Source organism: Anomaloglossus baeobatrachus, chromosome 1, assembly GCF_048569485.1.
Source record: "Anomaloglossus baeobatrachus isolate aAnoBae1 chromosome 1, aAnoBae1.hap1, whole genome shotgun sequence".
NCBI classification, from domain to species: domain Eukaryota; kingdom Metazoa; phylum Chordata; class Amphibia; order Anura; family Aromobatidae; genus Anomaloglossus; species Anomaloglossus baeobatrachus.
The window spans coordinates 77,014,893-77,159,071 of NC_134353.1; the positions used below are offsets into that span (position 1 = coordinate 77,014,893).

The 144,179-nt window shown below is 47.3% G+C and overlaps 1 protein-coding gene across 1 annotated transcript; it reads right to left on the reverse strand.

Moving 5' to 3' along the window:
- Positions 1-13,055: 13,055 nt before the first annotated feature.
- WFS1 (wolframin ER transmembrane glycoprotein) lies at positions 13,056-103,632 on the reverse strand. The gene is made up of 8 exons (XM_075346869.1): positions 103,455-103,632; positions 95,420-95,569; positions 68,709-68,791; positions 51,671-51,815; positions 36,390-36,560; positions 31,072-31,152; positions 23,668-23,813; positions 13,056-20,041 (listed from the first exon to the last, which is right to left on the reverse strand). The coding sequence occupies exons 2-8, from the start codon at positions 95,562-95,564 to the stop codon at positions 18,233-18,235; spliced, it is 2,580 nt and encodes an 859-aa protein (XP_075202984.1). The 5' UTR covers positions 95,565-95,569; positions 103,455-103,632; the 3' UTR covers positions 13,056-18,232.
- Positions 103,633-144,179: the final 40,547 nt, after the last annotated feature.

A 144,179-nucleotide genomic window follows, 5' to 3' on the forward strand; every position in this document is an offset into this window, starting at 1 on the left:
TGTCAGACAGTGGGAGCTGGCTGTCAATCAGCATGACAACGACAGAGCAGACTAGAAGAGAAGGAACTGTTCCGTCCATGGGACACCACCGGAAGTAGGAGAATCTCCATTAAGAGCAATCGGTGAGCGATCTGAGCTTGTGATGTAGAAAATATGAAAATTATATAAGACAGACAGCTCTGCTCATATTACTCAGATTTCAGACATGTGAAATACCAGTGCAATATTAGGACAGATAGCATAGTGAGCAGGCACAGTCAGGCAGAAGTAAGACATTTTACAAGACTATTTAGAGAGGCTTTCCGCATGGCTTGTAAGATACAGTGTTAATAGCAGGGTTTACTTGTCTCGTAAGCTCCTGATAATTCATTGCTTTTTACTCGAAAGCGTCTCGATCTATTTGTTCCAAGCCTCCGGTTATTGTATTATCACAATAGCGCCATACTGCTCGTCGTGACTTTTCTTTTTTTTTTTTTAACCTATTGTGACAGCAATAGCTTAATAGCAGCTCTGAGCAGCGTGCCCATTTTCTGGGGCACAACTATGTGATTTGAGCTTTGTCAGCTTAGAGAACCCAACATGACATGCTGCACGCCATCTAGGATCAAAGTGTCTCCATCAACTGTCGACAAGAGGCAGGGAATTACACGTTTCTCAGTCTCCAGAGGAGCACAGAAAGACTTAAGGCGGCAGCTCGATCCAACTTCTCGCTGTGAATTTCTGCCAGCACCTGGTCGTCAAGTGGCGAAGACTGTAGGCAATCACGGATTTTTACGACTAGTGAAAGTGATGAGAACAGAGGGCAGGACTCTAGTGGAGACACATGCTCTGTGAATATCTGTCCGACTAGATGGGTATAAAAATAGCAGACGCCACATTGTGCATGAAATAGATACTCGGAAAGAACACTTATTTCTCTTTACAAATGACCTACTTAAAGGTTTTGTCGGAGGCTGAGAAGACACTAACCACCTTGGGCTTGAATACAAAAATTACATTTTTTTTAAATAAAAAAAATAGTCTATATCTCAACTAAAACCTGGCAACCTTCTTTTTTTGTGATTTTTATTGAACATAGTGGGTTATATAGAAGGAAGGAAACATCAAAATGGTCCACGATGATGGTGCCAAGCAATGGCAATCTAGTAGTAAAGTGAGTGGGATCCATCAAGACTTAGATCCCAATACACATTAGATAATGTTGGCCAAACCCTACAAGGCCTTCAAGAGAAGGAAGCGCTTTGAATTACAATGCCAATTCTATTTTTGTGAATTTATCTTGCCTATAACAAATGCATGCTTGGCTCGAGCCAAGGGTATATGTACCGTGTTTCCCCGAAAGTAAGACAGTGTCTTACATTCTTTTTACCCCCAAAAGTCCCACTATGTCTTACTTTCGGGGTATGTCTTATATTGGAAAAAATCTCACAGCAATCGCAGCAAGTCTCCATGCAATCTACCGTATGGGGACTTGCCGCGATTGTGCCGTAAGTGTACCGCAAGTTAAGGAAACAGGTACTTCACTTTCCATGTTTGTTCTGCATAAAAATAATAAATTACATCAAGGAAAGAAAATTAAAAAATAAAGTTATAATTCCTGGAGTGGTAAAATGGACTAGGCAAGACGCTGCACCAGAGCGCAGCGGTGTCAGCAGCGGCTGGTACTGATACATGGCCGGCACTGGGACTCTGCACTACTGCAATTCCTGGAGTGGTAACATGTACTAGGCAAGAGGCTGCACCAGAGCGCAGCGGTGTCAGCAGCGGCTTGTACTGATACATGGCCGGCACTGGGACCCTGCGCTGCCGCCTGGTCTACATCAGCCACCTAGATCTCACCGGCGCTAGGATCCGGGGAGGGAGGCGCAGTCAGCTCTAGGACCCAGCGCGGCTCGCACATTCCTCTCATTCCAGTGAATGGGGCTGATTGTTGGTGCAGAGCGCTGAGTGCAGCACACACTGTCCGCTGTGCCGGGACCATGCTGAGCCCCCGGCCGCGCTCCAGCCCCTGCACCCAAACTGTCTGCACGGGACTCGTGTGTCAGGTAAAGGGGGAGGGAGGCCGCTTTGTCTCCAGAGAAGGGGAAAGTAGTGCAGCGTGCGGGCACAGGGATGGGAGGCAGGAACGGACAACATTACTGCGTCTCCCACGGTCTCCACATCCCTCCGCTCATTCCACTCCAGATCCGTATACTATGTCTTACTTTCGGGGTACGTTTTACATTAGCCGACCCCCCCAAAACCCCCACTACGTCTTACTATCGGTGGTGTCTTACTATCGGGGAAACACGGTATATGAGGGAGAAACAGCATTCAGGACTGACTGGGAAAAGAAGAGCTCCATTCTCCAGATATGTGCGAGTTTCAGTAGTGCAACCTGCATCTCTTAGACATTTATAGGAATATTATTATTATTATTATTTATTATTATAGCGCCATCAATTCCATGGCGCTTTACATGTGAAAGGGGTATACATAATAGGGACAAGTACAATATTTATAAACAATTCAAGACACAGACAGGTACAGGAGGATAGAGGTCCCTGTCCGCGAGGGCTCACAGTCTACAGGGGATAGGTGAGGATACAGTAGGTGAGGGTAGAGCTGATTGTGTGGTGCTGTATCAGACTGAGGGTTACTTTTGATATGCCATAAAATCACTCAGAAGGTAATACCTTTTTAGTGCGGCTGTTAAAAGTTGTTCAATATAACAATGTGACCCTCCAAACAAAAAAAGATTGTGCACCCCTGCTCTAGAGTGTGTACACTTAAAACCTACAGTGCGTTATGCTAGTACCATAATAAAATGTACAGCGCTCCATTATGTAACACATCTATTGCTAGAAGTATATAATTTAATGTTTCAGTTTGGGCATAGTTGATATGGTCAAACTCACTAACGGTATTGGTGACCACAACCATGCTCGGGTGCTCAGTTGGGCATGACTCGAGCACCCAAGTATAATGGAAGACAATGCGGGACTTAAACATTTTTCCAGGAAATCTTCTGGGAAAAAATGTTCCAGTCCCCCATTGACTTTCATTAAACAAGGGTACTGAAGTTGCGCCCATCTGAGCATCCATCTGCTCTTAACGAGTACCCGAGCATGGTAGTGCTCGCTCATCACTAATGGTCACCTATAAGGATTTATGTGGTGGGATTTTCACACAGAATCATCCCAAGCCTCTAATGAGGCCTGGGACAGTTCTGTACAAGCCAAAAGTCCAGGACTAGTGTGAAGAGACCTTGGGATTCAGCGTTTGTGGTGACAATCAGAAGATGCAACGAGGACCAGATTAGTGACAGTGAGGACTGGAGAAGTGAGCGGTAAGGTATTAAAATATTATTTTTATTTTCTACATCTTATCTTCTTGTGCTCTGGGGTCTGGAGAGCATGAGGGACATTAAATTTCCAGAGATTAACTTCACCACGGATCAAATTTCTGAGAAAGTCTTTGCAAGCATGAATCTTGCCTGATCCCCTCATCTCTAGCAGCCAGTCCTTTTCAATCTGTGCACTGGATTGCAGTACATTTCCGATGTAAGAGCGGCAAATACCCCAAAACACATTGTCAGGGATTAGAATTAAACAGAGGTAATTTTATGCCTGAAGAAGATTCCTGAGATTTGAATCAAAACGTGTTGCAGTTTTATCCTAAGAAAGCAACAAGTTCTATATACTCTCCTCGCTCATGCTGGTTTACATTCTCCTGCCGCACACCCCACTCGGAGGCCTATTGCCGTTGTTGTGCAGTCCAATCGCTCTACCGTCACTCTCTGACAGCTGGCTCTCATACTGAGCTGTGTCGGGAGCGAGAACGCTATCAGGGCCAGTGCCACCACCCCGCGCCGCCAGGCCCTTTACAAACAGGGGGTACCACTCGCTGTCGGCGCCGCTTGCTGAATGGTGTCCCCAGCCCTTAATGATATATGGGGTCCGGGGTAACGGTCTCTCTCCCCCCGTCCATGCGATCTCTCCCCTGCGCTATCTTTCCCCCATGCACTGGCAGCAGAGACCAGTGACATCACCTGCGGAGCAGTGCTGATCTCCTGCTTAAGCCATATTTGCTTAACCTCTTTACACCATGGCTATTTTCCATTTTTTTCCCCTCCCTTTTACCAAGAACCTCAACTTTTTTTAAGTTTCTATCAATATAGTCACAGGAGGGCTTGTTTTTGCAGGACGAGTTGTACTTTTGAACGACACTATTCATTCTACCAAAAAGTGTACTTGAAAAAGGGAAAAAAACATTCCAAGATCGTTGAAATTGCAAAAAAAAGTACAATTCCACAATTTTATTTTTTTTTTAAAAAATCAGAAATTTGAGACCTGTAACGTTCTAATTTTTGGGATATCTGACTGTATAAAGGATTATTTTTTGTGCTCTGAGCTGAAGTTTTTACTGATACCATTTTGAGGTAGATACAATGTTTTTTATCACTTATTACTGTATTCTATTGCAATGTTGCAACAGCCAAAAATACAGTAATTCTGGGGGGTTTGATTTTTTTTTTTCCATTGTGTCTTTTACTGATTGGTATTGCTGTGTTCTTAAAAGTCCAGTCAAAATATAAAGTAAACCAAATATTTATATGTTTATATTGTTTTCTTTGTAATGAGACTATGTATAGCACAAGATATCGGGTGGTCACAGCTTCCTTGATTGGCAGCTAAATGCACAAATTATCTACTGCTAGTGCTGTAGAAACAAATCAGCGCATGCTCTATTATTCTATACTGCTGCTGCCAAAACAAGCCTCCCCAACATGTTTCACCTTTACAGGTGTCATCAGGGTAAATGAGGCTCAAATGAGTCTTAGGTTTTAAACAGCCAGTATAGGGACTACAGTGTTGTGAATACATTTTCCAGTTTGGGGCTCCCTCTTGTGGTCAGTGCTGGCGGTGCAGTTGACTTGTGGAATGAGAGCCACATACCTGTGGAGGACTGGCAATCAGGCCTTTCAGATTGGGACTATATAACTGAGTAGTTTTCTCCTGTTACTTGCTGCTGCTCAATTGATTTCCTGTGTGTTAAAGACATTCTGAAACCAGCCCTGCTCTCTACCAGAACTCCTCTCAAGATAAGTTGGTCTTTGTACCTCTGCTTATTGTTTCCACTTTCTTGTTTTTTTCTGTTTTGATACTATTGCTTGATTCCTATTTTGCCTGTGTGGAGTTCCTGGTGGAATTGGATCATTCCCTGCTGGGAGTGTCTGTATATTTAGCTTCATAATTCTGCAATGTATTGTGTTTTGTCATGCTTGGTATTAAATTTAGTCCCTCATCTATATTAGTGTTTTTGGATCCCAGTAACATCAGAGTACTGATATAGTGGGGGAGAGGCCATGTGGTCTCAGGGTTTTTCTATGTCAGGCGTGCTGAGATTTTTTTTAGGGTTGTTTTTACGGCTGCAGACAGTGCTCTTTCCTATAACGATAGTTTAGGCCTCATCTTTGCTGAATCGGTTTTCCAGATTTGTACTGTGTTTTCCTATATCACCATAGTCTTTACATGTGGGGGCTATCAATATCTTTGGGGATTGCTCCGAGGCAAATTAGCTTTTCTTATATTTCTATCTGTACGAATATTTAGTTTTCTGGCTGTGTCGAGACAAGTCATCGTAGGCACGTCCCATAGCTACTTCTAGTTGTGTGTCAGGATTAGGTCTACAAACTGTTAAGGTTCCAGCCACTCTAGTTACTTTTTGGGTTTCCACATTTTTTGAATCATAACACTACAGCTACTGAACTCTATGGTGAATGTTATAGACACACATCCTGTGCCTCATCCATAAGGATTAATAAAATAAGGGATTAAGTTGTGCTATTAGCAATAATAGTCCCATACTGTGCATTTTTAATATTCTTAGTGCTTCATTATTTAATATATGAATTAAAAGTCAAGTTTTATTTAATAGTCTACAGTTTTGTCCCTAGTGTCCAGCTCTTTGGTCTTGGCCATGGTAAAAGAGGTTGGAGTGTGATTGCGTGTATGGACAGGTGTCTTTTATACAGGTAACGAGTCCAAACAGGTGCAAATAATACAGGTAATGAGTGCAGAGTAGTAGCTTCTTTAAAAAAAAAAAAACAAAAAAAAACCAAGTCTATGAGAGCCAGAATTCTTGCTGATTGATAGGTGATCAAATACTTATTTCATGCAATAAATTGCAAATAAATTATTTAAAAATTATACAATGATTTTCTGGATTTTTTTTTATTCTGTGTCTTAGTTGAAGTTATCTACATTAAATATTACAGACCACTCCATTCTTTGCAAGTGGGAAAACTTGCGAAATCAACTGTATCAAATACTTATTTTCCCTACTGTATAAATATACGCACACACAAATTATATATACTGCATATGTGTGTGTGTAATTATATATATATATATATATATATATATATATATATATATATATATATATATATATATATATATACACACACACATTATATACATTCACACACACACACACTATATAAATATATATATATATAATTATATATATATAGATATATAATTCGCATGTGTACCCATGTATGCAAATGTGCCTACGATATGTATAGATAGAACTAGCATGCCCCACAGATATATAAAAGATGTGTCCCCTTTGATGTTCCCCAATATATCTGAATTACGCCCTCATATAGGCTCTCAATGATGTTCTCCCACTGATTAGATATGTCCTGGACAAGAATGTCCAGTTCTGGCATATCAAAGCAGATGGACAATTGTCCATCTGCTGATAGTTAACCATGTCAGCAGATGGACTGTTATATCAGGCAATGATCAAATGATCATAGACTGCTCTAACATTCGATCAAAGTAATCCTTTGTCCTGACAGCAGCTGTCACCTTCGGGGATCCGGACATTAACAGCGATGTAATCACATCGCTGTGGACAAGCGGCACCTCAAAATGCCCTGCCACCAGACCGAGGTACACACAGGTATGCAGGTATCAGGGCGGTAATGTCAAATAACTGTGCCTGACATTTGCACTTAGTGCACCGGCTGGGAGCGGAAGCGCATGGGAGTGTGCTCTGCCAGGTTTAAATATCTGATGGTGGCAGCATTCACGCTCTTCTTTCTTCCACCGATCTCAAGCAGACCCTCTGTGTCCCCTTCATTTCCAGACAAGCATGCCCTGACAATGAGCATACCAGGTTATGTATTAATCCCCTGCTGCATTACACCCCTGCATAAACCCCTTTCAAAGCCCCTTCATTACCCCTGCATTAACCCTCTACAAACCAAGACTCCTTCATTAACCCCCGCTATACCTATATACAGATCCCATCAAAGTGTTTTGTTTTTTTTTAAATATTTTATGGGTATGAGAAACTTGGAATTTACAAGAAAATGAGACCACAAATGGGTGAAAATTCGATGGGATCGGAGCCTTTTTGACCACCTTTTCATATTTGATGTCATCTGCAATGGAGTATGGGGATACTTTAGAAAGCATTTATTTCCAACTCTAATTGGCTTTAGCCTGATGCAGACACCTCTCCCCCAGAGACTCGATGTGCGGATACTGTGATGCCGATCATCCAATCCTCCGCACCTTTGGGACACAAGTTATGTATGAGTTCTCATTATTGAGTTGCCTCCGGAAATAAAAGCCCCATAGGTCCGGACTGCTCTACATAAATGATTTACCCGATTCTTTTCCCTTCCTTGATGCCCCTGATATATATATTCTTTGGTGTGTAAAACACCCATCTAATATAAGATCACAACCTATAAAATGTATTGGAGCGCAGAGTAGAATGTATAAAATAAAATTTTAGATTTCCACTAGTGGAAAGTGTTACTTTTTTAATTTCCATAAATGTGAAATATTTACAATGTGTATAGAACGGAGTCATGAATTTGGGTTAAAATTACTGCAACCAAATAGCGCCCTCTGCAGTATGAGCCGTAATTAATTCATCACATTGGGGAATGTATTTTATAGTTCTGCTGCATTTAGTGATCACTTTATTATATAGACTATATTGTTAATCTCAATACATAGGAAGCAAATCAAAGCAGCTCTATGCCGTCAAGACATTCGATATTCAGATCAAAAGTCAGGAAAAAATAAAAAAAAATGCGGCTGCACGATCCATATAGGTTAAAAATTAATGACTGGAATATTTGTGGCTCAAATTTATCTTCTCACGAATAACTCCTTAAAGTAACCCTCGACTCTCAGACTGAACAGTGTCTATACACTGGTCATTTATAGTCACCCTACTTGGTTCTCTCGTTTGTCTTCCAGTTCCTCCTGTTTAGATCAGCGATAATTTCCTTCCACTTCCAAGACGGCCACCACATTGGCATGGGGAGTGGAATAGTGAGATTAGAAGACGCCTTGTCTATCCCACTGTATAGTAGAGACAGGCATGGGTTGTTCTAGGCTTTCCACGTGGGAGCTTGGAAGAGAAAAGAATGGGACACCGGGATGAGCAGAGAAGGAGGCAAATCGAAGGCACCAAGTAGAGACTACACAGGAGAAAGAGTCATTTTTCCCATGGTGGAGGGACGCGTTAATCTGAAATTTGAAGAGGTGATCATATGATAGATCTAGCTCTCACAATTATATTTTGCACTGGAATGGTTAACTCCCCTTGCAACGGCCAGTACAGGAAAAGTGTAGCATTACACAAAGCCATTCAAAGGCATTGTAGACCATGTAATGTATAAACAGACACTGTCCTCCACTTCCAGGCTACTGGCTGTTGGGTAGAGTATCCTCCACTTCTACTCTACTGGCTGCTGGGTAGAGTGTCCTCCACTTCCACTCTACCGGCTGTTGGGTAGAGTGTCCTCCACTTCCACTCTACCGGCTGTTGGGTAGTGTGTCCTCCACTTCCACTCTACCGGCTGTTGGGTAGAGTGTCCTCCACTTCCACTCTACCGGCTGTTGTGTAGAGTGTCCTCCACTTCCACTCTACCGGCTGTTGGGTAGAGTGTCCTCCACTTTCACTCTACCGGCTGTTGTGTAGAGTGTCCTCCACTTCCACTCTACCGGCTGTTGTGTAGAGTGTCCTCCACTTCCACTCTACCGGCTGTTGGGTAGAGTGTCCTCCACTTCCAGTCTACCGGCTGTTGGGTAGTGTCCCCCACTTCCACTCTACCGGTTGTTGGGTAGTGGCCTCCACTTCCACTCTACCGGCTGTTGGGTAGTGTCCCCCACTTCCACTCTACCGGCTGTTGGGTAGTGTGTCCCCCACTTCCACTCCACCGGCTGTTGTGTAGTACCATCCACTTCCACTCTACCGGCTGCTGTGTAGAGTGTCCTCCACTTCCACTCTACTGGCTGTTGGGTAGAGTGTCCTCCACTTCCACTCTACTGGCTGTTGGGTAGAGTGTCCTCCACTTCCACTCTACCGGCTGTTGTGTAGAGTGTCCTCCACTTCCACTCTACTGGCTGTTGGGTAGAGTGTCCTCCACTTCCGCTCTACCAGCTGTTGGGTTGCCGTTGTTTACACACAAAAATTCTCACCTCTCCTCCTCCGTTCCCGCGGTGTCCTCCGCTGCTTCTTGCAGACCTCAGGCTCATAGACCACTCTGTGATCTTGTCCGGTGCACGGAGCCACTGCAGGCTGTCATTATGGCTTTACTGCAGTTGAATGCTTTATGGTGGTAGAGGTGCTGGTTAAGTGCTGACAGCAGCAGTGGCTCTGTGCACCGGACATGATAATCATGGGGTGCTGCTTGCAGACCGCAGGCACATAGCCACTCCATGATCGTGTCCAATACACAATACCGCCACTGCTGTCAGCACTTTACTGCAGTTGAATGCTTTGCACTGCCGCCGTCATAAAGCATTCAACTGCAATAAAGCCATGATGGCAGACAGCATTACCATGCATCAGATGCAATCATGGAGGGGTCTATGTGCCTGAGGTCTGCAAGAAGCACCCCTTGATGTTCACATCCGGCGCACAGGGCCACCGCTGCTGTCAGTGCTTTACAGCAGTTAAATGCTTTACAGCACCTAATTATACGCCGTATAAGATGACACCCGGTGTACAAGACAACCCTCGACTTTTGAGAAGATTTTCAGGGGTTAAAAAGCAGTCTTATATGCCAGAAAATATGGTACCTAATACAATGAATACTAAAAGCAGGAACAATAGAAATATAGGGAGCATTTTGCGCAGCCAAACGCTGTGACGTTCTGTTGCCAGAAACTACATGGTTGTCTGTCACCTGTGACCATCACAGGTTAAAATGCACTATTTTGGCACCCAAAAGGATTTTGGCACTTGAAGTGTGGGTCAAAAAGCCCTCCTCGAAAAGGAACATTAGCTTTCATATGAAACAATGCCAACCAACAATACGTGATCCCAAATTATTGTTACCGATATATAAAATCACTTTTAAGGCCAGATCTGGAATATGGGATCCAGGTTTGGGCTCCATATTTTAAGAAGAACATTCCATTCAGAGGTTAGTGTCAGTTCAAAGGCAGACAACTGGACTACTACAAGGAATGGAAAACCTCATATATGATGACAGGTTGGGAATGTTAGATTTGTTTATCTTATAAATGAGATCTCCTCTGAGACGTCTTTTTTCTATGTATAAATACATGTGTGGTCAATATTAAGGACTGGCACATGACTTATTTCTTCCAAAGACAATACTAAGGACCAGGGGGCACTCACTGCGAGTGGTAGAAAAGCGATTTCGACAGCTAAATAGGAAAGGGTTCTTTACAGTTAGAGCGGTCAGACTGTGGAATGCCGACCACAAGCGGTAGTAATGGCAGATACTATAACAGCTTTTTAAAAGGGCTGGATGATTTCTTCAGTACACACAACATTGTTGGTTATAAGTGACTAAAGGCCCCGTCACACTAAGCAACATCGCTAGCAACATCGCTGCTAACGAACAACTTTTGTGACGTTGCTAGTGATGTTGCTGTGTGTGACATCCAGCAACAACCCGGCCCCTGCTGTGAGGTCGTTGGTTGTTGCTGAATGGCCTGGGCCATTTTTTAGTTGTTGCTCTACCGCTGTGAAGCACAGATCGCTGTGTGTGACAGCGAGAAAGCAACAACTAAATGTGCAGGCAGCAGGAGCCGGCATCTGCGGATGCTGGTAACCACGATAAACATCGGGTAACCAAGAAGCCCTGTCCTTGGTTACCCGATATTTACCTTCGTTACCAGCCTCCGCCGCTCTCACTGTCAGTGCCAGCTCCTGCTCCTTGCACGTGTAGCAGAGTACACATCGGGTAATTAACCCGATGTGTACTGTAGCTAGGAGAGCAGGGAGCCAGCACTAAGCAGTGTGCGCGGCTCCCTGCTCTCTGCACATGTAACTACAGCACACATCGGGTAACTAACCCAATGTGTGCTGTAACTAGGAGAGCAGGAAGCCAGCGCTAAGCGGTGTGCGCTGCTCCCTGCACGTGTAGCTGCGTGCGCTGGTAACCAAGGTAAATATCGGGTTGGTTACCCGATATTTACCTTAGTTACCAAGCGCAGCATCGCTTCAGTGCGTCGCTGCTGGATGGGGGCTGGTCACTGGTTGCTGGTGACAGATCACCAGCAACCCTTGTAGCGATGCTCCAGCGATCCCTGCCAGGTCAGGTTGCTGGTGGGATCGCTGGAGCATCTGACTGTGTGACCTCTCACCAGCGACCTCCTAGCAACTTACCAGCGATCCCTATCAGGTTGTATCGTTGTTGGGATCGCTGGTAAGTTGTTTAGTGTGACGGTACCTTTAGGGACAAAATGTAGAATTGGTGGAAGGTGGTTGAAATAAGCCCCTGGTCCATTTAGTTCAACCTATGTAACCAAAACTCCACTTTCTATCAACATTTTACTTGTGGCACAATATTCCCAACACTATCCTGAAACACACACAGCCTCTAGTATAATGGTGAAGTACCGAGTATTAAAGAATTTGGGTTCTCCAGCATGTCCATGAACTTGGCTAGGATCCAGCCAAAAATATTCTTGCCAATAGAGCATGTGAGGTGGCGAGGCCCAGGGTGCAGAATGCAGGGTTAGATTTTCACATCTTGAATAACAAGGACACAGAGTACACGATCCAAAAGGTCAACACAGTGAGGGTCAGGGCCGAGGGTGGAAGAGGCCGAAAAGTAGTGACCAGATCTCAGCGGCTTCTTCCTCATTTATATCCCCAATAATTGGAGCAAAAATAAACATGGTGCTGTTATTCACAAGTAGTTTCATTGATTAGTTTAAAAGGATGGCAGAAGGACACTGAAAAAGTATTAAATACACAAAGGGAATCAGTCAGCCACTTTTTGCTATTTAATCAGAAATCAGAGGCAGAAAACCGGATTCCAAGGTTGTGCCGCTTACTCCAGCAGCTTGCTGTAATTTCAAAACAATGTTTTAGCAGCAGGAGATTATCACTGCAGGACTAGTTGCCAGATCGAAACTGTCCCAAGCAGCCCAGTAAGTGACATCCTTGGAATCATGATTTCTGCCCCTATATCATGCTGGAAAAAACAAAACAAAAAAAAAAAACGAACTCCGGCACTCAGAGCCCCAATAAGAAAAACAAGGAATGGATATTCTTATAGGAATACGTCCTGGAATCTCCTGCCGTGGAGGAGACCTACTAATACACCTACCTATCATATACACCACCTAGCCTCTTTACAGGTCGTTCAGCGATGATAATTCCCTGTGAATTAACCCACTCTCTGTTAATCCATCTGATGGTCCGATTTTGATAAAGGGCTGGGGCCGAAACGTCAAAAACTGTTTATTCAGTGAAAAAGGTGTAAAATAGTGCGTAAAGAATCTATAAGAATACCAATTCCTTGTTTTTCTTATTTGGGCTCTATGAGTGCCTGAGTTCTTTTTTTGTTCTAATTTTCTCCTGAGCACTTATTTGGTGATACGGGGTTCTCTCCAAAAACTGTTTTCCTATACCATGCTTCACTCAGATTACATAGAAAATACTGCTGACAAATTCCCTTTAAACAGCACAAGCAGTTTTTTTTTCTGGAAACATAAAACAGTAGTATTAAAACAAAAAAAATAAAAATAAAAAATGACCCAAGACTAAGGCAGGAAGATTGACAAACTTTAATTACAATATAAGGCATCATTTTATGGGAATTCACTGAAGTTCAGATCTAATGGAGTATATACAATGAGTTGGTGACACCAGGGTAGTGAATATTCTGCACATACATACACAATTATATAATGAAGAACCCATATACATATAAGACAATACAGAAGTGGCAGCCGATAGACACGTCCTAGCCTTCATGCTTCATCCTACAGCAGTGGTGTAGTGTAGGTTGCCAGTATTTTGCATTTTGTAACCCGTGGTCAGTTCCTACACATGTCCTGTATTTTAAGACAATTTGTATGCAATGATAGTTTGTCCATTGATCCTCTAGTTCTTTTCTGCATTTTTGCTAAAATTCCACAGAATTTTAACACACACAATTGTCAGCTGTGGGAGAGCACAGTGCAGCACGTGTTATCTCGGGTAACTGCCTATGCAGAGCACAGCAGCTTGTCTTAGGCCATTACGCTCTGAGAATGCAGAGACCAAAATGGCAAGGATCACTGAATCATAATGGCATCTAAGGGGTAACATTTTTCCTTGTCAATACCTCGAAACACCGAGTCTGCAAATTGAGATTCTGGTTTGGCTTTTATCGCAAGTCATATGGCAAGGCTATTTAAAGAGTTGATGTTGACTTTTCGAATTGCTACTTCTAATAGGTGGCGCTACAGCACAAGTCCTCGTTCTCACTGAAGAGGCAATTTGCAGGTAGCATATTATAATCTTTGCCATTAGTCTTAACTGCTACACTTTACATTAGAACTTATGGCGCAGCGCCACCAACAGATGCCACATCAGCCCCTGAACCAAAGGTGCAGTGCCACCGATGCCAAATCAGCCTATGAACCAACGGCATAGTACCACCAACAAATGCGAAATCAGCCCCTGAACCCACAGCGCAGTGCCACTGGCAGATGCCAAATCAGCACCTGAACCCACAGTGCAATGCCACCAACAGATGCCAAATCAGCCTTTGAACCAACAGTGCAGTGCTACCGATGCCAAATCAGCCCCTGAAGCAACGGCGCAGTGCCACTATCAGATACCAAGTCAGCCCCTGAACCCATGACACAGTGCCACCAATAGATGCCAAGTCAGCTCCTGGCTGCTTTACTTATCTAGCTCGCTGGGCCACTCCTCCAACAAGCAGCAATACTGGACCCATCCTCCCACTCGCTCCCATCCTACACCCATTGTCCTATAGGACAAAATATTGTGCTGAAGGAGCCAATAAGCACCCAATGTGTTCTGTTATCTTAATGCTGGCAAAATTACACAAAGGAATTTTGTAAAACTCAAAATAGTGTTTAAATTATTTTAAGACAAAAATCTGATTATCAAAAAGTGAGAAAGCAAGAAACAGCAGGACTGAAGCAGTGGCCAAAATGTACTGTCCCTTCTCTGACTGGAGCCACAGATCTGACACCTACAGACAGGGGTACAGGGTCACCCCGAATACTTCCTCTTCCAACATGAAATGCTCCAGTTATTGTCTTGCATATCATGTGTTTCTAATACGCAGTATGCCTCCCCCGGCATTAGTAATCAGATTTATGCATTAAGACCTCTCTGTGGGCGGGGGACACGTCATTGAGCCATAATATAACAGTAAAAATATGTAATCGTGTAGGTTTATTGTGAATCAACAAGGAACATTTATGAAAAAGGAAAAAAAAAGGGAAGAAAACTGTAGATCCCAATGCTGAAAACTCGAAAATCAATTTGGAGAAGTTGCCTACTTCAATTTCCCTCTTCAAAGGTCGGCACCAAAATATGATTGATAAACTTGCATCACACTCAGTACCAAGGCGCTTGGTTGATAGAAACACATTGCCGGGTAATACCAAATGTCTCCCAAAATAAGGCAAATGTTCACTTACAAATTCAAGGAATTTCGTCCCTCCCCCTCTGCTTTCCCGACTACAATTAGGAGCATGTGCAAGGCATTCTTCTAATGACAGGACTACAAGATCACTAAATCACAAGACCACTTATGGTGGTCCTGGCTATTTGTTAAAAAGAACCGGTCACCAGATTTGGTGACTATAAGCTGCGGCCACCATCAGTGGGCTCTTATAAACAGCATTCTAACATGCTGTATGTAAGAGCAAAGGCCGATGTGTAGAACATAAAAATTACTTTATAATGCTCACCTAATGTGGGCGGTGCGGCGCAGACTGGTCGGATGGGGGTCTCAGTTCTCCGGTACCGGCGCCTCCTCTTTTGGACATCTTTCTCCCCCTTCCTCTGAAGCCTGGGTACATGACGCGTCCTACGTCATGCACACTGGCCGGCATTGAGGTTCTGCGCAAGCGCACTACAATACTTTGATCTGCCCTGCTCAGGACAGATCAAAGAGCGCGCCTGTGGAGGACCTCAATGCCGGCAAGTGTAGATGACGTAGGACGCGTCATGCACCCAGTTTCCTCCCACACTCCAAAAATCATACAGATAGGGAATTTAGATTGTGAGCCCCAATGGGGACAGTGTTGCCAATGTATCTAAAGCGCTGTGGAATCAATAGTGCTATAGAAGAGAATAAATAATATTTTATGATGATGATGATGATAATAATAATATAGCTATATATTCAAACTTAAAAAGAACAAAAGATTTATTAAATACAGCTGATTTAGTCAATATGTCCTTTTCTGATGATTGCCATGTTCATAACTTTAAAAGGGAAGCTATTCTCAGCTTGTCTTTCGGCTGGGTTTGGTTCTCAAGCGCCATCCCTATCACTTAAATGATGCCGAGCTCCAATATTAAAACACGTCCCACGGACACAAGAGGCCAGATTTCCGCAACTAATCCATCAAGTTCTTATTTCAGACAACTCCTTGACGCCAACAATCACAAATTCCGGTTACAGTACCAGTGGGTACTTTAGGATTAGAGATAACTTTCCTATATTATAATAAACTACAGCATTAAAGACCTTTCTGACGTAGACAGAACTTACATGTACAGATATACAAGTAAACGTTTCTTGTAATGATCGTGGTTATTGTATCTAGAGTTATAATACTGAGTTGTGTGCGGTGAAGGACGGCTATTTACAGGGATGCTCCATTTCGTATTGATGTTGATGCTATAATTTATAATTTAATAATTAGCATATTTTTAATACATCTTTGCTAAAAGCTACCTGGTGTTGTCAGATTTCTTTATTTTTAAAATAAAATTCTACAATCCCAATTCCCAAAACTCTTGTATTGGGCTTAAAGCGGTTCAGTTATGGGGCACTTAGAGGAGCAAATTATCTGATCCTACGAACACTCATTAAATTTATTAGTGATTGTTTGGTCCCCATCATCATTGATCGTCCTGTACAAGCTCCTAACTGCTTGAAATCAGCTTGCGTAAATGCACCATTAGTATTAATGGAGTATTCGGACATACAAAATAATCACCTAGAATGGGCAGCAATTGTTAAATTGGGTTTGCCTCCACTGTTGGGGTCCCCACCAAACCGAGCAACAAAACTTGTCCTGACTGCAAGATTTTGACTGGGAGGAGTGGGATGTAGGTGCTGATTGAAGTGGCAGAGCGCATGCGCCATTGGTGAACAGACAGCTTTTGTTCGCGGGTTATGTAATAATGTAAACCAGCCTCAACATACTAAAAATCTGCAAAATTGAAAAGAGCTTGTAAAAACAAGCAACTTTGCAATTTATGCCTTCTGAAAAATAACCTCAGATTTCAAGAAAAGAATTTTAACGCTATTGTTTAATGCTCCTAAGCGTACCTTTCCGGTCAGCTTTGCGATCTATCAAAGACAACCAATCTTCTAGGCAAGAAGCTCGGCGCTTTTGCTTTACAGCCTGAAAGTGCTACTCTGAAGCTAACCAGATCCTTGGACTCCTACGATGTTGAAGAAGCAAAGGAATGGAGAAGCAAATATAGCTGGCCATTAGTATAACCATGCCATCTATCCAAAAAGTTGATTTTCACGAGCGTGCATCCTCAGGCAGGAGAGCGGGTATGATTCTGAACATTCTTAAAGGAGAACAAGCCGTTAAAGGGAATCTGTCAGGTGGTTTTGTAGTACAATCCTTTAAATAGTGCTTAAAGAGATCTTTCAGGATCAGTAAGTTTATTGCTCTACCTCATCCTGTTATGTTGCTGTAAGCTCCATAGAATTCAATGTCTTGTGCACGCAAGTCAAGTGTATGTAAATAAAATTTGCATATTCACAACTCCATGCACCCACCTTCCAGTGCATTCACTGGAGGGAGTACGGGTGGGGGAAACAATGCAAATTCAGTTCATATTTACTTTCCCTGATGCCAGCACTGAAAGGTGGGAGGGAGAAGGAGGGAACATGCAGTTTGTATTTGCATATGTTTGACTAGTTACTACATCACACTGAATTCTATGGAGTTTACAACAAGATAACAGGATAATGTAGAGCAATAAAACCTAGTGATCATGAAAGTTCTCCCTATTTAAAGAGAACATTAGTATTGCACTAGAAAATCACCTGACAAATTCCCTTTAATTTTGAAAAAAAAGTGTCTGCTGCAGACACAGCCAATGAATAAGAGTGGCATTTGTTTATGTAAAGGGTTCGGGGGGGTGTAAAAAAAAAAAAAGAAAAACACAGACCTATTTTTATAATGCTAAAGGTGCTAATCAGCCAGACCTAAAGCATGGCCTATAGGCGGCAAGATAATGACATTCTAACAATACTAACAAACACATACCAATACAGGATCAGTGATCAGCAGTTTACGGACAGGTTTCAAGTAGCAAAAACTTTTTTTATTCTTTTTTTTTTTTACACCTGTATAGAACGTTATAATAGATGAACTCCCGTGTTAAAATTGGTGAATAGGTGTCAATACTTTGTCCAATCTAAAACTTGAGCAAATGAAAATGAAATCCATAGAATGAAGACACCAAACCGCTGTTAAACTGAAGTGCATGTGCCATTACAATAAAACTAGTGCAAAAAAGTGCAATGGCATTCTCTCTCCATGGCACCAAACAAGAGAAGGCAGATAACTGAAAGCCTCTGAATTGGTGCCAAGAGTAAACACCCCTGTTTTTTCCCTGCACTATTTATTTTGACATGACCCCCTTTGTGAAGGCAATCGGCAAAGTGCGGAAGTAAAAAGCTACAAGAGGAGCTTTCTTTGGTTTTTGGAGGTCACTAGTGACGTTCTCACACAGCAGACAGAAAAGGGGAAAAGAAAAAATCAAAAGCAAATTTTATGGCAATGTGGACATTGAGCCTCCAGTCGTGCTCGATCTTGACATGTCTGGAGGAGGGAGTCAGTTTGGCCAGGCAATTTAGGCAGCCGATAGCCTTGAGCTCAAACACCGGCCACTTGCTTCCTAGACGTCCCTCGAGGATGGTGCTAAATTCTATGATACTCCCCTGCCGTAAGCTTAACAACACAGTTTTGAACTCGTTGCTCGCTTTTAGAACAATATCTTTCGTAACATCGTCTTCTTCCAGGGTTCGGTTCCCATTTTTATTGTTTAAAGGCATGCCAACCGAGATTTCAAATTTGTACCGGTCAAATTTCTTCATATGGCATGCAAATTTGGACAAGAACTTGAGCCGGCAAAGTTCCTCCTCTTCCATGGTGACATTCTGCGGATCACAGAGTGGGTAGGCTTCTCCGTACAAGCATCTCATCCAGTCTCCAATGTAAAGAGGAAGCATGTTTACGGCAGATTCGGCACTGTTGTCGATTTCTGTGACACGGACATATTTGAATCTGCCTGTCCAGGTCACCCTATGACCTTCCAAATGGCTGCATAAAATTTGTGTCCTTGCCATGTTGGTCTCTTTCCATGCCCTTGGACCACACAAAAAGCTATACTGCTGCCAGGTTAGCGTGGAGTTGTACACTTTCATCCCTTCTGAACGGTAGACGTATACCCAACAAAACATGAAGATGGCGGTGATCCATACCAATATCAACTTGACAATGGAGCTTTTCGTAAGAGATTTAAACATTTCTACAGCCGAGTAATTGGCTTTCGACCACCAACGAAGACCTATCGGAACGGTACACAAAACGAGGGTTACCACAATCTTGGTCAATTCTAAGGTCAAAAACCACTTAATGAAATGGACAACGCATATGACGGCAATGCCCACTAGGAGAATGGGAAGCGCAAAGATGAAGAAAAAGTAACCAATGGATGCACGGATAAGGCCAATGGTGGTAGATTCTCGAAGAATCACAACCGAAAGCTCACACCACATGAAGCAAACCAAGTACGGGACAAGATAACAATACACACCCTTAAAATTCCTCAACTGAGCCATCCTAAAGAAGAGGTAAAATAAGTAGATGAAGAAAATGCAAGGGATGCTAATGTGAAACACAATGAAGTGCCCAACTGGCACAGCAAAGAAGGTTTTGCTAAGTAAACTGATATAGGGCACAGAATCTGGCAACACTCCTACGAAGGTGAGCGCTCCGGCTGCAATTTCAGTTATTAAAGCCCTCCGAGTGTAAGGTTCTGCACTCGTGCTCAAACTCAAGTAGCTGGTAATAGTAAAGAAGATGGATACGATCGCCAGCTCGGAGCAGGGAATCCAGTGTCGGTCTGATATGGGAAATGAGAAGATGACAAAAAATACAGAAATCAAGAAATATAAATAGGGTTCGAGGTGGTTCCAACCAAAGTTCACTTCGGCTTGCTCAACGTCCAGATTCGGTTCAAAGCGAAGCAGAAGATCCGTGAGAGCTCGAAAGTTCTCCCAAGCTTTGCTGTCCTGGAAAACCTTCAGAGTGCAAATCACCATAGAAATAAAGGACAAGTAGAAGATGACTAGAGGGATGAAGAAGGCAAAAAAGTCTATGGTGAGGTTACTGATGATGAAGAAAAAAATGAGTGCATTGATGTGATGTGTAGGCATAATGGTGGACAGCCAGTGCATCCCGGCCTTGGAGGCCATGTCTATCAGATATTCTTTTAACTCCATGATGACATGTAGTGGATACTTCACAATCTAGAAAAAAGATAAAGAGGTTGCAAGTTATTAATGTGAAATATATTATGAACCCATTAAAACATAAGACTGTTCATTTTATATTTCTATTTCATAAGTCAATAGTACACGAAAATAAAAAGCTTTGTGACAAATCTGCTTTTTTCCTCCTCTTACTCCCAAACTCATAATGAAATCTGCATTTAGTGAAGACGGGTTTTACCATTATGGAGATAAGTTGGTGCTTTTAAATTCTACGGAGAAGAGAATCGGGAGGAGCTAGAGACAGACAGAAATTCTGCTGCAAGTTCTCCTACAAAACTCCATAGAACTAACGGATTTTTTTAGGTACTAGTTATAAAAAAAAATATAAAATAAATATAATATAATATATACAGTGCCTACAAGTAGTATTCAACCCCCTGCAGATTTAGCAGGTTTACACATTCGGAATTAACTTTGCATTGTGACATTTGGACTGTAGAAGCCTGGAAGTGTGAAATGCACTGCAGCAAAAAAGAATGTTATTTCTTTTTTTTTTTTTTTTTTTTTAAATTGTGAAAAGTTTATTCAGAGGGTCATTTATTATTCAACCCCTCAAACCACCAGAATTCTGTTTGGTTCCCCTAAAGTATTAAGAAGTATTTCAGGCACAAAGAACAATGAGCTTCACATGTTTGGATTAATTATCTCTTTTTCCAGCCTTTTCTGACTAATTAAGACCCTCCCCAAACTTGTGAACAGCACTCATACTTGGTCAACATGGGAAAGACAAAAGGAGCATTCCAAGGCCATCAGAGACAAGATCGTGGAGGGTCACAAGGCTGGCAAGGGGTACAAAACCCTTTCCAAGGAGTTGGGCCTACCTGTCTCCACTGTTGGGAGCATCATCCGGAAGAGAAAGGCTTATGGAACTACTGTTAGCCTTCCACGGCCTGGACAGCCTTTGAAAGTTTCCACCCGTGCCAAGGCCAGGCTTGTCCGAAGAGTCAAGGCTAACCCAAGGACAACAAGGAAGGAGCTCCGGGAAGATCTCATGGCAGTGGGGACATTGGTTTCAGTCAATACCATAAGTAACGTACTCCACCGCAATGGTCTCCGTTCCAGACGAGCCTGTAAGGTACCTTTACTTTCAAAGCGTCTTGTCAAGGCTCGTCTACAGTTTGCTCATGATCACTTGGAGGACTCAGACAGACTGGTTCAAGGTTCTCTGGTCTGATGAGACCAAGATCGAGATCTTTGGTGCCAACCACACACGTGACGTTTGGAGACTGGATGGCACTGCATACGACCCCAAGAATACCATCCCTACAGTCAAGCATGGTGGTGGCAGCATCATGCTGTGGGGCTGTTTCTCAGCCAAGGGGCCTGGCCATCTGGTCCGCATCCATGGGAAGATGGATAGCACGGCCTACCTGGAGATTTAAGCCAAGGACCTCCATCAAGGATCTTAAGATGGGTCGTCATTTCATCTTCCAACAAGACAACGACCCAAAGCACACAGCCAAGAAAACCAAGGCCTGGTTCAAGAGGGAAAAAATCAAGGTGTTGCAGTGGCCTAGTCAGTCTCCTGACCTTAACCCAATTGAAAACTTGTGGAAGGAGCTCAAGATTAAAGTCCACATGAGACACCCAAAGAACCTAGATAACTTGGAGAAGATCTGCATGGAGGAGTGGGCCAAGATAACTCCAGAGACCTGTGCCGGCCTGATCAGGTCTTATAAAAGACGATTATTAGCTGTAATTGCAAACAAGCGTTATTCCACAAAATATTAAACCTAGGGGTTGAATAATAATTGACCCACACTTTTATCTTGAAAATTTATTAAAATTTAACTGAGCAACATAACTTGTTGGTTTGTAAGATTTATGCATCTGTTAATAAATCCTGCTCTTGTTTGAAGTTTGCAGGCTCTAACTTATTTGCATCTTATCAAACCTGCTAAATCTGCAGGGGGTTGAATACTACTTGTAGGCACTGTATAAAATCACATTGGGATTCTCCTCCATCTTCCTTGCATAAAACAGAGTTTTCTCTCTCTGCAACACTATCCTCCCTAGACAGAACAATGTTTTGCAGTTATAGGAGGACTCAGAATTTATCAATAGATTAAATGGACAGATCAGTTTTCACCTAAAAGCGTATCTGCCTCTACTCAAAACGTACAATGGTAAAAACACCAAATTATTTTTTGCCTAGAATAATTCCTACAAATCTCCAACAATCCATCATGATTAAAGGGAACTTGTGAGGTCCAATTTGCACCCAGAACCACAAGCAGTTCTGGGTGCATATTGCTAATCCCTGCCTAACTGTCCCAGCATCTAGTAGCATAGATAAAAGAGATCTTTAGAAAAACTAGTCACAAGGGCGTTAGTTCCCCCGACTTGTCCGCCCTCTTAGTATGTTAGCACGCCCACTGTGGCATGCTAAGATGCTATTCAATGCAGCGTCCTCATCAGACACCCTGTTTAGGGTCAGAGCTCATGATCAGAAGCCCGGTCAAGTGTAATAGGCCTCTCTGAAGCCGGGACGTGTACACCCGGCTTCATAATGCGCAGGGCCGGCAGTGCGGGGACTTTTGATCATGCGTACGAAGCCTAAACAAGGCTTCTGAGGAGGTGACAACGGACACAGGTACGTGCATCACCGCAGTTGACAATGGGCATTGAATAGCATGTTATCATATTAGCATGCCCACAGGGGTGTGCTAAGAGGGCAGACTAGTAGGGGAACCAACGCCCTTGTGACTAGTCCCTGCTTTCATTAGCATATCATAAAGGATCTTTAGAAATACTTTTTCTAAAGCTCTCTATCTATGCTAGACATACAGGGACGATTAGGCAGGGATTAACAATATACACCCACAACTGCTTGAGGTTCTGGGGGCATTTTGCATCTGACAGGTTCCTTTTAATTCTACAGTTAGCAAGTAGAAGAAAAAAAAAATCCCAGAGAGTGGAAGTAAAGATAATGTTACTGTTTAAGTCCGGTTTTTAGGTTACATATATATATGTTTTAAAAAAGACTTGACAATATTCTCAGTTTTCATGTCATGATGTTAAAATACAATAAAAAAAAAACAAAAAACAAAAACACCAAAAAATAATCAACTGAAATGTTGCAATTTTTATACTGGTCACTGGACTCGCACTTCCCTTTCTGTAAATATAGCTTTTCAGCAGTCTCATTATCGTCAGAGACATGATTACAATCATACAGTGTTAATCCTCTGATACCTCCGGCTATTTATTATAGAGGATATCACAGTTCACCTCCTCCCACTCCCTTCACAATCACTTCCAAATTAGAGATTGCTCAGATTAGAAGCTCTAACGGCTTCTACACAAAAGATTGTCTTCTCCGACACGATCTATTGCTGCTAATGTCAATGTGCCCAACAAGAAGGAGTCTAAGGTAAAGCCTAGCAAAGCTTGATTTAAGCAATAGCTCATTTTATGAGGACACATTCCTTTAAAGTTCAAAGCCGCTACATAGCATCACCCGGCTAGAATCCCTCTATAATTGGGGGATACACTAATTATTGGAATGTGCACTCTTGTGACGTAAGGATGAAGGTTTCTCTCCAGTCTTTACATGTCACAGTAAGTGTAGGTTTTGTAATCCTATAGAACATTTGCGTTACCTTTTGTCGGAGAGGCAGCTCCTCCGGGCTCTTTCCTGCAAACTCGTCATCTTCATTATCGTCGAGGAACAAGTGTGACGGTACAATGCCCTTGGCATATTTTTTTGTAATTTCTACAAAATCATCCACAGCAATGAAGCTCTTGGCTGTGGAAAAAATAATAAAAATAAGTTAAATGTAAATGTGAATCCCATAGTAATGCAGTACATGTAAAGATACAAAAGTTCACTTGGCTCCGTTAACCCCATCCTTTGAATATAGTGGTGAATTGAATATTCAGCAGTGGCCACAGACCCAGGGCCAGCAGCCAAGAGGCCATCAGCTTAGGAGTTAGACTCTGTTTAAACACAGAATGACTGTTCAAACCAAACACAGCCTTGGCATAGCAACAGTTGTCACACAAAGTTTTGCTTACTCGCCGAGTATCATGGCGGCATCAGACACTGTTCACACTACAGATTCTGACACTCCATGCTATGTGTTTTCTCTGGTGCGTCTAAGTTACACAGGCAGGCTCGGGTGTCGACCAGATGTGTGCTCATTAATGGTCAGGCTAGCAAGAGTTAACCTCTGCTAGCCTGGTAGTTACCTCTGGGATCACATGTTGGTGGAAACCTATCACATTTACTGCCCGCATTTTTAAGATGGTGGAATTTGTCTGCCCATGCCGACTATAGCTTATTGCAGTGTTGGTCTGTGTGCTGGTGTGTCCCAGTCCTGCTGCTGACTATTGCATGGTGCTTGGAGGTGTAGTTGAATTCTCTCGCCATCGTGTAGTTGAATTCTCTCGCCATCGTGTGGTTTCCTCTCTGCTCCTATTTTCCTCCTTACCTGTTATTGTCTTATACCTTTGTATGAACATGCTGTGAGATATTTTTGGTTTCACTTGTTTTTCTCGCTCTGTTGGTGTTATCACATTCCTGTCCTGGCCCTCTCCTGGGGTAGGGGTGAAAGATCAGTGCTGTTGAGGAACAGGGTCAGGTAAGAGGCTCAGACAACCTCACCTTCAGTGGTAACTCCGAGATAAGGGATAGCTAGGGCCCCTCTAGTCTGAGGGCCAGTCTAAGAGCCCTGGTACTCTGCTTTTCCCAATCATTGTGTCAACAGTCCTGTGGAACAGTCCAGTGAACCTGCTTGATTTATATATTTTTATCTCTAGCTTTTGTCAACAATTAAGTAAGATAAGGGACTAGATAGATGAGAGGGTAGGTGGAAAGATACATAAGTGTTTGGTGTGAACATTCATTCTATGCCGACAGAGCATTGCCATTCTTCTTGGTGGTTAAACGACTGCCAATTGGGTACAAAGAACCAGTCATTTAAAAAAGAATCCTTCAGCAGGTTTTTACCCCCAAAACTATACGCGTCTATCTTTTTCATACTAGGAAGTTGTTAGTCAGGTAGGAGGAGGTGGCTCTGAGTAGGGATTAGAGCTGGAGTGATGGAGGATTTAAATCTACCATAGTCCCTCATCCATATTTACATACCAGTTGAAAAGCCAATTTCTGAGTAATGGACACGTCATGTAAAAGGTATTGGGGGACTTATCTTTGAAAAAGATACACGCACATATAAGTTTTGGTGTAAACGTTTGCTGACATATTCCTCTTACACATACTGACCACACAACAATGTGCACAGAATGATCCGTAATAGACCGTTCTGTGAAGATAAACTGCTGTGGTTCTCAGCAGCACATGTCCTGTTTACACAGTGTGGATGTGCTGCCGAGAACGATATCACTGACATCTGCTGAGCATGTATGGCGTAAGTCAGTAGTGGGTGTATGCTGTATAGTCAGCAGATAATAGCTGGCTTTTGGTCGTGCTATTCTATGCGCCCATCAGCACTGCCATGACACGATAGCAGGGTGATGATGGATTGCCATGACAGCTGGGGGTCTGTTGAAGACGCTGGTTATCAGGAAGCTCCTTTGAAACACCGCTTGTGGCCGGGCTTCAAAGGAAAGCATGATTTTTACTATATGCAGCAATGCTGTCACAATCACATGTTCAAGGCCCCTAAGGGGACTAAAATACAGAGAAGAAAAAAAAAAAAGAAGGTTTAAAAGTAAAAAACAGAAAAACATGTTTGAATTACCCATTTCTCCCCCATCTCCATTAAAAAAAAAAAATTCACAAACTTTTTTTGCCACCGAAACAAAAAGGTTTGGAGAAGTTTTGAATGGTCCTAATCGTACTAATGAGGAGAATCATATCATATCGCCAGGACATATTTATCACACAATGTACTCTGCAAAAAACAATGCAAAATTTACCACATTTGGAATTAAATTTTCCAATTTTTCAGTACATGCGGTAAAATGAATGGAGCCATTCAAAAGAACAACACCTCCCGCAAAAACAGCCATTATACGTCTATGTGAGTAGCAAAGCACAGAAAAGTTATGGCTCCTGGAAGAAGCAAATTAATGCAAAAATGGAAATTGGCCATGTTGGGAAGGGGTTAAGAGAGCATAAAATGTTTCGGTGATTTTGCTTAGTCCTGATATTTGGGCAGTGTAAATCCTCCGTAAGTGCTATTATTGTGATGTGAAAGCATCTAAGTAACAATAGCTCAGCTGTGAAGCGTGCGAGGCAGAAAAATTACCTCTCCTGATGTGCATCACTCACTACTCTGGAAGATGTACCAGCATCCTCAATGCCAAGCATCTTCCAGAATAGTGTAAGCACTGGTCACCAGAGGCTTGAGCAGGGGGGAGGCGTTTTAATTTATACCACCACTTGACATGAGTCCTAAAAGCTCAGCCTTGTCCCTTTCCTGTGTTTGTAGGCCAACTGGCTGCAGCAGGAGCCTCCCCCTTTTAAAAAATAAACCACACCCCTCTCCTATCTCCCAGCAGAATATAGACAAGATCACTAATAAATTAAGCCATGTTTCGTGCAGATTTCTGTATATTCCTGACGCAAATCCAACAGATGAGGGGATAATGAGCTCCCGTTTGCAGCCATCATTCATTTCTATGTGTATTGTTCCTTTAAAGGGCGATGAATATTTCCTGCCATTTCCCGAGATACCTGCTGCCCGATCATCATCATGGATACAACTGAGCCTGATTCAATAATCACTTGTCTGTTTCATATTAACGGCTACAAATATTTGGGCGGACGGGACTTTTATTTTCTACTGCAATTTCGGATTTTCATCTGAACAGTGAATGATCCTTCGATAACGTTAAATGTTCTATGCATCAAATGTATGTATTCTTCAAGCTGAAAAACTAAAACAAAACAATAAAAAAATCATAGTAAACCTAAAAGCATTTCACACAGCTGCTCTGTTAATTGACTTTCAGCTCTTGATTGGAAAATCCCCCCCCCATATAAACCCACATGCCCTAAGATGACACCCCATTAACCTTGTTGTTAACCCCTTCAAGACTGGTTGGTCATTTCTTTCCAGTGCCATCACTATTTTTCCGTTGACATTACTTTTTTTGGGGGGTACACAAGTTGTACCTGTGAACAATATTAAATTTAACATACAATCTACAAAAAAAAAAAAAAATATATAGAATTTCCACACATCCTGCGCAAGAGAACGATACTGTAATCTAATATATAAAGCTGTGTTCGTGCGAGCGTGCGTGCGTGTCCGGGATTGGCATCTGCACCGTCGCAGCTACAGCCACAAAATTTTGCACACTCACACGTCTGGACCCCGAGAGCGACATAGGCTATGTTGTGAGGCGAAATTTTAACCCCGCGCGTTCCAATTTACCAATCAATTTTGCCCCTATCTACATAATGGGGAAAAAGTGAAACGAAAAGTGTATCCGCACCGTCGCATTTACAATCACGAAATTTTGCACAGACACCTCATGTGACCCAGGGAACGTCAGACTGTTTTGACAGGAAAATTTAACCCTGCGCTTTACAGTTACTCTCCAAAAAAACATGCCTCCATTAAAGTAAATGGAGCCTGGATCTACAGGTTATTAGTAGGAGCGATGATTGGTTGCTATAGGAACAAAAGACATTCATAGTATAAGAAGCTTATATGTGAGGTAATAAGATGTCGGTGGGGAGACAGACGGGGAAAGCGACAGACGGGGAAAGCGACAGACTGAGCACATTACTTGGCCAATTAAGTTAAATCTGTGTGTAATATCTGTGGTGTTGAAATATATGTTGTGAAATGCTTCTATTAGCTTAGTTTTTGCCTTTTAATAATTACATTTCTATCTATTTGTTTTGTGGTGTTTGTGTGCAGAATACATTTTTGTTAATACATTCTATTTTGTTAACAACAGTTATTAAATTATTAATATATAATATAACAGTTATTAAGTTATTATTGTCTTAAAACAATATACCGTATTTTTCGGACCATAAGAAGCACTTTTTTTCCCCCAAATGTTGGGGGAAAGTTGGGGGTGCGTCTTATGGTCTGACTATAGGGCTGCGGCCGGGAATGAGGGTGCTGCGGTGGAGCGGGTCATCGGGGGCATGAGCAGGCAGTAGCAGCGCCTGCCGTGACCACGTGGGCCCGCTCATTACATATGCACGCCCATCTCTCAGCGCAGAAGCCGGCGCTGACAGGTGGGCGGGAGGATGAGCGGGGACGCGCGCATAGTAAAGAGCCGGCCCGCATGATCACCCCTGGCAATTACAGCCTTGAGTGATCATGTGCGGCTGTATTCACTGCCCCCCGCGCGTCGGCGGCGTCATCAGCGCGGGGTGCAGTGAATCAGTGTACTCACCCGTCCCCGTGTGTGGCGCCGTCCCCCTGCAGCACGCGATGTCTTCCTGTCTGTGCCGGTCAGCTGATCTGTGCTGAGCTGATCAGCTGATCTACACAGACAGGAAGACATCGCGATGCTGCAAGGGAACGGCTCCACACACACAGATCAGTGGCGCAGAGATGAAGATGATCGGTGCTGCAGGGAGTGAGGAAGAGGAGAGTATAAACGTTTATTTTTTTTTCTCTGTGCTATAGGATACAGGCCATATACCAGGATGGTATATGAGCACGATGGGGGCATATAGCAGGATGGGAGTATATGAGCAGGATGGATGGGGGGTATATGAACAGGATGGGGGTATATGAACACGATGGGAGTATATGAGCAGGATGGATGGGGGTATATGAACAGGATGGATGGGTGAATATGAGCAGGATGGATGGGGGATATATCAATAGGATGGGGGGTATATGAACAGGATGGGAGTATATGAACAGGATGGGAGTATATGAACAGGATGGGAGGGCTATGAACAGGATGGGAGTATATGAACAGGATGGGAGTATATGAACAGGATGGGAGGGCTATGAACAGGATGGGAGTATATGAACAGGATGGGAGTATGTGAACAGGATGGGAGTATATGAGCAGGATGGGAGTATATGAACAGGATGGGAGTATATGAACAGGATGGGAGTATATGAGCAGGATGGGAGTATATGAGCAGGATGGGAGTATATGAACAGGATGGGAGTATATGAGCAGGATGGGAGTATATGAACAGGATGGGAGTATATGAACAGGATGGGAGTATATGAACAGGATGGGAGTATATGAACAGGATGGGAGTATATGAACAGGATGGGAGTATATGAACAGGATGGGAGTATATGAACAGGATGGGAGTATATGAGCAGGATGGGAGTATATGAGCAGGATGGGAGTATATGAGCAGGATGGAGTATATGAGCAGGATGGGGTATATGAACAGGATGGGGGTATATGAGCAGGATGGGAGTTTATAGCAGGATCATATACAAGGCAGGAGGATCATTACCAGGATGGGGTACCTTAGTAGAGAATTTGGGGACATTACCCCCATAACAGTGTCAGCAGCAGATCCTCGCCCCATAACAGTGTGTCATGACCACATTTTTTTGCTTAAAGTTTTATTTTCCCATTTTCCTCCTCTAAAACCAGGGAGCGTCTTATAGTCCGAAAAATACGGTACTCTGGGAACCGCTTTCTAAAATCCTCAACTTGTGGGTTTTCTGCCCGCTTTCCGATCAAGTCTTGGAAATAACGAAACGTCACCTTCGGATTCTTAGGTGCCAGCCCTATACACACATACATATACACACACACACACACACACACACGCTTTCAGTTTTTCAGATTTTTCTCTTTATAGGTATACTTTTGTATTTTTGAGTAAAATGTAAATTGTTCTTTTATGCTATAAACTACTGACGACGTCTCCGAATTTCCAAGCAATACATTTTGTATTTATTTTCTGAAAATGAGAATTGGTCAAAATAACAAAACAATGCATTGCTTTCAGACCTCAAATAATGCAAAGAAAACAAGATCATAATTTAGAAACAGCAATACTAATAATGTTTTACATCAGGAAAAGTTCATAAATCAATATTTTGTGGAGTAACCATGATTTTTAATCCCATCTTTCATGCGTCTTGGCATGCTTTCCACCAGTCTTTCACACTGCTTTTGGATGACCTTATGCCACTCCTCGTGAAAAAATGAAAGCAGCTCTTCTTTGTTTGATGGCTTGTGACTATCCATCTTACTCTTGATTACATTACAGAGGTTTTAAACGGGGTTCAGGTCTGGGGATTGGGCTGGCCATGACAGGGTTTTGATATATTGGTCCTTTTTCCACACATTGATTGACTGACCAAGTTGTGTGGCATGGTGCATTGTCCTGCTGGAATAACCAGTCTTCAGAATTGGGGAACATTGTCTGAGCAGAAGCAAGAAACTGTTTTTCCCGGATAACATTGTATGCGGCTTGATTCAAACGTCCTTCGCACATTTGTTGAATTTTCTTTACCCAATTTTCAGCTTTGCCCTTTACACCTGCTAGTCTAATTGTTAGACGGAGACCTAACGGCTGGAGAGGATGATACAGGAGTATCTCCAAATGAACATCGATGCCATGACTGTGCAACTGGAGCCTTGCTCATTTTGGGCTTCCAATCTTGAAAAATGGCCTGAGCTCGCCACTTACGCCTTGGAGATCTTGTGTCCTGCAGCCAGAGTGAAATTTGGTGAAGGATTGGTGATGATCTGGGGATGCTTCAGCAAGGATGGAGTTGGGCAGGTTAAACTTCGTGAAGGACGTATGAATCAAACCGCATACAAGGATATCCTAGAAAAACAGTTGCTTGAAACAGTTCATGAAAGGTTTATGAAGGCTGTAGGAGTGTACTTTGCCCCAGAGACTAATCGGTTGGTGGTGTGCTCTGTAAGTGAAATGGTTAAAAAAACAGTAGCAATCAAAGCACAGGTCCAGTCGCTGCTATTACAGTAAGAATCTGGCAATGTAATAAAGCCAGCGTCTCCCAGGTATGTTGCGAGCTCAGCTTCTGAGCCTGCTCCATACACCGGCAACCAACATGTTATGTCTCACATAGCGTTTTGTAATTACCCCTGAACTAACACCAGGCAGCAATACTCACATTCACAGCTAACTAAGCGTTCCAGCACCCGACGCTCCTTCTGGGCGGCTTTTGGGATGGGTCCAGGCGGTTGTTCTCCATCTGTAAAACCAAAAGTAATTAAAAAAAATAATAACTAACAGCCCCCGATTGAAATCATATAGCTCAATGCTCATCTACTAATAGACCTAGGAATGAAGTATCAAAATATAAAACTAATAAGGGGTCTGAAATACGGTTTTCAAAGGATGAACATGCGAAGAGTTGTAGTACAGTGACAAAGTTCAATAAGGTATTGTGGTTTAATGTAAAAACAAAAAAACAACATAGAGCTCATCGACCTCTATGTCCCGAGTAAATCAAGAATCATGACATGAATGAATGAATGCTGCAGTTGGACACAGTATCCTCCGGCTCTCTGCCCCATTATTCACACTTACATGTAAGAGTAACTATTACTACAAAAGGGTTTTCCAGGATACAATTTTATTTCAATCTGTGTGTGTGTATGTATGTATGTATGTATGTATGTATGTATGTATGTATGTATGTATGTATGTATGTATGTATGTATGTATGTATGTATGTATGTATGTATGTATGTATGTATGTCCGGGATTGGCATCTGCACTGTCGCAGCTACAGCCACAAACGTTTGCACACTCACACGTCTGGACCCCGAGACCGTCATAGGCTATGTTTTGAGGGGAAATTTTAACCCCGCGCTTTACAGTTATTCGCCAAAAAACATGCCTCCATTAAAGCGAATGAAGCTGGGAGCCACAGTGCAGCCAGAACTTCAGAAGAATGCGCAGCCACGCCCTTAAATATAATGTTGGCGTGTCACAATGCAGCCAGGGAAAGAGGCAAGACACAGACCGAGTAAGAAACAGACAGACAGGGTAAGAGACAGACAGGGAAAGAAAGGGAAAGAGACAGACCGGGTAAGGCTATGTGCGCACGTTGCGTAATTGCATGCAGTTACGCTGCGATCTGCACCACAGCGTAACTGCATGCGTCCTGTGTCCCCTGCACAATCTATGGAGATTGTGCAGGAGACGTGCGCACGTGGCGTATTAGAGCGCAGCGCTTCGGCTGGTGCCCGAAGTGCGCGTTTTAAGAAGTGACATGTCACTTCTTTCATGCGCTCTGCATGAAGTCCCTGCTCTGTCTATGGGAGGGGCTGGGAGGGGCTACATGCAGAGCGCATGAAATCAGCTTTTGTTTCTGCAGCGATTTGAAGCGCACATGTGCTGTTCAAATCGCTGCAGAAATTTCTGCAGGGCAAGTACACAACGTGCGCACATAGCCTTAGAGACAGACAAAGACAGGTAAAGAGACAGACAAAGAGACAGAGGGAAAGAGACAGACGGAGAAAGAGACAGACAGACAAAGAGATAGAGAGAGAGAGATAGAGAGATATATACAGAGGGGGAGACAGACAGAGAATGGGAGAGAAACAGAGAGACAGTTACTATCCCGGGCGTTAATACATTCTATCCCGGAAATGTTAATACATTCTATTTTGTTAACAACAGTTATTAACCCGGGCGAAGTCGGGTAGTACAGCTAGTATATACAGTTAGGTCCAGAAATATTTGGACAGTGACACAAGTTTTGTTATTTTAGCTGTTTACAAAAATATGTTCAGAAATACAATTATATATATAATATGGGCTGAAAGTGCACACTCCCAGCTGCAATATGAGAGTTTTCACATCCAAATCAGAGAAAGGGTTTAGGAATCATAGCTCTGTAATACATAGCCTCCTCTTTTTCAAGGGACCAAATGTAATTGGACAAGGGACTCTAAGGGCTGCAATTAACTCTGAAGGAGTCTCCCTCGTTAACCTGTAATCAATGAAGTAGTTAAAAGGTCTGGGGTTGATTACAGGTGTGTGGTTTTGCATTTGGAAGCTGTTGCTGTGACCAGACAACATGCGGTCTAAGGAACTCTCAATTGAGGTGAAGCAGAACATCCTGAGGCTGAAAAAAAGAAAAAATCCATCAGAGAGATAGCAGACATGCTTGGAGTAGAAAAATCAACAGTTGGGTACATTCTGAGAAAAAAGGAATTGACTGGTGAGCTTGGGAACTCAAAAAGGCCTGGGCGTCCACGGATGACAACAGTGGTGGATGATCGCCGCATACTTTCTTTGGTGAAGAAGAACCCGTTCACAACATCAACTGAAGTCCAGAACACTCTCAGTGAAGTAGGTGTATCTGTCTCTAAGTCAACAGTAAAGAGAAGACTCCATGAAAGTAAATACAAAGGGTTCACATCTAGATGCAAACCATTCATCAATTCCAAAAATAGACAGGGCAGAGTTAAATTTGCTGAAAAACACCTCATGAAGCCAGCTCAGTTCTGGAAAAGTATTTTATGGACAGATGAGACAAAGATCAACCTGTACCAGAATGATGGGAAGAAAAAAAAGTTTGGAGAAGAATGGGAACGGCACATGATCCAAGGCACACCACATCCTCTGTAAAACATGGTGGAGGCAACGTGATGGCATGGGCATGCATGGCTTTCAATGGCACTGGGTCACTTGTGTTTATTGATGACATAACAGCAGACAAGAGTAGCCGGATGAATTCTGAAGTGTACCGGGATATACTTTCAGCCCAGATTCAGCCAAATGCCGCAAAGTTGATCGGACGGCGCTTCATAGTACAGATGGACAATGACCCCAAGCATACAGCCAAAGCTACCCAGGAGTTCATGAGTGCAAAAAAAGTGGAACATTCTGCAATGGCCAAGTCAATCACCAGATCTTAACCCAATTGAGCATGCATTTCACTTGCTCAAATCCAGACTTAAGATGGAAAGACCCACAAACAAGCAAGACCTGAAGGCTGCGGCTGTAAAGGCCTGGCAAAGCATTAAGAAGGAGGAAACCCAGCGTTTGGTGATGTCCATGGGTTCCAGACTTAAGGCAGTGATTGCCTCCAAAGGATTCGCAACAAAATATTGAAAATAAAAATATTTTGTTTGGGTTTGGTTTATTTGTCCAATTACTTTTGACCTCCTAAAATGTGGAGTGTTTGTAAAGAAATGTGTACAATTCCTACAATTTCTATCAGATATTTTTGTTCAAACCTTCAAATTAAACGTTACAATCTGCACTTGAATTCTGTTGTAGAGGTTTCATTTCAAATCCAATGTGGTGGCATGCAGAGCCCAACTCGCGGAAATTGTGTCACTGTCCAAATATTTCTGGACCTAACTGTACATAAACATGGTGGCCGGCTGCAGCAATGATGGCATGACTACAGAGCAGGTTACCACTGCAGACAGTCAACAGACAAGTGCAGTGATTGGAAGGCAGGCGGCGCTGGACCAGGGGTGGGGTGTTGAATACAGTTGAGACTGTAAAATTTTACACATCTGAAAGCCTATAAAGAAATAAAAATTAATCCTTGAGAGCCCCTTTAAAAAGGACTCTTGGAGAGCATTAGGATTATTATTATGGGCATTAAAGAGGCACTCTGTGAGAATTATTGCAATCAGGGCACTAAAAGACTTTTGGAAAAGCATTATTACTATTGGGGGCAAATTACTAATTGGGACACGCTGGATGGGAATTACTACTACTAATAGCACTATGGGATATAGACATTTCCTCTGAATACACAGCAGGCCGCCAAGCAGGATGTAGAAAAATAGGGCTTTACCTTAGGATAAATTCATTACAAACTTCGAGAATCAAAAGTTTGACGGCTACTGCACTACATATTGTATCCGGTTACATTGTTATACAAGATGACTTACCAGGCACAAAATAAAAAAACAAATTAAAACAGTGCCTCGTCCCCCTTCTTCTACACAACATCGCTCCATATTCCATGTCCCCCTCCTTCTACCCTACATCGCTCCATATTTCATGTCCCCCTCCTTCTACCCTACATCGCTCCATATTTCATGTCCCCCTCCTTCTACCCTACATGGCTCCATATTCCATGTCTCCCATCCTCCTCCAGCCCATCTTTTCCTTTGCATCTACTCCAAAAGGGTTCTTATGATCTCCCTGATGAGAGTCGGGCTACTGTGACTAAGCCTCCCTTTATGCGCCATATTAATTCTGATAACGTGCTGCTGGCCCTGTACAATATTTATTAGACTAGGTTCACACTTCCGTTGTTTTAAATCCGTCAGCAACGGATCAGTCGTTTTTAAGTTGTCAACTGATGCAACGGATGTGTTTTTCACAGGATTCCTTTCACAGAAATCCAGTGAAAAACCGGATCCGTTGCGTCCGTTGCATCCGCTGTGCGTCCGTTTTTTGACGGATCAGTCATGATCCGTTTGTGTTTGGGACTGCCCAGTGGGTGTGCCAAACCTGCTGGGCATGCTCAGTAGAGCATGACGGAATCCAGCACTGGATTCCGTCGTAAGACGGATTACGACGGAATCCAGCACCATAGACATACATTACAAGCGTGACGGACTGCGGCGGATTCCTGCGTGGTGCATCAATTTTGACGGCCAGAAAAACATTACATTCTGCGTTGCTCCCCGCACAGCGGTCAGTCAAAAAACGATGATCCGCGACGCAGCGGATGCAACGCAGGGTCATCAGTCGCAATCCGCCACTAATGCAAGTCTATGGGACACAACAGAATCCGCTAAACAGATTCCGTTGTTTACCATAGCAGCGGACTAAGACTTGTACATTTTCGCGGAAATGTGAACTTAGCCTTACACATGTCTTCGTGGAGATCCAACAAAATTAAAAAGGTTTATAGTAGAACTGATCAAAAAGATGCACCAGACCATGGTCATGTGGCCATGATAGTAGTCCGTTGCCATCAGACCAGAGCCCTGAAGACCTCCTCCTACCTTCAGCATCCTCTAATTAATAGGCCCCCAGAAGGATACATGTCGTCACACAGCGACAATTCTGTCATGGAGCGTAGTAAGTAGAAGAGGTGTTGGGAATGCGAACAGGTAAAATACATGGCAGCATTCTGGTCCCACAGCCACAGATTACCAACATAGACGCCGGACCAGGGTACAGTGAATCTTTTGCTTAACTCTAATGGTATATGGTAAGAATATTACGCAGATCGATTTGGTCATTTAAGGAGACTTATTTAAGCGCTTTTAGCCCTCAACCTTCACCATCCAGGGGTCCTATAGTAGTTTCTACTCCAGTGTTGATTAGCCTCAGCGATGGGGTAATTTTATCTGCCCTGATGCCAGGGTATGTCATCGCAAGCCTTCCTAAAATGCTGTGCACGCGCCGCAGCTGTACAATTCTGGTTCATGCACAGTACAGCAAGGAGCAACCGCCCACAATACTTCATAAAAGGGATAAATAAGACTCTCTCCAGACCTTCAGCGTTAACCTGGCCGACATTCTCCAGCAGCTCAGACACAGAAAGCTGCTTCTTCTTCTTGGGGTTCAGCTTCCAGTACATCACCAGGGCGGCCTTCCTGACTGCTCTCTCCAGATCGGTCTCCGTGGACAGTTTCTTCACCTCGCTCTCATTCTCATTCGTAATTCCTGGAAAATAAAGAGCGGATGATTGAAAATTGATGTAGTGGTCAGTGTCCTACAGGTAATAAGAAATGTTCTGCCTCTGGCACCATATTTAAAAGAGGTTGTCTACTACCTTTACATTGATGGCCTATGTTTTGGATAGGTCATCAATGTCTGATCACCTGAGGTCCGACTCAAGGCACCCCCGCTGATCAGCTGTTCTTGGTGCCAGCAGAGGCAGCTGGAATTACCGAGTTCTGGAGCTGCCCCGTCCTCTTCCGACACTTCGATCTTCCGTAAAACTCCGAAATGTGTAAGGTGGGGCCATGAGGGACCAGTGTAATGGTGTGATATTGTGGGTTGTGTATCATTTTATGTAGGTTTGCATTTTAGGAGCCTTGTGCCATTCATTCTGTGTATTCCTTGTCTTGTCTGCAGGTTAATTATCTCAGCTTAGTTACCAGTCACTTGCCTTTGTGTGTACATTGTCCTGTTTGCAGGTTAATCACCCCTGGCTGGGCTTTTGTCCCTTAGTCTGGGGGAGGGGGGCCTGGAATCCACTCAACCTGTTTTTACCTGGGGAATTATTCATTCTGGCTAAGAAAGACAAGAGAGAAGGAGTAAAGGTCCAGTCACACTAAGCAACTTACCAGCGATCCCAACAACGATAGGGATCGCTGGTAAGTTGCTAGGAGGTTGCTGGTGAGATGTCACACTGCGACGCTCCAGCGATCCCACCAGCAACCTGACCTGGCAGGGATCGCTGGAGCGTCGCTACACAAGTTGCTGGTGAGCTCACCAGCAACCAGTGACAAGCCCCCAGCGCCGCGTGGAAGATGCTGAGCTTGGTAACTAAGGTAAATATCGGGTAACCAACCCGATATTTACCTTGGTTACCACCGCACGGAGCTACACGTGCAGAGAGCAGGGAGCAGCGCACACTGAGCGCTGGCTCCCTGCTCTCCTAGTTACAGCACACATCGGGTTAATTACCCGATGTGTGCTGCAGCTAAATGTGCACAGAGCAGGGAGCAGCGCACAATGCTTAGCGCTGGCTCCTTGCTCTCCTAGTTACAGCACACATCGGGTTAATTAACCCGATGTGTGCTGCAGCTACATGTGCACAGAGCAGGAGCCGGCACTGACAGAGCGGCGGAGGCTGGTAACAAAGGTAAATATCGGGTAACCAAGGACAGGGCTTCTTGGTTACCCGATGTTTTTATTGGATACCAGCCTCCGCAGAAGCCGGCTCCTGCTGCCTGCACATTTAGTTGTTGCTGTCTCGCTGTCACACACAGCGATCTGTGCTTCACAGCGGGACAGCAACAACTAAAAAATGGCCCAGGACATTCAGCAACAACCAACGACCTCACAGCAGGGGCCAGGTTGTTGCTGGATGTCACACACAGCAACATCGCTAGCAACGTCACAAAAGTTGTTCGTTAGCAGCGATGTTGCTAGCGATGTTGCTTAGTGTGACGGGGCCTTAAGATTGATCCTCTGAGGGAGCAGCTGACACCACAGAGATAATGTGAGAAACCCAGATTTCCCTGGAAAAGGACTGCTGGAGGATTGTGACTCATCTCCAGGACATTCATGCCATTACTGGACTATTTTGTGTGGTGGATTATTTTATGGACCTTTTGATTTGCTTGGAATGAAGGGAATTTTGTTTACTTACCGTAAATTCCTTTTCTTCTAGCTCCAATTGGGAGACCCAGACAGTGGGTGTATAGCTACTGCCTCTGGAGGCCGCACAAAGAACTACACTTAAAAGTGTAAGGCCCCTCCCCTTCTGGCTATACACCCTCCCGTAGGAGTACGGATTCCTCAGTTTTAGTACCAAAGCAAGAAGGAGGAAAGCCAATAACAGTTTCAAAAACAAATTCAATCCGATAACAAGATCGGAGAACTTAAGAAACAACATGAACAACATGTGCACCCGAAAAACGAAACCCTAAGAACAAATAGGGCGGGTGCTGGGTCTCCCAATTGGAGCTAGAAGAAGAAGGGAATTTTGTTACTTACCGTAAATTCCTTTTCTTCTAGCTCTTATTGGGAGACCCAGACGATTGGGGTATAGCTACTGCCCTCCGGAGGCCACACAAAGCACTACACCAAAAGTGCAAGGCCCCTCCCCTTCTGGCTATACCCCCCCGTGGTATCACGGGTACTCCAGTTTTAGTGCCAAAGCAAGAAGGAGGAAGCCAACAACTGGTTTAAACAAATTAACTCCGAGTAACATCGGAGAACTGAAAAACCGTTCAACATGAACAACATGTGTACCCGCAAACAGCAAAAACAATCCCGAAGGACAACAGGGCGGGTGCTGGGTCTCCCAATAAGAGCTAGAAGAAAAGGAATTTACGGTAAGTAACAAAATTCCCTTCTTCTTCAGCGCTCTATTGGGAGACCCAGACGATTGGGACGTCCAAAAGCTGTCCCTGGGTGGGTAAAGAAATACCTCATGTTAGAGCTGCAAAACAGCCCCCCCCTACGGGGATGTCACTGCCGCCTGCAGGACTCTTCTACCTAAGCTGGCATCCGCCGAAGCATAGGTATGCACCTGATAATGCTTGGTGAAAGTGTGCAGACTCGACCAGGTAGCTGCCTGACACACCTGTTGAGCCGAAGCCTGGTGCCGTAATGCCCAGGACGCACCCACGGCTCTGGTTGAGTGGGCTTTTAGCCCTGAAGGAACCGGAAGCCCGGCAGAACGGTAGGCCTCTATAATTGGTTCTTTGATCCATCGAGCCAAGGTGGCTTTAGAAGCCTGCAACCCCTTGCGCGGACCGGCGACAAGGACAAAAAGTGCATCGGAACGGCGCATGGGCGCCGTGCGGGAAATGTAGATCCTGAGTGCTCTCACCAGATCTAGCAAACGCAAGTCCTTTTCATACCGGTGAACCGGATGAGGATAAAAGGATGGCAAGGATATATCCTGATTAAGATGAAACGAGGATACGATCTTAGGGAGAAACTCCGGAATGGGGCGCAGCACTACCTTGTCCTGGTGGAACACCAAGAAGGGAGCCTTGGATGACAGAGCTGCCAGCTCAGACACTCGCCGAAGCGATGTGATCGCAACAAGAAACGCCACTTTCTGTGACAGGCGAGAAAAAGAAACTTCTTTGAGAGGCTCGAAAGGCGGCTTCTGGAGAGCAACTAGTACTCTGTTCAGATCCCATGGATCCAACGGCCGCTTGTACGGGGGCACAATATGACAGACCCCCTGCAGGAACGTGCGCACCTTAGGAAGACGTGCTAGACGCTTCTGAAAAAACACGGATAGTGCCGAGACTTGCCCTTTAAAGGGAGCTGAGCGACAAGCCCTTTTCCAACCCTGATTGCAGGAAAGACAGAAAAGTGGGCAATGCAAATGGCCAGGGAGACACTCCCTGAGCAGAGCACCAGGTTAAGAAAATCTTCCACGTTCTGTGGTAGATCTTAGCAGAAGTTGACTTCCTAGCTTGTCTCATTGTGGCTACCACTCCCTGGGATAAGCCTGTTGACGATAGGATCCAGGACTCAATGGCCACACAGTCAGGTTCAGGGCCGCAGAATTCTGATGGAAAAACGGCCCTTGAGACAGCAGGTCTGGACGGTCTGGAAGTGACCACGGTCGGCCGACCGTGAGATGCCACAGATCCGGATACCACGATCTCCTCGGCCAGTCTGGGGCGACGAGTATGATGCGGCTGCAATCGGATCTGATCTTGCGTAATACTCTGGGCAAGAGTGCCAGAGGCGGGAATACATATGGGAGGCGGAACTGCGACCAATCTTGCACCAAGGCGTCTGCCGCCAGAGCTCTTTGATCGCGCGACCGCGCCATGAATGCCGGGACCTTGTTGTTGTGCCGAGACGCCATTAGGTCGACGTCCGGCACCCCCCAGCGGCGACAGATTTCTTGAAACACGTCCGGGTGCAGGGACCATTCCCCTGCGTCCATACCCTGGCGACTGAGGAAGTCTGCTTCCCAGTTTTCTACGCCTGGGATGTGAACCGCGGAGATGGTGGATGCTGTGTCCTCCACCCAATTCAGAATGCGCCGGACTTCCTGAAAGGCTTGCCGGCTGCGCGTCCCTCCTTGGTGGTTGATGTATGCCACCGCTGTGGAGTTGTCCGACTGGATTCGGATCTGCTTTCCTTCCAGCCACTGTTGAAAGGCTAGTAGGGCAAGATACACTGCCCTGATTTCCAGAACATTGATCTGAAGGGTGGACTCTTGCGGAGTCCACGTCCCCTGAGCCCTGTGGTGTAGAAACACTGCTCCCCACCCCGACAGACTCGCATCTGTCGTGACCACTGCCCAGGATGGGGGCAGGAAGGATCTTCCCTGAGACAATGAGGTGGGAAGGAGCCACCATTGTAGAGAGTCCTTGGCCGTCTGGGAAAGCGAGACTTTCCTGTCTAGGGAAGTCGTCTTCCCGTCCCATTGGCGGAGAATGTCCCATTGAAGTGGACGCAGATGAAACTGCGCAAAGGGAACTGCTTCCATGGCTGCCACCATCTTCCCTAGGAAGTGCATGAGGCGCCGTAAGGAGTGCGACTGGCCCTGAAGGAGAGATTGCACCCCTGTCTGTAGGGACCGCTGCTTGTCCAGCGGAAGCTTCACTCTCGCTGCTCGAGTATGGAACTCCATGCCAAGATACGTTAGTGACTGTGTCGGTGACAGATTTGACTTTGGAAAGTTGATGATCCATCCAAAAGTCTGGAGAGTCTCCAGCGTAGCCTGTAGACTGAGTTGGCATGCCTCTTGAGAGGGTGCCTTGACAAGTAGATCGTCTAGGTAAGGGATCACCGAGTGTCCCTGAGAGTGCAAGACTGCTACCACCGCCGCCATGACCTTGGTGAAGACCCGGGGGGCTGTCGCCAGACCGAATGGCAGAGCTACGAACTGAAGATGGTCGTCTCCTATCACAAAACGTAGAAAACGTTGATGTTCTGTAGCAATTGGCACGTGGAGATAAGCATCTTTGATGTCTATTGAGGCAAGGAAGTCTCCTTGAGACATTGAGGCAATGACAGAACGGAGGGTTTCCATCCGGAACCGTCTGGCGTGCACATGTCTGTTGAGCAGTTTTAGGTCCAGAACAGGACGGAACGAGCCGTCCTTTTTTGGCACCACAAAGAGATTGGAGTAAAACCCTCTCCCTTGTTCCTGAGACGGTACAGGAACCACTACTCCTTCCGCTCTTAGGGAGTCCACCGCCTGCCGCAGGACATCTACACGGTCTGGATGTGGGGAGGTTCTGAAGAACCGAGCTGGAGGACGAGAACTGAACTCGATTCTGTACCCGCGAGACAAAATGTCTGTCACCCACCGGTCTTTGACCTGTGACATCCAAGTGTCGTAAAAGCGGGAGAGCCTGCCCCCGACCGGAGATGCGGAGGGAGGGGACTGGAAGTCATGAGGTAGCCGCTTTGGAAGCGGTTCCTCCATTTGCTTTCTTGGGGCGTGATTGAGCCCGCCAGGAATCTGAGTTTCTTTGCGTCCTCTGAGTCCCTTTGGACGAGGAGAATTGCGTTTTGCCCGAACCTCGAAAGGACTGAAACTTCTGCTGCCACTTTCTCTGCTGAGGTTTGCTTGATCTGGGCTGGGGTAAAGAGGAGTCTTTACCCTTGGACTGTTTAATGATGTCAGCCAATGGCTCGCCAAACAGTCTATCTCTAGATAAAGGCAAGCTGGTTAAACATTTTTTGGAACCAGCATCTGCTTTCCAGTCCTTTAACCACAATGCCCTGCGCAAAACTACCGAATTGGCAGACGCCATTGAGGTGCGGCTGGTAGATTCTAGGACCGCATTGATAGCGTAAGAGGCAAACGCAGACATCTGCGAGGTAAGGGACGCCACTTGCGGCACCGCTGGATGTATGATAGCATCCACTTTTGCTAAACCAGCTGAAATAGCTTGGAGTGCCCATACGGCTGCGAATGCTGGAGCAAACGACGCGCCGATAGCTTCATAGACAGATTTTAACCAAAGGTCCATCTGTCTGTCATTGGCATCCTTAAGTGAAGCGCCATCCTCCACTGCAACTATGGATCTAGCTGCAAGCTTGGAAATCGGGGGGTCCACCTTTGGACACTGGGTCCAGCGCTTGACCACATCAGGGGGGAAAGGATAACGTGTATCCTTAGAACGTTTAGAGAAACGCTTTTCTGGATGAGCGTCGTGTTTCTGGATTGATTCTCTGAAGTCAGAGTGATCCAACAGAGCACTTAATTTACGCTTGGGATAGAGGAAACGAAACTTCTCCTGCTCTGCCGCTGCCTCTTCTGCTGAAGGGGCTGGGGGAGAAATATCTAACAGCCTATTGATGGCTGAGATAAGATCGTTTACCATGGCGTCCCCATCCGGGGTATCCAGATTGAGAGGGGTTCCAGGATTAGACGCCTGATCACTCTCTTCAGACACCTCACAGGGAGACTGATTGCGCTGAGACCCTGAGCAGTGTGATGACGTTGAGGGTCTTTCCCAGCGAGCCCGCTTGGGGTGGCTGGGGCAATCATCTGAGTCATTATACTCATCCTGAGAAGCCGGGGACCCCCTTGCAGTCTGGATTAAATCCAACTGCGGAGGATTAGAGGACATAGACCTCGCCGTGTCCATAGACTGAGCCCCAGGCATGGATTGCAAAGTTTCCAGGATTTTTGCCATAGTCACAGACATATTAACCGCAAAAACTGCAAAGTCTGTCCCTGACACCGGGGCAGGACTTACAAGCGTCTCAGCCTGGGTCACTACCTCTCCGGACTCCGGCTGGCGAAGCAGCACCGGATCTGAGCATTGCACACAATGGGGGTCATTGGAGCCTGCTGGTAGAGCAGCCCCACATGCAGCACACGCAGTGCACACAGCCCTAGCCTTGGCAGCTTTGCGTCTTGTGGATGACATGTTGCTGCCTCCTCAGAGCGATCTGGGGTATTCAGCCAGGAAGCGACCACACAGTGCAAGAAATCAATAAATATCTATGTCCAGTGACACAGTACACTAATACACAGTAAGGCACTAGAGGGGCCAGCTGAAAAGCCGCTTACCGCCCGCTTAAGAGCGGGTGTGTGGTCTCCCAAAGCCCCTCAGTCTAGGTCTCCCAGAGCCTTGCGTCCTTCCTCCAGCCAGACATGCATGTAATGGCTGCCGGCGTCCTGAGAGAGGAAGGGGGGCGGGCCCTGGGCGTTCCTGACCAAGAGCGGGAAGCCTGCTTGCCTCTGTGCCTAGTGAGAGGGCTGGAGCATGTAAATCAGGCTCCAGCCCTCGTCGCTGCCGTGAAACAGCGTCTCTCCCCTACCCTGATTGACAGGGTGGGGGCGGGAACGATCGGAGCTGCCGGCGTCCTAGGCCCAAAAGCCGGGGACTAGAGTTATAAACGCCGCCGCCGTAAAAGCGCGGTCGGCGTATCCCCGGCGCACCACAAGTCACAGCAGCGCCGCCCGGTCCAGTGAGGGTCGGCGCTGCGTTCCCAGAACACAAAGTCCCCCAGATAACTGTAGGAACACCAGCTCAGTGTACGGTCCCCGGCGCACTACAACACCCAGCCAGCCCGGAGTGTGTCTGTGCCTGCCGGGGACACAGAGTACCTGTATGATGCAGGGCCCGGTCCCTGATGGTACTCCTGCTCGGCATCCACCAGGTGCTATGGGTCTGTGGATGGAGCCCGGCGTCAGAGCTTTGAGGCCGGCAGGATCCCACTTCCACAGAGCCCCCAAGGGGATGTGGAAGGAAAACAGCATGTGAGGCTCCAGCCCTGTACCAGCAATAGGTACCTCAACCTTACAACACCATCCAGGGGTGAGAAGGGAGCATGCTGGGGGCCCTATATGGGCTCTCTTTTCTTCCATCCGAACTAGTCAGCAGCTACTGCTGACTAAAATCTGTGGAGCTATGCATGGAATGTCTGACCTCCTTCGCACACAAAGCTAAAACTGGAGTACCCGTGATACCACGGGGGGGTATAGCCAGAAGGGGAGGGGCCTTGCACTTTTGGTGTAGTGCTTTGTGTGGCCTCCGGAGGGCAGTAGCTATACCCCAATCGTCTGGGTCTCCCAATAGAGCGCTGAAGAAAAGGAATTTACGGTAAGTAAACAAAATTCCCTTCTTCTTTTTCGCTCCTAATTGGGAGACCCAGACAGTGGGACGTCCAAAAGCAGTCCCTGGGTGGGTAAAAAGATACCACATGAACGGGCTGTCAGACAGCCCTTTCCTACAGGTGGGCCACCGCCGCCTGAAGGACCTGTCTACCTAGGCTGGCATCTGCCGAAGCGTAGGTATGCACTTGATAGTGTTTGGTAAACGTGTGCAGACTCGACCAGGTAGCCGCCTGGCACACCTGCTGAGCCGTAGCCTGATGCCGCAATGCCCAGGACGCACCCACGGCTCTGGTAGAATGGGCCTTCAGTCCAGATGGAATCGGAAGCCCAGCAGAACGGTATGTGTGAAGAATTGGTTCCTTGATCCACCGCGCCAGGGTGGATTTGGAAGCTTGCGATCCCTTATGCTGACCAGCGACTAGGACAAAGAGCGCATCAGAACGGCGTAGAGACGCCGTGCGAGAAATGTAAATCCTGAGTGCTCTCACCAGGTCCAACAGATGTAAACCTTTTTCAAATTGGTGAACTGGATGCGGACACAAAGATGGCAAAGTGATATCCTGATTGAGATGAAAGGAAGAAACCACCTTGGGAGAAAACTCTGGAATTGGACGCAGTACTACCTTGTCTTGGTGAAACACCAGGAAGGGAGATTTGCAAGATAACGCCGCTAGCTCGGACACTCTTCGAAGAGACGTGACCGCCACAAGAAAAACTACTTTTTGTGAAAGCCGAGAAAGGGAAACCTCTTTCAAAGGCTCGAAAGGCGGCTTCTGGAGAGCAATGAGAACCTTGTTTAGATCCCAGGGTTCCAATGGCCGTCTGTAAGGAGGAACGATATGACAAACTCCTTGGAGAAACGTGCGTACTTTAGAAAGCCGTGCCAAGCGCTTCTGAAAGAATACGGATAGCGCGGAGACTTGACCCTTAAGAGAGCTAAGCGACAAACCTTTTTCCAACCCAGACTGCAGGAAGGAAAGAAAAATTGGCAATGCAAATGGCCAGGGAGAAAACCCCTGAGCCAAGCACCAAGCTAAGAATATCTTCCACGTCCTGTGATAGATCTTAGCTGAGGATGGTTTTCTAGCCTGTCTCATTGTGGCAACAACTTCATGAGATAAACCTGAGGCCGCTAGGATCCAGGACTCAATGGCCACACAGTCAGGTTCAGGGCCGCAGAATTCAGATGGAAAAACGGCCCTTGAGACAGCAAATCTGGACGGTCTGGTAGTGCCCACGGTTGGCCTACCGTGAGATGCCACAGATCCGGGTACCACGACCTTCTTGGCCAGTCTGGAGCGACGAGAATGGCTCGATGGCAGTCGGACCTGATTTTCCGGAGAACTCTGGGTAACAATGCTAGAGGTGGGAACACATAGGGGAGTCGGAATTGCGACCAATCCTGAACCAAGGCGTCTGCCGCCAGCGCTCAGTGATCGTGAGACCGTGCCATGAAAACTGGGACCTTGTTGTTGTGCCGTGACGCCATCAGATCGACGTCCGGCGTCCCCCAGCGGCAACAGATCTGCTGAAACACATCCGGGTGAAGGGACCATTCTCCTGCGTCCATGCCCTGGCGACTGAGAAAGTCTGCTTCCCAGTTTTCCACGCCTGGGATGTGAACTGCGGATATGGTGGACGCTTTGCTTTCCACCCACGTCAAAATCCGCCGGACTTCCTGAAAGGCTTGGCGACTGCGTGTTCCCCCTTGGTGGTTGATGTACGCCACTGCCGTGGAATTGTCCGACTGAATCCGAATCTGCTTGCCTTCCAGCCATTGTTGGAAGGCTCGCAGAGCAAGATAGACTGCTCTGATTTCCAGAACATTGATCTGCAGGGTGGACTCTTCTTGAGTCCACGTCCCCTGAGCCCTGTGGTGGAGAAACACCGCTCCCCACCCTGATAGGCTCGCATCCGTCGTGACCACTGCCCAGGATGGGGGTAGGAACGACTTTCCCTGTGACAATGAGGTGGGGAGAAGCCACCAATGCAGAGAGTCCTTGGCAGTCTGAGAGAGGGAGACAGTCCTGTCGAGGGACGTCGATTTCCCATCCCATTGGCGTAGAATGTCCCATTGTAGAGGGCGCAGATGAAACTGCGCGAACGGGACCGCCTCCATTGCTGCTACCATCTTTCCTAGGAAATGCATGAGGCGCCTCAGTGAGTGCGACTGGCTCTGAAGGAGAGATTGCACTCCTGTCCGTAGCGAACACTGCTTGTCCAGTGGAAGCTTCACTATCGCTGAGAGAGTATGAAACTCCATGCCAAGATAAGTCAGAGATTGGGTCGGGGTTAGATGAGACTTTGGAAAGTTGATAATCCACCCGAAACTCTGGAGAGTGTCTAGCGCCACCTTCAGACTGTGTTGGCATGCCTCTTGAGAGGGTGCCTTTATAAGCAGGTCGTCTAGATACGGGATGACCGAGTGACCTTGCGAGTGCAGAACAGCTACTACTGCTGCCATGACCTTGGTGAAGACCCGGGGGGCTGTTGCCAGACCGAAAGGTAACGCTACGAACTGCAGGTGTTCGTCGTGTATGACGAAGCGTAGGAAACGCTGATGCTCTGGCGCAATCGGCACGTGGAGATACGCATCTTTGATATCTATTGATGCTAGAAAATCTCCTTGAGACATTGAGGCTATGACGGAGCGTAGGGATTCCATCCGGAACCTCCTGACTTTTACGTGTCTGTTGAGCAACTTTAGATCCAGGACGGGTCGATACGATCCGTCCTTTTTTGGGACCACAAACAGATTGGAGTAAAAACCGTGACCTTGTTCCTGAAGAGGGACGGAGGTCACCACTCCTTCCGCCTTTAGAGCGGCCACCGCCTGCAACAGAGCATCGGCTCGGTCTGGTGGTGGAGAAGTTCTGAAGAAACGAGTTGGCGGACGAGAACTGAACTCTATCCTGTACCCGTGAGACAGAATATCCCTCACCCAACGGTCTTTGACGCGTGACAGCCAAATGTCGCCAAAGTGGGAAAGCCTCCCACCGACCGAGGGTGTGGGAATCGGAGACTGCAAGTCAGGAGGACGCCGTCTTGGCAACGGTTCCTCCGGCTGTCCTTTTTGGGCGTGACTGAGACCTCCAAGAATCTGAGCGTCTCTGGTCTTTTTGAGTCTTTTTTGACGAGGCGAATTGGGACCTGCCCGGTCCTCGAAAGGACCGATAACCAGACTGACCCTTCCTCTGTTGGGGTTTGTTTTGTCTGTGTTGCGGTAAGGATGAGTCCTTACCCTTGGAGTGTTTGATGATTTCATCCAAACGCTCTCCAAACAATCGGTCACGAGAAAAAGGCAAATTGGTTAAGCACTTCTTGGAATGAGAATCTGCCTTCCAATGTCTCAACCACAGGGCCCTACGCAAAACAACGGAGTTGGCTGACGCCACTGCCGTGCGGCTTGTAGCGTCAAGAACAGCATTAATCGCGTACGACGCGAATGCCGCCATTTGCGAGGTCAATGGTGCTACCTGCGGGGCAAATGCACGTGTAACTGAGTCGACTTGCACAAGCCCGGCTGAGATAGCTTGGAGTGCCCATACGGCAGCAAAAGATGGCGCTAACGACGCTCCAATCGCTTCATAGATGGATTTCAGCCAGAGCTCCATCTGCCTGTCAGTGGCATCTTTAAGTGCCGCTCCATCTTCAACTGCAACCAAGGATCTAGCTGCAAGCCTGGAAATTGGAGGATCCACTTTTGGACACTGGGTCCAACCCTTGACCACCTCAGGGGGAAAAGGATAGCGTGTATCTTTAAGCCGTTTAGAAAAACGCCTTTCCGGATAAGCGTGGGGTTTCTGGATTGCGTCTCTAAAGTCAGCGTGGTCCAGAAAAGTGCTTAATGTACGCTTAGGATATCTGAAATGGATTCTCTCGTGCTGCGAAGCTGACTCCTCTACAAGAGGAGCTGGTGGGGAAATATTTAACATCTTATTGATGGACGCTATAAGATCATTAACTATGGCGTCACCATCTGGTGTATCTAGATTGAGAGCGGTCCCAGGATCAGAATCCTGATCAGTTACGTCCGCCTCATCACCCATAGATTCATCTCGCTGGGATCCTGACCATTGAGATGAATGTGAAGGCCCCTCATAGCGAGCCCGCTTAGGTTGCCTGGGGCCATCGTCCGAGTCAGAGTCTTCACCCTGAGATGTATGTGCCCGTCCCGGAGCTTGGAGGTAATTCAGCTGAGGGGGACCAGGGGGCAATGATTGCACAGTGTCCGTGGCCTGAAGTACAGGCCTAGCTCGCAATGTGTCAAGAATTTGTGACATAGTGAGAGACATTCTGTCAGCAAAAGCTGTAAACTCAGTTCCTGTCACCTGGACAGCATTCACAGGTGGTACACCCTGGGTCACGTCCAGCAGAGGTCCCGACTGTGCAAGTGCCGCAGGGGCCGAGCACTGCACACAATGGGGGTCAGTGGAGCCTGCCGGTAGAAAAGTCCCACATGCGGTACAGGAAGCATATAATGTCTGTGCCTTGGCACCCTTGCGTTTTGTGGACGACATGCTGTTGGCTCTCTGCAATGTGAGAGAGTCTATAGCCAAAGGGCGACCAGCGCTATGCAGTACAAAGTATTTGCAGGAACAAAATACTAAGATTACTACTGGCACAAGAGGGGGTGAGCCCTGAGGGCTGCTTACCGCCCGCTGAATAGCGGGTAAGAGGCGCAGAATTCCTTGTCTGGGTCTCCCCGGCTCCCCTCTGCAGCTCAGCGTGTCAGCAGGAATGGCTGCCGGCGTCTGTGGAGAGGGGCGGTCCGTGGGAGTTCCCAAACAAAAGTGCGGGAAACAGTGTCCCCTCTGTGCCTATTGTGAGGGCTGGAGTATGTAAAAACGACTCCAGCCCTCAGCGCTGATGCACTGACCAGCGTCCCGCCCCTCTCCTGACTGGCAGGTCTGGGGGCGGGAACGAACGGAACTAGGCCGCAAAAGCCGGGGACTCGAGTTATCAGCGCGGCCGCCGTAAAAGCGCGGCCCGCGCTGAAGTCCACGGCGCACCACAAGTGCCAGCCGCGCCGCAGTCCCAGCGGCCGGCGCGACCGTTTCCCAAAAGTGTGCCTGCTTCAGCGAAGCTGAATGAGGCCATGGCACAAGCGCCGCAGCGCTGATGTCCCACTACAACACCCAGCATGCTGCGGTGTGAGCGCCAAATGCACGGGGACACAGAGTACCTTGAGGAAGCAGGGCCATGTCCCTGATGTACTCCGCTCCATCCAGCATCTTCTCCAGGGGTTGTAGATGGAGCACGGTCTCAGTGCCTGGAGACCAGTAAATCCCACTTCACCCAGAGCCCTGTAAAAAGGGATGGGGAAGGAATCAGCATGTGGGCTCCAGCCGCCGTACCCGCAATGGGTACCTCAACCTTACAAACACCTCCGACATACAGTGGGGTGAGAAGGGAGCATGCTGGGAGCCCTGTATGGGCCCTCTTTTCTTCCATCCGACATAGTCAGCAGCTGCTGCTGACTAAAAACAATGGAGCTATGCGTGCGTGTCTGACCTCCTTCGCACAAAGCTAAAACTGAGGAATCCGTACTCCTACGGGAGGGTGTATAGCCAGAAGGGGAGGGGCCTTACACTTTTAAGTGTAGTTCTTTGTGCGGCCTCCAGAGGCAGTAGCTATACACCCACTGTCTGGGTCTCCCAATTAGGAGCGAAAAAGAAAAAGGATCTTTGGATTGTTCACTCATCACTTGCTCTGTTGATTGTGTGATATAGGAAAAGGACCCAGTGACAACCAGGATTTCATGTTCTTAGAACACTTTATGATGTACGAATAAAGCTACAGTTTTATGGAAGATCAGAGTGCCGAATTTCTTCAATTTATTGTTGACGCCAAACAATTTTCGTGCACCTGTGGATCCATCACATGTACAAGTGAGCTCTCTTCCATCCCCCTTCTGCTCCCATCCTCCGACAGCGGCCGGGTACTGAACATCCAACTCCCAATCAAATCAATAGGATGGGAAGTAACCACCCGCTATCAAAAGCCAGGGAAGCCTCAACATTTCCAGTTACCTGCTGCTGCCGCCACCGGCACTGTGATCAGCTGATCAGTGTGTGCATGTGGTGTCAGACCCCGGCCGATCAGGCATTGGTAACCTTTCCTAAGGATAAGCAATCAATGTTAATGTAATGGACAACCTGTTTAACCTTGTGAGTAGAAAGCAGAGCCGGCAGACATGAGGCGGAAAATAAATTGCTGCCCAGCAAATCTGTCGGCAGAATACAGGTGAACATGGAAATATTTTCCTCCACTTACTCTATTACTGGATTTTTTTTTTTTTATGTATCACAAGCAGTGATTGGATGACCCAGACTGTTAAAGTCCGGATCCACGCGGTTTCAAACCTAGCTGAGGACCCGGGCTTGGGATTCTCAGGGAATCCCGGCTAATGATCCGGGTCCAGCACTCGGGAAATAGAGGAAAAAATAAAGAAAGTAAGAATAAAGCAATCGCTTGATACTTACCGACTCTCCGATGTGGCTGTAACTGCTCACTCTTTTTCCGGGTCCACTCATTAGCCTCATACATATTCACTGCTTCCCCCGCCCACTGGCAGTCCTGGCGTCTGTGATTGGTTGTAGGCAAACGCTATCACACAGGAAGGAGGCGTGTCTGACTGCAACCAATCACAGAACCTGTTTGCGAGTCACTATTGTGATGTAAACCCAATCACAGACGCCAGGACTTCCTGTGGTCAGGGAAAGCAATGAATATGTATGAGAAATAATGTGAAGCCATGGAAGTAGATTGAGCGGCCATGGGAGCAGACACAGCCACGCCGGAGTCTCAGTAAGTATGAAACACTTGCTCCAATACCCCTGACCCTTCTACCACCATTTTTACACGCCAGATTCTGGTCCCTATAGACTTATATGGGAACCAGCGTCCACCCAGACACCTGGGATCAATTTCCGGATTTTTTTAAATCCGGTTATATTTGCCGATCCTGGTTATCTGAGAGTCCGCCCATCACTAATGATAAGGTCTAATATGAGCTTAGTTTGCAGCGGGCGCTCACCTCTTCTGTCTGCCAAACATCTCCGCAGAAGCTTCACTGCGTCCCTCCGACCTTGCTTAGCGGCCTGGATAAGCCAGTCCACTGCAGCACAGCTGTTCACTTCTTCATCCTCCTCTTCTGCGAGCTTCAGGTAGTATTTTCCAATCTGCAAAAATATTAAGTAATTACGGATAATATAGGCTGCATTCATAGATGCGCGTTTTTTGTTTTTTCTTTTGCCACAGTCACAAAAAAGAAAGTGTGAACACCGCCTAATAGACCATAGATGACTATGGGCCAAAGTTGCCCATAAACCTTCAATAACCATCAGCTTACGGCTATTGTCCTCAACACTCATTCACATGCATGACTGGCCTGACTGAGTGAGCATGTTTCCTCTACATGGAGAGGACTCATCTTGGGAACAATGGATCAGGCATAATGAACCAACATGCTCGATCCTTTTTAACACTAAAAAACTTTTTTTTTTTTTTTTAAATCTGCCCTTTCTGACCAGAGATGAAAAAGATAAAAAAGGTATTCTAAAACCATGGAAGTTCAGCAAGACTACTGCTAAACATCGGAGAACGGATGGCTGATTTTACCTTCATGATCCAGCTAGTGGCCATGTTACATGGTTACACTTACTGCCCAAATCAGAAAAACATACTATTGCTTAAACCAGTCTTTTATATTTAATGTAATTTAAAAGAAAAGTTTGCTTTTTATACAATTAGAAGAAAAAAAAATGAATTGGGCCCTTTCTGTACTAGTCAGTATTTTTGAATAACGTACAGTATGGTGCAAAGGGGCGAGCATCCAATTTATGATTCAATTTTCTTTTCTTAGATGTGCCACCTTTAAAGGAAATCTGTCACCAGGTTTTTGCTCCCCCATCTGAGAGTAGCATAATGTAGAGACAAAGACCCTGATTCTAGTGATGGGTCATTTACTGAGCCGTTTGCTGTCATTTGATAAAAATCAGTGTTTTCTCCGCTGCAGATCTAGCAGTTATACAGAGCTCATGAATATGCTGGACTACCTGTAGCACGCCAAGTAGTCCTGTAATGATAATCTACTGCAGATTAAACAGTGACTTTAATTTTGGTGTGATCTAACCCTGTAAGTTTCTGCTGTAAAATCAATAAACACTTTTTTTTTTTAAAACTAAGATTTTTTTTCAAAACTACGCTAAACAGCTTTGTAAGTGACACACCGCTGGAATCAGGGTCTCTGTCCGTACATTATGCTGCTCTCAGATTAAGTGGCAAAAACCTGGTGACCGATTCCCAGAAGAAAGACTATGGCTTGTCCAAGTCACCATAGCTATTTAGACGGACCGTGCCCCTCCAGTGGGATTGCATTGTTGGCAAACAAGAAGTCTGGGAACGGACCAAAGGGTGATGGAAAGGAGAAGAAAGGGGAAAAAAAAAAGAGAATTTTGTTTACTTACCGTAAATTCTTTTTCTTATAGTTCCGTATTGGGAGACCCAGACATTGGGTGTATAGCTTCTGCCTCCGGAGGACACACAAAGTACTACACTAAAAAGTGTAGCTCCTCCCTCTGAGCATATACACCCCCTGGATAACCAAATCTAGCCAGTTTAGTGCAAAAGCTGAAGGAGAATAGCCACCCACAAGTAGAGATAGGGCAAGAACCGGAACAACCGGAGCCTCTGTCTACAACAACAGCCGGTGATAACACGCGGAACAAGAAACTGCCAACAGGCAACAGGGAGGGTGCTGGGTCTCCCATTACGGAACTATAAGAAAAAGAATTTACGGTAAGTAAACAAAATTCTCTTTTTCTTTATCGTTCCTATGGGAGACCCAGACATTGGGACGTCTCAAAGCAGTCCATGGGTGGGAATAAACAGTAAACTGAGAAGTAGGCGGAACCTAACTTCACAAATGGGCGACCGCCGCCTGAAGGATGCGTCTGCCCAAGCTCGCATCTGCCGAAGCATGAGCATGCACTTGGTAGTGCTTCGAAAAGGTATGCAGACTAGTCCAAGTGGCAGCCTGACAGACCTGCTGAGCCGTAGCCTGGTGCCTGAAAGCCCAAGAGGCACCGACAGCTCTGGTCGAGTGTGCCTTGATCCCCGGCGGGGGAGTCACCTGAGTACACTGGTAGGCATCGGAAATGGCCGACCTAATCCAACGAGCTAAGGTCGGCTTAGAAGCCGAGAGGCCCTTACGCCGACCTGTGGTCAGCACAAAAAGAGAGGTGCACCGCCTAAGAACAGCGGTGCGAGACACATAGATCCGGAGCGCCCGCACCAGATCCAGAGTATGCAACGCTTTTTCAAAGCGATGAACAGGAGCCGGACAAAAGGAAGGCAGGGAAATGTCCTGGTTAAGGTGGAAAGGAGAAACCACCTTAGGGAGAAAGTCCGGAGTCGGACGGAGAACCACCTTGTCTTGATGAAAAACCAAAAAAGGTGACTCCGAAGAGAGCGCAGCCAAATCAGAAACTCTGAGGGAAGTTATGGCCACTAGAAAGACCACCTTCTGTGAAAGACGAGACAAAGAAACCTCCCTAAGAGGCTCAAAGGGGGGTTTCTGCAAGGCCGTGAGGACCAGATTGAGGTCCCAGGGATCCAAGGGCCGCCGGTAAGGCGGAATGATATGAGACGCGCCCTGCATGAAGGTGCGCACCTGAGCCAGTCGGGCGTTACGCCGCTGGAACAACACTGACAGAGCAGAGACTTGTCCCTTGAGGGAATTGAGGGATAGTCCTAGCTGCAGACCGGACTGTAGAAAAGACAGGAGGGTCGGCAAGGAAAGAAGGGAATTTTGTTTACTTACCGTAAATTCCTTTTCTTCTAGCTCCAATTGGGAGACCCAGACAATTGGGTGTATAGCTATTGCCTCTGGAGGCCACACAAAGTATTACACTTAAAAGTGTAAGGCCCCTCCCCTTCTGGCTATACACCCCCAGTGGGATCACTGGCTCACCAGTTTTAGTGCCAAAGCAAGAAGGAGGAAAGCCAATAACTGGTTTAAAGACCAATTCAATCCGAGGAAACATCGGAGAACTGAACCATACCACATGAACAACATGTGTACCCGAAAAAACAGAAAAACCCAGAGAAAACAGGGCGGGTGCTGGGTCTCCCAATTGGAGCTAGAAGAAAAGGAATTTACGGTAAGTAAACAAAATTCCCTTCTTCTTTGTCGCTCCATTGGGAGACCCAGACAATTGGGATGTCCAAAAGCAATCCCTGGGTGGGTAAAAGAATACCTCATGATAGGGCCGTCAAACGGCCCTCTCCTACAGGTGGCCAACCGCCGCCTGAATGACTTATCTACCTAGGCTGGCGTCTGCCGAAGCGTAGGTATGCATCTGATAATGCTTGGTAAAAGTAAGTAGACTCGACCAGGTGGGTGCCTGACACACCTGCTGAGCCGTAGCCTGGTGCCGTAATGCCCAGGATGCACCCACGGCTCTGGTAGAATGGGCCTTCGGCCTTGAGAGAACCAGAAGCCCAGTAGAACTGTAGGTTTCAAGAATTGGTTCCTCGATCCCCCGAGCAAGGGTGGATTTGGAAGCTTGCGACTGTTTACGCCGACCAGCGACAAGGACAAAGAGTGCATCCGGGTGGCGCAGGAGCGCCATGCGGGAAGTAGAACCTGAGTGCTCTCACCAGAACCAACAGATGCAAATCTTTCTGAAATTGATGGACTGGACGAGGACACAAAGAAGGTGAGGTGATATCCTGATTGATATGAAAATGGGATACCACCTTAGGGAGAAATTCCGGAACCGGACGCAGAACTACCCTGTCCTGGTGAAGGACCAGGAAGGGAGTTTGTATGAGAGCGTTGCTAGCTCGGAAACTCTCCTAAGAGACGAGACCGTTACTAGAAGGCCACTTCCCGTGAAAAACGGGAAGGGAGACATCCTTCAAAGGCTCGAAAGGCGGCATCTGGAGAGCAATTAGAACCTTGTTCAGATCTCAGGGCTCTAACGGCCGCTTGTACGGAGTGCTGAGAAGACAAACTCCCCGTAGGAACGTGCGTACCTGAGGAAGTCGTCGTTTCTGAAAAAATACAGATAGCGCTGAGACTTGTCCCTAAAGGGAACTGAGCGACAACCCATTTTCCTACCTAGATTGCAGGAAGGAAGGAAACATAGACGATGCAACCGGCCAGGGAGAAACACCCTGCGCCGAGCACCGAGATAAGAACATCTTCCACGTCCTGTGGTCAATCTTGGCGGACGTTGGTATGCTAGCCTGTCTCATGGTGGCAACCACGTCCTGAGGTAATCCTGACGACACTAGGTTCCAGGACTCAATGCCACACCATCCGGTTGAGGGCCGTAGAATTCAAATGGAAGAATGGCCCTTGAGACAGCCAGTCTGATTGGTCTGGTAGTGCCCCCGGTTAGCCTACCGTGAGGCACCACAGAACCGAGTACCACAACATCCTCGGCCAATTTGTAGCGACGAGGATGGCGCGGCCGCAGTCGGTCTTGATCTAGCGCAGTACTCTGGGCAACAATGCCAGAGGTGGCACCTAAGGTAGCTGGAACTGCGACCAATGCTGAACTAAGGCGTTTGCCGCCAGAGCTCGATGATTGTGAAACCGTGCCATGAAGCTGGCACATTGTTGTTGTGCCGTGACGCCATTAGATCGACGTCCGGCCTCTGTCAGCGGCGCCAGATCTCCTGAAACCCGTCCGGGTGAGGAGACCATACTCTTTCGGCCACACCTCAGCGACTTAGGAAGTCAGCTTCCTAGTTTCCACACTTGGGATGTGAATTGTGGATATGGTGGATGCCGTGTCTTCCACCCACATCAGAACCTGCCGGACTTCCTGGAAGGCTTGCCGGTTGCGCGTTCTTCCTTGGTGGTTGATGTATGCCACCGCTGTGGAGCTGTCCGACTGAAGTCGGATATGCTTGCTTTCCAGCCGCTGTTGGAAGGTTTGTAGGGCAAGATACACTGCTCTGTGTTCAAGAACATTGATCTGAAGGGTGGACTCTTGCTGAGTCCACGTACCCTGAGCGCTGTAGTGGAGAAAAACTGCTCCCCACCCTGATAGACTCGCGTCTGTCGTAACTATCGCCCAGGATGGGGATAGGAAGGACCTTCTTTTTGACCAAGAGGTGGGAAGAAGCCACCACCGTAGAGATTCCTTGGCCGCCTGAGAAAGAACGACGACTCTGTTGAGGGACGTCGACTCCTCGTCCCATTGGCGGAGAATGTCCCATTGTAGTGGACGCAGTAAAACTGCGCGAAAGGAACTGCCTCCATTGCTACCATCTTACGTAGGAAGTGCATGAGGCGTCTCAATGTGTGCGACTGGTTCTTAAAGAAGAGCTTGCAGCCCGTAGTGAATGCTGTTTGTCTAGCGGAAGCTTCACTATCGCTGAGAGAGTAAGAAACTCTATGCCTAGATATGTTATCGATAGGGTCGGGGTCGGATCTGACTTTAAAAAGTTGATGATCCACCCAAAACTCTAGAGAGTCTCCAGCGCAACGTTCGGGCAGTGTTGGCATGTTTCCTAAGAGAGTGCCTTGACAAGTAGATCGTCTAAATACGGGACCACAGAGTGACCCTGAGAGTGCAGGACTGTGACTACTGCTGCCCTGACCTTGGCGAAGACCAGTTGGACTGTCGCTAGCCGGAAGGTAGAGCTACGAACAGAAGGTGTTCGTCTCCTATAACGAAGCGTAGAAACGCTAGTGCTCTGGATCAATCGGCACGTGTGGATAAGCATCCTTGATGCCTAATGATGCTAGGAAATATCCTTGGGACCTTGAGGCGATGACATGGCGGAGGGATTCCATCCGGAACCGCCTGGTGTCCACGAGCTTGCTGAGCATTTTTAGATCCAGAACGGGACGGAACGGCCCGTTGTTATAGGTACCGCAAAGAATTTGGGGTAAAAACCGTGACCTTGTTCCTGAAGAGGAACGGGGGTCATCACTCTTTCTGCCTATAGAGTGCACCCTGTTTGCAGAAGAGCAGCGGCCCGGCCGGGAGGTGGAGAAATTCTGAAGAATCGAGTTGGAGGACGAGAAGTGAGCTCTATCCTGTACCCGTGAGACAGAATGTCTCACACTCAATGGTCATTGACCTATGGCAGCTAAATATCGCCAAGGCGGGAGAGCCTGCTACCGACCGAGGCCGCAAGTCATGAGGAAGCCGCCTTGGAAGCGGGTTTTCAGACTGTCGCTTTTTTGGGCGAGACTGAGCCCGCTAAGAATCTTAGCTCCTCTGATCCTTTTGAGTCCACATTGGACGAGGAAAAATGGGACCTGCCCGAGCCTCGAAAAGGCCGAAAACCCCGACTGCCTCTTGCTCTGTTGGGGTTTGTTGTGTCCGGGCTGAGGAAAGGATGAATCCTTACCCCTGGACTGTTTAATGGTTACATCCAACGCTCACCAAACAGTCGGTCAGCAGAAAAAGGCAACTGGTTAGGCAACCCTTTTTTGGAAGCAGAATCTGCCTTCCATTCACTTAACGAGCAGACCAGGCTCTGCTTAAAAACACGGAGTAGCGGAGGCTACCGCCGCACGGTTCGCAGAGTCCAGGACAACCTGAATCGCGTAAGAAACAAATGCAGACATTTGAGAGGTTAAGGATGCCACCTGCGGCACAGATGTACGTGTAACCGTGTCAATCTGTGTAAGACAAGCTGAAATAGCTTGGAGTGCCCCAAGGGAGAGAATGCCGGAGCCAACGGTGCGCCGACAGCCTCATAGATGGCTTTCGACCAGAGATCCATCTGTCTGTCAGTGGCATCTTTGAGTTTGCAGTTCCATCTCCCACTGCAACTATGGATCTAGCTACAAGCCTGGAGATTGGAGGATGCCGCTCGGGACATTGGGTCCAGTCCTTGACCAAGTCAGGGGACAGGGATAACGTGTATCCTAAGCCGTTTGGAGAAGCGCATATCTGGATAAGCGTGGTGTTCCTGGACTGCCTCTCTGAAGGCAGAGTGGTCCAGAAAAATACGTGAAGCTGACTCCTCCACTGGAGGAGCTGTGAGAAATAACCCACATTCTATAGATGGACGCTATAAGATTATTTACTATGGCGTCACGATCAGGTGTATCCAGATTGAGAGCGGTCTCAGGATCAGAATCCTGAGCCGCTACTTCCGCCTCATTACACAGCGAGTCCTTCTGTTAGGACCCTGATGAAACCGAGGCCGCTCATAGTGAGCCCGCTTAGGCTGTCTGGGACTGACGTCCGTGCAGAGCCGTGACTCTGGGATGCGTGTGACATTCCCGGAGCTGTTAGTTATTCACACTGAGGGGGGCCATGGATCAATGATTCAACAGTGCCCATATTGTGAGAGACATGTCCGGACTGCTAGGCTTCTAGTATCATAGCCATAGTCTCAGAAAAACTGTCAGTAAATACTGCAGACACCGTCCTCATCCCCTGGCCATTAGTGCATACAATGGGAGTCTATGTAACCTGCCGGCCGTATAGCCGTACATGCTGTACCAGCTGTATCTGATAACTCCTCCGCATAATCCAGGAGGGTATATACAACGTGCGACCAAACAGTGCAATGTATATAGTACAAGCATATCTATAAGTGCACTTCTGCACTAGTGGGGTTAGCACCACAGGTGCTGCTTAACGCTTGTTGCAGCGATTGTGTGACTATCAGAATGCCAGGGTCTTCCACACTTGTCTCTGTATCGTACAGAAACTGACACTAATGGCTGCCGGCGTCCTTGTAGAGAAGGAAGCCGTGGGCGTGCCTGAGAAAGTGCGGGAATCCGGATTCACAGTGCACACAGTGAGAGGGGTGGAGTATGCAAAACATACTCCAGCTCTCAGCGCTGCTCTATGCAGCGTCACGCCCCTACCCTGACTGTCAGGGCTGTGGGCGGTAACGAAGGGAGACTAGGCCCAGAAGCCGGGGACTCGAGTTAACAGCGCGGCCGCCGTAAAAGCGCGGGCCGCGCTGAAGTCCCCGGCGCACCACAAGTGCCAGCCGCGCCGCAGTCCCAGCGGCCGGCGCGACCGATTCATAGAAGTGGCCAGCGTCCCGCCCCTCTCCTGACTGGCAGGTCTGGGGGCGGGAACGAACGGAAGCAGGCCGCAAAAGCCGGGGACTCTAGTTATCAGCGCGGCCGCCGTAAAAGCGCGGGCCGCGCTGAAGTCCCCGGCGCACCACAAGTGCCAGCCGCGCCGCTGCCAGCGGCCGGCGCGACCGATTCCTGGAAGTGGCCAGCGTCCCGCCCCTCTCCTGACTGGCAGGTCTGGGGGCGGGAACGAACGGAAGCAGGCCGCAAAAGCCGGGGACTCTAGTTATCAGCGCGGCCGCCGTAAAAGCGCAGGCCGCTCTGAAGTCCCCGGCGCACTACAAGTGCCAGCCGCGCCGCAGTCCCAGCGGCCGGCGCGACCAATTCCCATAAGTGAGCCTGCTTCAGCGAAGCTGAATGAGGCCATGGCACAGGCGCCGCAGCGCTGATGTCCCCCGGCGCACTACAACACCCAGCATGCTGCGGTGTGAGCGCCAAATGCACGGGGACACAGAGTACCTTGAGGAAGCAGGGCCATGTCCCTGATGTACTCCGCTCCATCCAGCATCTTCTCCAGGGGCTGTAGATGGAGCACGGTCTCAGTGCCTGGAGACCGGTAAATCCCACTTCACCCAGAGCCCTGTAAAAAGGGATGGGGAAGGAATCAGCATGTGGGCTCCTGCCGCCGTACCCGCAATGGGTACCTCAACCTTACAAACACCTCCGACATACAGTGGGGTGAGAAGGGAGCATGCTGGGAGCCCTTAGTATGGGCCCTCTTTTCTTCCATCCGACATAGTCAGCAGCTGCTGCTGACTAAAAAGTGGAGCTATGCGTGGATGTGTTGCCTCCTTCGCACAAAGCACAAAACTGGTGAGCCAGTGATCCCACTGGGGGTGTATAGCCAGAAGGGGAGGGGCCTTACACTTTTAAGTGTAATACTTTGTGTGGCCTCCAGAGGCAATAGCTATACACCCAATTGTCTGGGTCTCCCAATGGAGCGACAAAGAAAAGGCCAAGGAGCATGGCCGGAAGAGCGACACCAGGACAGGAAAATCCTCCAGGTCCTGTGATAGATTTTGGCCGATAAAGACTTCCGAGCTCGAGTCATAGTGGAGATGACCTCAGGAGGAATACCAGAAGTCGTCAAGATCCAGGACTCAAGAGCCACGCCGTCAATCTGAGAGCTGCAGAATTCTGGCGGAAAAACGGACCTTGTGAGAGAAGGTCTGGACGGTCCGGAAGATGCCACGGCACCTCTACGGACAGATGGAGCAGGTCTGGGTACCAAGCCCGCCTGGGCCAGTCCGGAGCAATGAGGATGACCCGACGGCCCTCCATTCTGATCTTGCGCAGGACTCTGGGCAAGAGCGCTAGAGGGGGAAACACATAGGACAGACGAAACTGGGACCAATCTTGAACCAGAGCGTCCGCTGCAAAGGCCTGAGGATCGTGGGAGCGAGCCACGTAAACCGGAACCTTGTTGTTGAGCCGGGATGCCATTAGATCCACGTCCGGAGTGCCCCACTTGCGGCAGATTGACCGAAACACTGCCGGATGCAGGGACCACTCGCCGCTGTCCACGGTTTGGCGGCTGAGATAATCTGCTCCCCAGTTTTCCACGCCTGGGATGTGGACTGCGGAGATGGTGGACTTGGAGTCCTCCGTCCACTGAAGGATGCGTTGAACCTCCAACATTGCCAGGCGGCTGCGTGTCCCGCCTTGGTGATTTATGTAGGCAACCGCTGTCGCGTTGTCTGACTGGACTGATGTGCTTGCCCGCCAACAGATGGTAAAAGGCTAGGAGAGCTAGAAGCACAGCTCTGGTTTCAGGCACATTGATCGAGAGGGCTGATTCGGACGGATTCCAAGTGCCCTGCGCTCTGTGGTGGAGATATACCGCTCCCCAGCCGGATAGACTGGCATCCGTGGTGAGGATCACCCAGGACGGGGCCAGGAAGGAGCGTCCCTGAGACAGAGAGAGGGGCCGAAGCCACCACTGAAGGGAGCCCCTGGTCTGTGGCGACAGAGCCACTAACCTGTGCAAGGAGGTGGTCCGCTTGTCCCAACAGCGGAGAATGTCCAGCTGCAGAGGACGCAGATGGGACTGGGCAAAGGGAACCGCCTCCATTGACGCCACCATCTGACCGAGCACCTGCATTAGGTGCCTGATGGAATGACGGCGGGGCCTCAGCAAAGAGCGCACCGCCAGACGGAGGGACTGCTGTTTGACTAAGGGCAACTTCACAAGTGCCGGCAAAGTCTCGAATTGCATCCCTAGGTACGTGAGCCTCTGGGTCGGAGTCAGAGTGGATTTGGGCAGATTGACAAGCCACCCGAATTGGACTAGAGTGGCGAGAGTGAGCGAGACACTCCGCTGACAGTCTGCGCTGGACGAAGCCTTGACTAGAAGGTCGTCCAGGTAAGGAATCACTGCCAACACCTGGAGGTGCAGAACCGCAACCACTGCTGCCATGACCTTGGTGAATACTCGAGGGGCCGTGGCTAACCCGAAGGGGAGAGCCACGAATTGGAAATGTTCCTCTCCGATTGCAAAACGTAGCCAACGCTGGTGTGAAACTGCAATTGGCACATGCAGATAAGCATCTCTGATGTCGATGGATGCTAGGAAATCTCCTTGGGTCATTGAGGCAATGACTGAGCGCAGAGACTCCATGCGAAAATGCCGCACCTGAACATGCTTGTTGAGAAGCTTGAGATCCAGGATGGGCCGGAAGGAACCGTCCTTTTTGAGGACTAGGAAGAGATTTGAGTAGAACCCTCTGAACCGTTCCTGGGCGGGAACCGGTACAATTACTCCGTTGGCCTGCAAGGATGCTACGGCCTGAGAGAAGGCGGCGGCCTTGGAGCAGGGGGGAGTTGACAGAAAAAATCTGTTTGGTGGGCTGGAAGAGAATTCTATCCTGTAGCCGTGGGAGATGATATCCCGCACCCACTGGTCGGAGACGTGTTGAAACCACACGTCGCCAAAGTGGGAGAGCCTGCCACCGACCAAGGACGTTGCTGGCGCGGCTAGATAGTCAAGAGGAGGCTGCCTTAGTGGCAGCAGCTCCTGCGGACTTCTGAGGATGCGGCTTCGTGCACCAGTTGGGTTTTTGGTCCTTGGCTGAGTTAGTGGACGAGGCCGAGGGCTTAGAGGATGACCAGTTGGAGGAACGAAAGGAACGAAACCTCGACTGGTTCCTACCCTGAGCAGGTTTCCTGGATTTAGTTTGTGGCATGGAAGTACTCTTCCCACCAGTAGCTTCCTTAATAATTTCATCCAGTTGTTCACCGAATAGCCTGGATCCAGCAAAAGGGAGCCCAGCAAGGTACTTCTTTGAAGAAGCATCTGCCTTCCATTCTCGAAGCCACAAGATCCTGCGGATAGCGAGGGAATTAGCCGAAGCCACCGCAGTGCGGTGAGAAGCCTCCAGCATGGCAGACATGGCATAGGATGAAAAAGCCGAAGCTTGGGAAGTTAAGGCAACCATTTCAGGCATGGATTCCCTGGTGAGGGAATGCATCTCCTCTAGAGAAGCAGAGATGGCTTTGAGAGCCCACACTGTTGCAAATGATGGGGAGAACGAGGCCCCTGCCGCCTCATATACAGATTTGGCCAGAAGGTCAACCTGGCGGTCAGTGGAATCTTTAAGAGAGGTGCCATCAGCCACCGATACCACCGTCCGGGCTGAGAGTCTAGACACCGGAGGGTCTACCTTAGGTGAATGAGCCCATTCCTTGACCACCTCAGGTGGAAAGGGAAACCGGTCATCAGAACCACGCTTTGGGAAGCGTTTGTCAGGACAGGCCCTAGGCTTGGTCACAGTGGCCTGAAAACTGGAGTGGTTAAAGAACACACTCCTTGTCCTCTTAGGCAAGGTAAACTGGTGCTTTTCTGCCAGAGAGGGTTGCTCCTCTGATACTGGCGGATTGAGGTCCAGTACAGAATTAATGGATGCAATCAAATCACTAACATCTGCGTCACTTTCGGACAGATCAATGGGGCACATGGAGGTAGTGTCAGAGCCCCCAGTAAAGGCATCCTCCTCGTCCTGCGAGTCAGCTCGTGAATCAGAGCCACGGGACGAGGAAGGAGAGGGATCTCTGCGTCTCCTCTTAGGAGGACGGGGAGAATCCTCTATGAGCTCCGCTGAGAGAGCCCTAGCAGCAGAGGCACCCTGAGAAGGGGGCTGATGCATGTTCAGCAAAGTCCGGGACAGCTGTCCCATGGAGTCGGCAAAAGACTGGGAGATTGACCTAGAGAAGGCTTCTACCCAAGCCGGGGGTTCAGCCACCGGAGCCGGAGCAGCCGGAGGGACCACTGTGGGTGCGATTACAGGCTGAGGCATTGTCAAGTTAGAGCAGGTATCACAATGTGAATATGTGCTCGGTTCAGGTAGTATGAGCTTACATGCAGTGCATATGGAGTACAGCCTTGCAGCCTTGCTCCTTGTGTGAGACATGCTGCTGAAGTGGGGGCTCTGAGCCAGAATGACCCCCAGAGAGTATATAAGCAGGTCCACAACCGGAGGTTGTGGCTTACCAGATCGTTTGTGTGCCCTCCAGATCCCACCGCCCGGACCCCCAGACAGATTAGCAGGGATGCTGCAGCCAGCGCCGATCGCTGTGAGAACGCTGAAAAAATGGCGCCGGAGCGAGGAGAGGGGGCGGGACCAGCTCTGAGAGCGGGATCTGGAGGGCCATGGAGATTTACAGGGGAGGGAACATTTGCTCAGATATGAGTGTCCCTCCCCTGTGCCGAACGGCCGTTGGGCGGAGCCGCACTGTCCCTCTGCATGATTGACATGCAAGGGCAGTGAAATCGAAACTAGGCCTCCGGCGAAGCCGGGGCCTAAATTTAAGCAATGCAGCCGGCGCGCAGGCCCCATCGGCGCGGTTCTCAGGTGACAACCAGAGAACCGGCCGGAAATGTAAAGACAGTTACATAGCACACTCTCCCCAACAATAAAGTACAAGGGACCCCCGAATACAAACGTCTCAGATACTTAGCTTGTGAGACGCAGGGCTTCCAGTCCCTGGGGATGAGTGCTCCGTCCAGCAGGATCCTGAAGGGCTGCGGATGGAGACCGGCCTCCTGCAAAGCAGGAAGAACCGTGCTGGCTCCCACTTCAAGCCAGAGTCCGAGGGATGGTGAAGGAGCGCGGCATGTAAGGCTCCAGCCCTGAAATCAACCTTAACAACACCGCCAACACAGTGGGGTGAGAAGGGACATGCCGGGGGTCCAGGCTTGGACCCGCTTTTCTTCAAAAACTTTCCAAAATGAAAAATCAGATGAGATGCATGTGTGGATGTATGCCTCCTGAACACAAAGCAATGAACTGGCTAGATTTGGTTATCCAGGGGGTGTATATGCTCAGAGGGAGGAGCTACACTTTTTAGTGTAGTACTTTGTGTGTCCTCCGGAGGCAGAAGCTATACACCCAATGTCTGGGTCTCCCATAGGAACGATAAAGAAAGTGTGTGTGTGTGTGTGTGGGGGGGGGGGGGGGGAAGATATAGGAAAGAAAAAAAAATAAAAAAAAAAAATGTACACACCCCCAATCCTTTTTGTCCTGGGTGTAAATCCCTGCTACCATAAAAGGGAGCCCAGTTTCCGCTTTGGTATGGGGCTTCACCAAGTTGTGCGCCATTGTACAGCTTTATAATTACATCTTTACGACTATACGAGTAAGTTCTATACTTCAAGGACGATGCACTTTATACCAGTATGATGGAGTCATGGTCATCGGGAGTGAAGTGAATGTGACTTATGTAACTTCTGACATATGAGAAGGACTGAAGGAAGTGGTGAGAGGAACCGGAGACGGTCACAGGCGTGCTGGTATGAGTCACCCGAGACTGAGGACAAGTGGCACATAAAGTTCTGAACACTATACAAAAGCTAAATATCACCATAAAATCGGTTCATAGGAAAGACTAATTGGGCAGAAAAGTATGGGATTCAGTTCACTAAAGAAACTCGCACTTTTCTAGAGATTGTTGTGAAAGCAGAGGTCACCCTTTATATGACGGTCACACAACAATAGTCAAAAGTGGAGACAGACACATTTTGGTTTTGCTGTTTGAGTTTTAATAGAGTTTGTTTTGCATTTACTCTAGATTAGTATAAAGATCAATTGTAGTCATTCTTTGCCATGAAAATGACCTTAAATCAAAAATAATCCCATCGCAGCCCTACCACAAAGTGATGACCTTACATCATTCCAGTGATCTCCTAGTTACCTCAGGAGAAAGTGTTAACGAGGACAAGGCAGCTGATATCAATCTGTTATGCTCATTAAATTAGAAGAGCCGAAAATGCAAATGTCAAACTTTCTTGGGCTACGATCACACATCAGTATTTTACCTCAGTATTTGTAGGCAAAACCAGGAGTGGGTGATAAATACAGAAGTGGTGCCCGTGTTTCTATTATACTTTTCCTCTGATTGTTCCACTCCTGATTTTGGCTACAAATTCTGAGGTAAAAAACTGACCAAATACTCAATGTGTGCACGTGGCCCTATAGAAATCTTCCAACTGTGCTTTTTTAGGCCATGTGCACATGTTGAGTATTTGAGGAGTATCTTACCTCAGTATTTGTAGCCAAAACCAGGAGTGGGTGATAAATATAGAGGTGGTGCCCGTGTTTCTACTATACTTTTCCTCTGATTGTTCCACTCCTGATTTTGGCTGCAAATACTGAGGTAAGAACTCACCAAATACCGTACTGAGTGTGAAAGTGACTTTAGGTCCTATGCACACACTGCATTTTTTTGCTGCGGATTTTTCTGCAGAAAAGGTGCGGTTTTTGTTCATAACCTTGCTGCAGTCCTTCCCCAGTAAAATCTATGGGAAATCCAAAATGCTGAGCGCACAGTGCGTTTTTTTCCCTACAGCTTTTGCTGCATAAATTCTAGTAGCATGTCACTTCTTTTCCGCAAGTACCTGCGGTTTTGCCATAGATAATGGTAAAAAACCGCAGGGCCCAACCCGTGGAAAAACCGCACCAAAACCACCAAAATCAGTTTCAAATGGAAGATAAATACCGTGCTTCACCGAAAAGCAGACGCAGTCCTATTTTTTTCTCCCGAAAAATGTGCTAGGGCTTATTTCCAGGGAAAACCGGTTGGGGGTAATTTTACCCCCCAAAAAGGCAGAACCTCCAATGGACAATCATAGTTACCAGATCCTGGCCAACACACACACACACACACACAAAATGGGGGGACCCGCGGAGGAAAGCACGGGGGACCCGCGGAGGAAAGCACGGGGGACCCGCGGAGGAAAGCACGGGGGACCCGCGGAGGAAAGCACGGGGGACCCGCGGAGGAAAGCACGGGGGACCCGCGGTGGAAAGCACGGGGGACCCGCGGTGGAAAGCACGGGGGACCCGCGGAGGAAAGCATCGATCCAAGTATGATTGCAGGGTCTTCTTTCTTTTGGGGGTGTCTGCTTTCTATAATGAAATGTCCTGCAGTATTCTTTAATTTTTTTTATCTGCATGGATACTTCATTATTGAACTGCAACTAGGGCTTATTTTCGAGGGAAGGGCTTATATTTAAGCCTTACTCCGAAAAGGCCGAAAATTCCTGTCAGGACTTATTTTTGAGGTAGAATACAAAAAAAAGACAGTTTGCGCTCTGATAATGCTAAAGTATGGAAACCATGAATGTGTGAACATGGACCTGCATTACTGCTAAGGAAAATCTAAGAAAAATGAGATATTTAGCATAAAGAAATGGCCATTTGTATATCTGCCCAGTTGCCCCTTCACAGCATATCTCGTAACTGGGTACCTTCACTATGCTGAAGCCTCTCTCTGGGTTAAAAACCTCCTGTGTATGGGCACGTAGGAACCTGCTATATAGAATGAGATTACCTGTGGCAAGTGGGGGAGGGGTGCACGGTCAGAAGGTATGACTACTTTCTGACCGTATTTTATGTCATGTTCAGTTATGCGCCTGTTCACACGTCAGGTTGATGAGGCTGAGTGCAGGCAGTCTTTTTTGTCTATATCAAGAGGGTCATTCCTTCTGACCGTGCACCCCTCCCCCAGTTGCCACAGGTAATCTCATTCTATATAGCAGGTTCCTACGTGCCCATACACAGGAGGTTTTTAACCCAGAGAGAGGCTTCAGCATAGTGAAGGTACCCAGTTACGAGATATGCCGTGTAGGGGCAACTGGGCAGATATACAAATGGCCGTTTCTATATGCTAAATATCTCATTTTTCTTAGATTTTCCTTAGCAGTAATGCAGGTCCATGTTCACACATTCATGGTTTCCATACTTTAGCATTATCAGAGCACAAACTGTCTTTTTTTGGATTTTATGTCATGTTCAGTTATGCGCCTGTTCACACGTCAGGTCGATGAGGCTGAGTGCAGGCAGTCTTTTTTTTTTATTTTTGAGGTAGGGCTTATTTTTGGGGAAACAGTAGCAATCAGTTAACAAATCCATTTTCCATAGACTCCCATGTAAAAAAAAAATAAAAATCCTGAAAACATACAAAAAGTTGAGTTTGCAGAACTTTCCTGCCAACGGGTCTCTGCTGGATCCGATGTAACAGATGATAACTGGACATGTGAACTCTGCCTATTATACACTGGAGATATCAAAACGGATGCCGAGGAAAAATGCTGAGGCTGCCCATAGCGTGAAGCCGGATGTCCAACATTTATTATTGTTATGAGCAATGTAATTGGCTCATAATGAAGTCACCAGAACGCAGTAGGACAACACACCCGGTCTGTAATAAATTCTTCACAACCATAAAAGAGTAAACAGGAAAGCTGAGCATACGGCTCATGGTTCACCGACATAGAAGCCCCAGAAACCCTTGTAGGAGGCCAGATATTGGGATATCATGGCAGATGCCTACTCTACAATGCTCTGAAGGATTTATAGCTGAAGAACCTGATCTCCATCCCGGTGTGCCGGGGTTTTCAGGTCACGAGGTTTACACTGTCAGCAGAGCCGTGTTTATGTAGTGAATCACTCGGGGCGGCACAGGATAATCTGCCTCCTATTATTACAGACCCACGTGCCATTGTTACCTCGCTCTGGGCTTTGGCATCCCCAGCTCTGGCTTTTTCCAGCAGTTCCTGAGAAGTCGTTTCTTGATCTTCGTTCATGGCTTCTGCAACAGAAAAAAAAAATAAATTAAAAAAACCCTATATACTGTATATCTCTATTGTATATCCAACTAATTTTATTTTTTGCCTTCATATAAAAAATGGGAACTGACCACAGTATTGCACAGTAATGGGGATGAAGCCACCGTGTGCCCAAATACAACCGGACCCTTAGCCCCAGGTCAGGTAGGACACTACGATTTTAGGTTTCCCCTCGCTATTCTGAAAATGAATCTTTGGGACTCAAAAAAAACCAGTAAGGCCCTGTGTGAACACTGCGTTTTTGCTGCAGAATTGGTGCAGTTTGTGTTCATAAGCTTCATGCAGTCCTTCCCCAGCAAAGTCTATGAGAAATCCAAAATGCTGTGCGCACGTTGCTTCTTTTTTCTTTACAGGTTTTGCTGCAGATTTTTTGCAGCAAAAAGAAGCAGCATGTCACTTCTTTTCTGCAGGTCTCTGCGTTTTTCCCTATGTTAAAAAAAAAACCCGCAGGGACATAACGCAGGGGAAAAAAAAAGCACCAAACCGCGGTAAAACAGCATGCATTTTTGTATGCGTTTTTCGGCCAGAGGTGCGTTTTTTTTGCTGAAGAAACATAACTTGTGTGCGCACAGGGCCTTATACTGGTAATGTGCAGAAGCGTTGGGCACGGTTTGGTCTCCTGCCGCCCAACATCTATTATGGTTAGACAAAAATGGCATTACAGGACACAATATGCAAAAATATTGGGACCATGTGCAAAGTAAGGCACGCCATAGGCAGCGCACACAACCTACCTGGACATTATTTACCCTCTGACCATTTTGCAGTATATTCCCAAGACAAGAGATTCTGACAAGATCTCATTACCCAAGGTTGCATATGACAAAGGTATATGTCTGCTGAAGCCACAAACTTTGGCAGCTTTGACTAGCCATCTAATGTGCACGGGGCTCCAGACTCTCCCAACCTCCCCCCCCACCTCCCCCCCTCCACCGAAAGAGGATGCCAAGGGAAAGAAGGAGTATCCGGCCTCTTTCAGCGACAGATTAGGCTATGTGCACACGCTGCGTTTTTTTGACGCTGCGTTTTTGTGCGTTTTTGGCCGCTAAAAACGCACAAAAACGCACCTGCGTCGAAAAAACGCGGCAAAAAACGCACGCGTTTTGCCGCGATTTGGTGCGTTTTTTTGCTGCGTTTTGCTGCGTTTTTGCTCACTGCGTCCTTATGCGTTTTTTATCAGTGAACAAAAAAAAAAAAGGTCTGATGTCATTTCCTTCTTCAATGTGTTCTTCATTCTCCACTAGTGTATGCAGAAGAGCAGACAGCTGCAGAACTACAAGGCTCAGCATCCTCGATCCAATAGTGTATGCAGGACAGCAGACAGCAGCTGTCGAACTACAAGGCTCAGCATCCTCCTTCCAGGACTGTATGCAGGATTTCTTTGCCCCCCCAAAAAAAAAAAATGACGTGGGCTTCGCCATATTTTTGTATGCTAGCCGGGTACAGCAGGCAGGTACGGGCTGCCCCCAACCCCCAGCTGCCTATTTGTACCCGGCTGGGAACCAAAAATATAGGGAAGCCCTTTTTTTTAAATTATTTCATGAATTTCATGAAATAATTTAAAAAAAAAAAATGACGTGAGCTTCGCCCCATTTTTGAGTCCAGCCGGGTACAACTAGGCAGCTGGGAATTGGAATCCACAGTGCAGGGTGCCCATGCTTTCTGGGCACCCCCGCTGTGAATTGCAGTCCCGCAGCCACCCCAGAAAATGGCGCTTTCATAGAAGCGCCATCTTCTGGCGCTGTATCCAACTCTTCCGGCTGCCCTGATGCCGGGTGGCTAGCCAGGTAATAATGGAGTTAGGGCTAGCTGTATATTATCAGCTAGCCCTAAGCCCGAAATTCATGGTGTCACGCCAATATTAGACATGGCCACCATGAATTTCTAGTATAGATAAAAAAAAAACACAACACAGAAAAATATTTTTATTAGAAATAAAACACAACACAATTAGTGACTCCATCTTTATTGAAATAAACCCCCCTCCGCAGTAATCCTGGGTCAGGGTCCCGCGCCGTCCAATCCGGATCCAATATCATCTGATCGGTTTGCTGGAAGGCAAAGCGATCAGATGATGTGTCAGGTTAAAGGATGTGAATCCCATCACACATCAGCTGAGTGTATAAACGCCGATTATACAATCAGCTGATGCATCAGTAGAAAAAAAAAAAAAAAAATAATACTCACTTATGTGCTGAATTACCGGCAGCTCCCGGAGCGATGGGGCGGGAGTCTGATCCTGTCCGATCGCTGCAGCAGCTGCCGGTAATCAGGGATGAAGTCTCCTGACGCATCCGCTGATACCGGCCGGGCGCCCGCGTCAGCCCGAGACTCGATCAGCTGATGCGTCAGGTGACTGCATCAGGTGATCCATCGCCAGGTCCTGCAAGCAAGGTCCTGCCCCGGGGAGACTGCACACAGCCGGAGCGGGAGCGGCGATACCGTGACAGGAGATGGGAGCGGGCATGGCACCGCGAGGCTGCAGACAGGTGAGTATAACTTTTTTTTTTTTTATTCTACTGTTAACTTTTGTTTTCGCAGCCGCTTCCACCTCCTGCCTGTACATGGCGCCGCACGGCAGCATACATGCACAGGACGGGAGATGGACGCGGCGGTGACGGTACCGGGAGGATTCATGCTTCTGTCTATACTGACAGAAGGAATCCTCTTCCTGTACACGTCACTTTACTACCCACCTCCTGCGCTTATAGCTGCGTTTTTGGTCTTAGAAACGCACCAAAACGCAGCTATTTGCGTTTCTCATTGCGTCTTTCAACATCCCATTGAACTCAATGGATGAAAAGCGCAGTGAAAAACGCGGGAATAATTGACATGCTGCGTTTTTGTGGTCACCACAAAAACGCAGCTGAAAAAAAACGCTGTGTGGGGACAGCAAAAATGAAAACTCATAGACTTTGCTGGGGAAGCAAAGTCATGCAGTTTTGAGGCCAAAAACGCACCCGAAAAACGCGCAAAAACGCCGAGAAAAACGCACCGTGTGCACATAGCCTTAATTTGTTCTGGGAGATAAGTCGCTGCCAACGGAGTCTAGCATTGGCCCTCAGAGACCACAATGCCCTGTGTGTGGGAGAAATCAGTAGAGATAGCTGACAGTCACACGATTATTCAGCCACCAGTGTACATAGTGAACTTGGATCACCACCGAGATCTGTAAACTGCCATAAAATTAAGGTAAAATTGGCAGGAACTAGCATCTGATAACTATAGTTAATGAGCGGGGGTCGGAAGCAAGTGACAGCAGCGGCAGATACAGCAGGGCTGGAGAAGGTGTGTAAAGTTGTTTTTTTCTTTTCTCAGACACGTGTGTATTCTCCGGCGCGTGTCACACGGAACACCTCAGTGTGGTTCGTTTGCGTTCCGTGTGACACCCATGATGCTGGAGAAAAATGGACATGTTGACGTGTGGAGCACACGGGCACACGTATGCTCCACACGGTCCATGGCAGAACACGCACGTGAGCGCAGACCCATTGATTTTAATAGGTCTACGTGTCCCCGTGTCTCCGGTACGTGAGGAAAAGGACCAAACACGTACCGGAGACACGGACGTGTGAAAGAGGCCTAAAACAGATCCCTCAACTGATTGCTATTGCTTCTATTTGAAACAGATCCAGTAAGAAAAAAATGCATGCGGTGTACACGCGTGTCCGTGATTTCCGCACGGAGACAAGTCCATTTTTTTCTGACATCACTGATGTCCCACGGACCACACAGTGGTGTGATCCGTGAAACACGTACCAGAAAAATCACGTACATTTAAAATAAAAAGCTGTCTCCAGCCGCTGCTGTCTCCTGCTTCCAGGTCGGCTACTAATGCTCAAACATATGCACTGCACAGCTGAGCCAGAAGTAGCTGCAGCGGGGAAACAGCAGCGGCCAGACGCCGCATCGCAGGAGACATCAGCACCACGGACAGAAGGAGCGTTGACAGGTGAGTATAAGTGACTGTACTACTGTTACTGTACAAAAAAAGGGGGGCATAGGGATGTACAATAAGGCCCCGTAAATATCAAGTATTTTTATTTGCATTTTAATCACTTTGATCATTTTAACACATTTTTTGTCACTTTATTTTAATACAAATTTAGGGGTGCGTATAAAAAAAAAATAATTCTGAACTGATAGATCTGCAGTAGGAATTTTATCAGAATGACAGCACACAGCCAAGTAAGTGACAAATTCCTGGAATAAGGCTCTCAGCCCCTATATCATGCTGCTTAGTGATTACATACAAACAAAAACTGTTGACAGATTCCCTTTAATAGATAATTTGTGCCTCAAACCATGTTATAAACAGCACACGTCCCGTTTATATCAGGTGATGTGCTCTCGAGAAGAGAGTCTGCATAATAATCATTGCACTCGAACAAGAATGACATCGATATATTGGAGCAAGTCCAGAAAAGAGCCACCAAAAATGGTAGAAGGTCTGCAAACCATGAAAAACAGCTAAAAGAACTAGGGATGTTTAGTTTAAAAATAAGAAGGCTGAGAGGAGACTTAATAGCGGTCTACAAACATCTGAAGGCAGGCACAGTGCAGGGGGAACTACCCTATTCTCATTAGCACAAGGAAGAACAAGAAGCAATGGGATGAAACTTAAGGAAGGAGATTCAGATTAGACATTAGGAAAAACTTAGACAGTGAAGGCAGTCAGGGAGTGGAACAGGCGACCACGGGAGGTAGTGAAGGCAGTCAGGGAGTGGAACAGGCGACCACGGGAGGTAGTAAGGGCAGTCAGGGAGTGGAACAGGCGACCACGGGAGGTAGTGAGGGCAGTCAGGGAGTGGAACAGGCGACCACGGGAGGTAGTAAGGGCAGTCAGGGAGTGGAACAGGCGACCACGGGAGGTAGTGAAGGCAGTCAGGGAGTGGAACAGGCGACCACGGGAGGTAGTGAAGGCAGTCAGGGAGTGGAACAGGCGACCACGGGAGGTAGTGAAGGCAGTCAGGGAGTGGAACAGGCGACCACGGGAGGTAGTAAGGGCAGTCAGGGAGTGGAACAGGCGACCACGGGAGGTAGTAAGGGCAGTCAGGGAGTGGAACAGGCGACCACGGGAGGTAGTAAGGGCAGTCAGGGAGTGGAACAGGCGACCACGGGAGGTAGTGAGGGCAGTCAGGCAGTGGAACAGGCGACCACGGGAGGGAGTGGAACAGGCGACCACGGGAGGTAGTGAGGGCAGTCAGGGAGTGGAACAGGCGACCACGGGAGGTAGTGAGGGCAGTCAGGGAGTGGAACAGGCGACCACGGGAGGTAGTGAGGGCAGTCAGGGAGTGGAACAGGCGACCACGGGAGGTAGTGAGGGCAGTCAGGGAGTGGAACAGGCGACCACGGGAGGTAGTGAGGGCAGTCAGGGAGTGGAACAGGCGACCACGGGAGGTAGTGAGGGCAGTCAGGGAGTGGAACAGGCGACCACGGGAGGTAGTGAAGGCAGTCAGGGAGTGGAACAGGCGACCACGGGAGGTAGTGAAGGCAGTCAGGGAGTGGAACAGGCGACCACGGGAGGTAGTGAGGGCAGTCAGGGAGTGGAACAGGCGACCACGGGAGGTAGTGAAGGCAGTCAGGGAGTGGAACAAGTGACCACAGGAGGTGGTGAGCTCTCAAACAATGGAAATCTTCAAGTGGAAACGGGATAATCATATTTCTGGAATGATTTAGGAAAACCTGCATTCACAGGGGGTTGGACCAGATGGCCCTAGAGGTCCCTTCCAACTCCACCATTCTATGAGTTATTTTATTTTAGGAGTTATTGCTGTCTGTTTAGAGAGGGAAAATAATATGGATCCTTCCTATGAAACTCACTCCCAATCAGGAGCCCATCTAACTGGGTTCTGTGACCCTTTAATGACCGGACTAGAGAAAATCATATGGATTATTCAGACAAAACAAGACAGGACTTGGCTTCAACCCGACTGATAAAAGCGAGGGAGAGGAATCCACGGTGTAACATGTCGGCAGTCACCTCTCTGGATACAGAACATTCTCACCAGGACAGCTGCTCTATTCCTGTGTGAACACCGCCCCAGGCATCTACACATATCGAATCTCTCAGCAGCCGCCCAGAAAAATAATTACCTCTCATGTACACGTCAAATGGATTATTTGGGGTCTTTGTGTTTGTTATATATTTTTTAAAAAATATAAACACACACACACACACACACACACACACACACACACACACACACACACACAGAGCTTAGAAGAGCGTCCTTAAAGGGCTTGTCCAATTTTGGAACTTTTTTTTTTTTTTTAAATTAAATGCAGTTTTGTAATAGGATCCCATCAAAAATGTTGCACCATTTGCCTTCTGTAGCCTCTGTGTTGCAAAGTCTATTAAATGAGTTAACTGAGAACCCTTCAGTGAACTCATGCTGAGAGGCCAATGGGAGCGTTTGTGACTCTTATCTGTCTTCTTTTGGCTCCTCTCAGCAGACTTATGACCATAGACCACGTCAAAGCTAATTGTGCAGGGAGACAAAGCCTGAAAACACAACCCGATGCAAATTTTTAATGAAATTGAGCTGTAAAAGATATTTTTAAGCTTAAAGGGTACCTGTCAGAAGGTTTTTGCTTCTTCACCTGAGAGCAGCCTGATGTAGGCAAGGAGACCCTGAATCAAACAATGTATCACTTTAGATTGCTTCAGAATGGCTGCAGCCAGTATTCAGAATGTGTAGATATGTAGCAGAGCTGAGTAAGTTGTTCCACTCACACCAGGCTCTCAATAGAGATTGAATATGGACAGTGAGGCGTCAGAGAAGAGGGCGTGCCGGACTGACAAAATATTGTAGTCCAACAATAAGGGACCTACTGCTTAAACATACATAGCAAATAAACAACACATCAGACTGTGACAAAACAGGCATCCCTGAATTCTGTGTGTTAACCCTTGCAGCATGCTGGCTTTAGCTTACATAGCAAAAACCTGCCGACAGATTCCCTTTAAATATTTACATTTTTAAATAAAAAAAAACGCCCAAAGAAATAATATAATATTCTTAAAAAGTTGCTGCTTCTATCACAGCTAACATTTTCCCGTATTTTGCATTACTGCTCTGCCTGTGTCAGTCTTCACTGATTTGTAAGCATTGTAGTCATAAATCAGGTTGATCAAGAAGATCTGGAGCTGAAAATACAGTAAAATGTAGATATGATCACATGAAAAAAAAAAAAGTACGTGTTCTGAATGAGCTGCCGTGTGTATACACGAGGAATAGCAATATTGCTGGCCACTATAGGACTTGTATACTGCATTCCTCAATAGTTTCCTCTCCGCAGACTCCTTTTTAGTTGCCGCTGCGCCAGTGAAAGGATACTAACATGCCGTTAGTCTTAATAACTAACAGCACGATGGTAAGAAAAGCAGATGCATGAATGTAGCCAATATTTAGAAGCAGCTGTAATACTAGATGTGTATTCTGCACTGGGTGAGATAGAACACTTACTAAAGAGCAACTTCATTATTTCTCTCTTGCGTCCTATTTTCAAATCCATTTGCAATATAGTTTAATATGCGGCTGTAATTTTACACCACGCTGAGCTGGAAATCCAGATTTAGCAGTTTTTTCAGAGTGGATGAAGAATTTAGAAGACAGGGGAAGTGGCTCATAAGTGTAGAAAGGAGCAGCTTTACATGAAATATATCTTAAGGGTTTTTTTTTGTTGTTTTTTTTTTTACATTTGCTTGCACTATTGGTAAGTTTGTTGAAACGACAGTGATTATTTCAATATTTTAGGAAACACAAATCGACAGGGAACGTCTTCCGAGAAGTCAGGTTCCAGTTCACACCCTCAGCCACTTCCGGATGGATAGCGCAGACTGATCAGTAAGAGGAATTTTAAGAATTTGGAAGAAAGATATGAAAGTCCAGCATGTAACGCATATTCTCTATTATTGTGAGTTGCAAAGAAGCAGAAAACTCAACCAAAAGTGACTATAATAGAGACTGAGTAACTTCAGATAAAGGAGACTGGTTTGTTTTAGGAAATATTTGCATTCATAATTCAATTTGTGGGTTCTTTTCTTTTCTTAGCACCTACACTAGTATAAAATAAAAAAAAAAAAAAGAAAAAGAAAATAAAAAGAAAAGTATTTTTGACTTTCAGGTGAACTGTTCACGCTCCATTGATATTTTGTCAAGAAAGTCTGGCATTTCTGTAGAAGAAGCAATGGTCATTTCCTCATCTCAAGCAATTTATTGAAACAAAAAACAACACTGGTGGGTGTAACCCCCCCCCCCCAAATGTCAGTACCTCAATAACTTGTCATGTGGCCTTGATCCTCAATTACAGCTGACAACGACGTCTCCTGCTTTTCACAAGTGGAGTTACTGTCTGCAGAGGTGGCATCCCATTCTTCTTGAAGGACATCCCTCAGGTTGAGGTTTTGGGGTACAGAATTATGGCCTCTACACTGCGATTAAGCTGATCTCATAGGTTTTCTATGGGATTCAGGTCTGGAGAAAGTGGCAGCTGCTCTATCTGAGGTCCCTCAGTTTCCAGCAGCTGTTCCCTAATGCTGTGACCTTGGTAAGCTGGGGCATTGTCGTCCATGAAGATGAAATTAGGTCGGTGTTGTTCATGCAGAAGCACAATGACTGGACTAGTGATCTTATTCCAGTAGTAGTAGCAGTCACTGTACCATTCCCTAAGTGTATAATCACATAAAAAAAAGAGAAAAAGTTCAGCTCACCGGTCAGCTGTTCACCGATTCCTGCTGGGATCCTGTGCACAGAAAGGTAGGGCTTCCTTAGGCTATGTGCCCACGCTGCGGAAAATGCGCGGAATTTGCCACGGATTTTTCAAAAATCTGTAGCACAGCTACTCCCCAGCCATTTCTATGGCATTTAGGAACTGCTGTGCCCACGCTGCGGATTTTTCCGCAGCGGAAATAATGCGGATTTCCCTGCGGAAAAATCAGCAGCATGTCAATTATTCCTCCTATTTCTCCGCAGGGTCCCATATACTTACCTGCCTCACTTTCTCCGTCCGGTGTACAGGAGCGTGGTGGATCCACACACAGGAAGAAAGGTGGGCGGGGCTTGCACGAGCTCCGGTCATGTGACAGCCGGAGCTAGTTCAGGCCCGCCCACCTTCTCCTGCAGACGCTGACAGAGTGACCCGGCCGCTGGAAAGCGAGGTGCTGCGTGATGGAGGTGAGTATGAACTCCCGATCACTGCAGCACTTGTTCTGCATTGAGGATGCAGTGCTGAAGCCATGGTACTGTATCCTCAATGCAGAATGCCTGTACCATATCCGCAGGACATTCCGCAGCATGGAAACAGACAGAAGTTGTGGTGCAGTTTCCTGGGAGACACACCCTCTCTCCCCTGAGGAAGCCACATGCCCGTGGCGATACGCGTGGGGTCACACGCCTCCTGCCTCCTCTTCCTGTACCTCCACTTTCCCTCCCTCTGGTACTATTGCGGTGGGCTAGGTGTGAGTATGTCACCCTGCAGGTTCATATATGCCTGCCTTGATTGTATATCTCCCTAGCCTCTGCTGCTGATATTGCACTGGTTATCTGGGGCTGTTCCTCTAGCTTGTCATTGTCCCATGGCATAACCACGGACAGGTTAGTGCTATGGACTAGATGACCCAGGTGTTTATATGTACCCCAGACTGGATATGCACTGTATGGTATTTATATATAATATCCCGGCTTCATGACATATACGAGCTACTCTTGTGGACGTCCACACTAATTATTTTTGCTCTAATTTAATATCTCGGGTATCCGGCGTGGGGCTTATTGGTCTATGAATGCACACAATTATCTTTGTCTTTTATGACTACATGACGTGTATAGTGTTATATATGACCTATATTTACTATTTCTAACACCCCCCCCCCTTCTTCCCGTATTGTGAAGCAATTTATTTATATACCACTGGTTTTATATGTACCAGTTATATATTTGGAGGGTTAGTGATTATTTTTCATATAGGAGGTACCTTTCTCATATGTTTGTATTTACACATTGGAGGTTGGCGTGTTGGGGAACAAAGCTTTTTTGGCTTTTTAAATGTTTTTAACTGTTTGTATGTGTGCCCTTGTTTTTCCTGGGGCCGTGATCTGTCCACATTTTTTCAGTATTTATAATAAAATATTTTTCTATGACTTTGATATTGTGTGGGTGATCCCATTTCTTGGTATATCGTCCCCCTTTTTCTGCATAGTTGCTTTTTTATATCAGGAGATCCCAACGGGTGGTGCCTTTTCATTACATATGTTTAGTTTCCTGGGAGCTCCTGCAGAATGTCCTGCGGATATATCCGCAAGACACTGTCCCCGTAGGCACATAGCCTTATAGATCCACATAGAAAAAGAAACATCCTGAGGAACTGCGCTGGATTTATTAAAATCCAATTTATTGGTAACAACCTTTAAAAATATTTAGCCGGTAAACAGCAGATGTGATAGTGACCACACAGTTACAACATGGGACTACGTGTTTCGAATTATTCATGAATAAGACAGCACGTCGAAACGCGTAGTAACTGTGTGGTCACTTTCACATCTGCTGTTTACCAGATAAATATTTTTAAAGGAGGTTACCAATAAATCGGATTTTAATACTTCCTGAGGAACTGCGCTGGATTTTTCTTTTTCTATGCGATTCCCTAAGTGTAGGGCAGCTCTGTACTGACTAGACACACCGGCCCACACTGTAACACCACCACCAAAGGCTCGTCTGGTGACAGCAGTGGCTCTCCTTGACCTCTTCAACATCATTGACGGACATAATTTCTCCACAGCGTGAACTGACTTTCATCAGTGCCCAGCACTGAGGCCCACTGGGTCCCTCGTCCAGCGTAGATGATGCCTGTGCCCGGTGGTGTGGTCAGGGACATTGCAGGTCATCTAGCACACAGACCATGCTGACATAAATGGGTTTGAAGGGTCTGACATGACACTTGGGGGCCTCTCACCTCCCTTATATGTGCCTGGAGTTGTGTGGCATTCATCATCCGGTTCCAAAGGCCATTGATCACAATTAATAGGTCAGTAGTGTGGGATGTGGCCAAAGGACGTCCACCTCTCTGCCTTTCTGTGACTCTTCCAGTCTCTCTGTTGCAACCTGCAGGTGACACTTTGAGCTCAGTGGCCGCATCCATTGAGGCCTCACGATGGCGCTGTACTGGTGATCAATTGTTAAGGGTCGCCTTGGTCTCATGATGTCAAAAATGTGAACAGCACAATGAGGAGGATTGTGAATTTTGCCATTAAGTTCCTTGTTCGAGAACAGCAAGTTGTGCAAAAAGCCCTGAAACATTGAACACTTGGACATGTGCAACCAGAAGGCTACTGAAGGTCACGTTAAGTTCACGAGAAAAGATTAGAGGGCATTGTAGAATCATCCTGAAATTTCACCAAAAAGCCAGTTATCCCTAACTTTTTCTGAACAGTGTATACTTCCTGTCCTTTACAGAAGACTTTTCAGAAGTCTCATTATCATCAGACAGAATTACAATGACAGCTGACACCATATATTACACACACGTCTGACAAAAACACATCCACCATTCAAAATAGGTGAAGTCACAGCTCACCTCCTCCCAATATTTGCACACGTTAATTAGGTGCTTCAATATAATTTAAAAAAAATACGGATGGAATCAGTCTATTGCTGGTAATGTAGGTGTGAACTTTATTTTCCTGAAAACCAAACCACTTATGTGCTCAATATGGTAGAGTACACAGAGTAAATGATTAAATAAATATAAATGTATATATATATATATATATATATATATATATATATATATATATATATATATATATATATATATATATATATATATATATATATATATATATATATATATATATATATATATATACATATACACACACACACATATATATTTTATTTTTTTACTTATTTTACACAATATACAGTAGTTTTAATTACAAATATAATCTTTATAAAAGTTAATTTCTGATGACACTTTCCCTTTAAATCAGGGATTCTCTATGCACCATTATATTGGGCTCACATGTGTTGTTGCTAGGCCTCTTCCACATAAAAGTTTATGGGGTACGAAGAGCTCCTACACCGGAGGAAGATGGGACCTAGTTAGGATTCAAAAGCAAAAATAGCATTTGGGGGGGGGGGAAGGAATCATTTTTTAAAGTGGTTTACTGGTAGTAGTAGTAGTGGGTTTGGCCCAGTAGGGTGTACATAATAAGATACTGTGGCCCCGGACTCTGCAGATGCTTCCCCTGGATGTCGTCATCAATAGCAGAAAGTCGCTGTATAAACACTGCTAAGTCTTAGAAAAGCCCGAACAAGCCCAGGATTATCTGCGAGTACAAGGGTAGAAGGAGGTGAGGACATTCCTGCAGGAACGGTTTATATTCTGTACCGCCATAAATCAGCGCGTCAGCCGCCAAGTATCTGCTCCTCTGCCAGCGGACGCTGCAAAGCGTACACAAATATTTATTCCAAGAATTACCAAAAAGTCAGACTGAAAACTGCTCTGCTCCAACATATGTGGCCCCAGAGTCAGGAGTCATTTAATGCAGTCCTATGTAAAATCTATGTATCCGTCAGCAAGTACTATAAGGCTATGTGCGCACTGGAAAGAAGGGAATTTTGTTTACTTACCGTAAATTCCTTTTCTTCTAGCTCCAATTGGGAGACCCAGACAATTTGACAATTGGGTGTATAGCTATGCCTCCGGAGGCCACACAAAGTATTACACTAAAAGTGTAAAGCCCCTCCCCTTCAGCCTATACACCCCCCGTACTGCTACGGGCTCATCAGTTTTGGTGCAAAAGCCAGAAGGAGGAAAAAATTATAAACTGGTTTAAAGTAAATTCAATCCGAAGGAATATCGGAGAACTGAAACCATTTAACATGAACAACATGTGTATACAAAAAACAGGGGCGGGTGCTGGGTCTCCCAATTGGAGCTAGAAGAAAAGGAATTTACGGTAAGTAAACAAAATTCCCTTCTTCTTTGTCGCTCCTAATTGGGAGACCCAGACAATTGGGACGTCCAAAAGCAGTCCCTGGGTGGGTAAAAAATACCTCATAATAGAGCCGTAACGGCTCCGTCCTACAGGTGGGCAACTGCCGCCTGAAGGACTCGCCTACCTAGGCTGGCATCTGCCGAAGCATAGGTATGCATCTGATAGTGTTTCGTGAAAGTGTGCAGGCTCGACTAGGTAGTTGCCTGACACATCTGCTGAGCCGTAGCCTGGTTTCGCAAGGCCCAGGACGCTCCCACGGCCCTGGTAGAATGGGCCTTCAGTCCTGAGGGAACCGGAAGCCCCGAGGAACGGTAAGCTTCGAGAATTGGTTCCTTGATCCACCGAGCCAGGGTTGATTTGGAAGCTTGTGTCCCTTTACGCTGGCCAGCGACCAGGACAAAGAGAGCATCGGAGCGGCGCAGGGGCGCCGTACGAGAAATGTAGAGTCTGAGTGCTCTCACCAGATCTAACAAGTGCAAATCCTTTTCACATTGGTGAACTGGATGAGGACAAAACGAGGGTAAGGAGATGTCCTGATTGAGATGAAAAGTGGGCAAGGCAAATGGCCAGGGAGAAAACGCCTGAGCAGAGCACCACGACAGGAATATTTTCCACGTCCTGTGGTAGATCTTGGCGGACGTTGGTTTCCTAGCCTGTCTCATAGTGGCAATGACCTCTTGAGATAATCCTGAAGACGCTAGGATCCAGGACTCAATGGCCACACAGTCAGGTTGAGGGCCGCAGAATTCAGATGGAAAAACGGCCCTTGAGACAGCAAATCTGGTCGGTCTGGCAGTGCCCACGGTTGGCCGACCGTGAGATGCCACAGATCCGGGTACCACGACCTCCTCGGCCAGTCTGGAGCGACGAGGATGGCGCGGCGGCAGTCGGCCCTTATCTTGCGTAACACTCTGGGCAACAGAGCCAGAGGAAGAAACACATAAGGAAGCTGAAACTGCGACCAATCCTGAACTAAGGCGTCTGCCGCCAGAGCTCTGTGATCTTGAGATCGAGCCATGAATGTTGGGACCTTGTTGTTGTGCCGTGACGCCATTAGGTCGACGTCCGGCATCCCCCAGCGGCAACAGATCTCCTGAAACACGTCCGGGTGAAGGGACCATTCCCCTGCGTCCATGCCCTGGCGACTGAGAAAGTCTGCTCCCCAGTTTTCTACGCCCGGGATGTGAACTGCGGATAGCAGAATCCTCCGGACTTCCTGGAAGGCTTGCCGACTGCGTGTCCCACCTTGGTGGTTGATGTAAGCCACCGCTGTGGAGTTGTCCGACTGAATTCGGATCTGCTTGCCTTCCAGCCACTGCTGGAACGCTTTTAGGGCAAGATACACTGCCCTGATCTCCAGAACATTGATCTGAAGTGAGGACTCTTGCTGAGTCCACGTACCCTGAGCCCTGTGGTGGAGAAAAACTGCTCCCCACCCTGACAGGCTCGCGTCCGTCGTGACCACCGCCCAGGATGGGGGTAGGAAGGATTTCCCTTTCGATAATGAGGTGGGAAGAAGCCACCACCGAAGGGAATCTTTGGTTGCTTGAGAGAGGGAGACGTTCCTGTCTAGGGACGTCGGCCTCCTGTCCCACTTGCGTAGGATGTCCCATTGAAGAGGACGCAGGTGAAACTGCGCGAAAGGGACTGCTTCCATTGCTGCCACCATCTTCCCCAGGAAGTGCATGAGGTGCCTCAAGGGGTGTGACCGACCTTGAAGGAGAGATTGTACCCCTGTGTGTAGTGAACGCTGTTTGTCCAGCGGAAGCTTCACTATCGCTGAAAGAGTATGAAACTCCATGCCAAGATATGTCAGTGATTGGACCGGTGTCAGATTTGACTTTGGAAAATTGATGATCCACCCGAAACTCTGGAGAATCTCCAGAGTAACGTTGAGGCTGTGTTGGCATGCCTCTTGAGAGGGTGCCTTGACCAGCAGATCGTCTAAGTAAGGTATCACTGAGTGACCCTGAGAGTGGAGGACCGCAACTACTGTAGCCATGACCTTGGTGAAAACCCTTGGGGCTGTCGCCAGGCCTAACGGCAGTGCCGCGAACTGAAGGTGTTCGTCTCCTATGGCGAAGCGCAAGAAGCGCTGATGCTCTGGAGCAATTGGTACGTGGAGATAAGCATCCTTGATATCGATCGATGCTAGGAAATCTCCTTGGGACATTGAGGCGATGACGGAGCGGAGGGATTCCATCCGGAACCGCCTGGTCCTTACGTGTTTGTTGAGCAGTTTTAGGTCCAAAACAGGACCCGTCCTTCTTTGGAACCACAAACAGGTTGGAGTAGAAACCGTGACCCTGTTGCTGAAGAGGAACCGGGACCACCACTCCTTCTGCCTTCAGAATGCCCACCGCCTGCAGAAGAGCCTCGGCTCGCTCGGGAGGCGGAGATGTTCTGAAGAATCGAGTCGGAGGACGAGAGCTGAACTCTATCCTGTAACCGTGAGACAAAATGTCTCTCACCCAACGGTCTTTTACTTGTGGCAGCCAGGTGTCGCAAAAGCGGGAGAGCCTGCCACCGACCGAGGATTCGGTGTGAGGAGGCCGTAAGTCATGAGGAAGCCGCCTTGGTAGCGGCACCTCCGGCGGTCTTTTTAGGGCGTGATTTAGACCGCCATGCGTCGGCGTTCCTCTGATCCTTCTGAGGCCTTTTGGACGAGGAGAATTGTGACCTGCCCGCACCCCGAAAGGACCGAAACCTCGACTGTCCCCTCCTCTGTTGGGGTGTTTTTGGTTTGGCTTGGGGTAAGGATGTTTCCTTTCCCTTGGATTGTTTGATGATTTCATCCAATCTCTCACCAAACAAACGGTCGCCAGAAAATGGCAATCCAGTTAAGCACTTTTTGGAAGCCGAATCTGCCTTCCATTCCCGCAGCCACAAGGCCCTGCGTATTACCACCGAATTGGCGGCTGCAACCGCCGTACGGGTCGCAGAGTCCAGGACAGCATTAATAGCGTAGGACGCAAATGCCGACGTTTGAGAGGTTATGGACGCCACCTGCGGCGCAGACGTACGTGAGTGCGTCAATTTTGCGCCTGACCAGCTGAGATAGCTTGGAGTGCCCATACGGCTGCGAATGCTGGAGCAAAAGACGCGCCGATAGCTTCATAGATGGATTTCAACCAGAGCTCCATCTGTCTGTCAGTGGCATCCTTGAGTGAAGCTCCATCTTCCACTGCAACTATGGATCTAGCCGCCAGTCTGGAGATTGGAGGATCCACCTTGGGACACTGAGTCCAGCCCTTGACCACGTCAGAGGGAAAAGGGTAACGTGTATCCTTAAGGCGCTTGGAAAAACGCTTATCTGGATAAGCTCGGTGTTTCTGGACTGCCTCTCTGAAGTCAGAGTGGTCCAGAAACATACTCTTTGTACGCTTGGGAAACCTGAAACGGAATTTCTCCTGCTGAGAAGCTGACTCCTCCACTGGAGGAGCTGAGGGAGAAATATTCAACATTTCATTGATGGACGCAATAAGATCATTCACTATGGCGTCCCCATCAGGAGTATCAAGGTTGAGAGCGGCTTCAGGATCAGAATCCTGATCAGCTACCTCCGCTTCATCATACAGAGAGTCCTCTCGCTGAGACCCTGAACATTGTGATGATGTCGAGGGAATTTCATAGCGAGCTCGCTTAGTCGGTCTGGGGCTGCGGTCCGTGTCAGAGACCTCACCCTGGGATCCATGAGACACCCCGGGAAGACATTGCTGTTCCAACTGAGGGGAACCAGGGGACAATGATAACACAGTGCCCCTGGCTTGAGATGCCGGCCTGGACTGCAAGGCTTCTAATATCTTAGCCATAGTCTCAGAAAGGCTTTCAGTAAAAACTGCAAACTCCGTCCCTGTCACCTGGACAGTGTTAACAGGTGGTTCTCCCTGGGCCACCCCTAGCAGAGGCTCCGGCTGAGAAAGTGCCACAGGGGCCGAGCATTGCACACAATGAGGGTCAGTGGAACCTGCCGGCAGTATAGCCGTACATGCTGCACAGGCAGCATAGTAAGTCTGTGCCATGGCACCCTTGCTATTTGTGGACGACATGCTGTTGTCTCCTCTGAGCAATACAGGAGGGTAAATAGCCACAAATCAACAGTGCACCATACAGTGTAAAGTATAGACTATAATCATATAAACTATAAATACACTTCTGCACTAGTGGGGCCAGCACCACAGGTGCTGCTTACCGCCTGCGCAAAGCGTTTGTGTGGGCACCAGAATTCCTGCATGGGTCTCTTTGAGCTTGTCTCTCCTCTCCAGCGTTAGCAGAGCTGAGAGGAATGGCTGCCAGCGTCCTGGGGAGAGGAGGGAGCCGTGGGCGTGACCCAGAAAAGTGCGGGAACTGGTGCCCCACTGTGCAGAGTGAGGGGGGTGGAGTATGCAAAGCATGCTCCAGCCCTCAGTGCTGCCGACCTGTACAGCGTCCCGCCCTTCCCCTGACTGGCAGGGCTGGGGGCGGGAAAAGAATGAGACTAGGCCGCAGAAGCCGGGGACTATAGTTATAAGCGCGGCCGCCGTATAAGCGCGGTCGGCGCGGACGTCCCCGGCGCACTAACAGTCCCAGCCGCGCCGCAGGGATAACCATGGCAGCGGCGGTCAGCGCGGCAGTCCCCCTACACAAATACACTCAGCGACGCTGAAGTGTATAGTGGCACAAACGCAGTCAGCGCTGCTGTTCCCGGTGCACTAGCACACCCAGCAATGCTGGAGTGTTGCTGTGCGCGGTCCCCACGGGGACACAGAGTACCTCCAAGTAGCAGGGCCATGTCCCTGAACGATACTCGGCTCCTATCCAGCAGGGTCCTCAGGAGCTGTGGATGGAGCACGGTCTCCTGTGCCTGGAGACCGATGGGATCCCACTTCACCCAGAGCCCTAATTGAGGGATGGGGAAGGAAAGCAGCATGTGGGCTCCAGCCTCCGTACCCGCAATGGATACCTCAACCTTAACAACACCGCCGACAAAAGTGGGGTGAGAAGGGAGCATGCTGGGGGCCCTGTTATGGGCCCTCTTTTCTTCCATCCGACATAGTCAGCAGCTGCTGCTGACTAAGCTGTGGAGCTATGCGTGGATGTCTGACCTCCTTCGCACAAAGCATAAAAAAAACTGATGAGCCCGTAGCAGTACGGGGGGTGTATAGGCTGAAGGGGAGGGGCTTTACACTTTTAGTGTAATACTTTGTGTGGCCTCCGGAGGCATAGCTATACACCCAATTGTCAAATTGTCTGGGTCTCCCAATTAGGAGCGACAAAGAAATGGAATTTTCTAAAGAAAATTCCACAGGTATTCAAAGATTACCGCACCCGCGGTAAAAAAACGCGGCAAACCGCACCCGAAAACCGCATGCGGTTTGCCGCGGTATTGCCGCGGTTTTGCCGCGTGCGGGTTGGTATGTGCTTTATTGCATTCAATGCAATAAAGCACATTGAAAAAAAGAAAAAAAAAAAGTCATTTCATTCTGAGATAGAGAGATAGATAGAGGACAGATCGCTGCATTTCCCACGGTCAGCAGTGAGTTCACATTACCAGCCGTGGGAAATGACCGGTAATTACCTCTGCTGTCTCGCTGCGACTGCATTCAGCTGTGTCTGTGTCAGTCGTGGCTGGATGTAAGCAGCGCAGGAGCTGTGGATTACGCCGGAGCTGTGTTTCGGGAGGGGTTAATAAAATGGTGAACGAGGCTTGTTTGTGTTTTATTTAAAATAAAGGATTTTTGTGTGTTTTTTCAATTTACTTACGGGTTGATCATGTCAGCTGTCACATAGACGCTGCCATGATCAAGCCTAGAGTTAATGGCGGTGATCTACCACCATTAACCCCTTGTATTACCCTGACTGCCACTGCTACACGGCGGCAGGAAGAGCCGGGGACACTCCGGTACTGCCGCATAATGCATGCGACAGTCCCGGGGCAGCTGCGGCTCATATTCTCGGCTGCGGGAGGGGGAGTGAGGCGGGGGACATTACCCCTGCCCCTCTCCCTCCCCAGCCTGAGAATACTGGGCCGCCGCTGTGTGCTTACCTCGGCTGGACGGTAAATATACAGCGGAGCCCATGTGCTTTGTTTTCTATATTTCCGTTTGCTTTCTATGTGTGTTCTATGTGTCTGTGTCTATGTGTTCTATGTCTGTGATGTCTGTGTCTGTGATCTGTGTGTTTACTCTCTGCACGGCTTCCTCTTCCTGTAATGACATCACTTCCCTGCAAAACCGCAGGCAGGCGATGTACATTACCGGAGGTAAACCGCGAAATACCGCAGGGAATAACGCAGGAAAACGCAGTAAACCGCACAGAATTTGCTGCCTGCGTTATTCCCTGCGGGATTTCACAATTACATGGCAGTCAATGGAGTGAAATCCCGCAGCGACGTGCGGAAAGAACTGACATGCAATTGTTTTTGCTGCGGGAATCCCGCAGCAAAACATGCAGCTGTCAAATTCCGCCTAGTGCGCACAGGATTTTTTTTTCCATAGGTTTTGCTGGTGATTCACTGCAGAGATGTTATGAACATTTTCTGCAGCGAAACATGCAGCAAAACCGCAAAAAATCCGCGGCAAAATCCGGTAAGTGCGCACAGGGCCTAAGGCTGCTTTCACACCTCCGGTTTCTGCAATGCGGCACAATCCGGCACTTTGCAGGAAAATCGCAACCGTTTTTTTTTTTGCTGCCGGTTGCGTTTTTTCTGCATAGACTTTAATTAGTGCCGCATTGTGCCGCATGGCCTTGCGTTCCATCCGGTTTTTGCCGCATGCAGCAGATTTAGCCGATGCGGCGGCCGGATGGAACGTTGTCTGGCACGTTTTTTCGTGCGGCAAAAAAAAAGCCCCGCATCGCACCGCATTCGGCCGATGCGGCGCATTTTTCAATGCATGCCTATGGCGGCCGGATGCGGCGCGATGCGGCAAAAACCGCATCTGGCCGCTGCATGCGGGTTTTGCCACTGCGCATGCTCAGTAGCATGCCGCAAGCGGCAAAAACCGGACGGGCCGCATGGGAAAAACTTATGCAAAGGATGCGGTGTTTTCACCGCATCCGTTGCATAGCTTGCACAGCCGGATTGAGCCGCACAGCTCAAGCCGGATGTGTGAAAGCAGCCTTAGGCCTCATCCGCACACTGCATCTTTTACTTCGTTTTTTTCTGAAAATTTGTGGTCACAAAAGATGCACCCAACTGCATGCATTTCCTTCCCCCAGCAAAGTCTATGTGATTTCTATTTTTCTCTCCGCACAGGGCATCTATTTTTGGCTTTGCTTTCGAAGACGCAGCCAAGATGCAGCATGTCAATTCTTTTTGTGTTTTGTCCCTGCATTTCAGGGGACTGGCAGATCAATCCCCCCCCCCCCCAACTCATGGTTTGCGGGGGACTGATCCCTGGTATCTGGTATCTGGCCAGATGCCAGTCCCCATATAATGCCTATGGGGACCAGAATCTGATACAAGGAGGTGCAAGCGCTTCACACTTACCAATTCACCGGAGCAGCGGTCATCCTGCTTCCGTGTCTTCCAGGCTGCTCACTAAGCTCATACATATTCACTGCTTCCCCCGCCCACTGGCGTCTGTGATTGGTAACAGTCAGATGAGCCCCCACGCTGAGTGACCGCGTGTCTGAGGCTTCCAATCTCAGACGCCGGTGGGAGGGTCTATATCGTACAGTAAAATAAATGTTAAAAAAAAAAAATTGGTATAGGATACCCCCATATTATGATACTCACACAGATAAAGTCTGACAGCTGGGGCCTGGTTTTCTCAGGTTGGGGAATACCCATAATTATTGGGTGCCCCCAGCCTAAAAATATCAGCCTGCAGCTGTGGGCTGCCATTAACTCGTTATTACCCCAATTTCTACAGTCCCAGGACAATGGGAAGAGTTTGGTCCAGAACCAGAACTGGCGCATCTAATGGATTCCCAACTTCGGGCCGGCTGCGGGTTGCTATTCTTAGGCTGGAAAGGGCCAAATAACTACGTCCCTTCCCACCCTAATAATACCAGACAACAGTTGTCTGTTGTACATTGGCTGGTTTTAGAAAAATGGGGGGGTGGGGGACCGCATAATAAAAAAAAAAAAAAAAAAAAAAATGGGATCCCCTCTATTTTTAATAACCAGCCAAGGTACAGCAGACAGTTGAGGGTTGCAGCCTGCAGCTGCTGCTGTTCCTGTGCTGGATATGAAAAATGAGGGGGAACCCACATCATTTTTTTAATATTAAAAAATAAAAATACTGAAAAACAGCTGGCCAAGCTAGCTATCACTCTATTCTGTCTATCTATTCTAGCTATCAATTATCTGTCCCATCATATTTTGTTTCTCCTTGAAAAAAAACGCATTAACAAAAACGCTGCAAAACGATATGCATTTTTTGGGACATAAGCTGCGTTTTGTGGGACCACAGGAAAAAAGATGCACTCAGAAGAAGATACGTGTGGACATACCCTTACTATGTTATACAGCCAGCACCTGCCTATATCAGCAGAAATCAGAGAGTTAGCACCATTCGTGGCTGCACAACTACTTAACCCCTTCACCCCCGGCCACTAAAACACCCTAATGACCGGGCCATTTTTTGCAATTTTGACCAGTGTCACTTTGACAGGTTATAACTCTAGAACGCTTCAACGGATCCTGGCGAATCTGAGACTGTTTTTTCGTGACATATTGTACTTCATGTCAGTGGTAAATTTTGGCCGATATTTTTTGCGTTTGTGAAAATTTAGGAAATTTTGCGAAAATTTTGAAAATTTCGCAATTTTCAAACTTTGAAAATGTATGCCTATAAATCTGAGAGATGTCACACAAAATAGTTACTAAATAAAATTTCCCACATGTCTACTTTACATCAGCGCAATTTTCGAAACAAATTTTTTTTTCGTTAGAAGGGGTCAAAGTTCATCAGCAATTTCTCATTTTTCCAACAAAATTGACAAAAGAATTTTTTTTTTAGGGACCACATCACATTTGAAGTGACTTTGAGAGACCTAGGTGACAGAAAATACCCAAAAGTGACCCCATTCTAAAATCTGCACCCCTCAAGGTACTCAAAAACTATATCCAAGAAGTTTATTAACCCTTTAGGTGCTTCACAGCAACCAAAGCAATGTGGAAAGAAAAAATGAAAATTTTACTTTTTAAACACAAAAATGTTACTTGGGCCATAAAATTTTCATTTTCACAAGGGAGAAAAGAGAAAGTGCACCCTACAATTTACTGTGCATTTTCTCCAGAGTCCGCTGATACCCCATATGTGGTAAAAATCAATTGTTTGGGCGCATGGCAGAGCTCGGAAGGGAAGCAGCGCCATTTCAATTTTTGAACACAAAATTAGCTGCACTCATTAGCGGACGCCATGTCGGGTTTGAAGACCCCCTGAGGTGCCTAAACAATGGAGCTACCCCACAAGTGACCCCATTTTGGAAACTAGAGCCCTCAAATAATTTTTCTAGATGTTTGGTGTGCACTTTGAACACCTGGGGGCTTCACAGAAGTTTATAACGTTGAGCCGTGAAAAGAAAAAAATAAAATTTTTATCACTAAACTGTTGCTTCAACCAGGTAGCTTTTTTTTCACAAGGGTATCAGGAAAAAATGTACCATAAAACGTATTGTGCAATTTCTCCTGAGTACAACGATACCTCACATGTGGTGGAAAGTAATTGTCTGGGCGCATGGCGGGGCTCAGAAGAGAAGGTGCACCATTTAACAGCAAAATTGGTTGGAATCATTAGCGGACGCCATGTCATGTTTGGAGACCCCCTATGGTGCCTAAACAGTGGCGCTCCCCCACAAGTGACCCCATTTTGGAAACTAGACCCCTCAAGGAATTTATCTAGATGTTTGGTGAGCCCCTTGCACCCCCAGGGGCTCCACAGAAGTTGATAACGTTGAACCGTGAAAATCTTTTTTTTTTTTTTTTTCTTTTCAACCACAACATTTTTGCATCAGCCAGGTAGCTTTTTTTTTTTTTTTTACAACGGTATCAGGAAAAAATGCACCATAAAACGTATTGTGCAATTTTTCCTGAGTACGCAGATACCTCATATGTGGTGGAAATCAATTGTTTGGGCGCATGGTGGGGCTCAGAAGAGAAGGAACGCCATTTGACTTTTCAAACGCACAGACGCGGTGCACTGATCGGCCGCTGCAGGACGCACGTTCAGATGAGATATAAAAAGCGTCGAGGATACGGAAAAAAAAAAAAAAAGTCACGCCAAAAATTGAGTAGGGATGCCGATCCGTTATGTGCATCCCTGATCAGCGCTTGGTGGGACGCACGGATGGATGCGATACAAAAAGTGTCGCGGATATGGAAAAAAAGTCATGCCAAAAATTGACCACGGATGCAGATCCGTTATCTGCATCCGTGATCAGTGCTCGCCGGGACGCACGGACGGATGAGGTGTAAAAATGGACAGGATACAGAGAAGAAAAAAAAAAAAAAAGTTATACTCACAGTACCCAGAGGATTAGCAGGAGGAACAGAAGGCAAGCGAGATGGACAGCTTTACAGGAGCCGTAGGCAGGACGTTGAACAGATCAGCAGAAGACCCAGGAAGAAGGACCCAGAGATGGAGGCAGATGTGATCGTGCCAGTGAAGACCTCGGACGACCCGGTGAAGGCAGGTAAGAGGACGTCGAGGGGAGAGGGGAGGGGGAGAGCAGAGGGGGGCGCGGGAGAGCAGAGGGGGATACCGGAGAAGCAAAGAAGGAAGGAAGCAGAATAGAGATGACAGAGGAGGCAGGCAGATCGCAGGGGGAGCAGATCGGGATGTCGGGGGTCAGATCGGGGCGTGGGGGGGAGAGCAGATCGCGGGGGGCACGGGCAGGGGCCATAACGGGAGCGCGCACGGGCTGCAAGGGGAGCGGAATACTCACGTGAAGCAGGAGCAGAAGCGGTGACATTGGCGTCTGCGGCGGCAGCAGCGGTGGCGTGGTACCACAAGTACCAGCCACTGCATGCTGCAGACATGTTGGGGGAGGGCTCGCAGGCCAGCACAGGCCTGGGGAGGGCGGCCACCGGCAGATCAGACCGCCCCACTGCACACTGATTGGAGCGATTGCGTGTCATAGCACGATCGCTCCAATCAGTGCTGCAGGGGCTGGGGGCGGCATGTTTGAGGTCCACCTATGATCTGCTGTAGCTGCTATGGCATCTCATAGCCGGATCTCACAGTATCGCACTAATTCGGGCATTATTTTTGCCGAAATCGGTGCAAACGATGTGGTTGGCGGTTCAGATTTGAACAGCCAATCACATCGATCGTCGATGGGGGCTGGCGATGCCACCGTCGATGGGGTCAAGCAAAGGTCCCCTGCTGTAAGAAACAGCAGGGGACATCATTTGAAAGCCATTGCTATGGCCACGGCAATCAAATGAACTTTAGGCAGTAAAGTTACGTCCCTGGTCGTTGAGTCACGTTAAAATAGGACGTAATTTTACTGCCCGCGGTCGTGAAGGGGTTACACACCGCTGTAAATCGTAAAGAGTGGAATGCTCTCTGATGGGGCGTCCATTTAGGTGTCCAAGGCAGCTGCAGGTTGTCCCAAATTTAGTGCATCAGTGAAGCCCATAATATTAGCAACAAAATGACCATAAATTCAAGTCCCATAGGGGATTATAAAAGTTAATTACAATATATATGCAAAAAAAAGTTTTAAAAGTAATATTTAACAAAAAACTAAAAGTTTTACCAATCAACAAGAATAAACTTAAGAAAAAGCAAAACAAAAAAAAACATTATTTAAGTCCACAAAAGTCAGATATATCAAGCTATAAAATGAAAATAAATATAATAATAATAAGTAACCCATCAAATAAGCCGAAGAGTGTGATTCTCCTGGTGGAAGGGGGGGGGGGGAACGGACGTAGGGTCTACTTTTTTTTTAGGGTTAAACTTACCCCCAAACCTGTCTTGTCCTAAGTCCTGGCGCATTTTATAGGGCAGGAAAAAAATTATATAAAATAATAATAAAATTTATATATATATATAGTAATCGAATTTTTTCATGTATGTTTATAAGATTCGTTTCATTGAACCATTCAGTTATACTTGGAGCTTCACTCTCTTTCCAGTGTCTGGCTATTAAACGTTTTGCTGCATTTCTAAGGTGGGGAATTATTGAGAGCTTGTTTAAAATGTACCTTATGTGGGTCTAGGTTGAGGATAATGAAGTTTGGTTTGAAGTTGAGTTTGGTCTTGAGCGCGTTTTCTATGTGTGTTTTAATTGTAGCCCAGTAGTTTGCTATTTTTGAACAGTGGTACCAGATGTGGGAAGGTGCCTGTCTCTTGATTCCATCTCCAGCAATGTGGTGTTCGGGAATTGTCGATTTTGTGAAGAATGTCTGGGGTTTTGTACCATCGTGAAATAATTTTGTAGTTACGTTCTTGATTTCTAGAGGATATTGAGAGATTGTGAATGTTGCTGAAAACTAAATGAGTTTCAATAGAATTAAGGGTAGTATTTAGTTCAGTTTCCCATTTTTTAATGTATGATGGTTTTTCTGAGGTATTGTATAGTAGTTTGTATTTTTAAATTAATCTATTTTTTCCTTGGGCGTTTAAAAGGAATTTTTCCAAGAAAAATGCAAAACTGGGAATCCTGGGACAAATGGGCCGAATACCAAGAGTCTGTCAAAATCTCATGATAACCATATACATATAAAAGAACTACCCTGGCTTTACAATTGATTAGATAAATAAACAAGTCAAACATATTGTCCATGCTCATCTAAACAAAGCCTTTTTACATCTCTGATAGACTAATACCCAACATATTATATATCTAGTATACCCTTTTTTCTTTTTTTTTTTCTTCATTCATTCAAAAAGGGTGGGAACCCGTACCCCCTATTATATCTCTCCCCTACCCTTCTCCCACTATGCTCCTATTCTTTATGACTACACCTCTTTTCCCCCCTTTCTTTCTTCTCCTCTCTTTCTATTTCTCTTACTAAAAATATATGTTTTATTCATGATTACTGTTGTTATTCCAATTTTGTAATATTAAGAAACAAAGAATTTACAAAAACAAAAATTATATAATATATATATTTTATTACTATAAATAATAATAAATAACAATTATAAATATTTATTATATAATAAAGATATGTATATATTAGTAATTATAATTATAAATAATTATTAAAAATATATATAATTATTATACTACTAATATATAAATAACATCTAAATAATAATAATATAAATATATTATTAATATATATAAATAATAATATTTATATATTAGTAATTATTATAAATAATTAATATATATAAATAATATTTATTATTATTCATAATAATAAAAATAATAATAAATAATATATAAATAATTATTTATATATCATCATAATTGAATATATATATATATAAATAATATTATTTATATATTAGTAATTATTATTATAATTATAAAAAAAATAATAATATCTATATTATTATTAATAATAATATATCTATATCTATATTTGAACCATGGTACTTTGTCATTTATTCAAGACATATTGCAGATTTACATGTATTTGAAAAATAAAAAAAATAAAATAAATGTTCTTTGAAAGAATGCACAGTACATGTGATTACGGTACCTGGCACAGCTGCAAATACCATGGGGGATCCGGGGCTGGAAGGTCCGGCTCTTTGGTTGTCTTCATTACCGTCTGGAGATGTGGCTGCATTGAGCTGAGATCTTCCCAGTAGGTGCGGAGCAGTCGTCGTCGTGTCCGAGTCCATGGCCGCTGTCGGAAATATTTCACATAAAGTCATTAGCAGCCTCTCCTAAATCCAGGGAAGATTTCACAAACAAAAGCTGAACTCGGGGCAGTGAAAACTATTCCAAAAATGGAGCCGGTGCTGATAAACCGTGCTGACACATACTAGAAATATCTACCGGGAGCAGGGAGCCAGCAGAGAGTTCTCTGTGGAGCAGATCATCCAGAGGTACAATACAGAGGCATCACTGGACAGTAAAATTGGTTTTATCCGAAACAGTGGAGAGTTAGAAGGGCCGGATCATTAAAAAAAATGCAGAGTGCAGCACCCCTAATGTCTTAGGCTATGTTCACACTAGAAAAATGATTTTTCTTAAGAAATTTCTTAAGAGTGCACCTGTGTTAAAAAAACGCACCAAAAACGCACCTGCGTTTTCGGTGCGTTTTTGGTGCGTTTTCGGTGCGTTTTTACCGCTGGTTGCTCCCTGCGTTATTGTGCCAATTATCTATGGCAAAAAACGCAGTTAGCTGCAGAAAAGAAGTGACATGCTCATTCTTTTTCTTAAGAAAATCTACTGAAAGAATTTTCTTAAGAAAAAAACGCAGTGTGTGCACAGCTAATTTTTTTTGCCATAGGTTTTGCTGGGGAATGTCTGCAGAAAGGTTACAAGAATTTCTCAAGAAATTTCTGCAGCAAAAACGGACCAAAAACGCAGGTAAAAAACGCAGTGTGTGAACATAGCCTTAGTGTGTGTGGGGGGAAACAAACACAAAAAAAAAAAAATTATTATATATATATATTTTTTTTTTTTTTTGTAAAGGTGACTCCTTTCTAGCTCTTACATGGAGCACCAGATTAAGATCGAACGACTCCATACTTCCATACTAATGAAGCATAAGGCCTATGTGCACACAGTTCGGCAGTCAAGATGACAAGGTTTCCCCTGAAGATAAGACCTACCCCAAAAATAAGCCCTAGCAGAATATTTTATGGGTGGGGAAGGGGGTGAATATTCATTAATTCATTAACACAAGCTCCAATCACTGATGATAGCAGAGGGGTGAATAGTCATTTTTTACGTTAACAGGTGACCAAATCACTGACCCCAATCCAAAATATAAAATACATTCCCTGATAAGCCCCAACGCACCTTTTGGAGCCAAAAATAATATAAGACACTGTCTTATTGTCAGGAAAAGACCGTTTTAATGCCAGGAATTTTACACTATTAGAATATATAGACTATAGATTATACAAATATAACACTTGATATTGGGTTAATGGTCAGTTCCGAGACATGCTCAATATAAGTGCCCTGTTCACTGTGCTATATTACTTTCAATGCACATAGAGTGTGCTCTACTCAACATCAATCGAGGGAGTCGGTAAGAAAGCGCACTGTCAGTGCGCATCATAAAGAGAAAACCCGGTAAACAGATTAGCCCCACCCCGGAAACAGATGTCACTTTCAAAGGAGGGGCTAATCTCTGCTCTCCACGTTCTCTCCTCACAATGCACACTGGCAGTGCTCTATCTTGCTGGCTTGTCACTTCTCATCAGAGCCCGTTAGGGAGCGCACTGTCATTGTGCATTTACAGGGCTGATATCTACTCTCCGCATTCTCTTCTTACAATACGTACTGATGGTGCTCTCTTGATGGCTCATCACTTAACAGAGCCTATGAGAGCGCACTGCCACTGTGCATTGACAGGACTATAGCACAGTGACAGTGCACTCCTGCTGAGCATACATCAGAATTGACAATCAATAGAGCAGAGACTAAAACCTAAACTAGCCAATGAAACGCATGTCACTGATGATGCTTAGATTAAGTGCATGGACCGAAGCTATGGCAAAGACTGCACCCTCTGACCCCTAATGATGTCCTGTTTGAGAATCCCCAGTGCATGCTGGGATACTCAAACAAAGCATCAATCAAGAAGTTAGTAAAAAAAAATAAGCAGTTAAAGAGGGAATGATAGGGAATTTTTTAATTAAATTATCAGAAAAAAAATATTCAATGACTATAATAAATAGATCTACAAATGAAATGTATATTAGTTTCGATCCTACACTTTAATACTAAGGGGAGGAGTGTAAATCAAATAAAAAGCAAAAAACGGACACTTGACCTGGTGACAGGTACTCTTTAGATAGAGCTCCCTGTACAGCAGGAGGATGGGGCGCCGCTGTGTAGGGGATGACTATTTGAGAACCATTAGGAATCCCAACACTTTATGACCCCTTTACAGGGATGGGGGGGGGGGGGGGGAGGTTACATACAGTCATGGCCAAAAGTGTATTCACCTTGAAAATGTTGCAGAAACTAAAGTATTTCATCTAGAAAATTATGGTATTTTAATTACAGACATTTTCTTATACATGTTTATTTCCTTTGTGTATATTGGAACAACACAAAAAACAAAGAAAAAAAGTCAAATTGGACATCATTTTACACAAAACCCCACTAAGGGCTGGACAAAACTGTTTCCACCTTTCCAAAATTGTGGGTTAACAACTTTGTTTCAAGCATGTGATGCTCGTTCAAATTCACCTGTGACAAGTAACAGGTGTGGGCAATATGGAAATCACACCTGAAACCAGATAAAAAGGGGAGAAGTTGACTCCATCTTTGCATTGTGTGTGTGTGTGCCACACTAAGTATGGAGAACAGAAAGAGGAGTAGAGAACTGTCTGAGGACTTGAGAACCAAAATCGTTGAAAAATATTTATCTCAAGGTTACAAGTCCAACTCCAGAGATCTTGATGTTCCTTTGTCCACAGTGCGCAACATATTCAAGACGTTTACAACCCATGGCATGATAGCTAATCTCTCTTGATGGTAGAGAAAAATTGATGAAAGGTTATAATACTGGATAAGTTTGGACCAGCCCCAATCAAGTTCCAAAGAAACTCAAGCTCTCCTGTAGGTTCACGATGTATCAGTGTCAGTGCAAACTATACTTCGACATTTGAATGAAATGAAACACTATGGAGGAGACCTAGGAGGACCCCACTGCTGATGCAGAGATATAAAAAGATTGACTGCAGTTTGCCAAAATGTAGGTGAATAGCCAAAACCCTTCTAGGAAAGTGTCTTGTGGACAGATGAGACCAAGATAGAACTTTTTTGTAAAGCACATCATTCTACTGTTTACTGAAAACAGAATGAGGCCTACAAAGAAAAGAACAGTACCTACAATCAAGTATGCTGGAGGTTTAAAGATGTTTTGGGGTTGTTTTGCCGCCTCAGGCACTGGGAGCCAGTGATTGCAGTTATTTATTCCAGAGGGCGTGCAACCAGATATTAAATATGAACATGCCAACAATTTTGTCCGGCTTGTTTTTGGGGTTTTGTGTGAAATTATGTCCAATTTGCCTTTTTTATGTTGTCCTAATACACACAAAAGGAAAATAAACATGTGTATAACAAAATGTTTAACTGCAATAATTTTCTGGGAGAAATTCTTCATTTTCTGGAACAATTCCTGGGGTGCCAACTCTTTCGGTCATGACGGTATATTCCTTGTTTAAGGTACAAGTTAATCAGTTGCCATCAGGCTTCTCTGTTTACTCCAAAAGGCGTTAGTCTGAACCCTACATACAAAGTTGGGATGTAGCCCTCCCCCCTCCGGACTGGATGTAAGTGACAATACAGGACAGGACACAGTGTGACCCAGGGCTTATAGGGGTATCACAATGTCCACCTCTGACTATATGCTTTCTCTGTACAGCACTGCAGTATATGTTGGTGCTATATACATTATGTGTATACCCCGCCTTGTTCCAGGGAATTATCCTGGGGCGCTAGCTTACATGCATCTTAGGCTACTTTCACACATCCGGTTTTTGCTCTGCGGCACAATACGGCACTCTGCAGAAAAACCGCAACCGTTTTTTTTTGCCGCCGGTTGCGGGTTTTTTTGCATAGACTTACATTAGTGCCGTATTGTGCCGCATGGGCTTGCGTTCGGTCCGGTTTTTGCCGCATGCGGCAGATTTAGCCGATGCCGGGGCCGGATGGAACGTTGCCTGCAACGTTTTTTGCTCCGGCAAAAAAAAAACGCATCACGCCTCATCCGGCCGCTGCGGCGCATTTTCAATGCATGCCTATGGACGCCGGATGCGGAAAAAATGCATCCGGCCGCCGCATGCGGTTTCTTCCACTGCGCATGCTCAGTAGCGTGCCGCAACCGGAAAAAAACGGACCGGCCGCATGTAAAAACTTATGCAAAGGATGCGGTGTTTTCGCCGCATCCGTTGCATAGGTTTCACAGCCGGATTGAGCCGCAGTGCTCAAACCGGATGTGTGAAAGTAGCCTTAGGCTGCTTTCACACATCAGTTTTTTGCCATCAGGCACAATCTGGCAAAAACATGAAAAAACGGATCCGGCGTCTGTTGCTGCCGGATCCAATTTTTCCCCCATAGACTTTCATTTGCACCGGATCGTGCCGGATGGCCCTGCGTTTCATCCGTTTTTTACCGGCAAAATTTACTTGTCCAGCGGTCGGATGAATTGTTGAAGTGAACGTTTGTGTCTGGCAAAAAAAAACGGATCGCGCCGGATCCGACACCGTACGGCGTGTTTTATAATGGAAGCCGGATCTAGCGTAATGCGGCAAAAAAAAAAAAAACGTATCCGGCCGCCGGATCCGTTTTTTTTTTAACTGAGCATGCTCAGTATCACACCGGATCTGTCAAAAAACTGAAAGAACTGATGGAAAAAACTGATGCAACTGATCCGTTATTTCGCCGCATCAGTTTTTTCGCTGGATCGTGTCTGATGCCAAAAAACTAATGAGTGAAAGCAGCCTTAGTAAGCAAAAACACAATCACGCAGAACGCTGTCCACTATCTTACACACCCTTCAGCATTCTCATAAAAATACCGCAATAATATGACACAAGGTGAACGGGCGGCTGCGTCCTACCAGGGCACGGTACTCGCCCTAAATCTGCATGGAGTAAACACAGGGAGAAGGGTGGGTCCTGAGATTGTGCAAAAGCGGAGTCGACAATCGATCTATTCATTAAGTCATGTGAAAAAAATATACTAAATTCTGCCTGTATATAAAAAGAGGCAAAAAGAGGGGCGTCAACTACTAATATCGAGCCTCGACTCCCCCAACTATGCTGCACCGGAATCCTGCAGATCAATAGATGTAGATGTAGCAGAGGCGAATCTGTCATTTACTATAGTATCGTCCTGAGCTCTTTCAATCCACACTAAAGAGTGAAATGGCACACTGCACTCTGCTACATCCACAGCTCTCCGGCACCACGACCTTCTGTCTCATGACAGTCATTTTTTATGGCACGATCAGACATGGATGGGCTAGTTATAGATTATTTTTTTATTTTTTTTTTTAAAGGAATTCACCCTTTCCAATGCAAATCATTGCAAAAATGCAGCAGAGGAAGTCTGGAATGTGCGGACTTAACCCCTTCCTGTGCTGTCATTGTGGCTGAGATCGGACCGCTTTGTCCCATCATTTATTAGGCGTCCTCACTGGTCTCAGTGGTAGGACCACAAGGTCACCGAGGGGTGTTGGAGATCACAGAAACTCATCATTTTGGTGAGGTATTCCTTCAAGGGACACTATTCTGTAATCACGTACAGAACCAGAACCCTGGGCCAAGCATGATGACAGTATTGGGGTCAGAGGATTTCAAATAATAATAATAATAATAATAAATAATAATAATAATAATAATAATAATAATAAAAAAAAACCCATAATAATAATAAATATTATAACTTTTTATATACATATAATACATTTTTATATAAATATAAATAATAATAATAAATAATAATATAACATAACCAGGGATGACGTCCTGACCATTATTGATGAGACTGCTGCAGATAATAGTTATCCCTAGGAGACATGGGCCATACATGCAAATGTCACTTCTGAGACCAGTGATTGGCTGCAGCGGTCACCTGAATAATATACAGTAGGTAATGACTGCAGGAAATGCTGGAGTAGGGAATTCAGAGGTTAAATAATGATGAAAGGGGATTTCTGGTTTCAGAAAACCCCTCTGACCCAACTGTAATTTATAGAAACACACAACAGAAATGGTGCTTTACTCAGCCACACCGAGTCCAGCATAGTCACCGCCGCTGCCCATTATCTGCAGCTCTGGCATCATTCGGTAAGCTCACCAGATGGTGCCGCCAATTTGGGTGGCGACAGGAAGCAAAGTCATTGGCTGCAGTGGTCACGTCAGCGCTGCTGACAATAATAGACACAAGGAGCGGAGGAGGAATGTCAGTGCTGGACCTGTGGAGGGTGAGCAGCGCACAGATTGTTTTAAAGGGAACCTGTCATCAGATTAATGCTGCCCGAACAGGGATTAGGGCCCGGTTATGTGATTGCAGCCACGTATATTTTTTTCTCTAAAAAAGGAGAATATAGTTTGAAGATCCGGCCGGGTGCAATACGCAGATGAGACCAGTCAGAGCCGACTTCTCCTTGCACCTCTTTAGGTGACAGGTCGCTCCTGATCTACACACATGCACGATATCTGTCAGTCACATGAAGGGGGGAGGGGGCGGTTGGTGGCAGCGCTGGATGAGTCTCGTCTCACCCTATGGTCCCCAGCCGGATCTTCAAACCTATATATTCCCTGAAGTACTGGAGCGCTGCAGACAATAATACATCTGGTTGCAGTAGTGCAGCACGGCTTGGATTCATGCTGCTCGCAGATCGGGCGCAGGAAACAGCCAACAGGTTCTCAAAACAGAAGAGTACCAGGGACACAGGAGGTTTCCGAAAATGAAAAACCCCTTTAACGCCAGACACGTACAGCACCCGCTCCCTCCAGACAGACCTGAAAACAATTACAACCTACACTAATACTATACACAAGGGGCAGGAGCGGTCCCTCCACCATGTCTACCCAGCAGCTGATCATTAATGATGACCATTACATCTCCTATAGGGCAGGGCATCACACAGAGAGCACGGGCCCCCCCCAACCATCTGCAGCAGAGCCCACCCCAACACAGGACTGGAGAGAAATTATCCACACACAGACCAATAAGACTTTCTGCCCCTTGGTCTCCAGCACCCAGGGGGTGTGACCGCAGCCCCCCAGCACCCAGGGGGTGTGACCGCAGCCCCCCAGCACCCAGGGGGTGTGACCGCAGCCCCCCAGCACCCAGGGGGTGTGACCGCAGCCCCCCAGCACCCAGGGGGTGTGACCGCAGCCCCCCAGCACCCAGGGGGTGTGACCGCAGCCCCCCAGCACCCAGGGGGGTGTGACCGCAGCCCCCCAGCACCCAGGGGGTGTGACCGCAGCCCCCCAGCACCCAGGGGGTGTGACCGCAGCCCCCCAGCACCCAGGGGGGTGTGACCGCAGCCCCCCAGCACCCAGGGGGTGTGACCGCAGCCCCCCAGCACCCAGGGGGTGTGACCGCAGCCCCCCAGCACCCAGGGGGTGTGACCGCAGCCCCCCAGCCCCCAGGGGGTGTGACCGCAGCCCCCCAGCACCCAGGGGGTGTGACCGCAGCCCCCCAGCACCCAGGGGGTGTGACCGCAGCCCCCCAGCACCCAGGGGGTGTGACCGCAGCCCCCCAGCACCCAGGGGGTGTGACCGCAGCCCCCCAGCACCCAGGGGGTGTGACCGCAGCCCCTACTATATTGGTGCCACCCAGCTTCCCTGGTATTGTGCACACTGCCTGATCCTACACTGGCACCTCCTTGATTCTGGCTGAGATGCCATTCAGGAGCCTGAGAAAGCACAAGGCCACCGAAAAAGAACAGGACAACTGAAGGTGGAAGGCCCCACTGATTTTAGGAATCTCCCTCCACTGTGCACAATAGCAGCACGCCAGGCACACAGCTGTGTCACACTGCAGCAGGCCTGTGCACCCCTCAGTGCAGGGAGCCCCGTCATTACCAGCCTGTGTGCAGCAGTGAGCCGTCCCCTTGCTGTGGCCCCGGTGTCCTCCCTGCAGGTCACTGCTGGCTCCGGGCTGTCAGGGAGCTGCCATCAGCCGCACGATACTTCCACCTTCTACTTTACTAGTGCACAGCCTCTCCTGCCAGCTGCCTGCACTGCCCAGGCTGACTAATCAACCGCCAGCCGGATGACTCATACAGAGCGGCTGCGGGGCGCTGCGGCGATCCATTACTTCGGCCTGGCCCGGGCAGCGTGCTGCTGAACACAACCTTCTAAACATAGAACGTAGCTCCATTGCCGGCCGCGTTATTCCATCCGAGCACCGGTGCGCTGCCGGCATTAACCCCCGGGTGCCCGGCGCTGACTGCTGCACTGTACAGCATTCTCATGGTAGTTGCTTGCTTGAAGCCACGCCCTTGATTTTGGCCACTCCCCTCTCTGGCAGGTAGAGTGCCCTTTTAGCTGTGCCAGTTATGATGGGCACTCCGGCTCTTTTTGGTGATCCGGTTCCTATGGCTCCGCTCACCAAAAAGAGCCGGATCTTTCAGATCGTTCTCGGCTCCTTATTAAATATGTGTTTACCCCAGGTGAACACATATTTAAGATTATAGTGACGCCGCTGAAACCCCGTCCACCCGCGGCAAAACCCCGCCCACTTACTAGTGACCAATTGAGCGGGATTTCAGCAGCGAAAAGAGCCGTTTAGAGATTTTATTGGCTCACACTAGTGATCCAGCTCCTGTCAGTCACTGCAGGGAGCCGGATCTTTGTGTCGGATCGTTCGCAACCGACACATCACTAGTGGTGGTGTACCCGCTACTGAGAAGAAATACATTTGTGGCGCCCCTGAGGCTTCAGTCGCCACAGAGTATGGCACCCAAGTTTGGGTGTGATGCTAAACCCAGATCCTGAGGAGGTCAGTCCCGGATTCACCACATTACACACTCAAATACACACCAGGTTGCCCCTGTTCCCACTGGGGACTGGGCTAAGGTCAGGTAATAAAGGGGTCGCCAATAGAGTGGTAATGACAGGATGCCCTCAACAGGGGCCCCATACACACTAGCTTAGAACCTGGGAGGGGGGAGGAGCAGCCAGCAGAGGGAGTCAGGAGCCAACGCAACAGTAGAGAGTTCCCCAGCAGGAGAGGAAGAGAGCAGTCGCGTCTACAAGTGCTTTAGTGGGAAAGAGGAAGAGTTCACACAATGCCATGGGGAGAGTGCATCTGCTCCCCTCGGAACCGGCGCCACACAGGGCGGCAGGACCCTAGGGAAGATCATACTTCACAATGGTTTTCCAGAATCTGCCTGGACGGGGAAAGTTTCAAGCTTCCCTGACCACACAGTGCCTGACAGCACAGTGCCAGGGAGGATCCGGGGTCTCTCATCAAGCCAGACCCCATATCAGAACTGCGGCACCTGTAGGGAACAAAACTACATCTCGTGAAAACCCGGGTCCCCATGTAGCTTCAAGGCAGGGGATCCATAGACAGGCATTACAAGGAGGAAACCCACCAAACACCAAACTGGACTGATCTCTAACGGGTTCGGGTTCGACGGAGCCCATCACAGCATGTGACTGCTATTACCTGGGTGAGCAGCACAGCACTAAAAGTGAGTAAACAACCTGGAACCGCAGCCATACATAGACTCTGACTATTATCGGTACTGCCGCTCTGTGCCGCCATTACTGCTCCCCCTCATTATCCTCCCCGGGGCCCGTTCCACCTGTGGGGAGCGATTCCATCCATAGCTTCTACCACCATCTGCCCCGGAGGACAGCGACAGCAGCGGCGGCCCATTCCCTGGCCGTATACCACAGGTGGCGTCACGACAATCACCTCACTACTACCCCCATCATCCCTCCCCAGCCATCTTTTGTACGCCTAGGAGCAACAGAGCCAGGCCAGGCCGCCCGTGACGACGACAGTTGACGGCCCGGCGACGAGTAGGTTAACCACCTGCTCCGTGGGGCACTACATATTCATACTCCCATCCTTACCCCAGTGGTGTGCGTAGTGCCTGCCCTTGGAGGATTATTCCCATCTTCATACATGGAAACTGATAGTTCTTGTGATTTTTGTCATTTACTGCATAATAAAATTTGCAACCGTTCTCAGATTATTAACACTTTTATTTACAGCTTGTTGCCCAGGAGACCGACCACCGCTGCTGGTATATTCTGCAATACTATATTGCAGTATATAGTGAAAATCTTGGTCCTATGAAGCTCATCCTACAGCTAAACTTCAAACGAGGAGCGAGATGACCGCAACGGGGACTTCAGCAGATTCCTGCCTATCATAGTAACCCATTGGAATATAACCCAGAATATGGACTATATTCTGCATTTGTGTTGGGGGCTGATGGGAGGTGAACTGTGTGGTCACCGGCCTGTTCTAGTTAAATGCCACTGTTAAAGGTGTTGTCCGACAAACTCAAAAAAATCCATGCTGTATTGTCATCTTAAACATCCCTACATTATTTTTTTAGAACTTGTGTTCCTCTTGACTTATCCCTTTATTCTCTGCAGCTTTTTGTTTACCTGCAGCTCAACCAAACATGACATTTTCCTGTGCCAAACCTCACAGTCAGAGCTGGCACCGCCCAGCCTCAGTGTTCAGACCCTCCCCCTGCACACTCATTGGCTGTCAGTATTCTGCCCCAGCACTGACCTCTCATCACTACAGCATTGAAAATACAAGCCCCACATAGGGCTCTGCAGACCCCACCACATAGGGCTCTGCAGACCCCACCACATAGGGCTCTGCAGACCCCACCACATAGGGCTCTGCAGACCCCACCACATAGGGCTCTGCAGACCCCACCACATAGGGCTCTGCAGACCCCACCACATAGGGCTCTGCAGACCCCACCACATAGGGCTCTGCAAACCCCACCACATAGGGCTCTGCAGGCCCCACCACATAGGGCTCTGCAGGCCCCACCACATAGGGCTCTGCAGGCCCCACCACATAGGGCTCTGCAAGCCCCACCACATAGGGCTCTGCAGACCCTACCACATAGGGCTCTGCACTTTCCACCTCATAGGGCTCTGCACCCCCCACCACATAGGGCTCTGCAGACCCCACCACATAGGGCTCTGCACCCCCACCACATAGGGCTCTGCAGCCCCCCATGTCGCTCTGCAGCCCCCCATGTCACTCTGCACCCCCCACATTGCTCTGCAGCCCCCCCACCATTTAGGGAATACACACTCACCTTTCCTCGGTCCCCGCCGCTGCTCCTCGTTCGCCGCTTTTTAATCTGCCCATATCAGCACAGTAGTGACGTCACCGCTGTACTGAACTGTCAGAGCAGATAGCGGAACAGTGATGAAAAGCAGCGCAGCGCTGCCTGTAATCATTGCTGTGAAGTGTGATCCTGAGCAGGGGGCCCGGTGCTGGCGGCAACACCGCGGACAGCCACCACCAGGCCCCTCCCCCCAGCTCACGGGTCCTACAGCAGTGTGGGACAGTGCAGGGAAAGATGGCGGGGACTCCGGCGCACTGTACCCGCCCAGCAGGGCGGCTACATGACGTTGGCTGTGATGCCCGTTTACAAGGCGAGCATAAGCTCCTGCCCTGTCGTCGTAATGGCGGCACGGAGCGGCAGTATCGGTAATAAAGAGTCAGAGTCTATGGCTGCAGTTCTAGGTTGTCTATTCACATTTGGTGCTGTGCCGGTCACCCAGGTATTACCGGTCACTTGCTATGATGGGCTCCATGGAACCCGAATCCCTTTAGAGATCAGTCCGGTTTGGTGTTCGGTGGGTTCCCTCCTTAATGCGCCTGTCAGTGGATCCCCTGGCTTGAAGCTATATGGGGACCCGGGTTTTCACGAGATGTACTCTTGTCCCTATATGCAGGTGTCGCGGTTCCGATATGGGGTCCGGCTTGAAGCGAGGCCCCGGATTCTCTCTGGCACTGTGCTGTCAGGCACTGTGTGGTCAGGGAAGCTTGAAACTTTCCCCGTCCAGGCAGATTCTGGAAAACCAATGTGAAGTATGATCTTCCCTAGGGTCCTGCCGCCCTGTGTGGCGCTGTTCCGAGGGGAGCAGATGTACCCTCCCCACGGCAACTGTGTGAACTCTTCCTCCTTCCCACCGGAGCACCTGTGAGGCACGTCTGCTTCGCTGCTCTCCTGCTGGAGAACTCCCTAACTGTTGTGTTGGCACCTGACTCCCCCTGCTGGCTGCACCTCCCCCCTCCCAGGTCCTAAGCTAGTGGAACTGGGGCCCCTGTTTGAGGGCATCCTGTTAATGCCACTCTATGGGCGACCCCTTTATTACCCCACCCTAGCCCAGTTCCCAGTGTGAACAGGGCAACCTGGTGTGTATTTGAGTGTGTAAGTGGTGAAAGCGGGACTGACCTCCTCAGGATCCGGGTTTAGCATTACACCCAAATTTGGGTGCAATACTCTGTGGCGACTGAAGCCTCAGGGGCGCCACACTCTCATCTGTAGTATCGTTGCTGTAACTTCTAACTGAGTCATCTGCGGATAAGTAGTTCATGCACTTTTCCCCTTGTGTCCTACTTGTGTCTTCCTTTAGCATTTAGTGGGGTTGACAAAGAGCTCATCCCACCCGTTCCCTATTTAGGGCCCAGCACTAGGGATATGTAGGGTCAGGTATCTGGCTCAGAGCATAGGTGCGGAGCCTATCTAGGGTGGTGAGGGACCCCAGGGACCAGCAGTAGATTTGGTCAGGGGGCACCATCTCCCCCTTCCCTAGATACAGGATTTTCCTTCCCTTTCGACGTACACTTGGTTTCGTACCTGCCATGACAGACATTCAATATGGGTGCACATTTGTGGGGCCTGCACTACAAGACTAACAAATCAAAATCCAGTTGCCATTTTTTTGATCTTGAGACAATCTCAAAGAATCTGGACTACTGTCCAGTTTACTGTCAACAAGCTGTGGGGACTTACTGACTATGGGGCTTTACACTCCCTGACAGAAGTTCTGTCACTTATCCATGTTATGTAAATAAAAGCTTATAACCTGACTTTAAATTCATCCATTGGTTTTATAAATTACTCTTTTGAAAGCTGAAACCCCTCCCAAATTTGGTTTAGGTTAAAGTTGCTGCAAAGCTGAAATATTGATCATATAATGAACACAGAAAGGTCAGATTTTGGCAAGACAAAAGTTTTGTCTCCTTGTCATATAATGCACCCAATCCCAGTTTACATCATCACGTGTGATCACTAAATGATCGGTTAATTAGGGGGTGTGTATAAATAGAAACCCAGCACCCCAGACCTTCAGTTGAACTGCAACTTCACCTCTGACAATATGCCAAAAATCCACCCTGCGACCAAAGTTTTGATTATCAAGAGGCTGAAGACCAGATCCACTGCAGAGGTGACTGGCACCTTTCATATGTCTCAGCATCAAGTACAAAAAATTAAAAAAAAGATTTGAAGAAACTGGAGATGTTTTTGACAAGCTCAGGTCCGGCAGACCCCGCATGACAACTGCTCAGGAGGAACGTTTGTTGGTTAGAAAATCCAAAGCCAGCCCCTCTTCCACTGCAGCAGAGCTCCAACAGGCCTGGTCACCTCAAGTCCCTGTGTCAACTAGAACGGTTTATAGGATTCTGTCTCGAAATGGCCTCCATGGTCGAATCAGTGTCCAGAAGCCAGCACTAAACAAAAGGCAATTAAAAAAACGTGTGGCATTTGCAAAGTCCCACAGCCTGCTAAACAGATGGACGCTGGAAAAGTGGTAGAAGGTGGATTTCTCTGATGAATCTTCAGTTGAATTACACCACAGCCGCCGCAAATACTGCAGGAGACCTACTGGAGCCCGTATGGATCCAAAATACACCCAGAAAACAGTTAAGTTTGGTGGTGGAAAGATCCTGGTCTGGGGTTACATTCAGTATGGGGTGTGCAAAACATTTGCAAGGTGGAAGGCAATATTAATAGCCTAAAATATCCAGAAGTATTAGCTACCTCTTACATTCCCAATCATAAAAGGGGTCAAATTCTGCAGCAGGATGGTGCTCCATCTCATACATCCATCTCTACACCAAAGTTCCTCCTGGCAAAGAAGATCAAGGTGCTCAAGGACTGGCCAGCCCAGTCACCAGACATGAACATCATTGAGCATGTTTGGGGTAGGATGAAAGAGGAAGCTTGGAAGACAAAACCAAAGAATCTAGATGAACTCTGGGAGGCATGTAAGACTGCATTCTCTGCTATTCCTGATGACTTCATCAATAAATTGCATGAATCATTGTTGAACCGCATGGATGCGGTCCTTCAAGCTCATGGAATTCACACAAAATATTAAATATGGCTCTAATAGCACCACAACTTCATTCACCAATGTTATGCAACATATCTTTGTATTAGAAGTTAATTATTTGTTTGCATTTCACATTACTTTCTGTGGGCGACAAAACTTTTGTCTTGCCAAAATCTGACCTTTCTGTGTTCATTAAATGATCAATATTTCAGCTTTGCAGCAACTTTATTTTCATAACCTAAACCAAATTTGGGAGGGTTTCAGCTTTCAAAAGAGTAATTTATAAAACCAATGGATGAATTTAAAGTCAGGTTATAAGCTTTTAATTATAGAACATGGATAAGCGACAGAACTTCTGTCATGGAGTGTATAACATCTAATTAGGCCCCTCTAGTGGGCTTTGTACTGCACATTCAATAGAAAAGGGGGGCGGGATACGGAAGTGATGTAGTGTGGTGCCGTATCCGATTTTATTTTGGCATATATCGAATCCCCTTCAGTTGGTCTTGCCGTACCTACAACATGGCTAGTCCACGCATGAAGAGTGCACTTTGCTTCACTGCCGGAGACCCAAATTCATCAGTTCTCAGCATTGCTTCTAAGGAGGATTGTTGTTGACTTCTACTAGTCAGGGCTGTAAACAATACCAGATTAGTCCACATGCAATTATTTTTTCACACGGACCATCATTGGTGTGCTCTGGTCTTTGTGTTTGCATCTTTTTATTAACATTTTACAAATTTTAATACAAGACATTACTCAATTCTACAAATATATGAGCTGCTATTAAGTCAAGTCACCACTAGAGGGCAGCATGATCCATACAGTATTTCACAAGCTCCTGCCCAGAGCTGTCAGTATGGTACCAGTATTTCTCGTCTAGCACTGTGATGAATGCTAATCTGACATAATGTCATAAAAAAAGGATGTCGAATATTCAGGGAAAGAAAACAGAACAAGGATCGAAAGCAATAAGAAAGCAAATCTATCAATCATGTTGTCTCACACAGACAAAGCTGCAAGAATGCATTAAACATCTTATATATAATGATTATTTAATATGTATAAATTTTGTTGATGAGGACAAATAAGCCAGAATTGGAAATATGCAGAGACTGTTTATTGTGCAATTTATTAATTTCAACTATGGAGTGACAGATGCAGTATATCCCAATGTATTCTCATGGACTATAGCTGCCACTCAATACTACCAGTGCCTTTAGTCAGTACTGTATGGCAGTACTATGTGGTTACACCTGTTACATCACATATGTCAGTACTGTGCTCCCAACTGTGCAGACTCATTAGCTCTCTTCCAGAAGAGAAAAAAACTGACTCTCTACTGCCACCTACTGTTTGTAGCTATCCTATAAGTCAAAAGTGGGCTTTACACGCTATCGTTAATGAATTATTGTCGGGGTCACGTTGTTTGTGACGCACATCCGGCGTCATTAACGATATCGTAGCGTGTAACAGTTATGTGTGACCTAAAACGATCGCAAAAGTGGCAAAAATCGTTTGCCGTGGAGAGGTCGTCCTGAAACAAAAAATCGTTCACCTCTCATTAGCAATGTTGTGGTGGCCGGAGCGGCTTCTCTTTTGTGCGGCTGTGATGTTCGGCGATACTTATGTTGCTTCTCTCTTTTCCAGGTTTGTCACGGTCCGGAGCGCAGGCAACTCTTTGTGATAAGAAGATTGGTAGACTATATACATCACACAGCAGACACAGGGACTGGTGTATATAAATCACAGGAGACAGATACATCACTGAAGGGGCTGTTGGCATATAGATCACATAGGAGATGCTGGGACTGCTGTATATACATCACAGGAGACACCTACATCACAGGAGATGCTGGGGGCACATACATCACACGAGGGGCTGGGGACATGTATATGCCTCCAGCCCCCTCCTGTGATGTATATGCTTTCAGCCTCTCCTTTGATGTATATGCACCCAGCAGCTCCTGTGAGCTATATGCGCATAGCCTCTCCTGTGACCTATATGCCCCCTGCCCCTCCTGTGATATGTACGGCCCCAGCATCTCCAATGTGATGTATATACCCCAGTGTGTGATGTATATATCACAGGAGGGGTTGGGGCATACACATCACAGGAGACGCTGGGGCATATTCATGACAAGAGGGGCTGGGGAACATACATTACTAGGTCACAGGGAGGCATAAGCATTGCTGTGGGGCACAGACGACACTGGGGGGGGCACAAACATCACTAGGGCGGCACAGAGAGAACTAGGGGGGGCACGGACATCACTAGGTGGGCACAGGCATCATTAAGAGGGCACAGGCATCACTAGGGGGGCACACAGACATCACTAAGGGGGAGGCACACAGACATCACTAAGGGAGGGCACACAGACATCACTAAGGGGGAGGCACACAGACATCACTAAGGGGGAGGCACACAGACATTACTAAGGGGGAGGCACACAGACATTACTAAAGGGGAGGAACACAGACATCACTAAGGGGGGGCACACAGACATCACTAAGGGGGGGTGCACACAGACATCACTAAGGGGGGGCACACAGACATCACTAAGGGGGGGCACACAGACATCACTAAGGGGGGCACACATACCTCACTAGGAGACTGGGGGGCATGGACAGCACTTGCAGAGCACAGACGTTACTAGGGGGTACACAGCACTTGGGGTGGAACGCAGCACTGGAGAGAACACAACAGTGGGGGTGATCCACATTACTGGGGAGGCTACATACAGCACTGCAGGGGGCACGCTGCACCAGAGAAGGGGCAAAGAGCGGGCGTCAAACAGTGCCGGGGAGCAGGCGGCACACAGTGCTGGGAGCTGCACACAGCACTGATGGGGGCACGCTGCACCGAAGAGCAGGCGGCACACAGTGCCGGGGAGTGGGCTGCACACAGCACTGATTAGGACACGCTACACCGGAGAAGGGGCGGAGAGCGGGCGGCACACAGCGCCGGGGAGCGGGTGGCACAATGCTGGAAATGGTGAAGCTGATGTGGGACGGAAGCGCAGAGCGCTAAACCCGCCCACAAAGTAAGTCCTGAGCACATTGGCACCTGCCAGCGAAAGAGCTCATTGGTGCGCTCAAGCAGCGCATGTGAAAATTTAAAGGGCCGGCGGCCGGTAAGACCATGGCGGTGGCCAGAGCACTGCCGCCCCCGGGAATCTTCCCGGGGGCTGCACAAAAGGTCATGGCGGGCCGCATGCGGCCCGCGGGCCGGAGGTTCCCCACCCCTGCTATAGAGCATTGCCAATATGACTTCATACCAGCTTTGTCTCTCCAATGAGAACCAGTACCCCTATGACCTATGTCAAAGGTCTGTCTGTCACGAGTTTGTCATGGGTGACAGACAGTCCTTTGGTGTCCGGCTATAGAAGGTCACAGCATTTGGCTGCACAATCTGCTCCCTGACCTATCATTTCTGCTTGGTTTTCATCCCTTTCCCTCCAGGACTCTGGGCATTGTTCAGCCTGTTAGCGGCTGTTCATCAGTACTTTCCTTGTCTATATATACCTTCACTTCATATTATTCGGTGCTGGAGATATTTGATACATCTTTATCAAGTCTTCAGTGCAAGCAGGTGGCTTGGATATGTGACGCCCTGGGCAACCCAGGGGTCACAGGTCATGACACCACCACACCCTACACCCCAGATAGGTACACCAAAGCTACACAAAAATCCTTGTTGCCTTCCTCCAGGGGCTGATGTCCACACCAGGGGGTGGCCAGGCGGTTGGCTCCGCCCACCGAGGAGTTCACAGCCCTGGAGGCGGGAAAACCAGGCAGATCAGTTTCGGGAGAGTGTGAAGTAGGAGTGAAGTGGTAAAGGAGCAAGAGAGAGGAGTTAAGATGGAAGAGAAAGTGACAGTTGAGGAAGCCTGAAGTTGGTCCGGGTGTGTGCCCCGGACTGAGAACAGCAAGGTCAGCAGACGGCGGTGACCGTCTGCAGGAGAGGCTGCTTGGAGGTTGCCGAAAGGACCGAGGACGGGTGGTGGCCTGGCGGTACCGGAGCGGTATACAAAGAGAAGCCAGCACCATTGGCAGGGGCCTTTCGGATCCCGGCAAGGCTAGGAGTCGCCGTGAATTTGCCAAATCCGTCAGTGAAGGGGAACTCTGGGTCTCCCAACAACCAAGTCCCGATTGAAGGCAACAGTCCAACCGTTAGAGAGAGACACCGCCACCACCAAGGCACCAGTTTCGCAGGGCCAGCGCCTGCGGGCAAAGAGGGGCTCCTCCGGCCCATATCCAAGGCGGGGAGCGGGTTACCGGTGGGAACCCATCGCTACCAACATCATCTTAGGTGCAGGAAAAGGGACCGTCACCGTCAACTACTGGGGAAAAGCAACAGCAGCCGTCCGTGGGAACCGTCTTTCCAGCCGTGTGTTTTACCGAGAACTGTGTACCCGTCTCAGGCTGAGTGAGTACCACAGTGCCGTGAGGCACAGCGCTGCCCCCGCGTCCCTGCACCCCACCAAGCCCTGCACCGGCCCCGCCATCCCTCATCACCCACCTCATCACTGGGCCCCATGACAACTACCCCCTACCCACGGAGGGGAGAACCAACAACTTTGCTGCTCCCTGTCACCGCTCCCGGGATCCCCATACAGAGCAGCGGTGGTGTCCACACAATCACCACAACCGTGGGTGGCGTCACGGACAATAAACAATCCCAAAAACGAATCCCTTTTCACTCACGGGCGAGGAGCGCCGCTCGAGTCCCCGGGATCCGGCCCATCGCTCAAGCCACCGAGCAGCAGCAGGCCGCAGCAGCAGCGGCAGCCGGACCCGAGCAGTGGGAGAGCGCAGCGTCCCCTCCTCCGCCCGCGACACATACACCAGGAGAATCTTGGTGGTTGTTGCAGCTTCTTTCCCTGAGACAGCTGGAGATAAGTTGTTTGTTATTGTCCCTTGTTTGTTATCCCTATGTGTTTTTTAGTGCCTAGTGGGGTTGACATAGAGCTACCTACCAAGGTCCCAGATGAGGGACAGCCTAGGGTCAGGTATCCAGCTCCGCGCATAGGTGCTGAACCTATCTAGGGCGGTGAAGGAACCCAGGGCCCAGCGGTAAGCTTGGTCAGGAGTCATCTCCCCCCTCCCTAGACACAGGGCTTCCTTTCCCTTCCATTTCACCATTCGCTTGGTATTTTCCCTGTACCTAGCATGATACTATCACCCAGTACCCTGCTGTGAACTGATACGGGTCAAGAAGTCTTGGGCATATTTTCCTTAAAAAGGAGATTCTGTCTTGACTAAATTTTATAATCTTGTTTTCAAGGCTCTTCTCTGGCCTGTACTTTGACTTACAGTTAGTTACCTCCAGTAGATGGCACATGAGACAGATTTCTTCCCTTTAGAGGAGATCTAATCTGCATACTTTTTCCATCTATCTATCTATCTATGAAAAATGAGAGTCTCCCTTTAAATGGTCACTGTCATTTCAACAAAGTTAGGCTGATCTGATGGACAATGCAATGACTAAAAAAGGTAACTGTTGTTTACATATCCAAAATGATGTGTTAAGCCCCTAAAATGACCCTAAAGCAGTGGGCACTAGGTGTGTTTCTTCTATATAACGTGCTACCCATTCCTTTGTCTCAGGTGAAATCTTTTCTAGGTGTACAGACAGATTAGAAGACTTGAATTAACGTCTTTGACCTGGCTGCCATATTGCATACTAGCACAACGGTATCAGGGTCGTTGCATGCTGAAAAGTGAAGAAGGGAAGTCCCGACTCATATTGTGCTGGCAGAATTCTGATGAAGAGAAAACTTCTACTCAAGAGGAGTGGATGACAAGTTAGAAAATATGAAATTACAGTAGTACATAGTAAAGTAACACAGTTTTACCTTGTTGTGGGGTGTCTGACAATGCTTTTCTGCAGGTTTTGGGTGAAATGACAGGTACACTATAAATTCTCAGCTTGATTACATGTTATATACTGTATGTAGTAGTGTGTTACTAACAGTGATCTACCGGTATGAGACTGTGGTCCCAGCTCTCTTCAGGTCACTAACCAGGTCCTCCCGTATAGTTCTTGGCTGATTCCTGATCTTTCTCAGAATCATCTTTACCCCATGACGCGAGATCTTGTATGGAGCTCCAGACTGAGTAAGATTGGCAATCATTTTGTGTTTCTTTAATTTTCTAATAATTGCGCCAACAGTTGTTGCCTTCTCACCAAGCTGCTTGCCTATTATCCTGTAGCCCATCCCAGGTTTGTGTAGGTTTACAATTGTGTCCTTAGACAGCTCTTTGGTCTTGGCCATGGTGGAAGAGGTTGGAGTGTGATTGATTGCATGTGTGGACAGGTGTCTTTATACAGGTAACAAGTTCAAACTGGTAGAATTAAGCAGAGTAGGAGGACTTCTTTAGGAAAAGATAACAGGTCTGTGAGAGACAGAATTCTTGCTGGTTGGTAGGTGATAAAATACTTATTTCAAGCAATAAAATGCAAATTAATTATTTAAAAATCATACAATGTGATTTATTATCTATGTCTATATTTGTTATGTACATAAGTCTTCTGATTTCTGGAATTACGAGACAACAGGTGAGCCATTACACCACGGAGCTTCCCATTTAGCGCTTGGATTTGTCCCATCTTATTTGCTTTGCATGGAAGCAACATTTTAGAATTCCCCCGAGGAGTATTTTAGAAGGTAAAAGCAGAATTGTCTGCTTCATTTACAAACTGCAGGAAATGCTGAGGGAAGCAATGTGGTGTGTATGTGTCAAGTGGATGACTGCGCATTGTTCTAACCTGATCAGCGGAAAGCAAGATCCACCATAAACTATGAGAAAATGATCAAATATGTAATCAGGTCACAGGGAGACCATGACCTTCACTGGCAGAACTGTACATCATGGTGAAAGCTTTCCTCAGTTTTGTAAAACTTTTGAGTTATCAAACATGTCAGAAATATTAATCAGTAGAGTCTGTGGCCGACATCAGACCAGTACTTGTTGTAGAGCGGGAAGGTGTGACGCCCCTGGACTAGTCAGGTCATCACAGGGTACGGCACGCTCTTTATACTTAGTGCAGGACTCAAACCCCCATGGTTCTGGGTTCCTAACCTGTAGTACTGCCTCGACCAGCATCCAAAAATCTCAATCACACCTCACACAACACCCTGTCAGGCACACCAGTGGGCTGCTGAGCTGGAATAGGGCCGCCCACCTAGGGGTCAGGCAGACTGGTGGGAGGTGACAAGTGAGTTTTGTGGTAGCCCTCGAGCAGTGAGGAGCTGGGGGAGCGTGTGGCTCCCGGGAAGTATAGGTTTACTTGCAGATGGTGATCTGGGCCCGGAGGAGTCGGAGGCCTGGTTGCGGGATATTGGGACTGGGTGCCTGGACTAGTCTTTGAGGACAGTCAGCAGCTAGAGTACAATAGCCGGTCCGGGACCGAAAGCACAGCGGGGTACTGGACCCAAGGTCGGAAAGTAGCTTCAAGCAATCCGGCAATTAACCTGCGGAGGATAGTTTAACCTGCGGAGGATAGTGACTTTATTGATTGTCCCCACGAAGCTCAGAGATCAGGGGCACTAGCGCAACGAGGGGGATAGGGCTTTCCAATTCAAGCAACCCAGAGAAATCCCAAGCATGAGCCCTTGAGAGCAAGCTCCTCTTCTATCCATAGTAGGGAGCAGGGCCCGGACAGCTGTATGCCAACGGGCCACAAGAACACTTCAAATTTGTGCACGGAGACAGGCTCCGGACCATCAAGCAGTACTGCAGGGGACGGATACCCGGACGGGCTCCCCCAAGAGTACAGCCGCACCCAGAGACTTGGTTTACCTTGTTGTCAGAGTCTGCTTTCATCACTGAGTGAGTACATGGTCATCCACTGCTTCCAGCAAGCCTGCGCTCCCCTGCACCCCTCCATCCAGAGTCCCGGGGCCTTCCCTACCCGTGGAGGGAAAACATCATCTAGCTGTCCCCATTCCATCAACCCCGGTACTCCTATCCTGCCGGCGGTACTCTCCGTTACCGCACACCATGGGTGGCGTCACAAACTATATCTCCCCTGTAAATAACTCCCCCTTTTTACATTTAAGAGTGGCCCCTAGCCCCCGGGTCCAGAGACCCTCGAACCACGAGTAATAACCCCCGGATCCGAGCGGTTCGACCGCCGGACAAAAATGTAGAAAATAATAGGCACTGTCCACTGTATCCCATTATTCACAATGGGGTTTCTTGTCTAGGTCGCCTATCAAGGGTGTTCAACTGCAGGATTCCTGTCATATGGCTGTGTGGTCAGTGCAGGTATCGAGAATTGTTGCTGATCGTCTCGTCCTTTGCTCTCTACAGTACCTGGTTTATTGGCAGGGTTATGGTCCTGAGGAAAGGACTTGGGTGCCTGCTGCTGGTGTCCATGCAGAGCGTCTGGTTAGGACATTCCATTGCCGTCATCCGGAGATACCTGGTCTGAGGGTTCAGAGGCCCCTCGTAGAGGGAGTAGTATTGTCACCTGACCAAGGTGATGCCGAAACGTGCGCGTCGGGGCTGGCGTCACATGTGCACACAGGTCTTCTCCTGCACAGGTAAATATTTTCTACCTATCATGTCTCCATTTGGGTGGTTTTTGTACCACACCACATAGTAAGGCTTTTGTTATTACATGATTGCTATATATACTATACCTGAACACTTGAGTCTAATTGGTTATGATACTGTGTATCTTATCTCTTCATAGCAATATAATTTATCAGTTATAGTACTTGTAATACCTATGCAGTGATACCTGTTCCTGACTTTTTAATATTTATACATGTGATGTCCCTGTTCTAGTTAGTCTGCCAGTCGGAAATAATTTTAAATATTAATAAAATCTGTTATACTTTTTTACTAAATCGGTTTCTCTTAGAATTTTTTGTTCTAAAATTTGGTGCCTAGTGCATACAGAGGCATACATAAAAATTATGAGACCCCACACCAAGAATCCCTATTGGGCTACCCCTCTGCCCCACAAAAAATGGTTGGTGGGTTCAGGGCACATAGGCACAGTCACAGAAGAGAAAATACCTCTTGTTATGCTCGCGAGGCGAGCAGAGATGTTAGTGAACCCACTGGGCTGCAACACACAGAAAATCCAGAGGGGCTTGACTGTAGACCTGAGCCTGGTCTTCTCCAAAGCTCCTGATGGTGAAGGTGTTATGCTGCAGGTATGAGTCCGAGTGCTACTCGAGAAAACTGATTTACTGGCCCCAAGGGTACAGGAGCGAAAGTCTCTGGTTGTGGCAGCAGCAGGTGTAGAGAATCCATCTGGGATGATACAGCAGCGGTGTTCGGCATGGATATCTGAAAACACGGGTATCGTGTTAGCCGGCCAGCGTGGATACTTGCGTTAGCAGAGAATAATACTTAGTGGCAGCGGGTATCATGGTAGGCGGCCGGGGTAGCGGCTCGCAGCAGCAGATAGGGATACAACAGCACTCTGTAATGCAAACAGGCATCAGCAAACAGAACTAGCACAATGTATCAGCGGCAACAGCACAGTGCTAGAGGACCTGAGAACTAGCAAGGTATTAGACTCATTGCCCATGCACCACTGATAAGACACCTCTGGCCTAAGTACCTGCGGCCTCCCAGCTGACCTGGGAGGTACTTCAGGGTTAAGAGGACGCTGGCCCTTTAAGAAAGGAGGTGTGTCTCTGGGTGTGCCCTACGGGCAGAGGCTGGGAGCCTGCTAGGAGTACAGACGCTCTGGGGTGCAGAAGCATGAGACGATGACGGGACCACTGCTGCAAGGTACCTGCACAGGTGAGGAAACTGACGTCCTCACTGGGGGAGGGGAGCAGGAGAGTGTGAGGACGCCAGCATAGGCGTTACACATCTCAACTTTTAAACACAGGGAAATGGCCATGTTTTGAAGCATATGCACAGAAATAGTGCCCTTGCTGAAGTCACTTCATGTTCTCACCCACTATAATACTCCTTTTATAGCTCCCATAGAGTATGATGTCCCCATAATGCCCTATACACAGTATCTCACTGTGAATCCCCCCCACATAATTTACTCCTACAGTACCCGCTAAATACAGTATGACAACCCCATAGCAAACCCCAAAAGTAGGATGCCATCAAAGTTCTCCCAGTACAATATGATGGCCCTCTACAGTTCCCTCACATAGTATGATGGACCCCACAGCTCTTGCAGACAAGGTCCCCTACTTCACATGCACCATAGCGGCCGTGGGGTCTGCTGTTATGGGTGGTAGGCACCAGAGTGCTTTTAAATACCAGGCACTTGTCAAATATGCAGGCGAGCACACAAGGCCAGTTACATCTGCAATTTGTAAACATTCCTGGCCCGAGTTTTCATATGGTCATCTGAAGTGAGCCTTAGGGCTCATTCAGATGATCATATGTCACGCTTTTACACGTGGCGGGCGCATTCAGACCAACAGATGTCTGACGCACAACAAAAACACACCTCAACAACACCACTGACAAGGGGAACTTGAGCAGGAATACTGTAAGCCCTGAAAAATCACTATTATAGTCCTGGCTATGGAGTGGGAGGTAAGGTACACTTGTCAAGGAAGAATTTAGGTAAGACTGCTAATAGAGTCTTTGTTCAGGGCACCAGAGGCACGGGGCCAAATTAGGTATCTTGCGCAGATATAATAAATGACTCAGAAAACATTGACTACAGAAACTGTGTTCACTCTTTGAGCCAGTCTATATGACTGACTCGTGTATTAAAAAGACTCATGATTATACCATACAACATTCAACTTCGACCTTGAAGCAAGAACAGGGAGTGATCATCCCACATATTACATCCCTTATTTCAGCTGTGAGAAAATCCTAATTATAAAATTCTCTCAGTATATTATGAAATACCTCTCTGTTCATTATTCATTTTGGCTTGATTATCTAGTTAACGCATTCCATCTTTGTGTGAAATCACTGATAAGACTTTCACTAAAGCCCCCCCCCCGCCACATTTTACAACTTACCAGCGATCCCGAAAACGATGCGACCTGATAAGGATCGCTGGTAAGTCGCAAGGAAGTCGCTGGTGAGATGTCACACAGTCAGACCTTCCCAACGACGCAGTAATGATCAGCGACCTGTATAACGATGAGCGACCTTTATAGGAGGTTGTTGGTAGGTGTCAAACACAGCGATGCGTCCTGCCCAGCAGGACATTGGCTTTGAAGAAAATAAACCAGAACAGTGTGTAACGATCATCGATTTCACAGCAGGGGCCAGGTCTCTGCTTAGTGTCACACATAACGAGATCGCTGGTGAGACCCCTATTACGTCACAAAACCTGTAACTCAGCAGCGATCTCGCTAGCAATTTCGTTATGTAAGAAGTACCCCTAAGAAGGGCTTCACTGTTCCTTGTTTATACATCTGTTCACTCATCCTTGGTTAACTCCTTCTTGAACATACAGCTTAGAATCATATTATGGCGTCTGTGCGATTGTCATATAGACACACAGATAATTATGCAACTACATCTATATTTTGATTATTTACATACACAGATAATCTTATTACATTTGAACAAACAACCTATAGCCCAGGCTACCTTCACACACTTGACCCACCTAATACAAACAGGAGGGTTTGTTGAGACAAACAGGGGAAGAACAACAGAAATGGAGAAGATACGTCTCAGGATGAATCCACAGCATCTCCTTCCACCAAGGCGGTGAATCATCCCTATTGTACAGATACTTTGCCAAAACTGATCCAGAAAACTATATTTGATAGAGTACACGGATGTCAAATGGGAGTAAAATACGGATGCACAGAGGATGGATGACAATTGCGGAGTTTTCTAGCTGAAAATCATGTCTGACGCTGACCATAGGCAGGTGGTTTTATTGTTATGGCAGCCAAAGTGTCCAACAGGCATGAACACCATTAATATGACAGCAGCCGGAGCCCAGAGATTGTCTGGCATTACTGCAGATTACATGCATGGCTGTCCTGAACACAGGCTCACAGGTTGAGCTGATTAGGTCTAATTCAGGAAGACTGAAGCTTACAAGTAAAAATAGTTGGGAGATAGTTGCGGTTACAGCCGGCAGCCTCTGCTCTAATGACAATTCAGAAGACACTTGACTTCTTCATACAGTACATGAAAGAGGAGCAGATTGAGCCGACATATGTACAAATCTGTGCCATTAATCATAATAACGCTCTTAGACAGCATCGCTGCATCCCTGAATCTGGTATATGAGGACTGTTGTCAGTGACATCAAATTGCAAATATAGTATTTTTCCTTTTTTGTTTTTCTTTCTCTACAAAGATTACAAATGTATGTCTTGATGCACTTCCACCTCATTGCTGGAACCTTTATTTTTCATCACAAAATGACTCCTACCTTTAAAGGGGACCAACCACCAGGATTGTCCTATATAAACTAAAGCCAGTGCTATACTGGTGCTATCATGCTGATTCTATACATACGTTTAGTTGTGAGATCGGATGTATACTTTCTGAAATACAGGCAAGTAAAGTTGTGTCTGCTGCCTGTCCTTCCTCCCTCCCTCCTCCCCCTGTAATAACAGAGACAGAGGGAGGAAGGACAGGCAGGCAGACAAGGGCGGGAATAACTAACAAAACCCAACCCATCTATTAGATATTCTGTAGCTGCTATCAATCAAATAACAGTGCATGTCACAAACTTTACTTGCCTGTATTTCAGAAAGTATACATCCAATCTCACAACTAAAGGTATGTATAGAATCAGCATGATAGCACCAGTATAGCACTGGCTTTAGGTTATATAGGAAAATCCTGGTGGTTGGTCCTCTTTAAATTTTTCGCAGTTTGCTTCTCCTCTTTACATACAGTACCTCCCACCTATTACAGTAAGGAGACAAAGACAATTTATGCGGCAGTTTTTTTGAGGCACCCTTATCTGCACCCCCTACTCACACCCATTACCATTTCTTTTTTCCCATCAGGAAGAGTTGTCAGAGGGGCGATGGCGATGACCGACATTCAGCAAATGCCCGAGGATGAAGAGCAAAGACCCAAATCCGGGACTGTCCCCCTGTATCCTGGACTGATGGAACTTATCGATTTATTTCTTGTTCTTTCATTCGTTCATTCATACTTGTAGTACCCATAACGTTTTTATTTTTACATAAGTGTCATTATATGACGAGATGTAGTGCCATTTTGCCAAACTCATCTGTAAATCCGTGTTCACATGTAGTGTACATGCTGCATTTATTTCTTATTTTTTTCTGCACCAAAGTACACAATAATATTCTACCCTAGTTATTGCATTTTCCATGTGTTTTTCTCCTTTTTTTATGGTGCAGATTTGAAGCAGATTTTATAATGCTTTTTTTATAGTACAGAAAAACTGATTTTGAACTGTGTTTTTTGTGTGTATGCGTTTTACTTCTATATGAAGCCTGAAATAAAATCTTGCATTTTTTAAGTATAGAATCAAAGCTTTTCTGTATGTTAAAAAAAACTATTAAAAACGCTGCTTGAAATCTGAGCCCAAAATGCATCAAATAAGGGGCAAAAGGGCATAAGAAATGCAGCAAAAATGCAATAATCAAAGAAGAATGTAAATTATGTAATTGATGTGTTTCATATGGACACCTGCAGAAAGAAATGCAGCATTTACGTTATGTATGAACACAGACTTAGCGCTATTTTGTTTTATTACATTTTGATGGTTTTACTGGAGATAGAAAGATCAATTGCGCCAAATATTTATGCCACTGACCAGTCACCATAAAGAATATGTTCACTGCATTGTACTGATGGTTATGATGATTTCATAAATAAACTATATGTTTACTTCCTGACTTGTGATGTTTAATTTATTTATTTGTTTATTGAATTTATTTAATTATTTTTTTTTAAACAAGTGCATTCAAAATAAAACTATTAAAATTGTTTACATTATATTTATTACTAATTTTACATGAAGAAACAAATTGCTGCCTTTTATTTACCGCTACAATAAAGGTACATAGAAATGCACTGGTATATAGAGATGTAGCCTGTGCAAGGCTGTATTTTACCTTCATGCTGCCCTAGGCACTTTAAGTGGTCGCGCCCCTTAGTGACAACGTAAAACTGAGTTTTCGCACACGACATCTGTTTAAGGCAGATCTACTCTGTAAAACACTTTTAAAAGTATCAATGAGAAACGAAGGGCACTAACCCCCCCAATCGGGATCACCACAGGCACATCAAAACATAGCATGAGTATAAAATATTCCCACCATCCCCACTTATATACTGTGACTGTCACACTGCCCCTAATAAACTAAAACACCACTCTATCCTCACTTATAAATTATACCCACCACACCTTCCTCGATTATGAAATATGATCTGTACATTGTGAGGAGGGAGCAGCATGATGTGAGGACAATGCCCCATGCATGCTGCCCCCTCCTCACAATGTCCCATGCATGCTGCCCCATCCTCACAATGTCCCATGCATGCTGCCCCATCCTCACAGTGTCCCATGCATGCTGCCCCATCCTCACAGTGTCCCATGCATGCTGCCCCCTCCTCACAGTGTCCCATGCATGCTGCCCCCTCCTCACAATGTCCCATGCATGCTGCCCCCTCCTCACAGTATCCCATGCATGCTACCCCCTCCTCATAATGTCCCATGCATGCTGCCCCCTCCTCACAATGTCCCATGCATGCTGTCCCCTCCTCACAATGTCCCATGCATGCTGTCCCCTTCTCACAATGTCCCATGCATGCTGCTCCCTCCTCACAATGTCCCATGCATGCTGCCCCTTCCTCACAATGTCCCATGCATACTGCCCCCTCCTCACAATGTCCCATGCATGCATGCTCCCTCCTCACAATGTCCCATGCATGCTGCCCCCTCCTCACAATGTCCCATGCATGCTGCCCCTTCCTCACAATGTCCCATGCATACTGCCCCCTCCTCACAATGTCCCATGCATGCATGCTCCCTCCTCACAATGTCCCATGCATGCATGCTCCCTCCTCACAATGTCCCATGCATGCTGCTCCCTCCTCACAATGTCCCATGCATGCTGCCCCTTCCTCACAATGTCCCATGCATACTGCCCTCTCCTCACAATGTCCCATGCATGCATGCTCCCTCCTCACAATGTCCCATGCATGCATGCTCCCTCCTCACAATGTCCCATGCATGCTGCCCCTTCCTCACAATGTCCCATGCATACTGCCCCCTCCTCACAATGTCCCATGCATGCATGCTCCCTCCTCACAATGTCCCATGCATGCATGCTCCCTCCCTCACAATGTCCCATGCATGCTGCTCCCTCCTCACAATGTCCCATGCATGCTGCCCCTTCCTCACAATGTCCCATGCATACTGCCCACTCCTCACAATGTCCCATGCATGCATGCTCCCTCCTCACAATGTCCCATGCATGCATGCTCCCTCCTCACAATGTCCCATGCATGCTGCTCCCTCCTCACAATGTCCCATGCATGCTGCTCCTTCCTCACAATGTCCCATGCATACTGCCCTCTCCTCACAATGTCCCATGCATGCTGCCCCCTCCTCACAATGTCCCATGCATGCTGCCCCCTCCTCACAATGTCCCATACATGCTGCCCCCTTCTCACAATGTCCCATGCATGCTGCCCCCTCCTCACAATGTCCCATGCATGCTGCCCCCTCCTCACAATGTCCCATGCATGCTGCCCCCTGCTCACAGTGTCCCATGTATGCTGCCCTCTCCTCACAGTGTCCCATGCATGCTGCCCCTCCTCACAATGTCCCATGCATGCTGCCCCCTCCTCACAGTGTCCCATGCATGCTGCCCCCTCCTCACAGTGTTCCATGCATGCTGCCCCCTCCTCACAATGTCCCATGCATGCTGCCCCCTCCTCACATTGTCCCATGCATGCTGCCCCCTCCTCACAGTGTCCCATGCATGCTGCCCCCTCCTCACAGTGTCCCATGCATGCTGTCCCCTCTACACAGTGTCCCATGCATGCTGCCCCTCCTCACAGTGTCCCATGCATGCTGCCCCCTCATCACAGTGTTCCATGCATGCTGCCCTCTCCTCAGTGTCTTATGCATGCTGCCCCCTCTTCACAGTGTCCCATGCATGCTGCCCCCTCTTCACAGTGTCCCATGCATGCTGCCCCCTCTTCACAGTGTCCCATGCATGCTGCCCCCTCCTCACAATGTCCCATGCATGCTGTCCCCTCCTCACAATGTCCCATGCATGCTGCCCCCTCCTCACAATGTCCCATACATGCTGCCCCCTCCTCACAATGTCCCATGCATGCTGCCCCCTCCTCACAATGTCCCATGCATGCTGCCCCCTCCTCACAATGTCCCATGCATGCTGCCGCCTCCTCACAGTTTTCCCATGCATGCTGCCGCCTCCTCACAGTTTTCCCATGCATGCTGCCCCCTCTTCACAGTGTCCCATGTATGCTGCCCCCTCTTCACAGTGTCCCATGCATGCTGCCCCCTCCTCACAGTGTCCCATGCATGCTGCCCCCTCCTCACAGTGTCCCATGCATGCTGCCCCCTCCTCACAGTGTCCCATGCATGCTGCCCCCCTTCTCACAATGTCCCATGAATGCTGCCCCTCTCCATGAGCTCCTAATGCTGCCTTCCTCTTTTCCATAATGACACCTCCATGTTGCCCCACTCATGCTAAGACCACCACACTAACGTTTATGCTGAGACACCCCCCTCCACTCTTGATATTGACTCCCCTACATTGCTCCACTCCATACTGATCCCACACATGCTGCCCCTTCTCCATAATGAGCTCCCAGTGCTGCCCCCCTATTATTCTGAGTCCTTACTCAGAATAATAATAATTGACTCAACCCACCCAATCGATTTTGTCATTGCACTATGCCTCAACCCTTGTACTCTGTCTCTAGCATTAGCCCCTCACTCCCCCAGCATCAGGCTCTCTCCCCCAGCATCAGGCTCTCTCCCCCAGCATCAGCCTCTCTCTTCCCTCAGCATCAGCCTCTCTCTTCCCTCAGCATCAGCCTCTCTCTTCCCTCAGCATCAGCCTCTCTCTTCCCTCAGCATCAGCCTCTCTCTTCCCTCAGCATCAGCCTCTCTCTTCCCTCAGCTTCACCTTCTCTCCCCAGCCTCCCCAAGCATCAGCCTCTATCATCCCTCAGCATCAGCCTCTCCCCCAGTCTTAGCCTCTGCCTCCCCCCATCCTCAGCCTGCCCCAGTCTCCGCCTCAGCCTCCCTCCAGCCTCCCCCCAGTCTCAGCCTCCCTCCAGCCTCCGCCCAGTCTCAGCCTTAGCCTCCCTCCAGCCTCCCACCAGTCTCAGCCTCCCTCCAGCCTCCCACCAGTATCAGCCTCTGCCTCCCTCCAGTATCAGCCTCTGCCTCCCTCCAGTATCAGCCTCTGCCTCCCTCCAGCCTCCCCCCAATATCAGTCTCTGCCTCCCTCCAGCCTCTCCCCAGTATCAGCCTCTGCCTCCCTCCAGCCTCCCCCAGTATCAGCCTCTGCCTCCCTCCAGCCTCCCCCCAGTATCAGCCTCTGCCTCCCTCCAGCCTCCCCCCCAGTATCAGTCTCTGCCTCCCTCCAGTCTCCCCCCCAGTATCAGCCTCTGCCTCCCTCCAGCCTCCCCCCAGTATCAGCCTCTGCCTCCCTCCAGCCTCCCCCCAGTATCAGCCTCTGCCTCCCTCCAGCCTCCCTTCAGTATCAGCCTCTGCCTCCCTCCAGCCTCCCCCCAGTATCAGCTTCTGCCTCCCTCCAACCTCTGCCTCCCTCCAGCCTCCCCCCAGTATTAGCCTCTGCCTCCCTCCAGCCTCCCCGCAGTATCAGCCTCTGCCTCCCTCCAGCCTCCCCCCAGTATCAGCCTCTGCCTCCCTCCAGCCTCCCCCCAGTATCAGCCTCTGCCTCCGTCCAACCTCTGTCTCCCTCCAGCCTCCCCCCAGTACCAGCCTCTGCCTCCCTCCAGCCTCCCCCCAGTATCAACTTCTGCCTCCCTCCAACCTCCCCCCAGTATCAGCCTCTGCCTCCCTCCAGCCTCCCCCCAGTATCAGCCTCTGCTTCCCTCCAGCCTTCCCCCAGTATAAGCCTCTGTCTCTCCCCCCCCCCCCCGCATGCGCAGATCTCCGGTCTGCATTAGAGACACCCCCACGCTCCTTATGAATCTTCAGCTCTGCGAGCACTTACCTGATCCAGTGCCCGCCGCCATCTTCCTGGCTCACGTGAGTATCCTCTTCTGACACCGGCTTCCATTGCGGCGTCCTGCTGTGAGCTCTGCACGTGATGTCCACACAGCAGTGGACGCAGAACAGAGGAAGGAGCTGATTGGCGCATGTGACCCCGGAAGTGCAGGCGCCGGCAGTTCCGGGGTCAATCAGCTCCCTATGCTCGGCGGCTGCAGTTTGTTTGCATTCGCGTCTTAATTGACGCGGACACAAATAAATGGAAATGCGCCTCTTCCCCCCTCCCCCCTCCGAAAACACAGCGGATTTAATCGACTGTCTAACGGAGGGGGAGAGGATCTGTAAAAAAATAAATAAAAAAAAAGTAAAAAAAAAATATTTTTTTTTGCTGCCAGAAGGTGCCGCCCCCCGCAACCTGCCGCCCCGGGCACCGGACCACGGGTGCCTAATGGTAAATACGGCCCTGAGCCTGTGGATCATACAGTAGGTATACTTGCTGCCTTCAATGCTACAGGTTGGGAGTTTAAATCTCAGGGAAGACCACCTTAAAGTAAGGCTGGATTCACACAATGGTATGGCATCCTATGTGTGAGCGTAGGATGCGATATGATAATGTCTTCCGGCTCCCACTGTGCTGTGAGCATGAGCCGAGTGTCATGCAACTGTGATCCGATCCTGCAATCAGATCACAGCTGCGGAGGAGAGGAAGGCATTAATCCCCCTGACTCCTCCATTATCAGCTGATACGATTATCGCACTGCAGTTGGATGTCATCCGAGTGCAGTCCGATGTTTCACTCGCACCCATAGACTTGTATGGGTGTGGGTGACATGGTCTCGCAGACAATCGCAGCATGCTGTAACTTTTCTCTCATCCAGAATCTGGATGAGAAAGCTGAACATCTGCTCTCCCTCACTGAATAACATTGGTCCGAGTACAATGTGAGATTTTCTCGCATTGCTCTTGTCCGATTCATACGCTTGTATGAGCGTACCCTTAAGACGAGAATAAGAAAATGAATGTAAGTATGTAAAGTTCATAGATATACTAGCCTCTTGGAGGACGAACAACTACTGAGCCATGAACACAAGCCTGCATGCAGGAGAAGTACACTGCACAGAGTGAGAGAAAGTCTGGAGGCAGCCTTGATCCCCTGAGACAGCTAACCCAATTGGGATGGTTGGGAACAATTGTCACACAGAGTTTTACACACACTCCACCAACTGTCATGGCAGCTTCGAACACTTTTCCTATTTAAGATTCTGACACTCCATTCAATGGTTTCTCTGGTGTCTGGGATTAACATAAGCAGAATCTGACGTCAACCTGCTGTGTGCTGATTCATAGGCAGATTAGCAAGAGTTAATTTCTACTGGTATGCTTGCTCCTTTGAGCACATGTTGTGGAGAAACCTATTACATCTACTCTCCTGCTATTTATGCTGGTGGAAACCTTCCACCCATGCCAGCTATAGTTTATGCTATGTTGATCTGTGAGGAGTGGTGTCCCATACTTACTGATGAAAGTTGATGCCGTTATGGAGTTTATCCCTGTTTTGTAGCTTCCTTCCTGCTCTTGGTTTTCTTCTTTAATCTCTAATTGTCTTATACCCCTAAGTGTGCATGCTGTGTGGCAGAGTTTTAGTTTTCTCTTGTCTGTCTTTATCTGTCGGTTTCATTATGCTCCTGTCCCGTCCCTCCCTTGGGGGAGGGGGAAAGGGGAATCAGATCAGGCTTGCTCAGGAGAAGGGCCAGGAAGGAGACTCAGGCATCTCCACCATCAGAAGTATCCCTGAGTTTAGGGATAACATAGGGCCCACTAGCTGGAGGGATAAGTTAGGAGCCCCAGGTTCCCCTCTATCCCATAGTCATGTCTTCAACTCATGTCTTCAACACATCTGTTAAAATAAGGAAAAAGTGGCCAACCCCTCTAATAATGCTGCTGACACCAAAGGCCCAGGTATAACCACACCCTGTGTGAACTTACAGTGCTGGCCAAAAGTATTGGCACTCCTGCAATTCTGTCAGATAATACTCAGTTTCTTCCTGACAATGATTGCAATCACAAATTCTTTGGTTTTATTATCTTCATTTATTTTGCTTGCAATGAAAAAATACAAAAGAGAATGAAACAAAAATCAAATCATTGATCATTTCACACAAAACTCCAAAAATGGGCCAGACAAAAGTATTGGCACCCTTAGCCTAATACTTGGTTGCACAACCTTTAGCCAAAATAACTGCGAACAACCGCTTCCGGTAACCATCAATGAGTTTCTTACAATGCTCTCCTGGAATTTTAGACCATTCTTCTTTGGCAAACTGCTCCAGGTCCCTGAGATTTGAAGGTGCCTTCTCCAAACTGCCATTTTGAGATCTCTCCACAGGTGCTCTATGGGATTCAGGTCTGGACTCATTGCTGGCCACTTTAGTAGTCTCCAGTGCTTTCTCTCAAACCATTTTCTAGTGCTTTTTGAAGTGTGTTTTGGGTCATTGTCCTGTTGGAAGACCCATGACCTCTGAGGGAGACCCAGCTTTCTTACACTGGGCCCTACATTATGCTGCAAAATTTGTTGGTAGTCTTCAGACTTCATAATGCCATGCACACGGTCAAGCAGTCCAGTGCCAGAGGCAGCAAAGCAACCCCAAAACATCAGGGAACCTCCGCCGTGTTTGACTGTAGGGACCGTGTTCTTTTCTTTGAAGGCCTCTTTTTTTCATAAATAGAAAAAAGGTTTTCAGCTCACCTGTCATCCGACACCATGGGAATCCTCAGGGTGCACGGAGTCATCCGGCCAGTCCACGCCGGTGAAGCAACAGGAGTGTGAAAGAGTATGGACCCGGCACAATATCCTTAAAAATCACTTGTATCCTTTATTGAAAAATGTCATTCATTTTACAACCATATGGAGGTATCACTAATAGTAACTCATTTGTATATGAGCAAATTTTTCTCCTCCTCCTTCCTAGTCATGATTACATGTGTGCATGTATGCGTATGTTTCATGTGAAAGTTCCTTATTTTGCATACGCTTTTTGTTTATTTCACTTTTTTGTTTATTTCACCTCCTTGTTTTTTTTTGTTTTTTTTTTTGACATACCCACATTGGAGTCCTACATCAGACATTTGTTTTCAGCCTATTTTTCTTGAAGACCAGGTTTATACTCACCTGATAAGAATAATTAAGGGATCCCTCCCTCGGTTTTGCTTGCTGCCTCTCAGAATTTCCTTTTCACTGGCAGATACACATATATACTCTGATAATAGCTCTATACAGGTAACTTATGATTAAGGACTTACTTGTTTTTAAAACTATGTCCGAAACGCGTTAAGTTTTTCTGTATCACGCTTGGTGCAATGCGTTTGTTGGCTGATTTTTAATGACATTTTTCAATAAAGGATACAAGTGATTTTTAAGGATATTGTGCCGGGTCCATACTCTTTCACACTCCTCTTTTTTTTCCTGTAAACTCTATGTTGATGGCTTTTCCCCAAAAGCTCTACTTTTGTCTCATCTGACCAGAGAATATTCTTCCAAAACGTTTTAGGCTTTCTCAGGTAAGTTTTGGCAAACTCCAGCCTAGCTTTTTTATGTCTCTGGGTAAGAAGTGGGGTCTTCCTGGGTATCCTATCATACAGTCCCTTTTCATTCAGACGCCGACGGACAGTACAAGTTGACACTCTTGTACCCTCGGACTGCAGGGCAGCTTGAACTTGTTTGGATGTTAGTCGAGGTTCTTTATCCACCATCCGCACAATCTTGCGTTGAAATCTCTCATCAATTTTTCTTTTCCTTCCACATCTAGGGAGGTTAGCCACAGTGCCATGGGCTTTAAACTTCTTGATGACACTGCGCACTGTAGACACAGGAACTATCACGTCTTTGGAGATGGACTTGTAGTCTTGAGATTGCTCATGCTTCCTCACAATTTGGATTCTCAAGTCCTCAGACAGTTCTTTGGTCTTCTTTCTTTTCTCCATGCTCAATGTGGTGCACACAAGGACACAGGACAGAGGTTGAGTCAACTTTAATCCATGTCAACTGGCTGCAAGTGTGATTTAAGCGGGCTTTACACGCTACGATATATCTAACGAGATGTCGGCGGTGTCACATCGTTAGTGATATCGTAGCGTGTGACAGCTATGAACGAGCAGAAATACTCACCTTCTCGTTCATCATTGACACGTCGCTCATTTTCTAAAAATCGAACGTCCTGTTGTTCAATGTTCCCGAGGCAGCACACATCACTCCGTGTGACACCCCGGGAACGATGTCGCTGTGACGCCAAACGTCCCTCCCCCTTCAGGAAGTGGATGTTCACCGCCCACAGAGAGGTCGTTTGGAAGGTAAGTACGTGTGACGAGGGGTTACAACATTGTGCGACACGGGCAAGAAATTGTCCGTGCCGCACAAACAATGGGGGCAAATGCGATCGCACAATAAATTGTAACGTGTAAAGCAGGCTTTAGTTATTGCCAACACCTGTTAGGTGCCACAGGTAAGTTACAGGGGCTGTTAATTACACAAATTAGAGAAGCATCACATGATTTTTCAAACAGTGCCAATACTTTTGTCCACCCCCTTTTTTATGTTTGGTGTGGAATTATATCCAATTTGGCTTTATGACAATTTTTTTTTTTTTTTCATTGAAGACAAATTAAATGAAGATAATAATACCAAAGAATTTGAGATTGCAATCATTTTCAAGAATAAACTGAGTATTCTCTGACAGAATTGCAGGGGTGCCAATACTTTTGGCCAGCACTGTATGGGTGTATTAATTTGCTTCTTTCTATGCCAAAATTGATCAGTCATTATCAAAATTCTCAATTCAGAGGTAAAATCTTTGTTCAGTGAAGAATTTCCCATTACTGAGATAGGAGATGGCAATTGTTACTGATGAGATTCTATGATGATGTGAGGGGCAGTAGCTAGAGGCAGAGCTCCACCCTCCCCTCATCTTCTATCTGCATAGAATCTCAACAGCACCAACTGCCATCTCCTATCTCAGTAATGGGAAAGTCTTCACTAAATGCAGATTTTACCTCTGAAATGAGAATAAAGTTGAATAAAATGATACATTGATATCTGCAGTACGATGACTTATTCACGAGAAATCTAAGTTTTTCTTAATATGTAAATGACCTGTTAAGATCTAAGGGCTGGACAGAGATTTCCCTTACAATCTGCCTTTGGAGCTTGTTTTAAATTAAAGGTATGTGTTACCAGTGTGAGACATGTAGATAAGGAGAGCAGACTGTGAGTCATTACATGTCTCACACTGGTAACAAACCCTTTAATTTTAAAAAGCTCTGGGCTCCATTTCAGGGGTTGTGGGAAGGGAGCCCAATAGATTATTTTCTCCTGCCGAATGGGAGAAGATCTCCATATCATATCCAAGAGACAAACTATAAAATTTTGTACTGATGGTATAGGACACCCGAGTATAGTCATCACGTTCCCTGGTAGATCTGATAAGTGCTGGAGATGTGACTCTGCTGTGGGTAATTTAACTCATATTTCGTGGCCCTGTCCAGGTATTAATAAACTTCGGGACTCCATTTTTTGACCTCTTTAATAAACTTTTTGGTATAGCATTACAGAATTCACCAGCGTTATTTTCTGTACTTCCAATGTCAAGTTGGTCCACCAAGAAAGGACTCCTCCGAATATTTTTGACAGAAATGAGACGCATCATCCCTAGACACTGGAGATCTGTAGCGCCCAGTCCCAACCACGATAAAATCACATGCTCCCGCTCCCAGGCTCTGGTGGGGGCGCCTTCCCTCTCACTTGTCCAGCGGCTCCACTTGCTCCTCTCCTGCCCCGGCCTCTTCCTACTTCCAGGCCATTCTGGAGTACACGTAGGGTGCGCGCGCGACCACGCCCCCTTTCTTAAATGCCTGGCATCCCATTACCTGGAAGTGTGGCACCCCAGTGGTCATGGGAGCCACAGTGGCATTGTTCTCTTCACCTGGAGGACATTGCTATGCCTGGAAGCAGCGGGGAAAGTCTCAATGTCAGGTACCATTACACACAACACTTCCTGACTCAGACCAGAAGGGGGAGCTCAAGTCCTGGTTGGGACGAGCCTTCCCTGAGCATTCTGGGATGGGAAGGGGATAATCAGAGGAACAGGAAGATGAACCTTAGAACCCTGGAGGAGAGGAAAGAGACTGGTCGTTGTTAGAAAGCTGTCTACAAGCTTTTCAGGGCTACAAGCTTTCCAGGGCCAAGCACATTATACAGGACACCAGAGTCCTAGATTACTGGGTACTAAAGGCTCAGTAGTAAGACCCGGAGGGCAGGAGATTCCATGTTTCCTGGCCCACCAACAAAGCCCTAAGGCGAACTAGCAAAATAGAGCTCGGTAGAGAGGGACATAGCACTAAGCTACCAAGAACCGGAGTCCCCAAGTAGCTTCAAGCCACGGGGATCCGACATCCAAAGCGCATAAAGGAAGGGATCCAACGTACCTGGCATAGAGACATTCCTCCCTGCTACAAGGCTGACTGGACCACAGTAACCTCAGGACTACAACCTGTTACCAGTAAAGGTAAAAGGAAACTACCAATCTGTGTCATCTGGTTACTGTCGGCGCCTTCAGCCCTGCACCCCAACGCCTCACTACTACCTCCATCATCTCCCTGGGGCCCGCTCCAGTTGTGCGGAGCAGAAACATCCTGGCTGCTACTACTATCTGCCCCGAAGGACAGCGACAGCAGCAGCGGCTATTGCCTGGCTGCATACCGCAGGTGGCGTCATGAGATCAATCTCCACCGTCCTTCCGTTACCACCCCCTCCTTTATTGTACACCTCGGGGCCATGAAACCGGGTCAAAGGGCCACCCCGTGACATCCTCAGACCCGACATCACCAAGCCCGGTGATAAATAATTTAATCCTTGCCCTGTAGGTGCTACAGAAGCAATCCCTGAGGTCATCCGTTACGTTCAAGGTATTTCAGACTGCCTCCCCTTACAGGAGGCGCCTGAGCAATGTTTCCTACTAGATATGGTAGTGTGATGCTAGTTTTCAGGTCCTGTTACGCTGCTGTGGCTAGTTGTGCTAATTGTGTCCTAGTACCAGTCTCATGTTCCTTACTTGTGTCTCGTCCTAGAGCTTGCTCTCTACCATCACCTTCGTGCTGCCACGTCTGAGCCATCACCTCCATTCTGTCACGTCTGAGCCATCACTTCCATGCTGCCACATCTGAGCCACCACCTCCGTGCTGCTAAGTTCGAGATACTGTGACGCCCTGGGCAAGCCAGGGGTCACAGGTAATGACACCACCACACCCTACACCCCGGATAGGTACACCAAAGCTACACCATAAATCCTTGTTGCCTTCCTCCAGGGGTGATGTCCACACCAGGGGGTGGGCCAGGCGGTTGGCTCCGCCCACCGAGGAGTTCACAGTCCTGGAGGCGGGAAAACCAGGCAGATTAGATGAGAGTTGAAGTTGAAGAGAGAGAGAGTTGGAAGTGGTAGAGGAGCAAGTGAGAGGAGTTGAAGTGAAGGAAAGTGACAATTTGAAAAGCCTGAAGTTGGTCCGGGTGTGTGCCCCGGACTGAGACAGCAAGGTTAGCAGACGGTGGTGACCGTCTGCAGGAGAGGCTGATCGGAGGTTGCCGAAAGGACCGTGGACGGGTGGTGGCCCGGCGGTACCGGACCGGTATACAAGGAGAAGCCAGCACCATTGGCAGGGGCCTTTCGGATCCCGGCAAGGCTAGGAGTCGCCGTGAATTTGCCAAATCCGTCAGTGTAGGGGACCTCCGGGTCTCCCAACAACTAAGTCCCGATTGAAGGCAACAGTCCAACCGTAGGAGAGAGACACTGCCACCGCCAAGGCACCAGTTTCTCAGGGCCAGCGCCTGCGGGCAAAGAGGGGCTCCTCCGGCCCATATCTTAGTCGGGGAGCGGGTTACCGGTGGGAACCCATCGCTACCAAAATTACACTAGGTGCAGGGACAGAGACCGTCACCGCCAACTACCGGGGAAAAGCAACAGCAGCCATCCGTGGGAACCGTCTTTCTAGCCGTGTGTTTTACCGAGAACTGTGTCATCGTCTCAGGCTGAGTGAGTACCACCGTGCCGTGCGGCACAGCGCTGCCCCCGCGACCCTGCACCTCACCAGGCCCCGCACCTGGCCTGCCATCTCTCATCCTTCACCCCATCACTGGGCCCCGGGATAACCAACCCCTACCCACGGAGGGGAGAACTAACAACTCTGCTGCTCCCTGTCACCGCTCCCGGGATCCCCATACAGAGCAGCGGTGGTGTCCACACAATCACCACAACCGTGGGTGGCGTCACGGACAATAAATCCCCAAAACCAAACCCCTTTTCACTCACGGGCGAGGAGCGCCGCTCGAGTCCCCGGGATCCGGCCCATCGCTCGAGCCACCGAGCAGCAGAGGCCGCAGCAGCAGCGGCAGCCAGACCCGAGCAGTGGGAGAGCGCAGCGTCCCCTCCTCCGCCCGCGACAACACCATCTCCGTGCTGCCACACTCAAACACGCTAGCACCGAACATTAAGAGACTTCATCTGTCCATAAGAGACGATCACCACTGCTTCCTGGCAGTTGTGCATTTAGGCCCTCTGTTGCTGCGCCAGACTATCCCTGAGTAGAGGTTCCCCACTGGTTGCTCCTTCAGTGGAGTCCAGTGTACGGCCGAGTGGGTCCACTCCCAGAAGCACAATACCCCTCTGTAGTCGTAACAGTATCATCTACTCCCCCTCTAAGGTCTCCTTCACACATTTGTGTCTCCGGTACATGTGACGTCCATTTTCCAACGTACCGGAGACACGGACAAACGTAGACCCATTAAAATCAATGGGCTTGCGCACATGTCTGTGGACTGTGCATCTGCTTGCACATGTCTGTTTTCTGACGGCAGCATGGATGTCACACAGGTCACACACACTGATGTGATCCGTGTGACGTCAGTGTGACACGTACCGTAGGAAACACGTCAAGAAATAAATGTATTTATATACTTACTTGTCTCCGTCACTGTTGTCACACTGGCTTCCGGACCCACTCATTATGCTCATGAATATTCACTGCACTGACTGGGGACCCGGAAGCAAGTGTGACAGAAGCACCGGAGACAGGTAAGTATATAAGTTCATGCTGTCTGTTTTTTATCCAGATGTCACACTGATAGCACACGAGCAGCACACGGAACACACACACATGGACGGTCATACGTATCTACAACACAGACCGTTCGCTTTTTGCATGGATGTGTGTGAAGGGGGCATGAGCTGGAGTGGGTTGAATCTGCAAAGTTTTTAATATTGACGGAAGATCTAATAATTTTAGATGATTGTTTCCATTCTGAGTCCGAGTATGATTATATGAGGGCTTGGTTACCCTGTTCTTCTTTTAGGAGCACTCCTGACTTTCGAACTTGGTTAATTAATCCATCTAGTATCTTCGTCCTTGAGCTGCTGCTTTCTTCCTCTTACGGTACTGTGTTCTGTAATGTCTTTCCCTATTTTATGCTTTATGTAATATAGTCTTCTTCTCTGCCCCTTAAACCCTTTTGTATGATGTTGTTCTCTCTCTGGATTTCTATTCAATATATCTAATATATAAAGCTGAGTGTATGTATGTATGTATGTATGTATGTATGTATGTCCGCTAAAGGAATCTGCACCGTCGTATTTACAATTGCGAAATTTTGCACAGACACCCCATGTGACTCAGGGAACGTCATAGACTATGTTTTGATGGGAAAATTTAACCCTGCGCTTTACAGTTACTCTCCAAGAAACCTACTTCCATTAAAGTCAATGGAGCTGCGAGCTATAGGTTATTAATAGGAGCTGTAAGTGGTTTCTATAGGAATAAAATAAACTGTTAGTATAAGAAGCTTATGTGTGAGATAATAAGATGTCGGTGGGGAGACAGATAAAGACAGACAGACATAGACACAGACAGAGTAAGAGGCAGACAGAGAAAGAGACAGAGAGACAGACAGGGAAAGAGACAGTGAAAGAGACAGACAGTCAAAAAGACAGACAGAGGCAGACAGACACAGAGACAGGGAAAGAGACGGGGAAAGAGACAGACAGGGAAAGAGACAGAGACAGGGAAAGAGACAGACAGGGAAAGAGACAGACAGGGAAAGAGACAGACGGGGAAAGAGACAGACGGGGAAAGAGACAGACGGGGAAAGAGACAGACGGGGAAAGAGACAGGCGGGGAAAGAGACTAACAGACACAGAGATAGAGAGAAACAGAGATAGAGACAGAGACAGACACAGAGATAGAGAGAGACAGACAGAGACTGATACAGAGACAGAGAGATAGACAAAGACAGAGATAGACACAGACAGACATGGAAAGACACAGACACACAGACAGACATGGAAAGGTACAGAGAGAGACACACAGAGACAGACCCACAGAGACAGACAGAAACTGTGAGAGACAGACAGAGACTGGAAGAGACAGACAGAGACTGGGAGTAACAAACAGAGACAGACAGAGACTGGAAGAGACAAACAGAGACAGACAGAGACTGGGAGAGACAAACAGATACTGGGAGAGACAAACAGAGACTGGAAGAGAGACAGAACGACAGTTACTATCCCGGGCAATGCCTGGGTACTACAGCTAGTCCTTATATAAAGATGAGTGTATGTATGTATGTTTGTATTTGTATGTGTGTCCATTAACCCCTTAGTGACGGAGCTAATTTTCACCTTAATGACCAGACCAAATTTTGCAATTCTGACCAGTGTCACTTCATGAGGTTATAACTCTGGAACGCTTCAACGGATCCCGGTGATTCTGAGATTGTTTTTTCGTCACATATTGGACTTCATGTTAGTACCAAATTTAGGACAATATTTTTTGCGTTTATTGAAGAAAAAAATTGAATATTGGCAAAAATTTTGAAAATTTAGCAATTTTCAACTTTTGAATTTTTATACCGTTAAACCAGAGATTTCTGTGACACAAAATAGTTAATAAATAACATTTCCCACTTATCTACTTTACATCAGCACAATTTTGGAAACAAAATTTTTTTTCGTTAGGAAGTTAGAGGGGTTCAAAGTTTATCAGCGATTTCTCATTTTTACATCAAAATTTACAAAACCATTTTTTTAGGGACCACATCACATTTGAAGTGACTTCAATAGGCCTAGATGACAGAAAATACCCAAAAGTGACACCATTATAAAAACTGCACGCCCCAAAGTACTCAAAACCACATTCAAGAAGTTTATTAACCCTTCAGGTGCTTCACATGAACAAAAGCAATGTGGAATGAAAAAAAGCAAAAATTAAATTTTACCTAAAAATGTTGCTCTAACCCAAATTTATTCACTTTTAGAAGACCTAACACAACAAAATGGACCCCAAAACTTGTTCCCCACTTTCTTATGAGTGCGCCGATACCCCACATGTGGTCAGAAACCTCTGTTTGGACAAATGGGAGGGCTCGGAACAGAAGGAGCAATATTTGAATTTTGGAAAGCAAATTTGGCTGAAATAGATTGCGAGCACCATGTTGCATTTACAGGTCCGCTAAGGTACCTAAACAGAAGAAACCCCTCACAAGTGACACCATTTTGGAAACTAGACCCCTCAAGGCTTCTATCTAGGGGTATAGTGAGCATTTTAGATCCACAGGTACTTCACAGATTTTGTTAACGTTACGTTGTCATATTGAAAATTTTAATAATTTTCTCAAAAATGTTGCTTTAGCATCAATTTTCTCACTTTTTCAAGAGGTAATTCCAAAAATGTGACCTCAAGGTTTGTTAACCACTTTTTTATGAGCGCGGTGATACCTCACATGTGGTCTGAAACCTTTGTTTGGACAAATGGGAGGGCTTGGAACGAAAGGAGCAATATTTGAATTTTGGAAAGGAAATTTGGCTGAAAAAGATTGCGGGCACCATGTCACATTTGGAGGACCCCTAAGGTACCTAAACAGCAGAAACCCCACACAAGTGACCCCATTTTGGAAACTAGGCCCCTCAAGGAATTTATCTAGATGTTTGGTGAGTACCCTGAACCCCCAGGTGCTTCACAGAATTTTATAACGTTGAGCCATGAAAAAAAAAAAAAAAAAAATTTTACCACAAAATTGTTATTTCAACCAGGTAGCTTTTTTTTTTACAAGAGTAAAAGGAAAAAATTCAGCATAACATTTATTGTGCAATTTCTCCTGAGTTTGGCGATACCTTATATGTGGTGGAAATCAACTGTTTGGGCGCATGGCAGGGCTCGGAAGGGAAGGAGTGCCATTTGACTGCAAAATTGGCTGGAATCAATAGCGGACGCCAGGTTGCATTTGGAGAGCCCCTGAGGTGCCTAAACAGTGGCGGTCCCCCACAAGTGACCCCATTCTGGAAACAAGACACCTCAAGGCTTTTATCTAGGTGTATAGTGAGCAGTATGAATCCACGAATACTTCACAGAATTTGATAAGCTTAGGTTGCCATATTGAAAATTTTCATTTTTTTCACAAAAATGTTGCTCCAGCATCAAATTTCTCACTTTTTCAAGAGACAACAACAAACCGTGGACCCAACAGGTTGTTATCCAATGTCTTATGAGCACAGGGATACCCCACATGTGGCCAAAAACCTCTGTTTGGATAAATGGGAGGGCTTGGAATGGAAGCAGCACCATTTGAATTCTGGAAAAGTTGAAATAAATTGCGGGCACCATGTCACATTTGCAGGGCCCCTTGGGTACCTATACATTAGAAACCCCCACAAGTGACCCCATTTTGGAAACTGGATTTTATTCAGGAGTATAATAAGCATTTTGAATCCACAGGTACTTCACAAAAATGTTGCTGTAGCAACCAATGTCTCACTTTTAGGCTATGTGGCCATGAGCCAGCGACACGGCGTCTAGTACACAGTGTCAGCCTCCTGCAGAGATGTGAGTGTTGTCCACGGGAGAACGCAGCTGCCCATGCCCAGGATTTGGGTTCAGGCCGCTGTGGAGCTCTATGCTACCTGCAGAGAACACTCATCTCCGCAGCATAAATTGACATGCTGAGGCTCGGGAAGCTGCGCCACAGGTCAGTTTATGTGGCGGAGAAAAGAAGCACAGTGGGCACGGGATTTCTAAAAATCCTTCCACTGTGCTTCTACTGCACAATGCAGCGTTATGGACACAGGGAAAACACTCTGCGCCCAAAACGCTGCAAATCCCGATTGTGGGCGCACAGCCTAAAATGCTACAATGGATGAATGGATACATGTCAAACATATATAACGTCCCACCCCCTGCATATTCTAAGCTGGCGCCCTTTAGTGCCTTTCATGTGGCACTAAAGGGTGCCTAGCCTTGTATTTAGCCCCCCAAAAAAATAATAATTAAAATAAACGACGTGGGGTCCCCCCCATTTTTGATAGCCAGCTAGGGTAAAGCAGACAGCTGTAGCCTGCAAACCACAGCTGACAGCTTCACCTTGGCTGGTGATCAATTTGGAGGGCTCCCCAGGCGTTTTTTTTAAAAAAAAAAAAACGTGGGGTCCCCCCCAAATTAGATCACCAGCCAAGGTGAAGCGGACAGCTGGGGTCTGGTATTCTCAGGGTGGGAAGAGCCATGGTTATTGGACTCTTCCCAGCCTAAAAATAGCAGGCCGCAGCCGCCCCAGAAGTGGCGCATCCATTAGATGCGCCAATCCTGGCGCTTCGCCCCAGCTCATCCCGCGCCCTGGTGCGGTGGCAGACGGGGTAATATATGGGGTTGATACCAGCTGTAATGTCACCTGGCATCAAGCCCTGGGGTTAGTGATGTCACGGCATCTAAACAGATACCCGACATCACTAACCCAGTCAAGTAATAGACAAAAAAAAAAGACAAAAAAAAAATTTATTTGAAAAAAAAAACTCCCCGAAACATTCCTCTTTTCCCAATTTATTGAAAATAAAGAAATTACGGTCGCTGTAATCCGCTGTAATCCGTGAGGTCCCACGCCGACTCTGGATCTTCTAGAATATGGGGGGCACGTTCAGGGAACGTATCCCCCATTTTCTGGAAGAGCAAGCTCTCCATGAGCAGTGTGGGTGCAGTAATCTGAGAATACTGCACTCACACTGCCCCGGTCCAACTTAGGGCAGAGTGACCTGCAGTAACCTCATTCCAGAATATGAGGGGCACGCTCACAGAACGTACCCCCCATTTTCTGGAACAGCAGTCTCTCCATGTGAGGACCACACTCCTCACATGGAGAGACTGCTGATTACTGCACTCACTCTCCCCCGGTCCACAGTGGAGCAGCCTGTGCATCAGCGACGTCAGCGTCCCTGCAAGACTGACGTCGCTGATGCACAGGCTGCTCCACTGTGGACCGGGGGAGGAATCCAGCTGACAGCCGCTGTCTGCGCATGCGCCGTCAGCATTCAAGAAGGAGGCGGCGTGATCGCGGGACGGATCACCAGACAGGTAACGTATGACCGGGGGCTGGTGGGGTGATGGGGGGTGACCTAGTGGGACCTGGGGACACCTTTCTGCCGCATGTGACGTGTCACATGCGGCAGAAAGAGCAGAATGAATGCGGGGGAGGGGGGGTGGCTCTGGAGACCCGGAGGGGGCTCCGGTGACCAGAGGGCTCCGGTGGACCGGAGGAGGGGTCAGGGGGAGGACATTTCCCTCCGATCTGAAATGTTTGATCATTTCAGATCGGAGGGAAATGAATGCAGAGCCGGCGGCGGCAGTTTTCAGCGCGTGTCGGCGCCATCTTGCACGCTCCGGAGGGGGGCTCTGAAGAACTGGAGGGGGCTCCAGGGACCAAAGAGCTCCGGTGTACCGGAGGAGAGGTCAGGAGGGGGACATTTCCCTCCGATCTGAAATGTTTGATCATTTCAGATCGGAGGGAAATGAATGCAGAGCCGGCGGCGGCGGGAGTTTTCAGCGCGCGTCGGCGCCATCTTGGATTTTCCGGGGGGGGGGGGGGTTGGATTGATTTCTCCGGTACCGGGGGCTTTGGGGGCACTAAGGGCTCACATTTATTTCTCATCTGACATGTTTGATCACGTCAGATGAGAAATAAATAGATTTTACCAGCCATTTTTTTTTTTTTATGTTGTCGCCGGTATACGGTGTATACCGGCGATCGCATTAACGGGGTGCATAAAAAACACCCCGATTCATAATCTGGGGGGTCTCAGCTACCCCCGGTAGCTGAAACCCCCGAGATTTTTCGTCACTGGGGGGCGCTACAGGGTTTTTCCGGCCTGACGTCTCAAGACGTCGGAACAGAATAAGTACCCTGTTTTTCCGACGTCTTGAGACGTTAGGCCGTCGCTATGGGGTTAAAGGAATCCACAGTGTTGCATTTACAATCACAAAATTTTGCACAGACGCCTCATGTGGATTGTCATAGACTATGTTTTAAAGGAAAATTTAAACTCTGCGCTTTACAGTTATTTGCCAAAAATCTGCCTACATTACAGTCAATGGAGCTGGGAGCTACAGTGCAGCCAGAACTTCAGAAGAATGTTGGCATGTCACAATGCAGCCAGGGAAAGAGACAGACAGAGACAGACAGACACAGAAAAAAAGACAAAGAGACAGACAGGGAAAGAGACAGACAAAGAGACAGACAGACAGGGAAAGAGACAGAGAAGGAAAGAGACAGAGAGGGAAAGAGACAAAAAGGGAAAGAGACAGACAGGGAAAGATACAGATAGAGAAGGGCGGAGACAGACATCTAACTCCCATTCAAATCAATAGGAGATGGATGTGCAGTATCTTGCCGCAGCCACTATCAAAAGACGGGGCAGCTCCAGAACTGAGCATATTCAGCCACAAGCTGCCGCCACTGGCACCAAGAACAGCAGATCGGCGGGGGTGCGAGGTGTTGGCCCCTGACATATCACATATTGATGACCTATGCTAAGGATGAGCCATCAATGTAAAAGTAGTGGACAATCTCTTTTAGGTATGTGCACACGGTCTGCACAAAAAATGTTTTTGATGTTTTTATTTAGTGCATTCAATGACTGGAAGCGTTTAAAAAAAACTCAGGAAAAAACGCCCCAACAAATATCCAGCTGCTTCTTATTTCTGCATCAAAACCTGCAAGGAAAAAAGAAGCAGCGTGTGCACAACACTTCACAATTCTGATTGACTTTGCTGGCATAAGGATAGACAGGCAGATGTGGGCAACAAACTGCACCCAAAATGCATCACGACCTTAATATCTCAAGCAAGGCTGAAAATTTCAGTAAACAATAAATTGCAAAATTGCTTATAATTTACAGGCACAATGCTACTATTACCATTTATGAAGCTAAAAGTAGCCCTTTAAGATATTTTTATGAAAATATACAGCTCTGGCAAAAATT

Excerpts from the sequence above, each read along its gene's own strand:
- WFS1 (XM_075346869.1), bottom strand. The coding sequence starts at position 95,564 with ATGGACTCGGACACGACGACGACTGCTCCGCACCTACTGGGAAGATCT. Across the intron at positions 51,816-68,708 it reads ATGCCAAAGCCCAGAGCGAG|ATTGGAAAATACTACCTGAA; the intron begins GTAACAATGGCA and ends ATATTTTTGCAG. Across the intron at positions 20,042-23,667 it reads AGCTGCCTCTCCGACAAAAG|ATTGTGAAGTATCCACTACA; the intron begins GTAACGCAAATG and ends TCTTTTTTCTAG.